This window comes from Cibotium barometz, chromosome 29 (assembly GCF_041138505.1).
Source record: "Cibotium barometz isolate CiBa-2024 chromosome 29, ASM4113850v1, whole genome shotgun sequence".
Taxonomy (NCBI): domain Eukaryota; kingdom Viridiplantae; phylum Streptophyta; class Polypodiopsida; order Cyatheales; family Cibotiaceae; genus Cibotium; species Cibotium barometz.
In genome coordinates, this window is record NC_141074.1 from 5365151 (window position 1) to 5505484 (window position 140334).

Sequence of the window (140334 nt, forward strand, 5' to 3'; positions counted from 1 at the left end):
CGTCCCCACAAGATCCTAAGACTTAAGAGGTTAGGAAAATAAATTCTTAAATAAGACAAATGATCTTATAGGAGATCTATGACATATGTCCGATAACAAATTTTTCTTTATCAGTTCGTCAAACAATCACTTATACAGCAGGGAATTTTTCTCTAGAAAACATTTCTTTATTTATATAAAAGTTTCAATATGTACATAGAGCAGCTCGGCTCCAGAAATCAAAATCTCCTCGTCGAGAGAGACGCATAAGACGGAGATACTGGGGCCATAGCCATGCCCTGATACAAACGTTCACTTATTGCCAAGGGAGCTATTATCTTCTCCTTAGGAATAAAGCGACTAAGGAGTCTATAGATTTGGCATGAGAGTTTGAAATTCCGAGGCCTTGAATGATATAGAATGACACCATGTACCACTTTCAACTTTATCAAAATCATGGCTAATGAGAGGTTTTGCCTCAGCGTTGCACGCCGGTCACAAGAGGCATGGACATACTGCCCTGCAAACCACTTATGCTGCCGTCGTCTCTCTACTGGGTCAGGAAAATATAAATTCTTGAAATGGCGTGCGAGTCTGACTCGGCTTGTTCGAGTTGCAATGGAAGAGATGAGATGCTCAAAGGTGAACACAGTCATGTCTTGTGACTGGGTGAGGTCAGGAATACCAGATAAGTATGGAACTTCCATCTAAAAAAATAATTTCTTTGATTAAAAATTATTTATTAATGAGACTTACGGAATGAAAATATATTATGAAAAATGCTTTTTCTGAGTTTTTGTTATCAATTTCTGATAAGAATTCGTTTATCCTTATTAGCTTTCAACAAAGATCTAATACCAGCTGCTGTGAGGTCCCCCACCCGCTCCAGGGCTCCTGTCGATGGGGGCAGAAGCGGCATCGGCCTCCCGCGCGCGGGGGGCGGGGTCCACACACTCAGGGCCCTCGCCCACGGATGTCCGGGAGGACGAGAGGCTAGCCCGGGCAGCCCCTCCGAGACTGGCAGGACCGGAAGACTCCCCTCACCCGAAAGGCATGGGCGATTGCGCCAATTGGGAAAAATCTTCTAACGGGGAAATTACTCTAACGAGTCAAGTCTTAACTAGATAAACTGATCTGACCAAACCTGAAGTCACATGGTCAGCAGATCAAGAAGAGACTTGCACTTGGTCCATGGAATCATCGTTTTTTTCCTCATTTACGAGGCACAGCCAATGATCCCCTCCCATAGAACAAGGTCTTCTCAGGATTTAAAACTACATAACGTAACTAATCGCATCTAGTTGTTTCTTAGGAATCCTCCGATCCAGCCTAATGGGTTAGCCGACCACTGAATTGGTGGGATTCCTTTATAAAGATTTGGTTGGGTTTTTGCCCGGGTACCGAGGAAAAGAGTTCCCAGGCACCGTAGGCTGGCGATTCATGCAAAAATCAAGGTAGGTATACCACGTACACACCCAATATGAACTTGCCATTTATAACAGATTCGACTGGCTTTAAAAACAATCCTTCAATAGAAATCATAATATTTCTGATCATCATTTTTTAAAATTTCGAGTCCATTGTATTACAAAAATGTATCCTCTGAACTCTCCGTTTTGAAGACCAGCTGGCCAACCAATGAGATCCAGTATCAAAATTCGTTTTCCAAAAATCTTTTCTTTTTGTCCATCTGAAATCTTCCTCGATGTACGCATGGGTGTTCTAGCAACCGCGAGCCCGTGCATCGCCTTGTCAGAACTCTCTAGGATCCTCCTTAGGTGTCCTAGCACTTCACTCAGGGACCACTTCGTCGGTCCTCGTCGTCCATCGTCCTGGAAGCGCATCTATGTAGGCTAATAAGGGGCACACAAGTCCATAAACAATAGCTAGTAAACCCATCAAAAAAGATAATAGCGCCAATCATTCATCTCTTGAATTTTGTGCATTTGCAATCATGAAACTAAGCATATGTTGTTGACTTCTATCTTCAACCTACTTGGCAATGCATAGTTCTCTTGCTATAGCTTTACACTTTTTATGTCATTTTCCTTTTTATACCAGTCATTTGCTATATGTAATCTTGGTTTTCTACAATAATGGCACTTTATACTATTTTCACATTGCCATCCTCCTCAGGCTCTCAGGCTCCCCCTACCTCTAGAGTGGCCTCTTCCACCTATGTGCAAATTGGAATCCCTAAAGACAATGAGAACTTTGTACAAAGGTCTAGCTATCTCAGCATAAAAAATGGTGAAGCGTCTATAATACCCCACATGGGAGGACAATTAGGTTTACTATCCGTCCCTCACGTAGTCTAACCAAATTCATTCGGTTTAGCTCTACAAGGATTCCCTTCAGATAAACATCTAGTTTTAGGTAAATATCAATTTAGTGATTTTACCAATTAAAATATCTAAAGATATTCCTTCTATCACATAATTTCTCAACCTTAATTCATTAGGTAGTATTATGGTGGAAATTCATCTTTTGACACTAAAATTTAATTCAATTCCATCTTTTCTTAAATATCATAAAAATTCTTCTTTTAACTAAAGTATCAATACCTATTTTTTTGAATAAACTTGAAATCCTTCTTTTTCTCATTTCAATGAGTGCAATCCAATTATCATGGGAATTTCTCTTTTACCATAAATCAAATCTATCTAAAATTCTTCTTTAAAATTACATAAAAATATCCATTAATTCCATTAAGCTAAAAATTCTACTTTTCTCATTTAAATATTTGAATTCCAATATGGTGGGAATTCCTCTTTCATCATTTAAACTTATCTATGCAAAAAGATAAATTTAACTAAATTTTCTCTTAAAATTTAAATAAAAATCTCCATTAATTCCTTTACACTAGGAATTACACTTTCCTCATTTAAATATTTGAATTCCAATATGGTGGGAATTTCTCTTTCATCATTTAAATTTATCTATACAAAAAGATAAATTTAACTAAAATCCTTCTTTGATTTTTAAATAAAATATACATTATTTTAGCATCACAATTTTTCTCTTACTTCATTGGAATACATGGATTTCCATTGTCATGGTGGGGATTACTCTTTTAACATAAAAATGGATTACTAGAAATTTCTTTTTTTCCTAATTACTCTTTTAACATAAAAATGGATAACTAGAAATTTCTTTTTTTTCTAATTAACTATTTATGCATAAACATAAAAATTAATTTTTCCATGATTATAATGAGAATCATTCAATTAATCTAGGATGATTAATCCTAGAATATGGTAGGAAGTCCTCTTTTCATAATATAAATGAAAATGATTTATGTGTTTATTTTTTAGAAATTTTACCATAGCTCCGTTTTGCTATTGCTGATAATTCTCAATAAATTTGAAAGAATAAAGTTTAGTATTATTCATGTGATTAGAATAACCACTAATTGGATCATTATCCAATTATGGATTGATTCTTAATTTTACCACCATAAATTAAATAGCATAAAAGTATTAAAAAGCTATTATTTTGGCCTCCAATTAGACAAGCATAGAAAGTACTTTTAGATTAGAGAAATGCTTCATGAGAAGCTTCATTCGAATTGTAAATAGGTCATAGGAATGACCATTCTTTGGGGGAGAGAGAGAAATGCTTAAAAACCATTATAAATTAAGCATAAATGGAAATTTATGTGTTTCTTCATTACAATACATTAAAGAACTTCAATAGTATTCAAAAGCCATTCAAGTTAATGCTTCTCAAGCTTGAGAGGGGTTGAGAAGAGAAACATTTGGAGATTTAAGAAAAAGAAGATAATAATTCACACTTTACCTCCTAAATTACTTGATTCTTTGATCACAGTAGAGGCCCCCAACCAATCAATTGGTTTGGTATGTTGTTGGAGTCTCTAAGGAAGATTGAAGAGAGAGAGAGAGAGAAGCTCCAATCTCTTCAATTTGTAGAGGGTTTTTAGAGGATAATAGAAAATAAGCTTAACTTAGAGTAATACCGGCATAGTTTAGTTCACAGATGAGAATACAAAGGAATGAGGGTCTATTTATAGGTGAGGGAGGCCACTAATTGAGTCCAACTAAGTTCTAGAATTTTCCAGCTTCAGTTTGGCTGAATTTGGACAAGTTTTGGACTAGTTTGGCTCCCTTTTTGATTTGGTTTGATCTAGGAGAGAGGAGAGATAAAAATATCCTATTATTTTTTAGTTTAAAACTCATCCACACATGTGAAATAGGCACCTCCTTGAAGGGCCCCCTTTTCCTTACCCATGTGTCGAAAATGAATGATTACTCCAAAATATCTCATTTTTTTTAATACTTCATAGTCAACTCTTCATCTTATGTGGGCATTTACTCATTTTTGGGTATTTTCTTTTATTCTTTGGATTTATCTTGTCCCAACACTTGGATTAATCTTATTGGTCCATAGGAACCTTAATTGGACCATAATCAAAAACATTTTGAAAATCTTGACCCTTAGGCTAAGGTCTTCTAAATCAATTTTTATTAATTTCAATTGCACTTTGGAAAATCTATTTTGATTTTCTATTTCAGGGAATCATTTTTTTTATATTTGTAGAATTTATTTATCAAAAAATATCCTAAAATTGATTTACCACTCTCTTGAAATTTTTATCTCGCTAGGCCAAACAAGGAAAAATAATATTTTCTTGTATTCAGAAACATAGAATGATTACAAGGGATTGAAGTAGAGGCTTAATCAATATTCAGCCCCTGAGGAGGAATCTTACAAAAACAAGGTAAAATAGGATCTTTCTTTTATTTCAGAGAGGGAAATAATTATAAGATTAGAAGGGGGGGTTCTTACACCTGCACACCTCAAAAGTCGGAGGGAGGAATCTTACAGTTAAGGAGTGATTAACATTGAGATTAAGAAGATTAATCATTGGTAAGTTAGAGTGCCTCTAAATTAGTCAAAATCTAGTAATTTAGAGACAATCCCTAACTTTAGCTCTTTCCCACCTACTTAGCATTAATGAGGGGATCTTAGTTGTCTCCCACTCACTTCCCTCCACCAATTTGAAATTCAAATTTCAAACTCAAATGTCAAATTCAAATTCTAACTTGCCCAACCACGCCTGTTCCACACTTGCCACAGTCGTTCCAGACTTGTCACCACAATCGTTTCAAACTTGCCACAGCCGTACCAACCTAAAGCCAAAGGCATACGCTTGTAAGCGTACGGCCGTACCAAAAAACTTTTTTTAAAAAATAAAAAAATTTCCACGATCATTCCACATTTGCCCACGACCGCACCAACCTAAAGCCATGGGTTTATGCCAAAAGAAACTTTTTTTTTTCAAAAATAAAAATAAAAAAAATTAGCCCACGACTGTTTCACATTTGCCACGGGGCCATACCAACCTAAAGCCACGGGCATATGCTTTGTAAGCATACAATCGTACCAAAAAAATCATTTTTTTTGGCTACCGTACCAATTTAAAGATGCGGGCATACGCTTGTAAGTGTACGGTCATACCTTTTAAAAAAAATTTACCCCACGGCTGTTCCACATTTGCGATGGCCGTACCAACCTAAAGCCACGAGCGTACGCTTGTAAGCATATGGCCGTACCACAAAAAACTTAAAAAAGAAAAGAAAAAGAAAAACTTGCCAGAAAAACTTGCCACAACCATTCCAAATTTGCCCACGACTGTACCAACCTAAAGCCACGGGCATACGCTTGTAAGCATACGGCTGTACAATTTTTTTTTAAAAAAAATTTAAAATATAAAAATTACCATGGTCGTTCCACATTTTCCACGCCTGTACCAACCTAAAGCCACGAGCGTACACTTGCAAGCTTACGACTGTAGCAAACCAAAAGAAAGGAATTTTTTTTAAAATTTCCAAATCCTTAAAGGTGCTTTTGGTCTACCTCCCCGACTCTCTAGGGTCATTTTTACACACATAAAATGCCTCAAAAGACCATTTTAAACCTTAAGGGTGCGTTCATGTGCAAGGCAAAGGTGAGCTAAAACTCCTATTTCGAGCCGGCGCGTGCACTGTTGAAGCTTTTCTAAGCTTCCTTGCACACCATGGACACCTTTTGGTCATGGTTGCATGCTCCCAATGCCTCCATTCCTTTCGGTGGCCTGGACCCCAATTGCACATTCACATGTGGTCTCCATGCCACACATGTTTGGCCGGTAGGGCAAAACGATCTTTAAAGAGCCCTCATCTAGTAGGGCCCCTCCATACATGCACCTCGGTGTGGACAGACACCCCGAGCACACTCATGTACCCTCCTCTCTATCCACCACGGATCTATTCCCACCCTCCACCCTTGCATCACCTCCCCTTGCGCCACAACTTGACTTTCCAAGCTTAGCACAAGCACTAGGAAGGGGAGTGTCACAACACTTGCACCGACAAATAACACATACAAAACCTATGTGGGGAAAAATTTTCAAACTTCTGTTGAAATTCCACGGAGTTGGAGACCCCATATACCACATCAAGGTCTTTAAGCAGGCATTTGAAATTTTTGATGATGCAACCAAAGTCCATCTCCTTGGACTTAGCCTTGAAAGCAAGGCCGTGCAATGTTTCCAATCGTTGGACCCTCGCACAAAGGCGCTTTCAAAGCTATGCGAGAGGCCTTCATACTTGGCTCTACACCCTACGCGCCCCATCATCCAACTGTTCCAATTGGAACAAAAACTTGAGGAAACATTACACGACTACATCGCACACATCAAGTACCTTGATTCACGTTGCGAAGAGAGGGAAAAGTTGAGTGACAAGGACTTAATGGACTGTTTCCTCTTGGGGTTGCACAATCCAAGACTACATGCCCACATGTTGGTCAAGGACCCCTCCACCTTTGATCAGGCCTACAAATGGGCGATCTTCCTCGATGACAACATGTGAGAAAACTATTCCATGCAATTGGCCACCATGCTAATAACCCAAAGCTCATTTGTAACATTACCTTCCTCTCCTCCCTGGCCCCAAGCCTTACTGGTGTGGCACCACCCCAAACTAACCACTCACACACAGTGCCACCACGACCTTCACCGATACCAATCTTTCCATTCCAATCGTTGCCTCTTTAGGAAAACCCTATTACTCACACGTAAAGATCCCAACCAGGTCCACTGCCAGACCTGTGGATTCCACGTGCTCTCCCATCCCCGAGGCACCCCTAACACCTCATCTCCCTTTGCCAGTGCCTCACATGGACCCTAAACCACTTGTGCACACTATAGGTGCACCCACAGTGAAACCACCTCTTCTGTGTTTCCTTTGCCACATGGACACCATAGAGTGGTTGAATGCCCTCAAAGAAACGTTTGCCACCAATGCAACCACAATGTCATGGCTGTGGAATTGACCATTACTACAAGGATTTCCCTTTGCATCAGTTTCTCAATCCACAGCCGAAGGCATGCCATCCCTCAATGTCTTGAGCGTTCAACATGGAAAGATTTCGATTGTCCCATTGAATGTCGTCACACGGTTGCAGGCCAAGCTAAAGAAGGCCACATTCAAAAGAAATAATTCTCTAAGCATGTTGGCCACGGAGAAGATCAGGTTAGAATCTACACTGGCTTAACAAAGACCACATCATCCTCTTCTGGGAGTGAAGATCGTGCCGAACTGCCACTCCCCCATTGAGCTCAACAAAAACTCACCAAATGGAAAAAATAGCTGGCCACATATCCCAATGCCATCCTTAAGAAGCAATGTCTTCAGGAGGTGTACGTACTGGTGGTGGTAGAGAAATACCTGGCTCAACCTGCCACCCATTTTTGTCACCTTTGACCTAGTGCTGCCTGAGTGTGCACCATCCCCCCATGAACCTAAACTTTTGCAACAACTGTTAAGGCAGGAGCCCCCACAACTACTCTAGGCTGAGGAAGATCCGTTCGTCAACATGATGTTGACAAACGCCAATTTTTTCCCTCATGTGCCTCCTCATCCATTCTCATTGGGCTCTATGCGCACATACCACACAAAGCTTCATCATCGACAGAGCCATCTAGGTATATCTTTGGATGGGGGGACCATGGTGGGCACAAGCCTAGTCAATGGTAGGACCCATCGCCTTTTCTTCTTAATCACCCATGCTTCACTCGAATAACTATGCTTCATGTCTAAGCAATCCTACCCTTAACTTCTTCTTCGGCTCAACATGTCTGGATCCTCGCTAATTGACTACCACTCCTATCACCACAAGATCCTAGAGCTCCAATGATAGAAGAAGACAACCCACAAAAAGAAAGAGAGAACACCACAAACCGATACCTCCACGGGAGCCAAGATACCCATTATGGTGTCTTGACAAAGATGCTAGAGCTTCATGTACATCGCCATCGACATCTAGCATCCCGGAGCGCAAGAATTCTCCATGCATGTTGCCTCCTTGTTCCTCCATAATTCCCCCCTCGCCACTTGCTTACTAACACCATTGTTTTACTAACCCCTTAATAATACCACCTCCCACTTGGATACTGGTCATTAAGTATTCCATGCTAGTCTAATCATTCAAGTACTCTGACTCCTCCAATGAGGATGTCCCGCCCCCGCCAAGGCAACCCAAAAAAAAACATCAAAAACAAAATAAAGAGTACTACTACGCACATACAAAAAAGCAAACTCATAAGAGTCCATCAGACTAGCTTATCTTACTAACTCCCCTGCCTCTTTAATCATCCCACCTACTACTGGGATACCGGTCATTAAGTATTACTACTAGTCTACTCAATCAAGTACTCTGACTGCTCTAATGAGGATGTCTTGCAAAGGCGACAAAACAGAAAAACACAAAAATAAAATAGAGTACTACTGGGCACATCCAAAAAAGCAAACTTATAAGAGCCCATCAGACTAGCTGGATCCTTAATCGCCAGTACTCCACTAGCTTCTTTCCCTCTTACTAAGTCCCCCACCCCCTCTTGTTTCCGGAGAGACAAGAGAACTAACCAAGTGCGACACTTCCCCGTGTGCCTCGACAACCCCTCAACTGATCACGAGGATGCAATCGACTTTAGGAAGGGGAGTATGTTAACCACATATTGGTTAACACATTCCTACGAAAACTATGTCCACACACTTATGTAATGGGTGCCCGTGCTATATTGTAAATCTTGTCATTTGATGAGGGAAACGCCCTAAATACGTTCCCAAGTATTGAGCTTCGATGGAAAAACAAGAGGATCTTGGTCAGTTGGCCAATCCATAAAGAAAATCCTTGGAACTATAAAAGCCAATTTCTCTTGTTTGTAAGAGAGTCCCATTTGTGGAATAGATGTGGAGTGTTCTCTCTCTTCCTCTCTCTTGCAACTCTAGTCTAGCATATGTAGTGTGCTTAGGGTTAGGATTTGGGAGTGCTAATCACATGTTTCCTCTTACTTAGGGTTAGGATTTGGGAGTGATTAGTGCTAATCACATGTTCCCTCTTGATTCCTCTCTCTCTCTTTCTTGATGATTAGGCTAACCAACGATGCGATCCTCTTCTGCAGAGATCCCACACGATCTTCACGAGAGAGCTTGCATCACCCATAGGATTAGAGCAACCACCTCGGTGTGACGACGAGTGCGGGAAGATGGCGGTGACGAGTGGCTAGTGGAGCTTTGAGCCATGCTCGAGCTCGGCATTAGGGTAGGGTTTCCTTAACATATTTAATTAATCTCTAAATTTAAACTAATTTACACATTAGTTGATGCCGTGGAGAAAAAACAAGAGAGTATAAAAAGTAGCCCTGTTTGGAGACCTGTATTCAAAACATGGATTTGAGCTTTTTTTAACCTCACTTAGCATAAACGAAAATTCATAATTAGAAGATTAATTAATCTCAAATTATTTATTAATTTTCACATTAGACCACCATACACATTGACAATTCGGTGAATTAGTCGATTGTTGAAAAAAAAAATACAAATTAATAACTAAGTAGAGCCTCCTTAACAAGAAAAATGGGAGAAAATAGCATGGGTCTCATTTTTACACGGCTCATTAAGGAGTTAAGTGCACTGAACGTATAGATGCTTTGTTGGCTTGGAACTTTCCACTTTTAATTGATTTCTTATGGCATGCGTAAGAGGGGAGTGGAGAAAAGTGAAGAAAGGGAAAGGGGTGTCATAAGCATGTAGGGAGATGCTGACTTTTTTCTCCTTACATTTTGTGGCAAGATTATCACCCTTAACTATTGACAATTCAAAATATACTCACCCACAACCGCATGAGAATTTGGGCATTTAAAAAAAAACTTTTTTTCATGTTATACTTTAAAAAAAAAGGTTTCACGAACTTTAAAACGTCACATGTAGAATTCCAAGAACATGCAAAGTACAAAATAGAGTTCAAATCCTTACATAGTGCATTTGAAAATCACAACTCTGGTTTGACGAACAATCATAATGGTCTGATGAATAATTCATAATGGTACACATATAATTCTACCTCTGTGGATGAAAGAGAAACTATTGCTGGATGCTTCTCTATGATGGTGTAATTACATTCAATATCATTGAGCTAGCAAAGGTTTCACAAAGAAGTCCATATTGTGCTCCCCTATCAATTGGGCGGCTAGCACACATCTAATACCAATTTATGACACATCGATATGCACATAGAAAACCACATCCTAGTTGGGGATATTTCTTTGGCTTTTTATATACCCATTGGCATTTTTTTGTCCATTTGAAGAGTAGCATGTGTGCAAAGGCTTGTCATATATGGCATAAAAGATCTTCTGTTATGCCCCATGCATCTCTGTGGTTTTACACCTTCAGTGAGAGGGATGGTGTGTTTCACCACTTCCAGAGAAATTCCCTTCATATCTTTGTACTTCTAGGCAAAATAATATTGAAATTCTTCATGTCTATGTACTTTCCTTCATGTATGTGTTCTTCTAGATGAAAAGGTATTGTAATTCTTTGAGCAAGGCTATCAACTATCCTTCTTGCTTAGGGGTGAGGTCCTTTGCAGCAATGAATACTTGCTTAGGTTCTTCGAGAGGTTTATTTCCTTGACCTTGTCGACAGGGCTGTTTTAAGAGCTATGAGACTATCATCTAATTGGTTGAGAAACAAAAAGGAAGGAAATTAGAAAGAAGTAGAAAGCCCGACAACAAGACAAGCCCAGTAGGAAAAATCTAAACAGCGGAGAGGCATCTTACCTGTCCACATGGCTATAATAGACAATGATGACGAAGAAGAAGAAGTAAAGCCTACAAAGCTTTGGTTGGACTTCAAAACAAATGTAAAAAGTATAGCCAAGATTTCTCTATTAGATATAGAAGTAGGTAGGAACTTAATGTCTTCTTATAAGACTTGGACTTCATTAGGAAACCAATCCTTGAGTCTAGAAAGGCATTATAGCAAATTGTTTCAAGACTGTACAATGAACGTGAAGGTGTTGTAAAGCTAGATTGCCACATAGACACTTATCTTGTGGAAGGTAGCTTCTTTGTTATGACTACAGGAACTATGCTAAAAGAAATCATCCTTGGGGAAGAGGATGGATTGCCAACCATAACGGCAACATTGACTAGAGGGTAAGGACTGTGACCATCAAATTTGAGCAACGAACCATGAATGCTCTTCTCATAGAAGAAGAATTATGATAAATCTCCTCAAAGATCCAAAAATTTCTTTTCTTATTTTATAAATAGGTCCAATCAAGCCAATAAGTTTAATCATCTGCAACCTCCAAGCTCATCAAAACAACCACAACCCTTCCCAACCTTACCTAAAGCTTTATGATAAAATAGGTCCAATCAAACCAATAAGTTTAATCATCCGCAAGCTCCAAGCCTCATCAAAACAACCACAATCCTTCCTAACCTTACCTAAAGTAGAGACCCATAAGCCAAAAGCTAAACCTAAGGAGGTGAAAGCTAAGCCAAAACCAAGGAGGAACGAAAACTAAAAATAGTTAATAATACTCCAATCCTTGTTGTCTCCACTTTACAACCAATCCCCAAGGGTACCAAAAGCCTCACTCATTCTAGCTACTACACCTTATACTTCTCCTAAAACTAAGGTCAAAAGACCTTATCCCAATTCTGGAGTGGAAATGAAGGTAGCAACACATAGAGATGCAGCAAGTAAGTAGAGATGGAGATAAGCACAACACTCAAAGTAGATTGACAAGGAGTGAAATATAAATGAAGTGACATGATATGGTCACTTACACACACGCAAGAAAAAACACCTCCTAAAGAGGGAAAAAGTGTCCCAACCCATTAGCCTATGTCCACACATCACTACCATATAAATGGCAACCTCGGCAGGTGTTGGATAAGCTCTGTTGTCTAGAGCAGAAGATTTCATCAGTAGAAGATTATGCACCTAAGTTTTGCACTCTCCGGAGTACGGTAGATAATGCGTATCAGGCCAACTGAAGCCTTGATGGGGGAGTGGTTTGTACACGGATTGCGTAAAAAGTTTTGCACTCTCTAGAGTACGGGGTAGATAATGCGTATCAGGCCAACTGAAGCCTTGATGGGGGAGTGGTTTGTACACGGATTGCGTAAAAAGTTAAAACCAATATATTTCCTCGGTGGATCTCACAATCGGTGGCTTTGGAGGCCACCGAGGCCGCTAGGCATTTTGAACGTAGTTTGACAAAAAAAGACTCCTACGAAGAGAAAGTACAAGTATGATACGTATTCCTTTGATTTGGACCAGGAAGTAGAGGACACTTTGAACGAGGACTTGGATGTGGATGTGAATGCGAATTCAGATTCAAAGCACCAGAATCTGAAAAAGAAAAGCCAGAAGCTAGACAAGAAAATCGAAGTTCATCGAAGAAACTGCAGGAGGAACTAGATCTAGATGGTTGGTGTACCAAGTGCTCCAATCAAGATTATACCAAGGAAGACTGTAAGTTAACCCCATACTGTGCAATATGCCAGACCACTACTCATGTTATTGCATCTTGTTAATACAATAGCCATGTGCATCATCCACAATGAGCTGTGGAGCTGACACAACCAACAATTCTAGTGCAACAAGTGACTCATGTTAATCTAGTAAGCACCAGCCCACCATTGTATCATTCGTACGAGAGAGGTAGACTAGGGGGAATACCCGAAGGCACTTTTCAATGTTATTACTATAAGCCTTTGGGGCACCGAAAGTCTGAATGTCCAGGTTGACAGCACCAACTAGAGTTACAACATATGAAATCCTTTTTTTTTTAAACTTTTACAAAAAGGATTGACAAGTAGGTCTTGAAGGCTTTTGCTTCCATGAGTCCTCAAGTTAAAATTTGAAGGTTTTTTGCTTCCTCGATCCCTTTTAAGTTAATATTTGAAGGTTTTTTGCTTCCTCGATCCCTTTTAAGTTAATATTTGAAGGTTTTTGTGTTGTTAATCTAACAGTTGAATTCCTTGAAAAGCTTTTACACAAACTTCATATGATGCAAAATTCATGTCTCTAATATTTGAGAATTTGTATTGTCAATATAACAATTGAATTCCTTGACAAGTAAGCTTTCTCTTTTACACAAAATTCATATGATGCAAAATGCAAGTCCATAATATTGTTAATTTTAAATGCTTATGTAGATTAGTAAAATGCATGTAATGCATGTCCATAATATTGTTAATTGTAAATGCTTGTGTGGATTAGAAAATGCATGTCCATAATATTTCTAATTGTAAATGTTGTGTAGATTAGTAAAATGCATGTATGCTGGGTAGCTAGGAGATGCTGAATTTCTTAAACGCTCATGGAGGATTTTAAAAATTGCTAAAAATCCCATCACAAGGGTTTGCTTAAATTTGTAGTCTAAATGGATCTATTCGAAATCTTTTTGTTGGTCCCTTTTCATGTCTTGTTTCATGATATTGAGTCATTTGCTAAAAGCTAATTCTCAATAACCATGATTTTTAGGGTTTATATAGTTTCTTTAAATTGACTGTTAGAAAAAGCACAAGCATAAGAAACTTTCATGGTTTTGTAGGTGCTGGCATAAATTGGGATATGAAATAGTGTTCTTCTCCTTCTCTTTTTTTCTTCTCCTTCTCCTATCTTTTCTTCTTCTTCTTCTCCCTCTTCTTTCTCTTCTTCTTCTTCTTCTTCTCTTTCTTGTCTCTCCTCTTATTCTTCTCCTCCTTCTCTAGCTATTCTTCTTCTTCTCCTCCTCCTCCTTCTCTCTCTTCTTCTTCTTCTCTTTCTTCTGTGTTTTCTTCTTCTTCTCCTCCTTCTCTCTTCTCCTTCTTGTACCTCACACACGTAACACTACCACACCACCTAATGTATATCCCACATGCTTGTTTGCATAGCGAAGAAGGTATAACATGCACAACGGGTGAGACTTATCTTCAAAGTGTGGAAGAGGGAGAGAGGCTTCTCCTTGTAGATGTGGCCGATGCGTTTGTCTTGTGTTGAGGAGTTCACAGGTGGTTGGATGGCCAGTGTCAAATTACGTGGTTGGTGTCAGTGTTGGCCATTTCTTGATCATTGCCCTACTCTAAACCGGTGTCCCTTATCAGGTCTTGTGCCCGTCACTTTTGTTACATCTGTTAGACATGGCCGGGGCATTTAATACTACAATAATCAAAGTTTTTTGTCAGAGCATCGCTAGGGCTTTGATACCACTGAAACAAGAATATGCAGACCTCGAGAAGCGCGTGCAACCAAAAGTACAGAAAACTGAAGAGAACACCATATTGGGTCCCAGCTGCCAAGTGTGTGCCCAAAAGCATCCCCGCTTGAGTATTTTACAATATTTTATTCAGTCAAAAATAGATTACATGGCTATTTTAAGCCCAAGCTTGCTCTACAAGCTTTCCTTTTACAAAAAAATGATAGTAAAATCTTACTCGCATGACATGTTTAGCTCATTGGTGGTACCTGTGTTCGAGAATTTTGGGAGGTAAAATTAGAAGGCGAAGGGCCACAAGCAGGTGGGGATCCTCTAGCCACCCACGATGTAACTTTTTCTTTTTTCTATATTGCGAGGGATATTTTTTAAACTTGTAGATTCCTTCTTCTCTACACTTGGTGTAGATGCATCAACCACAACCATGCCTGATTCTTTCTTTTTCTCCTTCTCTAGCTTCTTTTTGCACTCGTTTATGTAGTGCCCTGGTTTCTTGCAATAGTGACACTTGCCCTTCTTTTTAGGCTTATCACCTTCTTTCTTTGCATCCTTACATAGGGATTCTAATTTTAGCTTATAGCCACCATGCGAAGAAGCTTTACCTTTGCCTTTCTCATTGGCAACAAAAGCTTGGTCACCAACTCGCATAACAGATCTGCTTTGCCTAGATTGCTCTTCTTGCAAGAGTACTGTGGCAAAGCATGTAGAAATTCACAAATGGAAAGCCAGCAACCTATGGGAACCCATAGGAAAAAACACACAATTCAAGAACCCTCATCTGGCGGATCTTCTTGATGTACAAGTGGTTGCTTTCTTAATAGAATATTCTTTTGAAAGATGGAAGCAAGAACATCCAGTGGAGGAAAGAGGTGGCTATACACTACCTCTAAGGTACAGTGAAAGGCCAACAGGATGAGAGGGTACACAATCAGAATGGAGACAGAGCTACCTATAGGTGGATTACCATGCCTATGCCTATGCTTATGGCTATTATTATTCACCAAGGAACCTTCGTGTGAATCCATGCTTCATGCCCTACCCTAGAAGGTGGACCAGGGGAGTCTTCAAAGCTAAACAAGGCAAGGAATCCCCATTGTATCTTTAACTATCCTAAGTTCCACCCATCAACCTTCACAGATATGCAAGCAATGAGGAGCCACCTTAAGAAAGTATACTATGCATGGAAGCAGATACCTGATCCTACTTTTATGGCAATTGTTAGATTTATACAGCTTATTATAACACTTTTAGATGTTCCACAAACATGCATAAAGATGGAGCAAAGAGTAGTTGCTATATGATCTCAAGGAAGGACCAAATGAGGATGTGGTGGCTTTTTATTTCCATCGACTCAGATTTCTACTTGGGTACATGCTCTATGACTTTGAGACTATGGTACATACAGAATTTTGGCCTCCCTACAAAGCTTTCATGATAACTTAGTACTCCTTGGAATTGAGGCATTTACATTGGCAGCATGCTGCCAATAAGTTCTTATAAATCAAAGTCGCCTAGCCTAAAAGTGGTAGGCATAAGAGTTCAAGTTTAGTCGCCATTTGGTTTTCCGACCATTGGCATAGTCCTGCAAGTTGAGTCAAGTTACTAGTTAGTTTTCCAATCACTAGCATAGTCTTGCAAGTTGTGTCAAGTTGCTAATTGGTTTTCCAATCACTAGCATAGTCCTGCCATAATGCATTTGCTTCCAAAATCCTCTCACATGCTAGAGGCATTGCCAGTCTAGGCGTTAGCATGAGTCTAATGTCGCCTAAAATTTTCTAGTCAAGGGCATAGTCTTGCAACACGGAGTAATGCATAAGCATTTCTTTGTACATATCTGCATATTATATACCCAAATATAATAAAATAACATAAAAATTATAAAAAAACTCAAAATCTTGAAACTCCCTACATTCACGCATTGTGCACTTTTACCTTAAGACTAGAAGCTTCAACATTAGAAGCCATCCAAGTACATTTTGGATAGGGGGATCTTGGTGGGATATTCTTGGCCCAAGATACAACCCATCGCCTGGATTACCCCTCAATTTCTCTTCTTGCTGCACAACATGCTATTCATTTTACTATGGAGCATATAGGTTCTAGCATTTTTCAAGTGCATGCATTAGGCATTCTTATTTGTTTATACCTATGCACATGCATATGCACTTAATCTTTGCTTCACCGATTTCAACATCAACAACCAATTTGTATTACAACATCATGAAGTTGTCTTAGTATCACTCACAAGGTTATTCCACTTCAAAAGGCTCTATTCATCAACACAATTAAGAGAGGTTTTTAACTTAATCTCAATAAATAGACAACAGTGATGATTCTACAACGACAATCCAATGATGTCTTTAGTGTAGCTAATCTTCAACATCCCCTGGATTTTGTTTTTCTTTGCATAGGCCAGAGGACGGACCTACTTGAGGCAGGGGGGGAGATGTTAACCGTCTCTCTGATGGTGGGATTAACTGGGTAGTTGGCTTAGGCAGGCCCACCAATAAATTTTTTGACGGCCATCTAAGCGTAACAAGTGATTGGCATCATCAGATTACTCTAATTGGGTCACTTGTAATGTTTTGTCCACATGAGTGGGTTTTTTAGCATTTCATGTATTATCTTACGAATTTTTCCTGCTCAAATGAGCACATCACGATGTCCGAGCTAAGTGTAATGCTGGCATCGCATACACATGTATACTAGTGTAGATACACATAGTTCTCATTTTTACACAATGGTTTTCATCTATAGGGGGATGATTGTTGATTGGCCTAAGGACATCCAAGTTTCCTAATCCATGCTATTGTGACTAAAGTTAGGGCTAACTAACACTCTTTTCCCATTCAACATTCTCACCCACTAGAAAATCTAGCCATACCTTCTGAGGTGTCTTAAGAGAAAACATTGTATATCCTATACATTTTTAGAGAAAAATGTATATTCTATACATTTAGGGAATTTATCCGGTGTGTAAAGTTTATTATCATGACTCTCAACATTGTCAAGAGTGCCCACATTGTGTATAATGGCAATGTAGGCCCCTTACTGAGAATTTTTTAGAATCTTTGAGGAGTTTAGAGTACGCATGTGAATGTCCTTAATCTTCTAGACTTTTGTATAGGTCATGGTTAGAATGTAGGACTATACTAATGGAAACACTATTATCAACCTCATAGGACACGAATGCATCTCCCAATGTGGATATGTAATAAGGTGTAGGAACAACTTTAGTCATAGATTTTCTAGGTCCTATAATGGTATAAGGCTAAGACATCATTGAGGCTCCATAGAAATCCTCAGTAGACATCATTTAGGCTCCATAGAAATCCTCAATTTCACTCTTAGTAGTTGATGATGTCTAGCTTGTTACATCTTCTGTGGATCATTCCTCTAGCTCCTTCTCATGGACCAAAGGGATGTGTTCTAGTAGGTAGTTACTATTCCCCCCTAAAAAAATAAAGTGGTATTCCTCCTCTTTTATGTGTTTAATTAGTTACTCATGTCATGGCTTAATGTCATTTAGTGATTCGATCAACAACTCGACAATCCTAATAGTTCTCTCTTGAGATTACTTATCAGGGTCCTTAAGGGGTCTGAACAAGAATCCTCAGGTGGTGCCTTGGTTTTTGTGCCTACGATTAATTTTTAACTTCAATAGGGAGGTCCTTAGACATAGTTTCATCATCCGATCTCTCTTCTTGGATCACTAGGTTCCCCTTGTTCTTGCCCATGTAGTGAGAATAGACTTTCTTTTGGTCACTTGTAACAAGTGTCTCCCATGTGGGTACTTTGATTTTGAAGACAAACTTAGAGGTTTTATGTGTAGCCTTTACCTTCTATAAGAAAGGGATCTAAGAAAACTTAGAGGTTTTATGTGTAGCCTTTACCTTCTACTATAAGAAAGGGATCTAAGAAAACTCTCAGACCAATGCAAGAGAGAGCTTGAGTAAGGGAATAGAACTCATTGGTTGGAGTCCCCACAGCTAGACTCAATGGCTAGAGTCGCGATAGGTTCATGAAGAAAGCCATGAAAGCTTGTGTAAGAAGCTGATATAGGTGGCATTGAAAATGTGAAGTAGGTAGGCATATGATATTAAATTGTATAAGCTGGTTGCCGTTCGGATGGTATTCTATTCTTCCACGTCGCGACCGATCATGGCAACCAGGCCACACACTCCGCAGGTGAAGCATCCATCGCAATGTCTTCACTGTGTGTCTGTCAACAGCTTTTGGCGCCATGTACATGTACAGCTCCCATCTAAGGAGAGGAGAACGCTCACTCGAGATGAAGCACGTGCGGTGGTGTTGAAACCCTCAACGCTTCATTATCCTAAACCAATCGATTTCGCGATCCGCCGTAAAATGCCGTACATACGTCGTACTCTGCACGGCCGCCGTACACATCCGTGCATCTCGGCGCCAAAAAGGATGCATGGTTGGGAACTTTGTGCAATCAGGGAGGAGAGCTCAGACATCAACGAGAATCTTCTAGAAGAAGAAGAGCTGCAGGAAAAAGAGTCAGCAGATGACGATGGCGGTGGTGGACCGACACTTGGTATTGGAGTCTATGCTAGCAGAGCTCTTGCCGTGGGGGAGTTGTTGCCACCAGAATGGTTGATTTTGATCATGTCGTGTGCAGTTGGCCTCATGACAGGGGTCGGAGTTGTTTTCTTCAATCTTGGGGTAACCTGAGTTCACCACCCATATCTTTTTTTCTGTACTGTATTCGCCCTACTTTAGATAGTTGCAGTGAGCTGAACATTGTAACGGATAACCTTAGTTTAATCAATGCCTGGGATGTGCCATTGAACATTCCGCTTCATTAGGCCATCTTTGATTTGCCATTAAGCAATTACTTGGCATAGCTGCGTTTATTATGGTTACATCTGATCTATAAGCCTGCAAATTTAATGTCCAACAAATGCTTCATTTATGTATAAGGCAAGGCAAGGCATATTCCTTTGAAAGGAGTGCATCGGTCAGCCTGTTATTTGTTGGACTTCCTTCTTGCCACCCCCTGGGCCAGCCCACCCACCTGCCCTGGGAGCCTGGTTTGTTTTATCCTATCTCCTCAAGGATTTCTTTCTAGGTACTTGAACACGCGCAAACCTGTCTCCCCTTGGCCTTCTGTCTTTGTCTAAGCAGAGTGCTCCTCCTCAATGAGGAGATCAGAACATTGAATATATGCATGCTGGTTCATATAGTCCGACCGGTGTCTGCTTTGGCCACGCACTGATATCTGTGCTGACAGATACGTGATGGTTGGCCCTTGGCTGTGGTGAAATGGACCTTGGGGAGTGGGAGTGGGAGTGGAAGGACCTAGGGACCAAGCACATTCACCCCCTTCTTGGATTACAACTCGGCCCTTCTAAGGCTACTTGGTATGGAACATTCCCAATTCTTTAGGGTTGTTTTGCCAAACGAATTGTGCATGAACCAACATGAGCAAGGATGGCTTCAAGCCATCCATGAACCTAATCCTTTGACCTGACGGTCTTACCATGCATAAGCAAGAACTTTTTGAAGGGAGCGAGGTAGTTGGTTACCTGCTTGCCTTGTCTCTTTGAGAGAAGTTCTCCCACTGTTTTGTCAAACTACGCCGGTAGTCCAACAGTGTGAGCTCCTTAAAGGCTGCTCAATGACAGGCCTCCCAATTGTCGATGGGATGGATCTAAGTGGAAAGTGATCGACAGATTCTGACAAAAAGAGGAAAGTGATTGATGGAGTTGGACCAAGAATGACAGATGGAACTGGGCGAAGTATTCGTCAGAGCGAGACAAAATTAGCCAAAATCGGATGGAACTAGACAGAAGTCTTGAAAGGGTTCTTGGTTTGGTGAAGCACTGAATGCATATTGAGGTCAAGAGTGAACATTTAGCCATTATGCTTTCATTTTTATATTAGTAAAGCAAATACTTGGCAAGGAGGGGATCCATCTTGTTCATTTGGGACAACAGCAGTATTCATGGGGATGATTGTTCAGTTTCCATTCTTTATGCGATCCCAAATTGCTTCAGCAAGGCTTACCTGTCATTGGTATAGAGCAGATTTCTCCAGAAATCTTGACATTGGAATCTGGGCTTGTTACCTGACATCAGTATCTGAGCACGGTTTCTCTACCATGTGACAGAGGTGTTAAAGGTGGTATCGTGTTTTGGGGATTATTCAGTCAGCTAATCGATTTGAAATGTAAAAGTTGAAGACGTAGATTTTCTAGGACAGTAGATATCCTCTCATGCATCTTTAAAGCTCATGGTTCAAAATATAAAGCCACACAAAGATCCTTTTGGAAGTTGAGTACACAAGTGGACGTGCGAGAAGATATAGTTTCAGATCACAAAGTATAATATCAGATTGTAACTGTTTCGTCGGCTCAGGTGTGCGGTGGTGATGCTTTGTTTGATAATTTGCAGTGACGAAAGGAGGACCAATTTGTGAGATTTTCTCCAACCATACCATCTGAGGTCTGTCTAGTTGAACATCGTTTTCACATAGTTGGTTTTGATGGTTTGCTTTGGGAGCTCCCACAAAAAAATTTCTCTAGATATGTTGAAGACTTGCCTCAGTTTTCAAAGGAGAAAGCCCAAGTAGTTGTCATTGCCAATGCCCAAAGCTTCTTAGAGGAGCAAGACCAGACAATTTAGGAGCTGATTTGGCTTCTTGTATCCTTGTACTTGCCTATTTAAGAAGCTCTCTAAAGAAGAACAATTCATGGGATTATGCATCATTTTGAGCTCTCCATCTAAGACTCATTAATCTTGTTTTACATCTTGGTTATGCTTTGAATTATCATCATGATGATTATGAGTTGGGATCCACCTTAATGCTTTGATTCTCATCATCTTGTCAATACTCATCATTGAACATTTGGTATTAGAGCTGGCAATCTGATTAATCACCACTAAACCTATCATTAAGCCAATAAAATATGCTTAATCTCTTCTTCCCTTCTCTTCCTACTTTTAAGGAAAGTTCTCTGCTGTAGTGGAGGAACCCGTTCACTGCACATAGTGCACCATTGCCCAAAAAATCTTGTAGGCATCTTCATCAACAGAAGGCGCAACAACAACTCCACGCTCAGCCACGAATTCGTGCAGGTTTTCAGTGCATTATCAGAAAACTGCCAAAAGAGGAGAAATCGACCATTTGCCGGCTACGCAACATTCTAATTCCTCCTAGCGGTGAGAGGATCTCTAGACAAGCAAGGTACATATGAAATTTCATGCCTAATAATGAAGAATCGGAGCAGTACCAATCAAATTCCTGGTCGCCTCTGTTTTCTGAGCTAACTCTGATTAATAGAGCAATTAAGGATGATAATGATGTTGTTATGGGTCATTGGTGGTTCTAGCAATCAATTAAGGTGTGGCTAAACACCTTTTCATCATCATTTGAAGAAAGCCCCGTGATTTGAAGGCCAAAATCAACCCTCCAAAGCTGGTCATTCTCTGCACACAAAACATAGAGTTAATTTTGATAAATCGACTCTTATAAGCACTAATCTCTGAGCTTATGATTGATTCTTGAACTACAAATCTCAGCCAAAGGAGTTGCTAATCACTCCCTCAATTGCTCATTACATCATTTTGGTTGATACTTTGCTCATCTGATGCTTTCAATTTACACAACCTTTTTGGTATCACCATATGTATTTAAGTAGGGAGCTCATAATGCCTAGTGATGGGGAATCATCAAATGCAAAAATATGTCAAATATGGGAACACCATCCATAGGTTGAAAAGAAAAAAACTCAAGAAGAAGGTCAAGAAAACCCAAACCGCATTACTACTAATATGCAAAAATATTAGGGTTTTCAGAGTTCTTGTGCAACCTATGTAAAACGGTAGACACTGCCTTAGTTATAAGAGGTAAGATCCCCTTCTTTATCATTTGGTTCATCATGGAGTTCACTAAAATTGAGAAATTTTGATGTCAAGAGTTTTCACACCTGGCAAACAAGGGTGAAATTTGTTTTAATGAAAAAGGGATTGTGGAACATAACCAATGGGAGAGAAAGAAAGATAAATACAAGAGAGGGAGAAGCCATTTGGATAGCAAAAGGGGAAAAAGTTCTCTCTATTATAGCATTGGGATTGACGAATGAGTGTATTCACCACATTGATGGAAAGGAAACCTCTTTTGAAGCTTGGGAAGAGCTTGAAAAACTATTTGGAAATCAAGCCAAGAGCTCTAAAATCATTGTGGTTATTCAATTGTTCGAGCTCAACCTAAAAGTGGGTGAATCTTTACTAGCACATTTGGATCACATGAAAAGTCTAATCACTCGATTAACTAATATTAAAATGAACACTGAGGAAGATGTAAGTGATGCTCTTTTGCTCAAAAGCATGCCTCAGGAAGACTATGCCAACATAGTAACTACTCTCAGCAATCTCCCATCTCCTAAATTGGTTGATATCATTGCCTCCTTATTGGAAGAAGAAAAGAAAATCAAACAGAAACAAGGGATCTTCAAGCATGATGAGGCCTACTTCACCAAGAAGACTTTCAAAGAGTCTACATCAAAAGCTACCTTCAAGGCCAACGTGAATTGTCACTTTTGTGGCAAACCTTGCAATTTAAAATCAAACAGAAACAAGGGATCTTCAAGTATGACGAGGCCAACTTCACCAAGAAGACGTTCAAAGGGTCTACATCAAAAGCTACCTTCAAGGCCAACGTGAATTGTCGCTGTTGTGGCAAACCTTGCAATTTTGAAAAAGACTGCTACCCGTTGATTGGGCTTTCTAAGTTTTTTGCTCATGTGAATCATAATCCATAGTAAGTCATAAAGTTCAACTTAGTTCTCACTACTTTATAAACCAGATAGTCCAAATTGAAGTAGGTACAAGGATGGGGACATAGGTGTTGACACTAGGAGGTGGTCAAGCTATGTAGCTTCCCTTTGACTACTGTCATGGATGAGGGTCATCAATTTGAGGGAGGGATTGTTGGACAAATTGATGTATTTGGGAATGAGAGATATTGAGCAAATAACCTTTTAGTCATTTGTCAAAGGTTGAACACCTATGTGAAGTCTAAAACTAGAGAGTTAACTAGGGAATCTCTACAAATGGCACATGCAAGTTGATGGTAGATGCCTTGAATCTAGCTGGGCTACAATCAAGGAGAGAGAATAGTGGAGGAATCTAAGGAGATAATTTAGGAGCTTATTTGGCTTTTTGTATCCTTGTACTTGCCTATTTAAGAAGCTCTCTTATGAACAACTTGTGGGACTATGCATCATTTTGAGCTCTCCATCTAAGACTCATTAATCTTGTTTTACATCTTGGTTATGCTTTGAATCATCATCATGATGATTATGAGTTTTGATCCACCTTAATGCTTTGATTCTCATCATCTTGTCAATACTCATCATTCAAAAGAAATTAGTAGCAAATCAGCATGGAACAGAAATGGACAGGTTTGGGAGAGTTTTAGACCAGTTTTGGGTTGCCTAATCCAAACCAAAAGGGCCTAGGGTCCAGTTACATTTTCAGCTTAGTATGGACACGTTTACTGACTTTTTCACACTTTTTTTTAGGGATTTGAAAGGTCTTATACTTTGTGTTAGTTGTAGGGTATTTTTCCTTTAAAGTCCCTCAATTCTCATGATCACCTTGAGCCCTCTCTTAAGCAAAACACAGCCATAGGTGAATTGTAAGTAGCGGAGACGGACTGATCAAGATGGAAAGGCATTGAGGTCGAGTATCACTTTGTGCATGAGCGCATCATCCCCAATGGAGAGATGGACATGGTCTACAAAGGCACATAGGGCTTTAACATAACCTACTAATTAGACAAAACCTTGGATGATTATTTTGTGTGAGTTTGGGCGAGAGAATCATACTCCAAGGGCTCAATGATAGGGTATTTCTTCACTCTTGGTTTAGGGTACGTTTCTTGGATTAGCAAGGAGCAACTAAATGCGGCGTCCTCTTTGAGAAAGATTACAAAGTCACATGTTTTGCATGATGCAAGGCTGTGGCACACCTACAAGATACGGGGTGGGCTCATCCATCGTGAGGGTGGTGGACAGCCATGTGGGTAGTTAGGCGGTGTTAGGTATTTTTTTGGTAATATTTTCTTGGCATATGTACACACTCATGCATGGCATTTACAAATAAAGGGTGTCCATCTCCAAGGGCTAAAGGGGGTATAAGGCCACATGTGAACGGATCTAACAAAAATATGCAATGTGTACAGTTAGTTATTGGTTTACCTTGATAAATGGGAAAATGGAAGGGGTGTGAGATGAGAATCAGTTTCACAAGGCAGGTTTTAGCACTATCACATGTGGACAAGGTTGTTGACAAATAATGTGAGCATGCAGAGTACTATTTTTTTTTAAAAAGCTGGACAGGGACCCGTTAGAGGAGGTCAGCTACATTACCGGTCCTTGGCATTTCATGGGAAACAAAGGTATTTGTGGTCCACAAGATGTTATTAAAATGGTGCAAAGTCTTCCTTGAGAGAAAGAGTCACCTTGGGATTTAATACAAGGCTTGCTAAAAATAGAAGGTGGCCTTGGATTGCTTCAAAAGGTTCTTCAACTTGCCTCAATTTTCAAAGGAACGCCGCGTGGAGGTGGGGGTGAGCTCTTTGGCGACCTGACAACCTTGGAAGTATCATAAATATTATAATGTTTCTTTTTTTGGGTTTGAACAGGCAGCGCAGCTATACGAGTATAAGAGGAGGAGGGGAGCGAAGGCAGAGGGGGAGAGAGAGAGAACTCGCAGCTCTAATGCTCCCAGCGTGCCCCATGTGATAGGGAGAGCTGCGTGGTTCTGTAGCTTTCAGAGAGCTTGAGTTCTAATGCTCTTAACGTGGACTGCGCAGCCAGGTGTATTAAAGTGTGTGGGAGAGCTTGAGTTCTAATGCTCTTAGCGTAGTCCAGGTGTGTAGAGAGGAGGAAGAGCAGCGTAGTTCTAGTGGGGGAGAGTGAAAGCTCGTTTCTCTAATGCTCAGAGAGCCTGCGCAGCTATGTGTGTATAAGAGGAGCTGTAGTTATATGTATGATAGGAAGAGCTTGCCATTCTAATGCTCAAAGAGCTGCGCAGTCCACGTTTTCAGAATGTGTGACAGAGAGAGCTGCGTAGTTCCAGTGTGTAATAGTGAGAGCTCGAGTCTCTGATGCTCTCAGATAGCTGCGTCGCTGTAGTTTTAGTTGTGTAGAGAGCTCGTTGCTCAAATGCTCTCGTAGAGCTGCGCAGCCATGTGTGTATAAGAGAGGTTGGGGAAGCTGTAGTTTAGAGTGTGAGTAGGGAGGGCTCATTGCTCTAATACTCTAAGAGAAGGTGCGCAGCACGTATGTATGAGTGTGATGGGGGAAAGCTCGCAGCTCTAATGCTTTCAGAGAGCCTGCGTAGCCAGCGTGAGTAAGAGGAGAAGCGCGGACATGTGTACAAGGAAAGCTGCATGTACTTTGTATGGTTGTGTATAGGAGGGGAGGAGAAGCTGCAACGCCACTTGTATGAATGAAGAGAAGGTGCCACGCATAAAGAATACGGCTCTCTGTCATGATGACAGCCCATGCAATGTAAGTGACGGCTGGCCAGTTTTTTTTGTTCTCTTTTTTGTGAAATAACTCATATATATATGAGGAATCACCAATTTGTGGCATTGGAAAACCCATGTATATGATAACCAACTCTCTGATTTTGTGGAAAGCTCATGTGTATGAGAAAGACAGCCCTCTGGTTTTGCTTGAGAGAATATGTATGTATGGTGGTATGCTTCTTCAACAGACAGACTGAAGACCATAAAGTGATTGTGCCTCCTAGTCACACACTGCTTGCCAGGTTGGGAGAATTGAAGTTCCTTACTGATGTTGTCTTTTCTTGGGAAACTGAAGTTTTGCAGAAAGCTCATACTTGATGGAATGTAACCTTGTTATGTCAAGTGGTTCTCTCACCATTTCTCTGTGGTGATCATTTGCTTATGGCTGTGAGCCTATTTCATAATAAGGGTGCACCCCTATATGCATATGTATCAATTGAGTAAAGGGTGGCAGATGTTGATGTGCCCATCTCCCCTTGCATATCTTGATCAAATGTATGTAGGCTCCCTCCAGTTACTTAGAAAATTGAATGAGGGTAGAGACAAGGTTTCATGCTTAAGATGTTAAATGTTGTGTCAGCTCACTGAGTAGCTGACTGGTGCCCTTTTTTCTTGATGTTGGTGTGTACTCCGAACTGTGGAAAGGCATTGCTATAGAGGTGTTCCGTGTTTCTCCGCCTCCCTTCACAGTTTTTGGTGCCCCCACTGAGGAGCATTCCAAGAACCTTCAGTTTACAAGACTGAAAACATGTGCATGTGATTAATCTCAGTGAATGACTGCTATGCCAGGACAGTTGTGTGACAGATGCCTTCTAAAATTGTGCTATATTAGCTTGATTTGACAGCCAGCTGAAGTATGGTTTGCATGCTGAAATTCTTGGGATTGGTGCCGTTTCAGAGTTGATGTGTTGCCTAAAAATTCTGGTAGAATTGGGAAATTAGCCAGTCGTGCCAATTGGGAGTTGGATGGCCACTCTCAATGGATAATCACAATGGACCTCAATCCGCTCAAATGTTACGCCTTTTGCAAATCTGTTTGAAGGGTGATGCACGGAGCTGGTGTAAGGGTTATGAGGAGGAATTGCAGAGGGCTGATCCACCTATGCCATTGACATGGGATAATGTCCGACAAGCTTTAACAGCACAGTTTGTGAAGGTGAAAGATCCAGACAAAGTTTGGCATGAAAAACAGAAATTGAGACAAAGAAAAGCGGAGCCCATTGATGATTACATCAAGAAGTTTTCCATATTATGGGAGAGCTTGTGTCAAGCCTTGCAGCCACAAGTGCCCCCACCAGATATGATGAAGAAGGATCGGTTCTTGGTTGGCCTCAAGGAAAACCTGCGTTGGAGGGTAGAATTGAAGAAGCCAAGAACATACGAGGATGCATTGGAGGTGGCAAGGAACAAAGAGTGGAAGTTGAATAGACTAACTCAATTGGGAGTGAGCTCACTACCTATGGTGTCAGAGATGAAGCAAATGGATTCCATGCAAAGTCGGGTTCCAGAGGAGGTTCATCCGGCAGATGCGGTCTCAGTAGCTACTCAAGTTGTGCCAGCAATGGTCACTACTGCAGCACAAGATGATGAACTGAGGCAGGACTTGAGGCAAGTGGTTGATTTGATGAAGAATCTTAGCCTAAATATGTTAAGCAATGTGGGAAATAATCGAGGTCGTGTGAGACTTGCAAATCAGCCAGGAGGTGAAGGACAACCAAAGAATGGTTTTGGTGGAGAGAATAACGGCAGGGGTTGGAGGCAGTTGCCCACATGCTATAACTGTGGAGAGCTTGGCCACATCAGCCCACAATGTGATAAACCACCAAGAATGGGTGGAGATATGTATCCATTGCCTGCACAGTTGCCGAACCGGTCAAATGATTATGGCATAGAGATTAAGGGTGAGGTAGGACCTAGTGGATTGACCAAGGAGGACAAGGGAAAGACAAAAGTGTTAAGTGTAGTCACCTTGGAGAAGGCAGCAATGTTGGAAGATACATTAGTAATGCCTATTGGGAAGAGAACTACAGAGGATAAAGAAGGAAGAAATGAAGCGGGTCCCAGAAGGAAGAAAGGGAAGAGTCATGAGGGTGAAGATGTGAAAGCTAAAAGGAAAAGGAGAGCTCGCCGAAAATTTCACGTCTCAGATTTTTCACTAAGGGAAGGGCAGGATAGCTATGACTTGAAACAGGACCTGAGCAGTAGGAAGGCAGACGTGACCTTTGGACAACTAGTGGAAATGATACCGAAGCTGAAGCGCCAATGGAAGAAACTAGTCAGCCCGCTGGGGAAGGAACCCAACAGAGGGTCAGTGAGAGTGTTGGCCATTGATGAGTCATCAGACATCTGTCCCATAGTAGATGTTTGGCACAAGAGGAAGAATCTTGGGCAGGGATACGTGGATGGTGGTGCACAAATTTGTGTAATCACTCAAACATGTGTAGAAAAGATGGGCCTGACAGTAGAAGGAGTCTCAGGATTCCGCATACGACTGGCAAACCATCAAAAGATAAAGTGTCTAGGGGTAGTGAAGAGCTTGGAAATCGAAGCTTATGCAGTCAAAACGGTAGTAGATTTTCATGTAATGCCAGCAGGATTAGGGGCTTATCCTATCATCCTTGGAAGACCATGGCTACGCGCAGTGCGGGCCGTTCAAGATTGGAGACACGGTACAATCAGCTTATACGGGGAGACAGGGGGCAAAAGATTATTTGACATGAGTAGCAGGAAGCCACTAGATGAAGATTTTGAAGAAGGGGAGAATTCAAGTAGTGAAGAGTCTTCCACTGTGTCAGATGGGGACAGTGGCACCACCACTAGTAGTGAGGGAGAGGTAAATGTGGCATTTTTGATGGTGGACAGGGTCTTTGAACAGACCAGCATAGTCGCATCCATGAAAGGGATTGAAGATGAGTCCAAGGGCCCATATGAGGTGATTGAAGAGCTAATGCAACTCCAGGTGAAGCCGCACGAGAAACACGAATTGATGGCCAGGATGATTAGCACAGATCTCTCAGTCGTGGAGAAGGAGAAGTATTTAAAGATGTTGTCAACATATCCAGATTTATTCATCACATCTTATGAAGAAGTTCGGGGCTTCAAAGGGGAAGATTTGGACATAGAGCTAAAGGAAGGAGCCAAGCCAGTATGTCAAAGATTAAGGAGAATGGGTCCAGAACAGATGAAGGCTTTGCGAGAAGAGGTGGACAAACTACTAAAGGCTGGTTTTATATGCCCTGTGGAGACAACAGAGTGGGTGAGCCCAGTCGTGGTCACTCCAAAAAAGGACGGAAAATGGAGGGTTTGTGTGGATTTCAAACCTTTGAATGCAGCCACAAAGAAGGATCCATACCCACTACCTTTCATTGATCAAATCCTGGATTCAGTGGCGGGTCATGAAAGATACAGTGTGTGTGATGGGTTTTCAGGCTATTTCCAGTTGAAGATTGCTCCAGAGGATCAGAAGAAAACTACTTTCATTACGCCATGGGGCTGCTTTTGCTATACAGTACTACCATTTGGGCTAACAAATGGTCCAGCTCACTATCAAAAGAGAGCAAATTGGGCGCTTCTGCCATTCATTGGAAAATGTGTACAGGATTTCATTGATGATTTTTGTGTCTATAGCACATGAATGGATCACTGTGAAAAGCTGGAAATGGTGCTAGAACGATATAATGATTGTGGTGGCCAACTCAATCCCAAGAAGTGTTTCTTTGCAAAACCAAGGGTAAAATTGTTGGGTCATATGGTGTCTGAAAATGGCATTGAGGCTGATCCAGACAAGGTCAAGGCAATCATGCTTCTTCCTTCTCCAGAGTCTACAAAACAGTTGGCAACATTCATTCAGAAGGTAAAATACATGGCAAGATTCATTTCATTGTCCTCACAGCTTTTATATCCATTACAACAGGTGGCAAAGCACGATCCTTTGCAATGGGATGACAAGTGTGAAGAGGAGTTTCGGAGAGTCAAAGAAGTCTTAGGGGAGATGACAGCGGTGCAGGCTCCAAATTGGGAACAGGTTTTTTATGTGAATCCTTCAGTAGGAGAGGATGCTATTGGTGCTATGTTGCTGCAAAAAGGGAAGGTGAGCCAATATATGCACCCTGTCTATTGTGCTAGTAGGGTAAAGTCAGTAGCAGAGAGAGGACTGTCAGAAATAGAGTTGGTGATGGTAAGTGTGGTGTTTGCTTGCCGACGGTTTCGCCAATATCTTTTGACAAAGCCATTTGTATTCCTAACTAGCTACACATTCTTGCCTCAGCTCATCAATGGTGTAAACATGTCTAAGGCAGTGAAAAAGTGGGTGATTGAATTGCAGGAGTTTGAGTTCTCTTTCTTGGTGGAAGAAAGCAACAGAGCTACTTTGGCAGACTTGTTAACTTATAAGGAAAACCCTCTGCTTGTCAAAGAGGAAAGTGTTAGAAAGGTAGAAAATGTGGCAGAAGTAAGCAATGCTCATGTTTTGTTCTTTGATGGTTCATACAGGAAGAGCCATGATGCAGCTTCTGGTGGTATAGCTCTTTATGACCAGCAAGGTAAGCTGATTTGTAAAAAGGGATTCAAAGTTGATGCTCATACTAACAATGAAGCAGAGTATTCTACATTGGAAGCAGGGCTAAACATTTGCATTAAGCATGGTGTAAAGAGACTATGCATAAGAGGTGATTCTCTACTGGTGGTAAAACAAATACTAGGAGTATGGAAGAGCAAGAACCCTGCATTGAGGAACAAGTGTTTCAAGATCAAGAGCTTGTTGAAGGAGTTTGAAGCATGGGGCATTCGGCATGTGGAGCGTTCTCTTAATACAGAAGCACATGAAGCAGCACAGGGAATGATTGGCGAGCTATATGTGTTAAAAGCAGATCTGCCACTTTATCGGGGTTGTGAAAGTCTGACACTGGAAGAAGAGTTTTTGTTGACAGGAGTCATTCCCAAGGACATTGAGAAGGCAAAGAAATATGGGTTTGTACGCAGAGCTTGCAAATACAAGCTCATTGGTGACACCTTATACATGCAAGGGGCTGACTTGGTGTTAAGGCGTGTACCATGGAAGGAAGAGCTGTACAGAGTGCTTGAGGAGAATCACGAAGGAGCATGCGGTGGCCACTTTGCATTTAAAATTACATTGCACAAAATCTTACAGGAGGGTTACATATGGCCAAGTATACAAAAAGATGTGCATCACTGGTGTAGCTCATGCAAAAGGTGCCAGGCATTTGGGAAACGAATTTTAAAACCAGAGTTGCGCAAGACAATCTTGGTCTTTGACATTTTTGAGAAGTGGGGAATTGATGCAGTAGGACCCTTACCCATTACCAGCAGGGGGAAGAGTTATATTTTGACAGCTGTGGATTATCTTTCCAGGTGGGTAGAAGCTAGAGCAGTGAAGCAAATTACTGCAAGAGATGTTGCAAAGTTTGTTTATGAAGACATCTGCTGTAAATTTGGGGTGCCCTTGGAGCTTCTTTCTGATCAAGGGCCTGGTTTTAGAGCTGACTTACTAGAATACTTGTGTGCCAAAATGCGGATTAAGCATAATTTTACTACTCATTATCCGCATTGAATGAAAGATTCAATGGTGAACTTGTACACATTCTTGCAAAGGTGACAGAACATCAGGGCAAGAATTGGGATCTGGAGCTGTTCAGTGCTTTATGGGCTTATCGTACATCGGTGAAGACAAGCACAGGTTTTACACCTTTTCACTTAGTGTATGGCAAAGAAGCTTTGTTACCTGTGGAAGTTGAATTGCCTGCAGTTAAAATGTTAGAAAAGCTGCTAGGGCCATCTAGCAACACATTTAAAAAGAGACTCTTACAGTTACAAGAGGTTCAGCTGGACAGAATGAGTGCCTTGGAACATTATGAGAAGATGCAAAATAGGGCATTGACAAAGATAAATGAGAAGATTAAGAAGAAGGGTATTGAGGAAGGTGATTTGGTGCTACGCTATAATAGTAAGCTGGATAAAACCTTTCAAAAGAAGTTCCAAGTGAAATGGGAGGGGCCCTTCAGAGTGATGAATTGCTTTGCTAATGGCACATATCAATTGGCTGACCTTGATGGGACCCCACATGTATCAAGGGTGAATGGTTTGCGTCTCAAGCTATATCATGCACGACTGATGATGGTAGACAAGGATGAAAGAATTGAAGAAGTGAAAAACAGTGTCTTTGAGAACATGGCAATATCAGATGCATTGAGCCTCATGACACTGTTTTCTGCTGACCATGAATGATCTAGCAGGCTAGGGGATGGGTAAACTATGTTAGGTATTTTTTGGTAATATTTTCTTGGCATATGTACACACTCATGCATGGCATTTACAAATAAAGGGTGTCCATCTCCAAGGGCTAAAGGGGGTATAAGGCCACATGTGAACGGATCTAACAAAAATATGCAATGTGTACAGTTAGTTATTGGTTTACCTTGATAAATGGGAAAATGGAAGGGGTGTGAGATGAGAATCAGTTTCACAAGGCAGGTTTTAGCACTATCACATGTGGACAAGGTTGTTGACAAATAATGTGAGCATGCAGAGTACTATTTTTTTTTAAAAAGCTGGACAGGGACCCGTTAGAGGAGGTCAGCTACATTACCGGTCCTTGGCATTTCATGGGAAACAAAGGTATTTGTGGTCCACAAGATGTTATTAAAATGGTGCAAAGTCTTCCTTGAGAGAAAGAGTCACCTTGGGATTTAATACAAGGCTTGCTAAAAATAGAAGGTGGCCTTGGATTGCTTCAAAAGGTTCTTCAACTTGCCTCAATTTTCAAAGGAACGCCGCGTGGAGGTGGGGGTGAGCTCTCTGGCGACCTGACAACCTTGGAAGTATTATAAATATTATAATGTTTCTTTTTTTGGGTTTGAACAGGCAGCGCAGCTATACGAGTATAAGAGGAGGAGGGGAGCGAAGGCAGAGGGGGAGAGAGAGAGAACTCGCAGCTCTAATGCTCCCAGCGTGCCCCATGTGATAGGGAGAGCTGCGTGGTTCTGTAGCTTTCAGAGAGCCTGCGCAGCCAGGTGTATTAAAGTGTGTGGGAGAGCTTGAGTTCTAATGCTCTTAGCGTAGTCCAGGTGTGTAGAGAGGAGGAAGAGCAGCGTAGTTCTAGTGGGGGACAGTGAAAGCTCGTTTCTCTAATGCTCAGAGAGCCTGCGCAGCTATGTGTGTATAAGAGGAGCTGTAGTTATATGTATGATAGGAAGAGCTTGCCATTCTAATGCTCAAAGAGCTGCGCAGTCCACGTTTTCAGAATGTGTGACAGAGAGAGCTGCGTAGTTCCAGTGTGTAATAGTGAGAGCTCGAGTCTCTGATGCTCTCAGATAGCTGCGTCGCTGTAGTTTTAGTTGTGTAGAGAGCTCGTTGCTCAAATGCTCTCGTAGAGCTGCGCAGCCATGTGTGTATAAGAGAGGTTGGGGAAGCTGTAGTTTAGAGTGTGAGTAGGGAGGGCTCATTGCTCTAATACTCTAAGAGAAGGTGCGCAGCACGTATGTATGAGTGTGATGGGGGAAAGCTCGCAGCTCTAATGCTTTTAGAGAGCCTGCGTAGCCAGCGTGAGTAAGAGGAGAAGTGCGGACATGTGTACAAGGAAAGCTGCATGTACTTTGTATGGTTGTGTATAGGAGGGGAGGAGAAGCTGCAACGCCACTTGTATGAATGAAGAGAAGGTGCCACGCATAAAGAATGCGGCTCTCTGTCATGATGACAGCCCATGCAATGTAAGTGACGGCTGGCCAGTTTTTTTTGTTCTCTTTTTTGTGAAATAACTCATATATATATGAGGAGTCACCAATTTGTGGCATTGGAAAACCCATGTATATGATAACCAACTCTCTGATTTTGTGGAAAGCTCATGTGTATGAGAAAGACAGCCCTCTGGTTTTGCTTGAGAGAATATGTATGTATGGTGGTATGCTTCTTCAACAGACAGACTGAAGACCATAAAGTGATTGTGCCTCCTAGTCACACACTGCTTGCCAGGTTGGGAGAATTGAAGTTCCTTACTGATGTCTTTTCTTGGGAAACTGAAGTTTTGCAGAAAGCTCATACTTGATGGAATGTAACCTTGTTATGTCAAGTGGTTCTCTCACCATTTCTCTGTGGTGATCATTTGCTTATGGCTGTGAGCCTATTTCATAATAAGGGTGCACCCCTATATGCATATGTATCAATTGAGTAAAGGGTGGCAGATGTTGATGTGCCCATCTCCCCTTGCATGTCTTGATCAAATGTATGTAGGCTCCCTACAGTTACTTAGAAAATTGAATGAGGGTAGAGACAAGGTTTCATGCTTAAGATGTTAAATGTTGTGTCAGCTCACTGAGTAGCTGACTGGTGCCCTTTTTTCTTGATGTTGGTGTGTACTCCGAACTGTGGAAAGGCATTGCTATAGAGGTGTTCCGTGTTTCTCCGCCTCCCTTCACAGCGGGATAGAAGAAGGTGGACAAGATAGCTAGGTTTGGGTTACCAAGGCGGGCAAGTCAGCCATAGGTTGGGCAGAAGAATCATTTAAACTGGCCTTAACCGAAGGGATATAAGTTCCTACTTACCTTACTGGTCGTTACTGCATCAGCCCATTGAAGGTCAACTGATTGTAGATTTCCATTTGGCCATTTGTCTGAGAGTAAAAAGCACTTCTTATGATCCCCCGGTCTAGAGGGCTGGAGGCAAGGGAGGAGGTGGTTGTGAAGGAATGGCTCTTGAAATCTGTTGAACAGAGCCTTGTATAGTGTACCTATCAGAGGTATTGGCTGGTAGGTTAGCTGTTTGGACATGTATTACAGCACACCGAGCACCTTTTTGTATTTTTGCGTGAAGGTGAGAAACCACTAGAAAGTTGGGAATTCTTGGATCACCTTTAATTGTGAATTTTGGGGTATGTGACATTTCTCGTAACGACAAACATATACATCTGATAGGTCGGAACTTGTGATACTGCTTGTTCCCAAAAATCTATGTTTGCTCCAACTAAAAGATTGACCATAAAATTGCATCCAAACTTTTCAGTGTTGGATGATCAAATTGGCTTCACACTAGTCACATGCGGAAGCTTATGATTATCATTAAGCACATAAGAGATTAATGCTAATTATACTCATCATGCAAACACGCAAAAGACAAGATAAAGACCTTATCTATTGTATCCAAACTTTTCAGTGTTGGATGATCAAATTGGCTTCACACTAGTCACATGCGGAAGCTTATACATGTGATTATCATTAAGCACATAAGAGATTAATGCTAATTATACTCATCATGCAAACACGCAAAAGACAAGATAAAGACCTTATCTATTGTATATTGCAAAACATGAGTATTATACAATGAATATCGTGGATCTTAAAATTTTGATCATGCATGTCATTATATGATGCATACTAAAGATCCACGCAGTCCTCTACTTGCTAAGGCACAAGAGAAGCTTCTGTTGATCCACCAGCGTTGCCCTTGCTGCCTTGCGGTCTCTAGCATATGGACCCCCCTTGATCTTTGCTTGATGATAATTATTGAAGCCAAATGCCTCCTTTAACAGGCCTGAAGTGGGAAAGTGGTATGCAGGTCAGTTTCCTCTTTTCAGCCCACAAAACAATGTCCAAATAAGTCATATTTTGTGTCCAAACCTGTCAAATCTCCATCGGATCTCCTCGTGATCGTTCCTTGTATGAGACTCGAAACCTGCAAATAAACAAACAAACAACAAGGGGGTGTAGGCCTGACTCACCTCCCAACCATGAAAGCCGTGGGCAAGCCCATAGTCTTGGCTGTCCCCACCGAGCCACGAGCTGAGCTAACTAGGTTGACGTACCGACCATTCTTCTCCTCGTGATGTCCCATACCGCCATGAAGCTGCCCTCACGGGCCTCGAGATTGCTGTCGGCCTCGGCTGATTAAAGCAGGTGCATGTCTGCACTAGATCTAGGCTCCAAGACCATAGAGCTCTCACAAACTCGCGAGACTCTCTATATCACTAATGACTAACCTTGGCCACCCTTTTATAGGCTCTTGGCTGGTCATCGGGCGTCCACACTTGGCCGCCCACCTGTCCATACTTGGGGGCCCGCCCGTTAGTCTATCCCTAACTCAGCTCGCCAATTAACTCAGCTCGCCAATCAGCCTGCCTAGCTCCAAGCTTCCCCAAACCTCGAAGCTAGTCTTGTGTGCGTGTAGCACACGGTAGATACACACTGTGCACATGACATACTCCCCTTCCTCTAAGAGCTCACTAAAAAGCCAGGGTAATCTCTCTGAAGAGTAGTCAATGTCTCCCATGTAGCATCCTCCTCAACACGATCCTTCCACTTGATCTTGTATTCCGTGATAAGTGTATTACGCAATCTTCTTTTACGAAATCCAAGAATCTTTTTAGGTTCGTGCGGAACAAATGTCATGTCCTCGACATCTATAATTTCTTGAGGAGTAACTAACTGGTCTGTTCCACCCAGTACTTCCTTAAGTCTACTGACATGAAATACAGGATGAACTTTCACATGAGAAGGCAAATCCAATTCATATGCAACTGAACCAATCCGTCGTGTAATACGAAATGGTCCACAGTATCTAGGGGATAATTTCGGAGATCGACCTGTTCGTAAAGTCTCGGAATCTTTCGGAACTCGCAAATATACCATCGTTCCTTCAGAGAACTCTCTGGGTGAACGATGTCTATTAGAATAAAATCTATCTCGGTCTTGAGCACTTCTAATAGATTCCTTCGCAACTTGTAACATTTTCTGCATATCTTGCAAAAAATTACGTGCTGCATCATGCTGAAGTCCTGAGAATCCTGCTGTAACAGGTGATCTTGGTTGAAAACCATACATAAGCATGAAAGAACTAAAACTTGTACTTTTTTGCTTAGTACTGTTATATGCAAATTCTAACATAGGAAGATAATCCTCCCATGAACTCGGATACATATGCTCGAAGCATATCCTCCAAAATCTGATTCACTCTTTCAGTCTGGCCATCAGATTGAGGATGATCAGAAGAACTCAAATTCAAAGTTGTTTCCAACTTCTCAAAAACAAGTTTTCAAAAATCACTCGTAAACTTAGAGTCCTTATCACTGACTATGTCCTGCGGTAACCCGTACAGTCTAAACAATTGCTTGATAAACTGCCGTGCTAATTGCGTAGCTATAATAGTCTTCCAGGTTGGTAAAAATCTTGCCATTTTTGTCAAGCGATCTACCACAACCCAAATAGAATCGTGGCCTTGATGTGTTCTTGGCAATCCGGTAATAAAATCCATGGAAATACTTTCCCATTTATTACCTGGGATTTGCAAAGGATGCAACAACCCAGCTTGTCTAAAACGTTCAGCTTTATTTGCCTGACAAATTTGACACTTGTCATTTACATGCATGGAAGGGATGAGAAAGGAAGAAAGTGGAATCAATACACAATGGAAAGCGGTATACAAAGAAGAATCCATTATATTTCCAAAATCAATTGTATTTACAAGAGGTCCCTGAGAGGGATGTATACAATCACCTAAAATACTATAGTGGGTGTCCATATGCTGAAAAGAAAAAATATGACTAGATCAATCTATCTGGACTTGAAGAGTCTTAAACCACTCAATCCCTAATAACAAGTCTACATTTTCTAGGTGCATAACATAGCATTCTAGAGTATCTTTGTAGTCCTGAATCTGGATTGGAAGCATCTCCATCTTTCGATCCCATACTTTCCGACCTGCAGGTAGGCGTACCTCATAGGTATGATCGCTGGGTGTCGTATCAAGACTCAATTTCTGCACAAGTTTGTAGTTAACAAAGTTGTGTGAGCTGCCAGGGTCTAGAAGAATGTGAATCTTATGGCCATTCACTTCTCCATAAACGCGGAGAAGATCATGCACGCCAAATACTTTAGAGTTGAACAAACAATCAGAACATGTACTTGGGCAAGAAAGTACAGTAATTGACGTACCTGTCAAAGACAACTGATTAGTTGCCTTTGGCTTGGGTCCTGCGTTTGTCTTGGCACTCTTTTGCTTTGGGCACTCGTTACGCATGTGTCCTTTTTCTTCGCAGATAAAACAACGTCCTTCCTTCTTGAGTTTTAAAGCCCTAAGGAGTCGTTTCTTCTTCGCTAGTGTCGAACTGGAATTCTTCGAAGGTTGGTCCGAAGACTTTCCTTCAGTCGGGTTAGCCATAGGTGCAGAGAACTTTCGTTTATGCTTGTTCCCCTGCTCGGTAACGGGTTTAGACTTGGAAGAAACCATTGTATCATCATAGATTCGAGCTGAATGAATGGCTTCGTCCAATGTTTTGCATTTGTTATTTTTAACCTGTAAACGGTATGAGTCTGGTATACCTGTCAGAATACGCAGCGGAGATGATGACCAAATCTGGGAACACGAGCAAAACGCAGTGCAGAAAATCATAGCACAAGAGAGAGAGAGATAGAGGCGTGTAACTCTGCTCTATATACACAAGAAGATCCCGGAGTTGATACAAAAAATGACAAGGGACTGGGGGCCTATTTATATGCCCCCCCATCAGCAGTCGGCCTGCTATAGGGCAGCCGGCTGGACACAAGAAACCTCCACGACTGAAAAATCAGAGTCGGCTAGCAGCAGAGTGGGTCGGCCTGCATCAGAGAAGTCCCACGACTCATGCAGTGCAGTCGGCCACTTCCAGAATCTCCACAGATGCAGTCGGCCAAGTTCAAGGTCCTCCTGCCACTAATAGACTGCCGCCCATGCCACAGAAAAATAGGAAAAAATGGGGGAAAAATACGGAGAGTGGGGAAAAATGAGAAAACACATCATAAGGATGTTGGTAGAGAACCTCACGAATGTGTCTCTGTGTGGTGGAGGGTCCTGATGCTCTGGGTCGGGGACGTCTGGCTCGCAAAATGGATCAAGCTCTCTCGCTAAGAACTTCTCTGGGGCATGGAGCTGGAGCGTGGGTACGGGTGGTGGGCTCTGATGTTGATGGGAGAATTAGGGTTAGGTCATGTGGGAGACATACACAGAGAAGCACAAGGAAGAGAGAGAGAGAGAGTTGTGGGGATAAGTCAACTCATGAGGCATGAGTGTGTGACTCCCCTGTCACACATGTATATTGCACTAGTACACATAGTGCACTTAGTACATTAAAAGTACTAAGTGTACTATGTACTATAACTTATGGGCTTGTACACACTATAAGGGTGGGCATAACGCCTTTACCCCAACAACAGAAGAGGGAGGGACCAAAGCTCTGATACCAAAAAGGATTTGGAATGCCATTATTGTGGCAAGAAGGGACACATCAAAAAGCAATGCTACAAATGGAAAAATGATCAAAAGGAAAAGGGAAAAGGCAAAGACAAAAGAGAAAGATGAAGCCAAAGATGTAAAGCCAAAGGGCAAAAGTGGAGTCAAGATCGAAGAAATCAATGTGTCACATGCAGGTGGCAGTGAGGATGAGGTCCTCTTTACGTCTTCACTTGATGCCCATTCACTTCTTATAGGTGGTCATGGTATGCACTCATGGATCATTGATTCAGGTGCCTCCTTTCATGTCACAGGTTGCAGAGACTTGTTTGTCAGGTATACTGCTGGCAATGAAGGAGTGGTTTATTTGGGTGATAACCATGCATGCAAGATTCTTGGCAGAGGTGATGTGAAGCTTGTGTTTTCAGATGGCTCACAGCTTATGCTCCATGATGTCAGGCATGTGCCTGAGATCAAGAAAAATCTGCTTTCTACTGGACAGCTTGATGATGCTGATTATGTTACCACATTTGGTAGTGGAAAGTGGAAAATTAGTAAGGGCTCACTGGTTGTTGCCAGAGGCTCTAAGGTGGACACTCTTTATTTCATGCATGCAGGTGTTTGTCACCATGCTAATGTAAATGCAACCGAGCTGCCGGAAATTTCTATGTGGCATAGCCGGTTGGGACACATGAGTGTCAAGGGAATGGAGCAATTGTCTCGTTTGGGTTACTTGCCTTCTCTAAAGTTTTCAAGTTTTCAGTTTTGTGAGCATTGTATATATGGTAGGCAACTACAGTGCCTCCACAAGAAAGCTCTTGGACAGAAAGATGCTCAGTTAGAGCTTGTGCATACAGATGTATGTGAGATGCCTCAGCTTTCTTTGGGAGGGGCAAAATACTTTGTGTCTTTTATTGATGATGCCACACGCAAGGTGTGGGTTTATCCTCTTCGTTTGAAGAGTGATACATTCTCAGTGTTTCAGAAGTTTGTTGCTCTTGTTGAGAATCAAACTGGCAAAACACTGAAGGCTTTGCGTTCCGACAATGGGGGAGAGTATATGTCCAAACAGTTTCAGGACTTTTGTGATGCTAAAGGCATCAAGAGGGAGCTCTCTACTCCTTATGATCCTCCACAAAACGGGACAGCAGAGAGGATGAACAGGACCATACAGGAGAAGGTCCATTCTATGTTGTCACATGCTGCATTACCTCATGGTTTTTGGGCTGAAGCTGTTATGACAGCCGTTCACCTTATAAATAGGTCACCTAACACGAGGCTTGGTGGGAAAGTGCCAGAGGAAGTATGGACTGGGAAGCCTCCGTCATACAAGCACTTGAGAGTGTTTGGTTGCGTTGCGTACGTGCACATACGCACGGAAATGCGCACCAAACTTGATCCTAAGTCTCACAAATGCATATTCCTAGGATATGGTGACAGAGGTGAAATGGGGTATAGACTTTGGGATCCCATGAATAGAAAGATCATACGCAGCAATGATGTCATTTTTGATGAAACATGCATGTATAAAGAGCCTGCACGGCAAAAGGAGCTTGGCAGAGTCATCTTTGATGATGATGGACATCATGGACAACAACAAAGGGCTGTAAATCAGCCATTACAGCAGGAAAACCAGCCCTTAAATGGTGCTGAAAATGGTCCAAATGGACAGCCAGATATGGCAGAAGATATCCCTATGGATATACCACAGTTAGAGGAGATACCGGGCATGATTTTTCAGCCTTATGGCATGGAGCAGGAGCCACCAATGGGTGATATGCAGGCTGGACAGCAACCTGCAAATGATGGTCATTGGGTACGGAGGTCCACAAGACCCTCCAGAGCCCCTGACAGGTTTGTTCCAGGGGTTGACTACTTGATGCTTACTGAGTGTGGGGAGCCCTCATGTTATAAGGAGGCTTTACAGAGGGTAGACAAAGCTCTATGGGAGCGTGCCATGAAGTCAGAGATGGATTCTCTGCACAAAAATGGAACATGGAAATTGGTGCATTTGCCTGCAGGCAAGAAGGTTTTGCCATGCAAGTGGGTATACAGGCTCAAAGTTGCACCAGATGCAAAGCCAAGATACAAAGCCAGGTTAGTGGCTAAGGGCTTTAAGCAGGAATATGGTGTGGACTTTGAGGAGATCTTCTCTCCAGTGGTCAAAATGACCACACTTAGAGCTGTGTTAGCTTTGGTTGCGCATGATGATCTGGACTTGATTCAGATGGATGTGAAGACTGCTTTTCTTCACGGTGATCTCCATGAGGAGATATATATGCAGCAGCCAGAGGGTTATGCAGTGAGTGGAAAGGAGAAGCTTGTATGCAAGCTGAAAAAGAGTCTTTATGGACTCAAACAGGCACCAAGAGAATGGTATCATAAATTTGATACATTCATGAAATCTCAGAAATTCAGGAGAAGTGACATAGATCACTGCTTGTACACCAAGAAAGCTTTGGATGGCAGTCTATTGATTCTCATTTTGTATGTTGATGATATGTTGATTGCCGGGAAATCTCGTAAAGAGATGGATGCTTTGAAGAAGAGGCTGCATGAAACCTTTGATATGAAGGATTTGGGTGATGCAAATCACATTTTGGGTATGACTTCGGGACAGAAATCAGCATGTGTTGTATTTGTCTCAGAAGGAATACATTGGCAAAGTCTTGCAGAGGTTTAATATGGATGGGGGGAAGAAGACTAGTACTCCTTTGCCTCCATATGTGAAACTCAGTGCTATGGACAGCCCACAGTCAGATAGAGACAGGGCTGATATGGCCAAGATTCCGTATGCTTCAGCTTGTGGCAGTCTCATGTATGCCATGGTTGCTACTAGGCCGGACATTGCATTTGCAGTGGGAGTGGTTTCTAGATACATGGCCAACCCTGGCAAGAAGCATTGGGAAGCAGTGAAAGGTGTCATGAGATACCTGAAGGGCACACAGGATATGTGCATTTGCTTTGGCAAACAGGATGCATTAGTGCATGGTTACACGGATTCGGATTATGCCGGTCATCCAGATAACCGGAAGTCTACTACCGGTTATGTGTTTACATTCACAGGAGGTGCTGTGTCATGGATATCCAGGATGCAGAAGTGCACAGCCTTATCTACTACAGAGGCCGAGTATATTGCAGCCACAGAGGCTTGCAAGGAGGCATTATGGCTATCTCGGTTAGTGGTTGATTTGGGCTATACAGGGGATATACCATTGTCGCATTGTGACAGTCAGAGTGCCATCCAGTTGGCAAAGAACCCTGTCTTTCATGCAAAGATGAAGCATGTGGATGTGAAGTATCACTTCATCAGAGAGGTGATAGAGAACAAGCAAATTCAGCTTGTTAAGATTCACACGGATGACAACCCGGCTGATCTGTTGACAAAGAGTTTGCCTCCGGAGCGGTTTGCTCATTGCAGACACTTGATGGGCATTGGATGAGGCCAGTTTCAGCCTTGATATGGCCTTGTATATTATCATGTACATGCTGATTTTTCTTTTCCTTCATTTAAGGGCACTTTGCCTTTAAGTGGGAGGTTGTTGGGGTAAAGGCGTTATGCCCACCCTTATAGTGTGTACAAGCCCATAAGTTATAGTACATAGTACACTTAGTACTTTTAATGTACTAAGTGCACTATGTGTAATATACATGTGTGATAGGGGAGTCACACACTCATGCCTCATGAGTTGACTTATCCCCACAACTCTCTCTCTCTCTCTTCCTTGTGCTTCTCTTCCTTGTGCTTCTCTGTGTATGTCTCCCACATGACCTAACCCTAATTCTCCCATTTCCCCCTTTGCTGGGATCTCCCACGTGCATTCATTGCATTGGACTTTCCAACAGAGTTGTTTTTCCTGTTCATCTCTTCTTGAAGAAGAGCACCCTCAACATCTGCATATGACAGCATAGCATGCGAATTGCTAGTGGCTGTCCTAAATGTGTCCCAACGCTCTGGCAAAGTGCATAACAGAAAAGTGGCTTTGAACTCATCGTCCATTGCCAACTTTTGATTAATGACCTGGCTGACAATACCATTAAACTCATTTAAATGGGCTGTCATAGACGCCCCTTCCTTCATCTGAAGACCTATGAGTTTCTTCAACCAATACACTTTGCTTGAGGCACTTTGTTGGGCATACAAGTCCTGCAATCTCTGCCACATTCCCCAAGCTGTCTTCTCTTCACGAATGCTGAAAAGTAAAGAGTCTGACACAGACAACATGATAGTAGATCTTGCCAGCTCATCCATATCTTCCCACTCTTCAGCAGTAAGAGAAGCGGGCATCACACCCCTTTCTTTGATAGGCTTGTGCTGCTTTTTCTGGAGCAACACATTGTAGCACTGGGTTTGCCAAATATCATAATTATGCGAGCCTTCAAGCTTCTTGATGTGAAGCAATGAAGAGCTCTCACCTGTGGTTGCCATAGCAAAATGCAACCTGTCAATGCCTGACTCCTTGCAAAGTGTGCAAACACTGCACCAAAAGCACACAAAGTGCTCACAGTTTTTCTCCCAAGCTTTATCTCCCACTGCGGAAGCACAAATGCAACTTTTCTCCCACTGTATGTGATGAAAACACCAAAATCTGGTTGCTGCAGATTTTGGACAGCACCTTAAATGTGCTCTTTTGCCCTTCCAAAGTACTGTACAGCAGTACCAAGTGCTTACAAATGATGTACCAAACCTGTACCGGCAAGTACAGCAGCTGAAATTGAACCTTTTGGTCACTCAAAACAGTGTACAGCCATGCCAAAACTTGCACAAAGCTGTGCCAAATCTGTACCAGCAGGTACAATAGCAATAAATGCTCTCCTGGCTGTCCAAATGAGTAAAAATCAGACTTTTACAGTCCCGAACACCGCATAAAACAGTCCCGAACAGAAATTGGGCAAAAGCCCCTTGACTGCAAGCTGATTTTTGAGGATTCAAGGCATAAATGTCTTGCCTGCTGCTTTGCCAAGCTCAACAAGCATACGAACTTGAAAAGCCCCTTGATTTAAGATCAATTTCTGATCATACATGGTACATTGACGCACATGAAGGCATCTAGAGTGTTCACGATGCTTCCCCCTGGCCACATATACATCAAATACATGAAAGCCCCTTGATTTACAGGCACATTGAGTGCTTGTAAGGCATCAACACATTATCCACAGCATCAAACGCGATTGCCTGCATGCAAATCAACCAAATCGGCACAAAAGCCCCTTGATTTGCACTGCAATTTGCTGCAATTTTGCCCAAATGTGCGTTTTTTCATATCATACAGCATGTATGAGTGCTTAATTGCACAATTACATCAAAAGCCCCAAATTTCAACATTCAATTTCCTGCAAATTGATCCTGATTTGACCAATTTCTTGCAAATTGATCCCGATTGTGACCAATGTCACCCAATTTTGCTAATTTTGCTCAAAATTTGAGCAATTTGGCACCTGTACTTGCTCAATTGCAAATAATGGACATAAAAATTCCCGAAATTGAAGCAAAATACCTCTAATTTGGGCTGAATTTGAGGGGCAATTCTGATTTGAGTGCTGATTCGTGTGGATAATTAGCTGCTGCTGCTGCTGTAGAGATGATGCTGCTTCACGGCCAGGGCAAGTGTATCGACGAACATGACCTTCTTGCTGGGAAAGTCGACTCGTGGGTGAAGGTGAAAGGAAAGTCGTGGAGGACAGCTCCCATCCTCATCTGCTCTTCATAGCGCTGGCAATCAAAATCAGCAGGAGCCATCAAGGAGAAGAGGGAGGGACCAAAGCTCTGATACCAGTTGATGGGAGAATTAGGGTTAGGTCATGTGGGAGACATACACAGAGAAGCACAAGGAAGAGAGAGAGAGAGAGTTGTGGGGATAAGTCAACTCATGAGGCATGAGTGTGTGACTCCCCTATCACACATGTATATTGCACTAGTACACATAGTGCACTTAGTACATTAAAAGTACTAAGTGTACTATGTACTATAACTTATGGGCTTGTACACACTATAAGGGTGGGCATAACGCCTTTACCCCAACAGATGTCGTAGTAGAGGAATTGTTGTGGGTAGTGGATTCCGATGTGGATGTGTGTACCACAAAGAAATGTGTGATGGCTCTTTGTAAGGTGTCCTGTCGGAGCTGGGGCTCTCTCTCAACATGCTGCCTCAAAACTACATCCCTGTGTCGTCTGAGCTCCATCAAGTACATGCCCAAGCACCTCTGATCCTCAAATTGCATCACCCGTGTGAGTGGTCTGAATCCCTCTCGGAAGAGGTAGTGGAATCTCCCCCGTATCTCATAGTAAGCCGGGCAACTGAACATATAATGGGCCTCATCCTCTATTGCTCTTGTGATGCATATTGTGCATGTCCTCTCCTCATGTGGGATATCCTCAGCTTTGCTAGTCTCTACTCTGAGGCGGTGGGAGGATACCCTAAGCTGGCCGATCGTGATACGCATAGCATGTGACATGTGTATCTGTATGTATCTCTGGATCTCAAAGAATCCATCCTCAGAGAGTCTCAAGAAGAGATCTCTGTAGATCTCACACTTCTTACCAATCTGTTGACGGAGACACCCATGTTTGGTGTATGTGTAGCCTGAGTAGATCTAACCGGATGATCCGTTTGATCTCGTGACGTGAGAGATCAAGGTATGAGGAATCCAAGCTATACTGAAATGGGGGGAGACAGTCCACCTATATGCCATGTGCATGAAACCACTTAACTACCTCATAGTACCATGCATGTGTCGGTAATGGTGGTGGCCGTGTCGCTGAGGAGGAGGGCAGTCCATCTCGTCTCAATCGCTTCCTCTCCTTTTTGCGCATAGAGGACTCTAGTGCTAGTCGTGGGAGGTGATCTTTGTCAAGCGTGTATACATGCTGAATATAAGTGAGTTTGAAAAAGGGCTTCTGTAACCAGTGGACCCACCCCAAACTCTGCTTGTAGAATGTCATGTGGTATAGATGGCTTACTCCTGATCATGTGTGACAACATCATCACCTGTAGCTTCTCTATGTTCCTCCAGTGATCCTTCCCTAGGCCTGGCTCCCGAAAGGCTGCACCATACATAGCCACTGGTCGTACTAGAGTATCAAAGAGCCAGCACTTAGTGCGAGGTTCTTGGAAATGTGCTTGGAAACACTGTCTCTCCATACAGGCTAGGGAGGCGTGCCCCCTCGCAAGTCGGTTAGTAGCAACTGTGGTCATGCAAAACAAAGGGCCTGTAAAAGTGACTCCTAGATACACATACTTCCGTTGGGGCATCTGTGTATATGAAAGGAAATCGTGAGGCGACTAGGCCTAGGGATGTGTGACATTTGTGGTATAGGCTGGTTTGGCACATTATACAATTGTCGTGCATAGGCTTCCCAAAGGCTAGGATCTGTGATAGGTGTAGGTGCTTTTTTTTCTTCTAGAATGCGCCAAGCGTTTGAGTTGTCCTCGCTCAAAAAGAGCTGGTATAACTCTTGTTCTTGTGTGGCAAGAAATGCCCGTTTCTTTCAGCGAGTGAATGTACGGAAGATGCGTTGCATCTTATGTGCTGTAATCAGTCCATGTTCCCTCTCACGTAAGAGGCAAAAGCCTGGTGGTTTTGCACTCTTCATCATACCATCCATTCTGGGGTTGGGATCCCACTGGCAAACTTGTTGTGGAGCATTGGTGTAGGGGAAGCTGGCGTGGGCGGAGTCATGGATGATGGAGGAAAGTTGGGATGTGATGATGGAGATAGGGAGGGATAAGTCGAGAGCTGAAATGTAGCGGGAGAGGTGGTCAAGAATGGGGCATGAGATCGTGAAAGAGAGTAATGCATGGTCAGCTAGTATGGGGGAGGAGGGATGGTGAAGTTTGGGATGTGGTATAAGAGCGGGAGATCCCATGAGGTAATCCACCATACTAGTGCCTCCCATGAGGTAATCCACCATACTAGTGCCTCCCCCATGCGGAAAAGATGTAAGGCTGTCCAACAACGGCCATCTGGACAACCCATTAGGCTCGTGATGGAGTTTCCTGCAGTTTTAGGGTTTCGATTTAACGTTTTGTTATTGTTTTAGGGTTTCCTGTACATGTTTTAGGGTTTCGTCTGCAATAGAGCTGCTGTTTTAGGGTTTCAATCAGAAATTTTGCTGCTGTTTTAGGTTCTGCCTGCAGCCAAATTGCTTTTTTAGGGTTTTGAACAGAGGTTTTGTTGCTATTTTGGGGTTTACAGCTACTGTTTTAGGGTTTTGCCTATAGCAAAGCTACAGTTTTAGGGTTTTGCGTGTAGCACAGAGAGAGAGAGAGAGAGAGAGAGAGAGAGAGATATTAAGCGTCTACTAAAGATCCAATGGGCCTATGAGACTAAAGTGATACAATAATGTCCATGGCATATCTCATCATGGAATGGAAAATAAAACAAAAAGAAAACATAAACATAGCTATCTCACTGGGGTGATACAAAACTGTCCATGGAATACTAAGAACATAGAAACATGAGAGCAACATCAGCTCTGAGCAGATGGTATACCACTCTCCAAAATATCAAGCATGGGGCTAATAAGTATGGCCGAGAGGTTTCCCTCAGCTATGTCACGTGGAAAGGTAGCTCGATGGCGGTGGAGCATGTCCTGGATCTGGAGCTGATGAGGTGATCGTTGGCCGGCGGGGGGGCGAGGGTGTCGGGCGCGTTGGAGTGCAGAGGCTCGGTCCGAGGTAACTCCTCTCGGGCAAGGTAGGTCCAGAGTAGCTCGTGGAGGCTCCACAAGATCCACTATGTCGATGTCCTCCACCTCCTGGGTCCGGAAGAAACTGGAGAGAGAGAGAGAGAGAGACTATGGACAACGGTCTGGATATGGAGTTCATTCATCGAATAGTATAAGCAATAGGCCCGGACACTGATGATGTAGACCGTGGTTCCAACCTTGATGCTGATTATGTTATTAAGAGGGCTAAATGCCAAGAGCTTGAAGACACAGATGCAGTTATGAGCGTGGATAATACGTCGGAATCTCAAATGCCTCTTGTGTCGCATAAGTCTCTGAATGATGAATTAGTCAAAAACGAGTAGGATGTTTGTGAGGAGTGGGATCATTTGTTGGAGTTTGTGAACTCCCTGTTACTTGATTATGCACGTCACAATGAGACGGAAGCCAACGATGTTGATGAATCTGAGGTTTTCGAGGTACAATTGGAAAACTCTCAGGTTGTAGAGGTTGTCTCAGGCTTGCATGAAAAGGAAGTCATTCTGTTCTTTACAGGAAGGATCCCCTTGATGTAACGTGCATCCCGCACTTGGATGCCACGTAGACATATTTGTACAGAAGGTGCAGGACCTGGGATGGTAAACTGGTCCCATGTGAGCCCAGTCCGGGACGAGTCAGCCAAGGTTCCATCCCAGACGTCCGAGGTCAGGTGTGCATTGTCCTGCACATGAAACAGTGCCAGTCCGTGTTGTGAGTCTCCCTCTGGAATGATGTCAGTGACTCTGTGTATCTGGTAGGATACTGGATGCCAGAACATTGTGTAGACAGTTAGGGTTTGCATTTAGGAAAAGGGGCCAGCCTATAGGGCTACCCCAAGAACTCATGTGGGCATGGGGAAAGTACAAGACAATCCCCGTAAGGGCCAGGAAGGCCCTGGCTGCTGTACCCACCAGCCATGGGAGGGCTGTAGGACAGCCCTAGGGGCATACTAAGGGTAGCCGATTGGTTATCCAGCCCTAGGAGGGTTGTAGGGCAAGTATGGGGCAGCCCAGTCTCCATATGAGGCAGGCGCACAGTGCGCAGCCCCTTTTTCCATGCGCCTAGGTGCCTAGCCCAAGTGTGTAGTCATGCGCAGCATTTAATGGATTTTATGCTGTATTTATTCAGTCGTGGAGCAAAACTAGGACAGCCGACTGCATCTAACCAGCCGACTGGTCTTCCTATAGGGTAAAAATACCCAGCCCACAAGTCAGTCTTTTCATCTCATCTTTTGCCAAGTGCTGAAGCTAAAGCAAGGGCCAGGACAGCCTAGATCAAGCCAACGCAGAAGGGGTGAAGGATTGCAGGTCAAGGGCAGAGATTCCTCTCAGCCAAGAAAGGTTCAGTCAGTCTTTTATTTCAGTATTTTACATCATTCTAATAAAAGAAAATACACCATTCATGGTGGGGGCCCTACAGAGGGTATTCGGGACCCAATACTTAGTCCTCTTCTCCCTCTCTCTCTCTCTCTATTTTTCTGCACATCTATATTCAGTTTTGTGCATTATTTTCGTTGCGACAAGCGTGCTGATTTCTGAGCATTGAAGTTACCGATCTCCCCCGAAGCTTCCGCATGTTACACTTGAAATGGATGATTTGTCAATGGATTCATGCATTGTTGTAAGTTGATGCTGTGGCGGACATCTTTGATGGCCCGAGGGGATTTTTTGAAGTTGTGCTTTCCACAGCTGATTTTTGCACTCAGTTGTTGCAAAAGGTGCCTTTGTTCTATGATGGACAATGCTTTGGGATACATCCAGACCAATGCCAGCATGGTTGAGGATGTTGTTGCCTCATATGCTTAAAGTGCAGTTTAGACTCAAATGGGGAGCCTTTGCTGGGCATTGCTTTAAATGTGGGCAGCTTGAACACTTTATGGCGTAAGTAGAAGAGGTGGCAACAGCCAAAGTTGATAATGATTTGGTAATGCATCAAGTTGGTACAATGGCTCAAGTGTCTTCTGAAGTGCCCACAATTGCACAGGATCAAATGCCTGCTTCTAGTAATACATTGCCTCTGGATAAAGGCAAGCAAGTTTTGGTCAAAGAGCTTGCCTGGCAAGAAGTGCAGCATAGAAAAGGGAAAAAACCTGAATCTCAAGTGCATGCAGGGAGCCAGGCTCTCCTGTTAGATCCCCCGATCACATATGCACATCGGGTTATGACACGCTGTCGTGACGTGGGCGGTATCGTTGGGCAAGTGCGAGACTTCTGGCTGTGAGAGTAGCTTCCAATCCCAGCAAGGAAACAAAACATGTAACTCTTCAAGGGGTATAAAACATCTCCATTTTTGTTGACATGTACATGTGCCAATTCACTTCAAAAAAAAAAACATTCCCAAATTTAACTCGATGATTGTACATAAGTTATGTGTCAAGAGCACGACCAGTTCCAAGCATAGATCTCCTGACCCTTTATCCAAGTGTCTCATACATAACACACGTAAGCACAACACAACCTTCAGAAGATTTCCACATACATTTTTCATCACCCGTACAGAACCGTGCTGGTGTCACCATCCACTAATACATTCTAATCCAGTCTTTTAACAATACCGGGCTAGAAGCCCGTCAGACCTGGCTGATTACAAAAGCATCTCTATAAAATTTATTCAAAGCATGGCACAATAGCAGTCCCCACAAAACCTTGTCATATACAGGGTAGAACTTACATTTAAAAAAAACTCCTAACCTTGTACAATTAATAGAGACCCAAGACCATACGAAAGCACCACCACCAACACATGTAGCGCGGCCAGCTTTTGATCTATCCGCCGACAAACTCATGACGAGAGTATCAAGGTCTTCATGGCGATAACGACCAACATGTTACAGCATCAGTTTCTCCTCCCTTCAGACCCCGTGCTACAATTCCCTTCGTCAGACCACAGCACCATTCAGCTCTCACTGCTCTTTGACGTGCCCAAACTCAGTAGGTACTAGCGGCCTTCTACGCTACTGTTCCAAGTTTTTCTTGCTCCATGGCTTCAGATTTTTCCTTCCTTGCATGAAATTAGGCAGCAGTTCGCTTCATTTTTCGAAATTTTTAGAAAGCGCATCACTAAATAGAGCTTCAATTACTCTCTAATTCAAACCCCTACAAGGCTTGAACAGAAACTATATTCCCAAAAACAAGATATTCTGCAATATCGAGCTCTGGTTTTTCCCCCTCCCTTTCCTGCATACTTCTCCTCTCATATTTGCATTTTCCTGGTTCTTTCTGATTTTTCCCGCAAGGGATTCGGGCCGAATTCCCTTTTGCAGCCAAAAACTCGCGTTTCCCCATTTGAAAATACGTTGCGCCTCCTTTTTTTTTTTGGCTTAAAATTCGGATATTCCCTTTTTAAAAAAAATGCCTTCGTATTTTTGCCACGCAAGCTACCACCTTCTCTTGTCTTGCGGGTTGTGCGCTTAAGCGTCAAAACCTGCAGTGCCCAACCTCTGCTGTGCACCGGCCACCATGCCTTGCCTGGCTTGGGCTGACTACCCGCTTGGCTATGCTTGTGCCTTGCTGTGCGCATCTTTGTAGGCTTCGTTCACCAACAACGAAACCCTCTCAACTCCAAGTTCCATGGCCACCTCCGTGATATCCACACTAACAGGCTCTTGGTTTCCTGACAATGTCACCTTGATGAGCTCGCCCTCGCAGTATCCATCAAATTCTGCAGCAACAAGCTCCTTCTGCACACGAATAGCTTCAACTTGAACTACTTGTTGAGCTTTACTTACAGTATCATACAGACCTTGCATGTTGCCGAATAGCCCTTCTTGGAGGCTTCATCTGGGCTGTCTGTGTTCTTGTCTGAGAGTAGGAATCATTACGCCGATCAGGGTATGGCAGGGTTTCATCTCCATTCATGATGCCATGCACACCATCAAAAACAGTACTAGGTGAGCTAGTATAAATGAGCTTGTGCACGTTGTTATGAAGGCAAGCATTTATTATATTGCACGTTCCTTCAACAGTGACATTGTAGTGTAGACTGAAATTGTTGATTGATGAATCTGAAGCTGCCATGTGGAAAACTGCTACTGTTCCCTTGCATGCTTGTGCATGCATGTCGTTAAAACATTGCATAGCCAAGGAACCCTCATGGTTAATGCCGTATCCTTTTACCATTGAGCTCCATGCTACAACATCTCGAACTGGTAGCTTATCAAAGACTTCCCTTGCCTCTGAAACAGAGCCACCCTTTGCACACATGCTGATCAAACTGTTGCCAATTGAAGCATCTCTCATGAAAGCCTCTTGTGCCAGGTCCTTCAGTCTTTCTTATGCCTCCATCAAGATCAAAAACTGCAACTAATCCCTCTTTCTTGTTAGCCCCTTAAGAAAGTGATGCTGCTTTTGGTTCATTGATAATTCGTGCTACCTCAAGGTTCACCATAAGCATAAAAACTCCATGATTCACACCACACTTATGTACAGAGGCTTCGAGACCTGGCTCAGCCTCAGCTCGTCTTATTGAACCTCATTTACAATATGAACATATGTACATAGGCATCATAAAATGACTCAAGTCGTGGCACTTAATCCCATTCATCTAGATTTATATTTAATGGCCTCACATGCATGGTTTCACACCATAGACGTGCCATGGCACGACAACGCTCAAACCCGCCATTTGGTTCAGGATCATCAACAATTGGGACAATCTCGGAGCTATCAACCATCGAATTACAATTCGAGGCCTCGAAATGCAAAATCTAGAGATCCACATCCGAGGCTATCTTTTGATCGCAGGGGGCGGGTGATTACTCTGTGGGACCAGAGGTCTACTGCTAATGTAACCAAGTCTTGGGCCAAGCCATTCACTTCAGGATCTATCCTTGCTTGGCAAAATCATTATGCTGTCTTAGCTGAGTACATGCTGGATGTTTTGGCTGTGTTGGATGCAAAGGATCGAAAAGGGAAGTAGATATCTTCCTCACAATGGTTTTTTGATTCTATCTAATGAAGATAGCTACATGGAATGTGCGTGGAGTGTGCTCCCACAACAAGCAATACATTATGTGGCAGACTCTGTTGGGGAATCGTTGGGATGCCTTGTGTGCTGTGGAACATAAAGATCATGCGCAAGCTGGCTCCTCTTTTATGCTCAAAGGTTATCGTGCGTTTTATGCCAGAGTTTCAACCAACCGGAGTTCTGGGGTGTTGATGCGTGTGCATGATAAGTTGCAGCCTTCTGTTGTTAAGAGAGATGCCAATGGAAGGTTCATTATTGTGGAAATTACCTTTGAGGGGGATATTTTATGGCTGGTTGGTTTGTATGCCCCGAATGTGTTTAGAGAATGTAGTGTCCTTTGGATGCATTTGAAAGAATGTTTAGCCCTTGGTAGACTAGGCATTCTTATGGGAGATTTTAATATGTATTGTGAATTGCAGCAAACAACATCTCCTCACACAGTGATGGATGAGCCCAAAAAAAGAGCGTGGATGTCACTTGAGGCTGATGTTCTTAAGCAAGATCTTTGGAAATGGCTTAATTCTAATGAGCGGGGATACACATTTCATTCCCCTCAACATACAAACACTTGGAGCAGGCTAGATAGACTTACATTATGCATGATGATGACTTCCTGCCAGAAGTTTTACATATGGCGGTTCAACCGCATCATGTTCTCTCGGATCACTTCCTAGTGGTTTTAGAGATGTCTCATCAGCCAGTGCATGTATATAAGCAACTGCTAACTAAGATCCCTTTGAGGTTCAACAACTCCTTGGATCATTCGTTATTTGATGGTTATGTACAGCAGCTTATCGATCATTTTATGGGCGAGTTGAACCAATCTGGCTTGTTGGCTTGGGATGGCTTTCTTAACAACATACAAAGGGTTGCTCGCCAATATGGTATTCATCATGCATTTAAACAGCGGGAGGAGTTGTTTCGGATGCAAGAGTTGCTTGCTCTTTGCCACTCTTTGTTGACAGATAACCCGAGCAATGATCGTATACTCTCTTTGGCAACATTTCAGGCTCAGAAAGTGGCTGATTTGCAGCTAACATTCTATCAGAAGGTGAAATTGAGAGCTATAAATGAGAGTTTGCATGACCACAATTGCTAGACATATAAATTTTTTCATTGCTTACATGCTTCGTATGCTCGGGAAAATGTGGTGAGACTTCAAACTTCAGAAGGTAACATTATAATTGAACCTCAGAGCATCGTTGATATGTGCTGGCAATACTATGCTGAACCTCAGAGCATCGTTGATATGTGCTGGCAATACTATGCTGAACTTTTGGGTCCACATAAGTTGCTTGACGATCATGTCAAAGGCGCTCGTGCCACTTTCTTTGGGCTGGTTAGGCAGCAAGTTCCAGATGCACTGGCTTCTGAGCTGGAAGGAGATATATCAGAAGAAGAGGTGGGTGTTGTCTTGACGCATTTGCCAAAGGATAAAAGCCCCGGTTGGGATGGTCTTACTAATGAGTTCTTTATTAAATATGTTGACCAATTGAAGGGTCCTTTGGCGGCTGTATGTTAGCAAGTATGGCACTCAGGATGCATGCTAGACTCTTGGAAACCTGGGCTGATTAAATTGCTGCCTAAAATACCCTCGCCATTCACCTTCAAACATTTGAGGCCTACTTCGTTGATGGGGGGCATGTATAAAATATTTGCAAAGGTCTTGGCAAACCGTCTTTACAAGTGTCTGCCAACATTAATACATCCGGCACAATATGGATTTATCAAGGGACGAAACATTTTGCATAACATACTTAATGTTCAGCTGGGTATCGACTATGCAAAATATGCACGTCAAGAGATTGTCATGGTTTAGTTGGATCTCGAGAAGGCTTTTGATCATCTTAGTTGGTCCTTCCTTGGAGAGCTGATGAGCATTATGGGCTTTGGTTCATGCATGTCCAGATTGATTTTCACGATTGGACTTGGGTCTCAATCCCGAGTTATGATCAATGGCGGGGCCACGAATCCGATAGCTCTCACCCGAGTAGTCAGACAAGGATGTCCATTGAGCCCTCTGTTGTTTGCTCTTGCTACACATCCAATGTTAACTATGCTCTCGCATTTGGCCACTAATGGAGAGCTCTTTGGGCTTTCGTTGCCTTCTGGACAACAATTTGTTGGGCAGGAACTTGCTGATGATTCCTTTATGTTTCTCAAGGTTGATAAGCATAACCTGCATAAGGCAATGGATGCTTGGTCTTTGTTTGCTACAGCCTCGGGTTTGCACGCAAATCAGCCCTCATTTCGTGCACAGAGAGGGATATCTATGATCTTGGTTGGTAGGGAGGTATTGTGTCATGTGGGACCGTCACCCGACATTTGGGGTATCCAATTGGGGTTGATGTCACTCGAAAGCAACTCATTCACTAGATTTCAGGCAAAATTGCAAATAAGTTTGTCTATTGGAAATCCCAAGCTTGGCTTTTCCATGTTAGACTTAAGGCAATAATACTTCCAATACTTCCTGCCTTTGTTGCCATGGACCAACAAAGCATTGACTGCACTTGTGCAGCCTATTCGTTTCATGCTTTTGAAAAAGAATATTTCCCAAGATGGCTTGCATTGGGTTTCTTGGGAACACATTTGTACGCCGAAAAGAATGGGAGGTGCAGCTATATTGGATGTGCGAATGCATATGGTAGCAAGAAGATGGTCTCTTCTCCAGGATATATGCACTTGTTCTGGGCAGCAGTCATGGATTGATATTGTAACATTCCTTATAGAGGATATGGCCATACATCATGGTAATACCCATATTCGAGCTTCATGGTGGCATGTGGTTAATGCGGATCAGCATATTAAAATTAGGTCTTCGCCCACACTTCACCACCTTGTAGCTTCGTGGCAGGAGGTATTGCAGATGGCAACTTGGAGACATCCGGACTCCTGCCGCCAAGCTAATTCCTTTCAGACAGAGATTCTGGCTACATCTCGTGTGATCACATGGTCTGACAAGCAGGAAATCTGCCCCAAATTCAACCGCATGGCTAGATTGGGTGTGGTGTGTTTGGCTGACATTATGTTTGCCTCACAAAACAGGCTGATTTCCTTCGATCAGCGAGGCGCCTCTTTCATGTCCCACGTGGTTATAGGGAGATTTGGGATCAGTTGCAGAGTTGCATGGCTGCTTTTGGGCCCATCCGAGATCTACATTAGTCAAATCCATGGGAGGATTGGGCATTATTGGGACGTGAGACTCTTTTGCATGCTTGCGCAAATGATGTTTATCACATGTAGAGCAAAAAGAAATTGTGGATGCATCAGCATGCAAATAAAACATGGCATTTACGAAAAACAGCTTTTTGGTGGCAAATGACAGTGTTTCGGGGATGGCACTCAGCCCTTCCCTTCAAAGCCAAGGTCTTCATCTGGCGGGTGATGATTGGTGGGTTGCCATTAGCGGATGCTCTTCGTAAAAGACACATCTCTGAAGTTACATGATCACACATCTCACCCCAAAGGATAGGTGTATGTCCATGTAGCATGGACGGATGATGAACCCATCCTCTGTCAGGCATAGGAGGTGATCTCTGTAGAAGGCCATCTTCATCCCCAGTGGACAACTAGGTGAACTCCATGTCCTCTGAGTATCTCTGACAATGTCCTTCTTGATAACCCTATTGCGCTCTGTGCGGTTGAGAGCAAATGACGGGGCTTCTATGCTGTACTGGAAGGGGGGGAGTGCCTCCATATGCATATCGTGCATGCCAAACCAAGTGCCCACCTGTGCATACCAGCCCTCTATATCTCCCTCAAGTGTCAACTGTCTCGAGGACTCCAGGGCTAGCCGGGGGTATCTATCAAGTGGAAGCTCCCATAGCCTATGCCAGTATGTCAGAGAGAGAGAGAGAGAGAGAGAGAGAGAGAGAGAGAGAGAGAATGAAATGATATATTAACGTCTTCAGAAGGCCAAAATGACCTATGAGACCAAAAAGGTTACAACAATTGGTGGATCTGATACAATGTCTGTGTAAGAAAAGCTAAAAACAACTAAACAACTAACTGAAACTGAAACAACTATGAGGAAAAGAACGGTACTAGGAGCTCCTAATGGATAACATCTGGGAGGAAAACTCCAGCAACAAAGGTAAGCATCATACACATCACTATCCAAAGATGTCTCTCATCGGTCGATGGCGGATATCCTCAATGTCCTCCATGGTGAGTACTCTGACTGGACGTCTCCCATGCCGTGCTAGTATGGTCCTGATCCTCTGTTGTAGTATCCGCCGGTGTCGAGATGGGCCTCTCATCTTGGGGCGCCTGGACCGCCCCAGCTCTATAGCCCGATCAGTCAGTGTACCTCTAGTGCGGCTATACTCTGGGGCTAGCTGCAATGCCTGCTGGCCTGACTGCTCAATCTCTGGTCGAAAGAAGTCTGTAATCTGCCTCTGTAGGTGTCTCTCCCTCTCTGATCCCCTCCCTCTCAAGAGACCCTCTCTATGTCTACGAAGCTCCAGCAAGTATAATCCGAGGCATCTCTGATCCTGGTATCTCATGACTCTAGAAAGTGGTCCGAAACCCTCTCTAAACAGGCAGTGAAAACGGCCTCGTATCTCATAATATACTGGACAGTGACATATGTAATGTAACTCTGTCTCTGGCTCCATCTGGCACAGCTGACAAATCCTGGCCTGAGCTGGTACTCCTCTGAATCTGCCAGTCTCAATCTCTAGCTGGAGTGAGGATGTGCGCATCTGACCAATAGCACCGTACCCCATGAGAAAGATGAGTATCCATGTAGCTGGGTCTAATCACAAACCCATCCTGCGTGAGCTGGAGAAGATGATCTCTATAGAAAGCCATCTTCGTACCAAGCTCCTGTGTCGGCTGTATCCATGTCCTTCTAGTGTCCAGCTGAATCAAGTCCTGCCTGATAAGTCTGGTAATCTCTGCCCGTGTGAGAGAGAGGGAGGGTGCATCCAGGGAGTACTGAAATGGAGGTAGCCTGTCCATACTAAAGCCATGCAATTGGAACCAAGCTGTCATCTGTGCATACCAACATGATCCGTCTCCCTGTGATGCCAACTGTCGTGAAGACTCCAGGGCTAAGGGAGCATATCTGTCTCTAGGGAGAGCCCAAGTGCTATGTATAAAGGAGACTGATCGAGTGAGTGCCTCTACTACCAATGGGGGGGTAGCCATCTCTGCACGGATAATATCATGTGGTACGGAGGCCTTGGCCCTAATCATCCGGGAAATCATAGAAACCAAGGGCCTCTCCATATGTCTCCATCCATCAGTGCTACCAGCTCGGCTGTGGTGATCCACTGAAGGTCCCCATATCTCCACTCCATACAGCATGGCTGAAGTGACCAAAGTGTCAAAGAGCCAGAGCTTTGTTCGAGGTTCCTAAAACTGAACCTGCGAACACATCCTCTCTAGTCTCCCCAATGCTGCATAAGCTCTGGTCAATCTGGTCTCTGCTACTCTCCTCAAGGAAAATAGTGGGCCACTGAAAACCACACCAAGGTAAGTATATGCATCTGTATACTCCACTGTCTCCTAACCATATGTAAAGGTGGGTACTGACCTCCTAACCCACTGTGCTGTGGTGTTAAACACCATCACCTTGGTTTTACCAAGGTTAACAGACAATCCACTGTCCTGTGCAAACGTGTGCAATGCATCCAAATGATGCTGCATCCCCTCTGGAGAATCTGAGATCAGCACAATATCATCAGCATACAATAACAGCGGAATCCATGTCCCTGCTAGCTGTGCTCCTCTGTCACCCTCCCGCTCTACATAGTCTGAAACTTATCCACGTACATCCCAAATAAGGTGGGAGAAAGGGGAATCCATGTCCCTGCTAGCTGTGCCCCTCTGTCAGCTGTACGGACCTGCGTGTGGTGTCGCCTGGGTGTGCTGCGTGTCTGTTAACCTTCACCAAGTACAATGCTTTTATAGGCATGTAGCCTTTATCTTTTGACCCAAAGAAATCGCGCACACACATCGGACGAGTGACACATGGCACACTTATCCTAACCACACCTAAGGGTGGGTTCACACACATACTATTACATGCACTCTCTCTAGTGTGATGTGGACGTGCTTCTATCCATTGGCCAGCGCAAAGGTTGAGTATGTGGCGAGATTCATGTGTTTGTAAGGGCTATTGTGCCAGGTCTTTGTAATATTGTCCAGGCGCCCGATGAGGAGCCAAGTGTGGACATAGTTATTGAGTTATTGTGTGAATACCTAGTTGGACATTATTATTAGGGTTGGTAGAGTTGGTAGTCAATTCACCAACATTAGACTACTATAAATAGGAGTCTAGGCCATAGTCATATTCATTCATTGATCACTTAGTCATCATTGAGTCCTTGAGAGCTCAAGAGCAATGCTACCATTGAGTATCTCTATTCAGCATTGTATGTACTTCATGTTAGGAATACATGGTAGATTAGGTCGTCTCTTTTAATGATTTATTTGAAGGCATTCTCTCAAATTCTTAGTTTAATTATGGAGGTTTGTGGCTCAGGTTCATGAACTGCATGACATAGTTTGGCAAGGTATTCCAAGCAGTGGCGCATCGTGGCTACGGACCCAGCCACTAGAGAAGCATTGGATGCAAGTGCTGTCTGTGCCAGCTGGTGGAGGCATGATTGTTGGCATCTTGAACTTCTTACGCAGCAGCTTGGGTGAGGTGGATGCATATGCATCTCAAAAGTCATTAACAATTGATAAGGCAAAGATAAAACTAGCCACTGATGTCAAAACCTTTCTACAGCCAGTAACAAAGACAGTGGCAGCTTTAGTCACACTTGCCACAGGCAATTCTCTTGGACCTGAAGGGCCCAGCGTTGAGGTAGGGGCATCTATTGCGAATGGTTTGGGAACTGTATTGAAGAACAGTAGAGAAAGAAAGCTGTCCTTAATTGCAGCTGGATCAGCTGCTGGGATATCATCAGGTGAATCAATCTATGCTTTACTTACCTTAGTTTTTGGTGCCTGCCTCTTGCATATAAATTGTAGGAAGATTGTGCAGAGTTCCTATGTCTGCATTTTCAATGTCTTAAGCTTGAATCGATGTACAAATGCAGGGTTCAATGCTGCAATATCTGGATGTTTCTTTGCTGTTGAATCGGTGTTGCGGCCATTGTCAGCAGATTCTGCACCGTCACTCACTACAGCCATGGTGCTACTAAGCTCCGTTCTTGCTTCTGTCGTTTCACGGGCAGGCCTGGGTTCTGATCCTGCTTTCAAGATACCTGCATATGATTTCCGCTCTCCAGCTGGTAAAAGTGCATGTTTCCTCTCTTCAGTACCTCAATAATTCTTCCCACCCACATAAGCTTGCAAAAATGATGCTTTTGGTTTCAATGAAGCTTCAGCACACTGCTTAATGCAGTCACTAAGGATAAATAGATTGACTATAGTAATGTTTTCTGAGGCCAAATTTGGTCTAGGAGACCCAATCAAGAAGGACAAGTCTGTATATGAATAATAAATGAAAGAAAATGGTTGTGTCTAGCTAGCTGTTAAAAAGGCTGCTCCTGCAGGTGCTTCCAAATGAAGGAGCAGTGAGGACCTTCTTGAGATGGCAATAGTCATTTCTTTGATGAAAAGGTGTTTGGATGTAGTCACCTTCTGAGGGATGCTGCATGTAGGTAGAATAATGTGCAGCTCAGTCTCCCCGGTCCAAGGGAGCAGTTCTTAAGGTCCTTTCACTGCACATTGAGGAAGGCAGAAGAAACACAACACATGGGAGGGGGTTCTAATGGCTTGTTGATCTTAAATGTTTTTTTTTTCCGAGAAAAGATCCTTTCATTAGTTATATAAAAACGCCCGAAGGGCTACAAAAGGCTCTCTCCTGCTCATAAGAAAATAGAGCAGAGATCAAAGCAAGGCAGCCAGGGAGACTCTCCCTAGGTGCTAAAAAGTACAAGTATCAGTATAAAGAACTGAGGGGCTATATCATACAATAGGAGGGGGGAAAAGCCAAACAGGTGGCCTGTAGTGCCAGCGGGGGGACCCCGCGTGAAGGGTATAGAAGGGGCCGCTGCGCCAAGTGGTGTGAAAGGCCTGGCGCCGCAAGATCGCCTCATCCGAGTCGCCCCGGCGGATGCGGTCATACTGTCCTCGCAGGGTGTGGATCAACTCCTGCCAAATCCCCTGAACAGCTGGTGGCTCCAGTCTCCCCTCAAAGGCCCTGAAACACCTGGCCCTCCAGGTGAACCAGACGGTGAGGCTGCTGAGGAGCTCCCATCGTAGATCCCTCTCCTATGTCCAGCTGGCGGACGAGAAATCCGGTGAAGGAACCAAGCGAGGCTGGCCCCTAATGAATCTGATGGCCTGGCTGTCCTGCTCCGTCTCATAGCCCATAGTAGGCCCTGACGAAGTCGACCAAGTAGTGGCACCCCATGTATACATACCCTCTGGAGAGAGGGGGGCTAGAATGCGCAGCATCCGCAGCCAAATCTGTTGCACCTGAGGGTAGTCCCATAGGCAATGTCTCTGAGTCTCCATAGGGTGGCCACATCGGACGCAGGCCGCCGGAAGACCGCTGTAGACAAGCCAGGTGCCAACTGCAGAGCCCCTGTGGGCGACCAACCGTTGATCTTAAATGTTATGTCCAATGTCCAGATATAACGAGGCTAGAACGAGGCCAGGACAATTTACTTAGTGTGAACTAGATTATGAGGTATGGTTCATTATGTGAGTTTATGGCCCAGCTACTGGTTAGCTCATTGGCTAGTCATAACAATGACAATCATGAGGATTGGGGGTGCATGGTATGGAATGTGCAAGCTTTGAGGGTGCTGATTGGACCAGGGTTGCAATGGTGTCTAGCTCAGGGTGTCTTACTGTTTTATCTGGTTTGGAGCCTACAATGGGTATGGCGAGTGCTAATGGAACCCACCTATGTCCTCATGATAATATGTATCGTTCATGTGACAAAGACCATAGATTGTAGCTTGGATATGCTTATTTGTGTATGGATGTTGGGCGCACACACAAGTAAGTGGACTTCTTACTTGGGGTGTTTCATTTGGTAGAAGAGCTTTACTTACTTGTGTAGTTTGTGAAGCCTAAACTAATAATACTGATTTAGTAGTTTGTGAACCTGCGGTTTGGTGGTGAGTCGCTAGCCACAATCTATCGCGGTCATGCGATGCATACAATGTTGGGTCTATAAACCTCATTAGGTTTTGGTTCTAGGTTAGATAATCCTTGGGCGTGGTTTGTGTAGATCTTCAATTGGTATCAGAGTCTTGATGTGACAAGTGCTAGAACCCGAGGCATGGAGGATTTACAAGATAGTACCCTCATGCGGGCTGAATTCGGCAAGAAAACCATGGAACCTTGCATGGATGTGCAAAGGTCGCAAAAAGGGAGAAAAAGCACCCTTGGTGCGTTCTGGACAGCAGCTCCCAAGCGCACAAAAGCTATGCTTTTATCCTTGTGATGTTCCCGTGGGTGTGCAAGATAAGCGGGCAGTGGTTTGTAGTCTTGGAATTCACCATGAGCAACATATCTATGGCTGGGAACCTCTCTGCAGAGGACCAACAAAGCGTAGACGGGCTCAGGTGAGATGGGAGCAGCCACAAAGGGTGGAAGAAGCGGGGTTGGTATGCACACAAGAAGGCGCCTAGTGGGGCAGCGCTGAGGATGCTAGGTTAGTGCTAGGGTTAGGGTGGCCTCGGGCTTTCCCACAGCCAACCCTAGGACCAGCCAAGGTGTCTAAGCCAGCCACAGCCAGCCCTTGTGGCTAGGCCCATAGAGCGGCCAAAGAGCTACTGCTGCTGCAGTGTGCACAGGCGCATGCCCATGATGGGCTGTAACACGTGGAAGCTCTGGAAGTCTTCTTTCAGCCCTAAACACTCTTGGAAAACCATCTGACGCAAAACACAGATATAGAGAGAGAGTAGAGAGAGAGAGATGTGCTGGAAAATTCAGTATATAGATATAGGACAAAAAGGGTACTCTAGTTCTACAGCCAAAGACTGCCTTGTAAAAGGTTAACATCACCAAAATCTAGCCTAGTACTTGATCCACTCCATAGGGAACACACTTTTCCTTTTATAGTAGTCTTGGACACTTTGGTGTACTGGCCGACTGCTGGTCGGCCAGTCTTGTATACTTTAAATGCTTTAAATGTCCCTTTTTTGCGCTGCCCGACTGGTGGACTTATCTTTGCTCATCATGCGTCAACCGCCGCCTTGTCCTCTGGAGCGCTTGCAGTCGCCTAGTCTCCTGAAGTGCAGCCGCCGACTCTGATCAGGTTCAGCTGACAAGCACTTGCAGCCGACTGCCTCTTCCATGCCATGCTCCAAATCCAATACCACCAAACAGCACTCCTTGCTCCACTTCTGGTTCTTCAAAGTCTTTATCTGGCTGCCTCTTCTGGATCAACGTCTGAAGATTGTCCATGGCATTGATCATGCACATGACATCCCCCTCTGCTAAACTTGATGACGGGATTCCAACCTGTTCTTGGATGACTGTCATCATCCCATTCTTTTTCCTGAAGTCCGTCTGTCATCCATCCATCCCTGGCAACCCTTTTCTCTGAAATCTCGGCCTATTCTCCAAACCATTGTGTCAGACGAAGATCTATGCATCGGTTCCATCTAGTCCACAATCCATTCCTGCCCTGACTCTGAACACTGTCTTGGTCTTCATTCCTGAGAAATGAGTGGCACTCTCACATCACCCTTGGAGGATAAACCTCCCTTGGGACCGTTGCCTGAGAACCTATCTGGCTCACAAGACTGCCATCCCCTTTGGCTTTGTGGAACACCACCAACAAACCTCCTGGGAGCTCTTCTCGATCTGTGTTCCTTGCCTTGGGCTTTGTATCCGTGTACTTTCCTGTACCTTGGACCTGTACACCATCATATGGGACTGATTCAGTGTCTAGCTTTGCTGAGCCTGATGCTCTGATACCAATGTAACGTGCGGAAGCTCTGGGAGTCTTCCTTCAGTCCTAAACACTCCTGAAAACCATCTGATGCAAAACGCAAATATAGAGAGAGAGTAGAGAGAGAGAGATGTGCTGGAAAATTCAGTATATTTCATATAGTACAAAAAGGGTACTTTGCTACAGCCCTAGGCTGCCTTCATAAAAAGGTGGTAAACACTCTAGATCTGGTCCCTACTTCTGGATCAGCTTCTGAAGATTGTCCATGGCATTGATCATGCACATGACATGGGCTGGGAGGTGGCCAGAGAAGGAGTACTCGAGCTTGGGCAGCATGTGCAGGCCAGGCAGCAAGCGCACAGTAGGCTCAGAGCTCAGGCAGCGCTGCAGAAGTCTGGGCAGCACTGTGGGCAGTGGGCAGAAATCTGGGCAGCATGGGCAGGGTTTCGGGCAGGTCGCACAGGTCAGGCAGATAGCCTGGGCAGTCAATTTGACGCACAAGGATGGGCTGGATGAGCACAGAGGAATGTAGGGGCTGTGTTGAGAAGGAAAACTAAAAGAGGCGTGAGTATTAAAATAGGGAAAAACTTGAGTTAAAAAAAGCATAAGTGAGCTTTTTTTTTTTGGGGTGCTAAAGCGGGAGGGGGCTTAATTTTAAGCTTCATCGTTTAAAAAGCACAAAACTAGCCAATGAGGTGATAGCTCAAGTGGTGAAGGTGTTTGCCTAGGACCAAGAGGTCCTGGGTTCAAAACCCCCCTTGGTGCTTCCTCGGCGGCATTGCCTACGGGTGGATAAATAAGCGCCTACGGGCTGCCGCTGCATATTCTGACATGGTATCAGAGCTCTTAGGCTCTTGATGAATCTTGGGAACTGTGTGAGCAAGAGGGGGGCTGTTTTGTTGCTGTGATTGGTGGACTGTTTTGGACCGTTCGGGAAGAGGAGAAGCAAGAGGAAGGTGGGCTGATTTGCTAGACAGCCACTTGCAGGTTTAAGTTCTTCTTTTTTCCCACCCACCCACCCTTTTCAGTTACACCCCCGCAATGGCAGATTTACTTGAGATGGCTGAGAGGCATGTGAAGATCCCGACACTCCCCACGTTCCCAGTGGACCGTCAGTTGGACGGGAATAACTACAGCATATGGAAGGTAATGATGGAATCTGTTTTGGAGTCTTATGACCTTGTTGATTTCATTGTTGTTGGGGTTCCACGGCCGGAGTTAGAGGAAGGCGAGTTACCCTCGATTCGGAAGGAACGCGAGGCACAAGCACAGTTTTGGGATCGTGTCAAGCAAGGGTCCGTTCTTTCATTTTTCTCAACTGCACACCGCAGGTAATCAATCATATCAAGCATATGATGCTGGCCAGAGGTATATGGCAGCATTTGGCTTCTCTCTATAATAACAGGGTATCGCCCATGAAGAGGATTTCCTTGGAAGTACAGATGCAGGTGATGAATCTTGCAAAGTCATCGACGATGTGGGAGCACATTAACAAGCTGCAGGCTCTTCAGTAGGAAGTTCTTCAAGCTGGGAAAGAGATATCATCAAAGGATATAGCCATCATGTTGCTTTCGCATTTGCCCTCTCAGTGGTGCACAAACGAGAACTCTAGGCGTCGCAGCAACATTCTACTCTTCTTTGATTACGAGTGGCAGGCTCAGCACCATCACATGGGAGGAGCTTGTGCCCATGGTCTTGGACTAGGAGGAAAGATTTACGAACCCTCCACAGGGCGGAGGTTCGGAGGCCTTAACTGGCCAACTGTCGAAAGGCCGTAACAACAAGGGCAAAGGGAAGGTTTCATCAGAGAAGTCTTCTGAGAAGATGTCCGCCGACTCAGACCGCGAGAAACTAAAGGCAGAGAGGACCTGTAATGATTGTGGCGAGAAAGGCCACTATTGGCAGCAGTGTCCCAAGCAGAGCACCGAGAAGGGTGCAGAAGCCTCAACAACAACCGTGAAGACTCCAGCTTTTGTGCACCTGGAGGTGATGGACACCGATGTTTCATTTTCTTCGGGCAAGGAGGAGGTTGGAGGACTCTCCGTTACGGATACTCGGGAGTGGATTCTAGATAGTGGTGCTTCCAGGCACATGACTCCTTCCCTTTCGGCTTTACAAGATTTTTGCAGGTATTCTGGTCACATCCTTACTGGGGATACATCTGTCAGAATATGCAGCAGAAATGATAACCAAACTTGGGTAGACAAGAGTAAGTAGACTGCAGAAAATAAACAGCACAAGAAACACAGAGAGATAGGTGTGTAAACTCTTCTCTATACACAAGATCCCGAGAAAATTGAATGAATAAGTGGTGGGGGCAAGGGGCCTATATATATGCCCCTGGGAGAGCAGTCGGCCAGCATAAAAGATGCCCACGACTGCACAAATGCAGTCGGCCAGCAAAAGAAGTGTCCACGACTGAGTGAAAGCAGTCGGCCAGCAGTCCAGTAGCCCACGCATCTCCTGTGTGCAGTCGGCCAGTCTCACAGGACTGCTGTTGGGACAGTTGGCCAGCCCTGGAGTGCTCCTGCCACCCTCTGGCAACCCTCCCCACCACTAGAAAAATGGGAAAAAATAGGAAAAAATTCAGGGAGTGAGGAAAAATGATAAAACACCTTATACAGGGCGGGCACACCCACAACAAAGGCCCTGGTGTATAAAACTAGATAGGAGATGACTTCTAACACCCCCTCTTAGCTCCTGGCTGTGTAACCAACCACAGGGAGTTGGGGTGCCGCTTGAGCAAATCCTGAGAGAGCGACTTCGTGAAGAGGTCCACCGTACTGTCCTCTGTCAAACAGAACTCTAGCAAGATGTCATCAGCAACGATCTGTTCACGAACAAAGTGCCTTTGAATGACCATGGGTTCCTCCAGTGGAAGCCCAAACCTGCAATGTAACCTCTGCATCCTCACCACCTCACAAGCAACATCACAAGCAGCCCGGTACTCTGCCTCTGTGCTCGACAAGGCAAAAGATGACTGCTTCTTTCTGCTCCATAAAACTGCTCCTAGGCCTGAAGTAGATCTCCTCGTGTCCGGATCTCCTCCCCAAACTGAGTCACTCCAACCGTGGAGTCGGACTCCATCCAACAATCCCCCTCCTGTGTACAAGAGTCCTTGATCCTTCGCATGCCGCAGAAACCACAGGAAACGCAATCCTGCCTCCCAAAGAGTCATCTGCAACCATGAGCTCAACCGCCTCATCAGGAAGCTCCTGTCCAATCTGGTGTCCATCAACCAGATCCATGAACCATACTGCTTCTGAGTCAAAAAGGCATCACACTGCTCACAAGGATCAACACCTGTTACGGTGCAAAAACAAGTCCTGGAAACCTCTTGAAGACCACGCAAGGCCTTCTGAAACCTGTCAACCACCCCCTCTGAGTCCGGAACCACAAAGCCGGGAGAAACCACCTCCTTCTGCAAGTAAGCACCTGCCACCTGCCTAGCTTTCCGAGAGGTCCCCGTGGAAAGAACATCCTCAACTACTGGAGGTTCTTTGTCCCGAATACTACGAGACATCAGAGCATAAGTGACCTGCTCAGCTTCCATTGACTGACGAGAACACAAGAACTACCAACATCAGTACTGGAAAGTTCCTGCCAACTGCTGCCATCTACTGGTAAGCTATCCACCATCTGGTCTCGGAAAGCCTGTACCTGCAGCGTATCCACACTTGACTTGCAAATACCAGACTGCCACTCATCACAACCCTGAGGACCTAGGAGAGAGAGTGCTGAAAGCTTGTAAACTCCATTCTCCACTCCACCTTCCCAAACCACTTGGCTTGTTGCTTTGTCTCGACGAAGAGCAACAAAATGCTCATCAAACTCCACCCGTACGCCAGTCTTGCAAACTTGATGCACTGACAACAAATGAAAACCAAGTGCCGGAACATACAACACCTGGGAGGAATGCTTCTCCCCTCTGCCATCGGGAACTATCTCCATCCTGCCCTCACTGTGAACTGGGATAGTGGACGTATCCCCAGTAAGAATATGACCAGAAAGCCTGCAGAGATCCTGAAAACCGGAACGGGAAGGAGTCATGTGCCTGGAAGCACCACTATCGAGAATCCACTCTCGAGTATCCGTTGCGGAGAGTCCTCCAATCTCCTCCCTACGTGAAGAAAATGAAGCATCGGTGTCTATCACCTCGAGGTGCACAAAAGCCGGAGTCTTCATGATTGCTGCTGAGGAGTCTTCACCCTTCTCGGTCTTCCGCTTGGGACACTGCCTCCAATAGTGGCCTTTCTCACCACAATCATTACAGGTCCTCTCTGCCTTCAGTTTCTCGCGGTCAGCGTCGGACTTCTTCTCAGAAGACTTCTCCGATGAAGCCTTCCCTTTGCCCGAGTTACGGCCTTTCAACCGTTGGCCAGTTAAGGCCTCCGAACCTCCACCCTGAGGAGGGTTCGTGAATCGTTCCTCCTGGTCCAGGACCATGGGCACAAGCTTCTCCCACGTGATGGTGCTGAGCCTGCCACCCACTGGTAATCAAAGAGGAGTAAAATGCTGAGTACGAAGAGGGCAAATGTGACAGCAACGTGATGGCCATGTCCTCTGACAATATCTCCTTCCCAGCCTGAAGAACTTCCTGCTGAAGAGCCTGCAGCTTGTTAATATGCTCCCGCATCGTCGACGACTTTGCAGGGTTCATAACCCGCATGTGTACTTCCAAGGAAATCCTCTTCATGGGCGATACCCTGTTGTAAAGAGAGGCCAAATGCTGCCATATACCTCTGGCCAGCGTCATATGCTTTACATGATTGATTACCTGCGGTGTGCAGTTGAGAAAGATAAACGAACGGACCCTGGCGTTGACACGACCCCACATCTATGTCTGTGCCCCCCGGTCCTTTCGGATCGACAGTAACTCCCCTTCCTCTATTTCCGGCCGTGGAACACATACAACGACGAAATCAGCGAGGTCGTAAGACTCCAGAACAGATTCCATCATCACCTTCCATATGCCGTAGTTGCTCCCGTCCAACTGACGGTCCACCGGGAACGTGGGGAGTGTCGGGATCTTCACGTGCTTCTCAGCCATCTCTAGTAAATCTGCCATTGCGGAGAGTAACCTGAAAGGGTGGGTGGGTGGGAAAAAAAATCTGTAAACCTGCAAGTGGCTGTCCAGCACCTTAGCCCGCCTTCCTCTTGCACCTTCTCTTCCCGTACAGCCCAAAACAGTCCACCAATCAGGAGCCTAACGCTCCCCCTCTTGCTCAGAAAAACTCCCAAGATCTATCTCGAGCCTAGGGCTCTGATACCATGTCAGAATATGCAGCGGAAATGATAACCAAACTTGGGTAGACAAGAGCAAGTAGACTGCAAAAAATAAACAGCACAAGAAACACAGAGAGATAGGTGTGTAAACTCTTCTCTATACACAAGATCCCGAGAAAACTGAATGAATAAGTGGTGGGGGCAAGGGGCCTATATATATGCCCCTGGGAGAGCAGTCGGCCAGCATAAAAGATGCCCACGACTATAAATGCAGTCGGCTAGCAAAAGAAGTGTCCACGACTGAGTGAAAGCAGTCGGCTAGCAGTCCAATAGCCCACGCATCTCCTGTGTGCAGTCGGCCAGCCACAGGACTGCTGTTGGGATAGTTGGCCAGCCCTGGAGTGCTCGTGCCACCCTCTGGCAACCCTCCCCACCACTAGAAAAATGGGAAAAAATAGGGAAAAATACGGGGAGTGAGGAAAAATGATAAAACACCTTATACAGGGCGGGCACACCCACAACAAAGGCCCTGGTGTATAAAACTAGACAGGAGATGACTTCTAACAACATCCACTATTCCACCATCAACTGGTAAGCTATCCACCATCTGGTCTCGGAAAGCCCGTACCTGCAATGTATCCATGCTTAAGTGGCCATTACTAGACTGCCACTCATCACAAAACTGAGGACCTGGGAGAGAGAGTGCTGAAAGTTTAAACTCCATTCTCCACTCCGCCTTCCCAAACTACTTGGCCTGTTGCCTTATCCCGCAGAGCAACAAAATGCTTATCAAACTCCACCCGTACGCCAGTCTTGCAAACCTGATGATGCACTGACAACAGATGAAAACCAAGTGATGGAACATACAACACCTGGGAGGAATGCTTCCCCCCTCTGCCATCGGGAACTATCTCCAACCTGCCTTCACTCTGAACTAGTAGTTGGCAGGAACTTTCCAGTACAGGTGTTGGTAGTTCTTGTGTTCGTCAGTCAGAGGAAACTTTACAGGTAACTTATGCTCTGCTATCTCGTAGTATTCGGGACAAAGAAACTCCTGTAGATGAAGAAGTTCTTTCCACGGGGACCTATTGGAAGGCCAGGCTGGTGGCAATTGATTACTTGCAGGTGGAGGTGGATGTTGCACATTCTCCAGGCTTTGTGGTTCCGGATTCAGAGGGGGTTGGTTATAGGTTTTTGAAGGCCTTGAGTGGTCTTCAGCAGGTTTCCAGGACTTGGCATCCCACCGTAATAGGTGTTGATCCTTGTGAGCTGTATGATGCCTCCTTGATTCGGAAGTAGAATGGTTCATTGATTTGGTTGATGCATACCAAATTGGACGGGAGCTTCTTGTTGAGGCTGTTGAGTTCATGCTTGCAGAGGACTCTTTGGGAGGTAGGATTGCGTATCTTGTGGTTTCTGCAGCATGCGAAGGATCTTGGACTCTTTTACACAGGAGGGGGATTGATGCATGGAGGCAGACTCCACGGATGGAGTGACTCAGATTGGGGAGGAGAGCCAGACATGAGGACCTTAACATCAGGCTACAATTTTTCCCTTGGCTCAAGAGCAGTAAGAGGTAGCCATCTATTGCCTTGTCGTCGACAGAGGCAGAGTATCGGGCTGCTTGTGGTGCTGCTTGTGAGGTGGTGAGATTGCAAAGGTTACTTGGCAGGATTGGGTTTCCACTGGTGAAACCCACGGTCATCCAGAGGCATTTTGTTCGTGAAAAGATCGTTGCTGATGATATCTTGCTAGAGTTTTGTTCGACAGAGGACAGTGCGGTGGACCTCTTCACGAAGTCTCTATCTGAGTCTTTTCTCCTGCGGCACTCCAACTCACTGGGGTTGGTTCCACATCCAGGAGTTGAGAGGGGGTGTTAGCAGTCATCTCCTGTCTGTATATTTACACCAGGGCCTTTGTTGTGGGTGTGCCCGCCCGATTAAGGTGTTTTCTCATTTTTCTCCACTCTCTATATTTTTTCCCATTTTTTCCCTATTTTTACCAGGTGTGGGAGGATGTCCTGTGCATGTCAGCTACCTCTGTGTGCTGGCCGACTGCTGGACTGTTTTCTCTGACATGGCCGACTGGTTCTATTGCTCCCCGACCTTCTCTGTAATTTGGCCGATTGATAGGTGCTGGCCGACTGATGGTGGAGCAGGTCGTGAGCTTTATGGCTGCTGTCGACTGCTTTTTGAGCAGGCCAACTGACTGATGGGGCCATATAAAATGGCCCCATGGCTCCCCACACTTTGTATTCAGTCTTCGGGATTTTCTTGTGTATATATAGCAGAGTTACACGCCTCTCTCTCTCCTTCTCTATTGCTGTATTTTTCTGCAGTGCACTTGCTCTTGTGTTCTCAAATTTTGTCTTCATCTCCGCTGCATACTCTGACAGTTTCGTGTGTACCGGGGATATATGGAGTCAGTGGGTGGTAATTATGTGAAGTCATCCGACAATAACAACGTGGAGTCGGTCGGTGATGATGACTTTGAGCAAGTGAAGTTGAGTTAGGGTGCTAGAGTGAAGGCAATGAAGTGTTAGGGTTAGGGTTTACAGAAGCTTCAAGTAGGCATGGAAACCAAGAGAGAGAGAGAACACGACTTCAGTCTATTGCTTGATGAAAAGTGAAGTACAATAGCCACCCTAAAGATAAGTGTTCACATGTCCGGCCAGAAAATGTCCCGGGTGGACCAAAACACTTATAAACTGCATATAAGTGAAACTGAGCTAAACTGGGGGAAAAAACCTCCACTAACTGAAGTAAAAAGTGCCCCAGTAATCTACTGATGATCACTAGCACTCCTCTGGGTGCATACACAGCATAAAACCCAACATACACAGCATAAAACCCAACAAACCCCCCTGGAGTGATATGTGATCACTGTACATCATCCACCAAAAGGAAACAAATTCAAAGCATTGCGGAATGCTTCAAATTTCGGACGTGGTAACGCCTTGGTGAAGATGTCTGCCACATTCTGATCTGTAGGACAGTAGATCAGACTGATATCTCCTGCCTGGAGTCTCTCCCGAACAAAATGATAGTGAATCTCAATGTGTTTCGTGCGAGCATGAAACACAGGATTCCTTGCCACAGCAATGGCACTCTGACTATCAGTATAGATAGGTGTAGGCTCCTCCACTGAAATATCCATATCAGTCATGAGATGACGCAGCCAAACACACTCAACAGTAGTAGTGTAGGCTGCTCTGTACTCTGCCTCACAAGACGAAGTGGCCACTGTGGTCTGTTTCTTGCTTAGCCAAGAAATGCATGAAGAGCCAAGAAAGAAACAATTTCCACTAGTGGAATGTTTGGTATCAAAATCACCAGCCCAATCTGAATCACTGTAAGCGTATAACTGCATGTCACCCCCCTCAGGATAAAGCAATCCAAGAGACAAGGTACCCTGCAAATAACGGAATACACGCTTCACAGCTTGCCAATGTGACAACCGCGGGCTGTGCATAAATCTGCTCAACTGAGAGACTGCATACTGAATATCTGGCCTTGTATTACACAAGTAAATGAGGCACCCAACAGCCTGAGCATATGTAGTGACATCAAAGGAAACACTGTCATCTTGTAGAGACAGTTTCATCCCAGGCTCCATAGGAGTACTAATAGGCTTGCAATCCTGAAATTTAAACTTCTCCATAAGTTTAGCAACATAACGTGATTGCAACAACCCAATGCCTCTGTTATCCTGCACAAACTGTATGCCCAAATAGTAATGTACAAGCCCCAAGTCAGACATGTCAAATGTCTGTTGCAGTATCTCCTTAAAAGCTGCAATTTTGTCATCATTTGATCCCATGAGCAAGAGATCATCCACATAAAGATTGATGACCAGCAGATCTGCTTCTTCTTTCTTTACATACAGAGTGGCTTCTGATGGACTGTTCACAAATCCCTGAGTGAGTAGAAAAGCATCTATTTTTGCATACCAAGCTCGTGGAGCTTGTTTCAAACCATACAAGGCCTTTTTCAGCCTGCAAACTTTCCCCTCATGACCATGTTCATCAAATCCCATGGGCTGAAATACATAAACTTCCTCCTCGAGGTCCCCATGTAGGAATGCAGTCTTTATGTCCAACTGGTGAACAACCCAACCACGATGTGCAGCCAATGCAATGACACACCTAAGTGTCGACATACGGGATGTAGGAGCAAATGTCTCCTCATAATCAATGCCCTTCTTCTGTGCATAGCCCTTTGCAACTAGACGGGCTTTGTACCTGTCAATGGATCCATCTGCATGTCTTTTCAACTTATAGACCCATTTAGTACCAATTGCTTTCTTGCCTTTGGGCAGATCAACCAAATCCCATGTTTGATTCCTTTTAATAGAATCAAGCTCATCCTGCATGGCTTTGTTCCAATGCACATTATCTCGTGCATCCACAAATGAATCAGGCTCATCATCATCCTGTAAACTGGCTGCCATAACCAGATTCAAATCCATGATGTGTGCATGCTCATTGGTCCTTGTTTCCCTACGAGTACGACCAGCAAGAGGACCCTCTAAATGGCTGTCCTGTAATGTCCTCAAATACCATCTAGGTATATGTCTGACCTGTGGTGCTTGCTGCCCCATATTTGGTTCAGCTTCTGGCTCATTTGGCTGCTGAATTTCTGCACTACCTACATCATTTGCTGGCTGTCCTGTACCCTCATGAGTTGGATCACCAACTATGGAATGAAACTCCATGGGTAGTAGACCTTCAAACACATCATTTTCAGCCTGATTTGCCTCATAACCAGCCATGGATATTTCTGATTTTTCATCAAAAATCACATCCCGACTAGTGAATATCTTCCTGGATAGTGGGTCATATAACCTGTAGCCCTTGCTCTCACGGCTATACCCAACAAAAATGCATTTTGTGGCTTTATCATCCAGCTTCCTCCTCAACTCTTTGGGTATGTGTGCATATGCAAGACACCCAAAGATACAAAAATGCGATACAGAAGGCTTGCGGCCATGCCAAGCCTCAAAAGGAGTAATAGAAACCAATGCCTTTGTGGGACATCGATTCAAAATATGACAAGCACACATGACTGCTTCTACCCAAAAGATATGTGGTAGCCTTTTTGCCTTTAGCATACATCTGGCCATCTCCATGAGTGACCGATTCTTCCTTTCTGCAACCCCATTCTGCTGTGGAGTGTAAGGAGTAGTATACTGATGTTTTATACCTCTACTCCCAAGAAAGGAATTCAGCATATGTGACATATATTCCCCCCCTCGGTCAGAACGGAGAGTCTTCACCTTGCATCCTGACTCTGTCTCAGCAAGTGCTACAAAGGCCAAAAATGCATCATATACCTGTGATTTCTGTGTCAAAGGATAGACCCAGCATATACGAGAGAAGTCATCAATAAATGTTGCAAAATAGAAGCAACCACCTAATGACTTCGTCTGCATGGGACCACAAAGATCACTGTGTATAAGTTGCAACTTTGCAGTTGTTCTTAGAGCCTGATCACGTGGGAAGGAAAACCTGTGCATTTTTCCCAAAATACATCCTTCACAAATGTGATCTAGAGGCTTCTCCATGAGAGGTAGATCTGTAAACATGTTATGTCACTACATAAGCATAAGACTACCAAAATTTACATGCCCCATGCGAGCATGCCATAACTCCGCATCAACCATAGCTGGAGTAAGAGTGAATGCATTATAAGCAGACTGATCCACTGGCTGAAATGCATCCAACTGATAAAGTCCATGACATAATGTACCAGTAAGCATCAAGGTCAAGGCATTAGCTTTGTCTCTGACCATGCATTTATCATCATCAAAGTGGACTTGCATTCCACAATGTGCTAAAGAAGAAATGGACAACAAATTCTTCTTTATCCCTGGTACATATAAGGCATCTGTAAGGCGGAGAATGGAGCCATCAATGGCTGTGAGCTGAATCTCCCCAATGCCACGAACTGGATATGAAGCATTGTTGGCACACTGAACAGTTTTGCCAACAGGGGCAGGGCCAACATGACTAAACAAATCCCTGCGAGATGTGATATGCTTTGAGGCACCACTATCAAAATACCAAGTACATGCATGCTCTGTCAAACTGAGTGCCTATGAAGACCAAGAGGCATCATAGCTGCATGTATAAAAACAGTAATCCCTGTCCTCAACAAAAGAAGCAGTCTCTGGAGGAGCTTTAGAAGCATCATTAACAGACATCCCAGCTTCCTTTGCCTTCTCTTTGGCAATCCTCTTCCTACATTCCGTGATGTCGTGACCTGGCTTCTTACAGTAATGACATTTGCCCTTCTTCTTGGGCTGTCCAGACTCCACCACCTTTCTTGGTATCCTGTGAAGAACCACCATCACCTGAATTTTGATTTGAACTCTTTGGCTGAGTTTTTCCTTTCCCCTTTTGACCTGTAGTAAATGCTTGTTCAGCATTTGTGTTCATATTCATATTCTTCCTCATTCGCTCCTCTTGTAGTAAGAGAGCAACAAGTTCCTGATACTTGAGGGGTTCAACAGCATTCCTCATGCTGAGGTTCAAAGAGGTATGAAAAGCCAAGTAAGATCTTGGCAAAGAGTGCAAGATGGTGGACACAAGCTGTGTCTCAGGAATAATCGCATCCACATTGATGAGTTGCTCTCTCAAATCCTGCAGCTTGTTTAAGTGGCTAGACATATCATCTCCTTCATTCATTTTCTGATTTTCCAGCTCTCTTTTCAAAAATGAGATCCTAGCCTCATTACGAGCAGCATACATCTGCTCCAAAGTCACCCATGCATTCTGTGAAGAGCCAGCTGAACGAATATGAGGTATAATGGACCTCTGTACTGACAATGCAATGAGTGACAAAGCTTGTGCATCCCTGGCATCCCATGTCTTTTGAGCATTTGTTCTTTGAACAGGCAATGGCTGTCCTGGAGCCTGTACCTGTTGTCCTCGTCCACGAGCACCCCCTTGGGGAGGAGTCTCTGGAGCCAATGGACCTGGACGTGGTTCATCACCACTAACAAAATCCCAAAGACCTTTTGCCACAAGCATATTTTTCAGCATAAAACTCCACAAGGAGTAGTTCGTGCCATCCAATTTGTCTTCCTTAGACAAATATGTGAATACATCACTTTGCTGTTGATTTGCCATTATGCTTACGCACAATGTTGTACCTGTTTATCAAAAAACCCAATAGCAAAAAACCCTGAAAATAACTGTACTCCACTGAATACAGTTCACCCAAATATGCCTGCACGCTCAATCCTTTGAATGTGCAGCTCAAAGCACCAATGATGACTGAGTAGAGCAGCAAATGGCGTACACAATGCCAAAATGCCCCAAAAATGCCCAAATTTGCTGCACCCAAACTGTGCAAAAAAACCTGTATAGTTCTTTGCTAGAAAATCTGCCTGTTGTGCCTGTATATTTTCAGAAGCACTGTATTGAACAATGCGAACAGGTACTTTGCAAGTCTGGAAGTCGTATTGGGCACTGCAGGTACAATCGAAACAGGTACAATACTGAAAACTGGTACTGAACAGGTACAGAACACCAAATACTGCAAGTCGCCTATACTGACAGCTGTACGGCTTGTCTACGCAGGTGTGAACAGAGGCGCTGTCTGTGTACGGAGCAGGCAGTGCTGTACGGTGCTGGGCGAGCAGGTACACGTCAGCTGCTGACGACTATATGCAGGTACAGTACGGGGTACTGAAGGCGGCGCTTACTGTACAGGCAGGTACAGTACTTGAAGGCTGCACTTACTGTATGGAAGCAGTAGTACGGCACACAGATGTACGGGCTGCAACAGTAGTGTACGGCGCACAGGTGTACGGGCAGCAGCAGCGATGATGTACTGGCAGTGTACGGGCTGGGCAGGGCAAGGCTTCAATGCTCTGATACCAAATGAAGGCAATGAAGTGTTAGGGTTAGGGTTTACAGAAGCTTCAAGTAGGCGTGGAAACCAACAGAGAGAGAGAACATGACTTCAGTCTATTGCTTGATGAAAAGTGAAGTACAATAGCCACATAATAGTGACCCTAAAGATAAGTGTTCACATGTCCGGCCATAAAATGTGCCGGGTGGACCAAAACACTTATAAACTGCATATAAGTGAAACTGAGCTAAACTGGGGAAAAAACCTCCACCAACTGAAGTAAAAAGTGTCCCAGTAATCTACTGATGATCACTAGCACTCCTCTGGGTGCATACACAGCATAAAACCCAACATACATAGCATAAAACCCAACATAGAGGGTAGCCCGACCGGACCGAGCGAGAGGGGAAATCTTTCACCAGAGCAAAGAGAAGGTTTATCCTAAGTTGTCCAACATGTACTATAGACCTTTCTAGAAAAGATCAATGATGTGGCTTGCAGACTAACATTACCCGATCATTGGAGGATTCACAATGCTTTTCATGTGAGTCTCCTAAGAGCTTATAAGGAGCCCAAACCTTTGGAACCACTGAACGAGGATCCACTGGAAGTTGAAGAACTAGAGGAAGTTGTTCAACCAGAGCAGATTGTCTTTCATAAGGAAAGAAGGAGATCGCATGGCAAGGTTACTAGAAAGTATCTTGTCAAGTTCAAGAATTATTCGGCTATGGATGCCAAGCAGGTGGATGAGAACTTTGCGGAGTATCCACATGTTTTATAGGCATATCAAGAAGCTTTTCATTTAAGGATAACTTATTAGAAGCCGAGGGGGATGTCATCGGACTTCGTATTTTGACATCCAAGGAACCATGAACAAAGGAGAATGCTCAAGGTTTATATTCCACTCTGCAGGGAATTGAGTAGTCTAGAACTCGAGGGTTGTTGTCCAAGTTGTATCCAAAAGGAGCAACTTTGAGATTGACCAACCCAAAATCTTTTGTACAAGAGTCACGGGACCAGCCATCTCATGGAGGCATTGTTTATCAGTGAAGGAAATTAGAAGTGAGTACATGGATATGAATACTATTAGTCTACCATAGTCAGACACTGACATGGGTAGTTGGACTATAGTAGGAATTGGTGTAAAAACCAAGAAATTGGTGTCAAAACCAAGGAACTGTTTGTGCATTCATTTGTTCATTTGATTTATGCTTGTGAGCATATCTGTGTGTTGGGGTAAAGGCGTTATGCCCACCCTTATAGTGTGTACAAGCCCATAAGTTATAGTACATAGTACACTTAGTACTTTTAATGTACTAAGTGCACTATGTGTACTAGTGCAATATACATGTGTGATAGGGGAGTCACACACTCACTTGATGAGTTGACTTCTCCCCACAACTCTCTCTCTCTCTCTCTTGCTTCTCTGTGTATGTCTCCCATGAATGAACTCTAACCCTAATTCTCATTCTCCCACACAACTGGTATCAGAGCTTTGGTCACCAGGTTCTCCTCCCTCTTCTGCTCTGTTGGCCGCCCCTCCTTTGTCCTGGTCGCCGTGCTGATTCCTGGTCGCCCTGCTCCTTGCAGCACAAAAGGGGCTGGCCCAACCAGTTGCCCCAGCCAGCAGCGTGGACTACCCCAGCTGCCCAGCAACCAAGCGAGGGCTGCCCAGCAGCCAGGCGGGCTGCCCACTAGCGCTAAGCGGGTAGCTCTACACGGCGAAGGCAACGCTGGCCCTTCAGCTTGGAGCGAAGTGAGCGTTGAACCACCAAGCGATGGCGTAGAAGGCGAACCCAGGCGGGCAACCATTTTCTGCGCTTTTTCATACGCAGGCGTGTCAGGCGCCACCCGAGTCGTCGACTGCAAGTGTGGCGCTATGCTTGAGCGAGCGTGTTAGTCACCGGCGCCACACAACTGGAGCTGAAACGAAGGCAGCGTAGCATACACAACTGGTACCTTCGTCGAAGTTCATGGCGTAGCTCAGCGCATCGTAGGCGGAGCAAGCTTCCTCACGAATAGCTTCCAGCGTAAAGGCTTGCAGTAGACTTCGACGCATCGCACGGCCTCCTCCGCACAGGCTCATGTGCCGTTGCTTAGACTGGCACCAATACAATCTCAGAAGAAAGCACCAGCATTAGAAGTGCCCCCCCACCTGCACAGAAGCCTGACGAGCAGCAGCATCAACAGCAAAATCGACGCCCTCCTTCCCTGCAACAAAAAATCAAAAATTACAAGGTATTTGCCTCAATTTTTTTTTGGGATTTGCAATTGAGCAAGTACAATCAACAATTGAGCAGGTACAGGTGCCCAATTGCTCAATTTTTGAGCAAAATTGGCAAAATTGGGTGACATTGGTCACAATCAGGATAAATTTGCAGGAAATTGGTCGAATCAGGATCAATTTGCAGGAAATTGGATGTCGAAATTTGGGGCTTTTGATGTAATTGTGCAATTAAGCACTCATACATGCTGTATGATGTGAAAAATCGCACATTTGGGCGAAATTGCAGCAAATTGCAGTGCAAATCAAGGGGCTTTTGTGCCGATTTGGTTGATTTGCATGCAAGCGATCGCATTTGATGCCGTGGATAAAGTGTTGATGCCTTACAAGCACTCAATGTGCCTGTAAATCAAGGGGCTTTCATGTATTTGATGTATATGTGGCCAGGGGGAAGCATCGTGAACACTCTGGATGCCTTCATGTGCGTCAATGTACCATGTATGATCAGAAATTGATCTCAAATCAAGGGGCTTTTCAAGTTTATATGCTTGTTGAGCTTGGCAAAGCAGCAGGCAAGACATTTATGCCTTGAATCCTCAAAAATCAGCTTGCAGTCAAGGGGCTTTTGCCCAATTTCTGTTCGGGACTGTTGTATGCAGTGTACAGGACTGTAAAAGTCTGATTTTCACTCATTTGGACAGCCAAGAGAGCATTTATTGCTATTGTACCTGCTGGTACAGATTTGGCACAGCTTTGTGCATGTTTTGGCATGGCTGTACACTGTTTTGAGTGATCAAAAGGTTCAAATTCAGCTGCTGAACTTGCCGGTACAGGTTTGGTACATCATTGGTGAGCACTTAGTACTGCTGTACAGTACTTTGGAAGGGCAAAAGAGCACATTTAAGGTGCTGTCCAAAATCTGCAGCAACCAGATTTTGGTGTTTTCATCACATAAAGTGGGAGAAAAGTTGCATTCTTGCTTCCGCAGTGGGAGATAAAGCTTGGGAGAACATTTGTGAGCACTTTGTGTGTTTTGGGTGCAGTGTTTGCACATTTGCAGGGAGTCAAGCATTGACAGGTTGCATTTTGCTATGGCAACCACAGGTGAGAGCTCTTCATTGCTTCATATCAAGAAGCTTGAAGGCTCGCATAATTATGATATTTGGCAAACCCAGTGCTACAATGTGTTGCTCCAGAAAAAGCAGCACAAGCCTATCAAAGAAAGGGGTGTAATGCCCGCTTCTCTTACTGCTGAAGAGTGGGAAGATATGGATGAGCTAGCAAGATCTACTATCATGTTGTCTGTGTCAGACTCATTACTTTTCAGCATTCGTGAAGAGAAGACAGCTTGGGGAATGTGGCAGAGATTGCAGGACTTGTATGCCCAACAAAGTGCCTCAAGCAAAGTGTATTGGTTGAAGAAACTCATAGGTCTTCAGATGAAGGAAGGGGCGTCTATGACAGCCCATCTAAATGAGTTTAATGGTATTGTCAGCCAGGTCATTAATCAAAAGTTGGCAATGGACGATGAGTTCAAAGCCACTTTTTTGTTATGCACTTTGCCAGAGAGTTGGGACACATTCAGGACAGCCACTAGCAATTCGCATGCTATGCTGTCATATGCAGATGTTGAGGGTGCTCTTCTTCAAGAAGAGATGAACAGGAAAAACAACTCTGTTGGAAAGTCCAATGCAATGAATGCACGTGGGAGATCCCAGCAAAGGGGGAAAAGCCAAGAAAGGGGAAGGAGCAAGTCTCGCTCCAAAAAGGATTTGGAATGCCATTATTGTGGCAAGAAGGGACACATCAAAAAAGCAATGCTACAAATGGAAAAATGATCAAAAAGAAAAGGGAAAAGGCAAAGACAAAGACAAGGATGAAGCCAAAGATGTAAAGCCAAAGGGCAAAAGTGGAGTCAAGATCGAAGAAATCAATGTGTCACATGCAAGTGGCAGTGAGGATGAGGTCCTATTTACTTCTTCACTTGATGCCCATTCACTTCTTACAGGTGGTCATGGTATGCACTCATGGATCATTGATTCAGGTGCCTCCTTTCATGTCACAGGTTGCAGAGACTTGTTTGTCAGGTATACTGCTGGCAATGAAGGAGTGGTTTATTTGGGTGATAACCATGCATGCAAGATTCTTGGCAGAGGTGATGTGAGGCTTGTATTTTCAGATGGCTCACAGCTTATGCTCCATGATGTCAGGCATGTGCCTGAGATCAAGAAGAATCTGCTTTCTACTGGACAGCTTGATGATGCTGATTATGTTACCACATTTGGTAGTGGAAAGTGGAAGATTAGTAAGGGCTCACTGGTTGTTGCCAAAGGCTCTAAGGTGGACACTCTTTACTTTATGCATGCAGGTGTTTGTCACCATGCTAATGTAAATGCAACCGAGCTGCCGGAAATTTCTATGTGGCATAGCCGGTTGGGACACATGAGTGTCAAGGGAATGGAGCAATTGTCTCGTTTGGGTTACTTGCCTTCTCTAAAGTTTTCAAGTTTTCAATTTTGTGAACATTGTATATATGGTAGGCAACTACAGTGCCCCCACAAGAAAGCTCTTGGACAGACAGATGCTCAGTTAGAGCTTGTGCATACAGATGTATGTGAGATGCCTCAGCTTTCTTTGGAAGGGGCAAAATATTGTGTGTCTTTTATAGATGATGCCACACGCAAGGTGTGGGTTTATCCTCTTCGTTTGAAGAGTGATACATTCTCAGTGTTTCAGAAGTTTGTTGCTCATGTTGAGAATCAAACTGGCAAAACACTGAAGGCTTTGCGTTCCGACAATGGTGGAGAGTACATGTCCAAACAGTTTCAGGACTTTTGTGATGCTAAAGGCATCAAGAGGGAGCTCTCTACTCCTTATGATCCTCCACAAAACGGGACAGCAGAGAGGATGAACAGGACCATACAGGAGAAGGTCCGTTCTATGTTGTCACATGCTGCATTACCTCATGGTTTTTGGGCTGAAGCTGTTATGACAGCCGTTCACCTTATAAACAGGTCACCTAACACGAGGCTTGGTGGGAAAGTGCCAGAGGAAGTATGGACAAGGAAGCCTCCGTCATACAAGCACTTGAGAGTGTTTGGTTGCGTTGCGTACGTGCACATACGCAGGGAAATGCGCGCCAAACTTGATCCTAAGTCTCACAAATGCATATTCCTAGGATATGGTGACAGAGGTGAAATGGGGTATAGACTTTGGGATCCCATAAATAGAAAGATCATACGCAGCAATGATGTCATTTTTTATGAAACATGCATGTATAAGGAGCCTGCAAGGCAACAGGAGCCTGGCAGAGTCATCTTTGATGATGATGGACATCATGGACAACAACAAAGGGCTGTAAATCAGCCATTACAGCAGGAAAACCAGCCCTTAAATGGTGCTGAAAATGGTCCAAATGGACAGCCAGAGATGGCAGAAGATATCCCTATGGATATACCACAGTTAGAGGATATACCGGGCATGATTTTTCAGCCTTATGGCATGGAACAGGAGCCACCAATGGGTGATATGCAGGCTGGACAGCAACCTGCAAATGATGGTCATTGGGTACGGAGGTCCACAAGACCCTCCAGAGCCCCTGACAGGTTTGTTCCAGGGGTTGACTATTTGATGCTTACTGACTGTGGGGAGCCCTCATGTTATAAGGAGGCTTTATAGAGGGCAGACAAGGCTCTTTGGGAGCGTGCCATGAAGTCAGAGATGGATTCTCTGCATAAAAATGGAACATGGAAGTTGGTGCATTTGCCTGCAGGCAAGAAAGTTTTGCCATGCAAGTGGGTATACAGGCTCAAAGTTGCACCAGATGCAAAGCCAAGATACAAAGCCAGGTTAGTGGCTAAGGGCTTCAAGCAGGAATATGGTGTGGACTTTGAGGAGATCTTCTCTCCAGTGGTCAAAATGACCACACTTAGAGCTGTGTTGGCTTTGGTTGCGCATGATGATCTGGACTTGATTCAGATGGATGTGAAGACTGCTTTTCTTCACGGTGATCTCCATGAGGAGATATATATGCAGCAGCCAGAGGGTTATGCAGTAAGTGGAAAGGAGAAGCTTGTATGCAAGCTGAAAAAGAGTCTTTATGGGCTCAAACAGGCACCAAGAGAATGGTATCATAAATTTGATACATTCATGAAATCTCAAAAATTCAGGAGAAGTGACATAGATCACTGCTTGTACACCAAGAAAGCTTTGGATGGCAGTCTATTGATTCTCATTTTGTATGTTGATGATATGTTGATTGCCGGGAAATCTCGTAAAGAGATGGATGCTTTGAAGAAGAGGCTGCATGAAACCTTTGATATGAAGGATTTGGGTGATGCAAATCACATTTTGGGTATGCGGATACTTCGGGACAGAAATCAGCATGTGTTGTATTTGTCTCAGAAGGAATACATTGGCAAAGTCTTTCAGAGGTTCAATATGGATGGGGGGAAGAAGACTAGTACTCCTTTGCCTCCATATGTGAAACTCAGTGCTATGGACAGCCCACAGTCAGATAGAGACAGGGCTGATATGGCCAAGATTCCGTATGCTTCAGCTTGTGGCAGTCTCATGTATGCCATGGTTGCTACTAGGCCGGACATTGCATTTGCAGTGGGAGTGGTTTCTAGATACATGGCCAACCCTGGCAAGAAGCATTGGGAAGCAGTGAAAGGTGTCATGAGATACCTGAAGGGCACACAAGGATATGTGCATTTGCTTTGGCAAACAGGATGCATTAGTGCATGGTTACACGGATTCGGATTATGCCGGTCATCGAGATAACCGGAAGTCTACTACCGGTTATGTGTTTACATTCACAGGAGGTGCTGTGTCATGGATATCCAAGATGCAGAAGTGCACAGCCTTATCTACTACAGAGGCCGAGTATATTGCAGCCACAGAGGCTTGCAAGGAGGCATTATGGCTATCTCGGTTAGTGGTTGATTTGGGCTATACAGGGGATATTCCATTGTTGCATTGTGACAGTCAGAGTGCCATCCAGTTGGCAAAGAACCCTGTCTTTCATGCAAAGACGAAGCATGTGGATGTGAAGTATCACTTCATCAGAGAGGTGATAGAGAACAAGCAAATTCAGCTTATTAAGATTCACACGGATGACAACCCGGCTGATCTGTTGACAAAGAGTTTGCCTCCGGAGCGGTTTGCTCATTGCAGACACTTGATGGGCATTGGATGAGGCCAGTTTCAGCCTTGATATGGCCTTGTATATTATCATGTACATGCTGATTTTTTCTTTTCCTTCATTTAAGGGCACTTTGCCTTTAAGTGGGAGGTTGTTGGGGTAAAGGCGTTATGCCCACCCTTATAGTGTGTACAAGCCCATAAGTTATAGTACATAGTACACTTAGTACTTTTAATGTACTAAGTGCACTATGTGTACTAGTGCAATATACATGTGTGATAGGGGAGTCACACACTCACTTGATGAGTTGACTTATCCCCACAACTCTCTCTCTCTCTCTCTCTTGCTTCTCTGTGTATGTCTCCCATGAATGAACTCTAACCCTAATTCTCATTCTCCCACACACTGTGTATATGTGCCAAGGATCGGGGACGCTTGGTTAAACCCAAGGACGAGCATGTGTGCATGTGTTTGTCTTCTGACATATAACAAGTGCGTGTTGATCTTGATAGGACGAGAATCATGCTGGGAAACTCTTGCCTAAGAGCGACTCTAGAGGTGCAAGGGGTGGGAGTATCTGTTGGAGAGATCAAATCCAAGGTCACTTTATGTTAAGGGTGAAAATCGTGAGGGCAAGATGCTCCCCAAAGCCAAGCACAAGAGAAGGTATGAAGAACCATGTCTCAAGAGCCAGAGAGAGAAGAGCTAAGCTCACAACAAGAAAACATCAGAGAAGAGCAAGATCGAACAGTTGAGGACAATTGTTTAACGGGATGTCACTGAAGCATCAAAATACAAGTCGCTGATATGCAAAAATACAATGTGCAAACAAGAAAAAGAGAGTTATGGAAAAAAGGATTTTGAAAAAAAAAAGAGTGCCGTGGTGCTGTTGATGTGGTGATTGGCACTGACACGTGGCAAGATAGCTAAAAAGAGGAGAGAAGAGCTTTCATTATTAAAAATATGCTTTTTGGATTATAAGTGAGTTTTAAAGTGCTTTTGGACAAGAATTATAAATTCAGCTATTCTCTCATTGTTGAGACATGGAAAAAGATGAGAGCTCTAGCTCTAAGAACTTGTACTCAAGACTCCTCCAAGGGGTTTTCTCTAATGTAACTCGGAGGGGGGGGGGGGGTCGGCCCAAGGTTGTTCCGACCCCTAGTGTGGTGTCTTCTCTCTTTTGTTTATTTTCAGGTTTTCTCAAGGTTTTGTTGTTTTCTTGAAGATAAGCTAAGTACCCATGCCACAGCCCTTACGAATGCCTATTACACAATAGTCATCAATGAAAGTAACAATGTAAAGGTTACCACCAATAGATGGTGCCCTCATTGGACCGCATACATCACTATGCATAAGGTGTAATTTTTGGACAGCTCTTACACATCCGTCTTTGAGAAATGATGCCCCCTTGCCTCGTTGATTCGTGATATAAGCTTGATTCCCGATGCGCATAACATTCCTATTATGCCTTGATAGCTCTTCTTGCAAAAGCACAGAGACCAACTCATCAAAAGTGAGGGCGTTTGGGTTACCCTTCATCAAGAGCCTTATGGTCGAGGCACAACTTTGATAGGAATCAGGCAATGCATTTTGAAGCTTGTAGGGAAAAGGTTATGGTGGGCAGTAGACCACCATGGTGGAGATGACGGGCAGAGAGAAAGTGAGATGTGACAAGCCCAAGACGATTGCATGACTCAATGGTGGATTTGATTAATGATCTAAAATGAAGTACAAGTCCTTGTTATACAGGCCTTTCCCACACCAAACCATTTGACCCTTATTTAATGCATGCTTATCCACCCTCCTAAGAGGTGGTTCACACATAGACACTCACATACACACTACTAGCCTTTTAAGGGGCTGTTCACACACTGTTACACACATTGTTACACACATATAAGCTCCGACTTATCCCAACAATCCCCCCCCCCCCCCTAACGCAAAGAAGATGCTACCACCCACGCCATCCACCTTGCCTTAGAGCTATTCACCACCTGCAGCTCCCGTGCCATGGTAGTCTCTCCTATCAGGGTAAGGCCGAGGCAGCGAGGCCAGCACTTAGTCACCCCCTGGCTCCTAATTGGGATAAGGGAAACATGAAGCTTTCAACTCTTCATTAACAAGCATTTTCTAATCATAAAACTTCAGCTTTAAGAACACTTTAGAATTAGTGATTTTGTTACTAAAGAGAGTCTCCAATTTGTCCCAAATTTACTTGGCAGTTTGCTTGAAGTCTATGTGATGAATGAGAGCGTCTGCGAGGCTGAGGTCAATCAATGCAATAGCTCTTTCATTTCAATGCCCCCACTATATTTGTTTGTCAGGCTCATCTTGGTCTGCCAGGTAGGGAACCCACTTCGAGAGAACCTGTCTATTGCTGGTATTGATAGGGCCATGATATTGAGTAGATTTTTCATAAGAACCCCAAATTTATGTTGTTGCAAGAGTTGCAATTTGAGCAAAGTTCTCTGATTTTTAGAAAGGCCCTAAATTTTTTGTTTTGCTGCTACCATCATTTTTGACACATACAAAGATTTCGAAAAGCCCCAAAATTTACCAATGAGTTGTTATGGCATGGCAACAGGTACAGTGGCCGCTCGTCCAATGATGATGAAGTCGCTTATGGGGTTATGCGCCTTAGAGGCCAACAGAGTCGGCAATAAGTGGGCTGTACGGCGATGCAGCGGGGAAGGCATGTCAGCCGACCAGAGGCAGGGCAGCTAGGAGGACACCGTCTACTAGCACCGTCGAAGTAACAGCGCCGGGCAGTAGAGCTGTTGATGGTGCACGGGCTGGGACTGGCCCAGAGACGAAGAAGGAAAAAAGGAAGGAGCGAAGTGGCGAAGGAAAAAAAGAAGCGGCAAAGTAGCGAAAAAGGGCAATGCCAAGGTAAGGGACCCCTGCGGCTAGCGCCACTAGGAGGCATGTTATCATGAAGTCTGCTAGGTGGGCGGCAGAAAGCGGCAGCGGGGGAGGAGGGCGGTGCAGAGAGAGCTGACGGTGGTGCCGGGGCAAACTGGTCAAAGTAGCAACTTTGATGGCGGAAAGGTGCGGCAAAGAATTGGTCAAAGTAGCGGCTTTGATACCAATTGAAGCTTGCAGGGAAAAGGTTATGGTAGGCAGTAGATCACCATGGTGGAGATGATGGGCAGAGAGAAAGTGAGAGATGTGACAAGCTCAAAGCAATTGCACTACTCAATGATGGATTTGATTGATGATCGAAAATGAAGTACAAGCCCTTGTTATATATGCCTTTCTCACACCAAACCATTTGACCATTATTTCATGCATGCTTATCCACCCTCCTACGATGTGGTTCACACGCAAACACACACATACACACTACCAGCCTTTTAAGAGGCTGTTCACACACTGTTACACACATATAAGCTCCGACTTATCCCAACACATTCAGGACTACGGGAACAAGTGAACCGTGTGGGTAAGCCTCATCAAGGTTGGCCAATTGCTCTCTTAAATCCTTGATCTTTGTCAAGTAAGCATTCAGTGAATCTCCCTCATTCATATGCTTTGACACTAGTTGCCTTCTCAAATAGGCTACCTCAGCCTCATTGCGTACATGGTACAAAGATCCAAGTGCATGCCATGCCTGCTTGGCAGTGTCACAAGAGTGAATATGTGGGAATCAGAGGGATAATGGACTTCTTCACAGAAAGAGTAATCATTGCATGTGCTTGTGCATCTCTTCCATCCCATCTAGCTTGGTCCGGAGTAGAAGCTAGACCAACATCACACCACCAGACTCTAGTACGTGTTGTACTCCTTGAACCACCTGGACGTGACAAGCCATGTGTAGGAGTAGAACGAGTTGTTCCACATGGACCTTGGTTTTCATCACCTGTAATCTCATCTGGGTCAGTTGCTTCACTAGTAGGAGTCGGTTGCTCCTCTGGTCAAGCTTCACGGCCACTGACTGCATCCCATAAGGCTTTGGCAACCAAAACATGACGCATCATGTATGACCAAAGAGGGTAGTTGGAGCCATCCAACTTATCCTCTGCTCCCAACCAATTGAATACATCACTGCTAGCCATTACTCAAAACAAATGCACTATCTGAGCCAAACAAATGTCAATGCACAATGCACTGTAAACACCCAATGTCCAATGTCCAGTGAATGGCAATTTTGAGAGATGCCAAGTGATCCACCGATGGCAAAGACCTGCAAATGTACTGAAATGACAAAGTGTAGGGATAGAAAAGTTATCTGAATAGAGGCTTGCTGACAAAAAAGTCAGGTTTGAGAGTTGTCCAGATGCCGAAAATCGATGCCGATACCACCAAACGAGAGCTCGAACAATGCTAGATGCGCCTCTATGCTTGCTTCAGCTCTGTTTTTGTGAAAGCAGAAAATTTGTAGAGGTTTCAGAGGCCTAAATGAGCTCTGATTTTGATGATCTTCGGCTTGGAGACTCAAGCGATGATGAGGAATGCAACAGTGTAGTTTCAAGTTGAAAATTTGGCTCTGCTATGGTGGCGCCATCGGCTGAGCTGGGCAGCGACAGGCGGAAGTGGGCTGAGCTGCCAACTTTTGGGCGTTGCTGTGGGGGGGAGATGGCGAAATCAAAAAATTGTTTTGGGGGTTCTCTAATTGGATGCTGGGTGAGTTGTTTTGTGCAGGCATCTTTATGGAGCAAGAGATAGAGAGGGTGCTGCTGCCCTTCTTGATGGCGGTGCTGCTATGTGGCAGCCCTTGGCTCCCAAAGGAGCTAAGGCTCCTTGCCAAGATGGCCTAGAGGGCCTCAGAGCACCAAAGGGGGTTCTCCAAAGAAGCCCAACTCTCTCGATATGCAAGAGAGAAAAGCCACAAATCAGCTCCCTGCAGCCTTAATCGCAGCCCTTAAGCAACCTGTAGGAACCTTAATGAAAATGCATGAGAGAAGAGAGATGGAGAGAGAGAGAGAGAGACTGGTTTTTCAGTAAATGAATTATGTACATGAAAAGGCTACATGTATGCTGGCCTTTGGCCTTCCAAAATATGACTTCTACTTCTAGCTATGACCAATGAGGAAGGGAACAGATGCACAATTCTCTAACCAAACTTGGGAGTGGAATTGAAGGAATGACAGGGTTTGTAGTCCAGGCTCAGCTCTTTCTTTTCTCTGTATATTCTCAGCTTGTGCTTCAAAGTAGATGAGACAATTATGATCCTATTAGTGGGCCTTGACACCATTGCAACCGGACTGTCTACTGCTTTCGACAGTATCTTGTGCTCATTTCTGGCCATGCTTTTGGTGTTTTCTTGGCTTTCATTTACCTGTTAATTAAAACTTGTCAGCTGAGAGTGTCCCGGTTCTCTATGATGGAATCCACTGCAGCTTGTGGCAAATCCATTCGTGTCCTTGCTGTAGCCTGTCCATATCCTGTGTTTCTCTAGGTTGTGGTTCATGCCTGTGCTTTGTACATGAAAACCCATTGCATTTTCCAAAAACTAGCTTTTGGCCATCTTTTGTGTGTTTCAGGGTTCATTGAGCCTATCATCCCACTCTCATTGTAACATGCATACTAACAGCAGAAGACTTAAAGGATGATTAAAGCTAAGTTAAAACATGGATTAAGGTTAATCAAGATGGCAAACACATAGTAGAGAAGAACATAGACCTAAACTGCTGAATATTGCTATGAATATATACAATGATGCTCACCTATTTCAACTAAGATCTGCCTGTGCATAATCATGCATGACTACTGATGCATATGCAAAAGGTTACCGGTTGCTCTTCATGTGAAATTGCACATGAGAATTGATCTACTCTGATTCAGATGTTGAGTTCTGCATGAAGGATGTGCTTCAAGAACAGTTCCTATGAATCAGGGTTGAATGCCTATGAGAGATGCCCTACAATGACCTTTGACCTCCTTCATATAGTGATCTAATGGCAAGTCGTTTTCAGGTCGGCCATCCATTTTCAGGTCATAAAACATCATCAAAATTACGGTGAAACATGTCCATATTGTGCCCAACTTATGTCCCAACCATTGGGCCATGTCCTTGGCACCTTTGGGTGCCTAATGGGCTATCAAACTGCCCAAATCGGACCATATTTTGCCCCTCATCTTGCTTAAGAGGCGGTTGCAAGTAAGATCCATGTCCATGTGGCACTCACAGATGTGATACACTTGACACTCATTATTTTAGCAGCTGCTTGTCAAAGCTCTAAGTTGGAAAATTTTGCATGCACCAAATCGCTTAGTATTTACCAAGTAAAATTTCTGGAGGTTTGTCTACCGGCGTCCGTAGTGCTAATGTCTGCTTGAATGACTGCTGAAGATATACTGAATGTATCATGAATGCATTTGATATTCTTCAATGCTTATATGCGTTGAATTGTTTTTGCTGATAAAAAATTATCTGCCTTTATATAAAGCACATTATTACATACATTACCATTTTCTCCTCTCAAATTGTATTGTCTGGACTCTGAGATTGCAGAACAGTAAAACATACCATGCTAAGGTGGATTGATGTATCACTGCAGAGCTTCCTTTATATCTGGTCTTGGGAATCATGTGCGGGCTGGTTTCAGTTGGTCTCACAAAGTGTTCCAGTTTTTCAACGTCGATGTTCCAAAATCTGAAGGCAGTTACAAGAATCCCTGATGCTTTCTTGCCTCCTCTTGGAGGTCTGTGTGTGGGGTTCATTGCATTGGCATATCCAGAGGTCCTTTATTGGGGATTCGAAAATGTCGACATTTTGTTAGAGTCACGTCCACTACAACGGGGGCCTCCTGCCATACTTCTACTTCAGTTGGTTGGTGCAAAAATAGTTGCCACTTCTATTTGTCGAGGATCAGGTCTTGTAGGAGGAGTCTACGCTCCCTCTCTTTTTATCGGAGCAGCATTAGGATCGGCATATGGCAAGCTGGCAGGGTATGTGGTGACTCATGCAGACCCTATGTATCATCTTGATGCCTTAAAAGTTGCTGTACCTCAGGCGTATGCTTTGGTAAGGTCTTTTTATTTCACTTCATAAGCTATGTGTCTGTCAAGAGTGGCTCATTTTAAGTTATAGCATACTCTTTCCATTCAATGGAAGGATGTGCAAGTTGTCTATAGTTGGTATTAGTGAAGCGTGGAGTATTCAAAGGGATCAAAATATCAAGCAATTAATCCATCTCCACTGGGTAATCAAAGCTCTACTTGAGTTCAACCTCAAGCAGGTTGTTAGGGAAAGGTCTTCAACTGGATGCTGATTGTTTAGAAATATTTGTCTGTTATCCAGGTTGGCATGGCTGCAACGCTTGCTGGTGTTTGCCAGGTTCCGTTGACATCAGTTCTTCTTCTTTTTGAGCTGACTAGAGATTATCGTATCATTATTCCTTTGATGGCAGCAGTGGGGGTGTCATCCTGGGTTGCATCTGTTTCAGCCAAAAAGAAGCAGCAACCAAAGCTAATTTACATGAAAAAGGAGCCCACCATGTTTGAAATTCCATCTGAATCAGCAAGAACAATTGAAAGAAAATCTCACACACTTGTCAGGGTGAATTCTTTACTTTCTGACACTGATGAGTCGCCTGAAGTGGCACAAGGCATGCGTCTGTTGGAAAGTAGTAGTCGTATAGATGATGACTTATGTGCTGTTGACAACTCACTATGCATGGCAAATAAAGACTTGGATGAGGAGAAATTAGTCACAGAAATTACAGTTGCAGCTGCCATGAAGACCTGCTTTGCAGCTGTAGCTCCAAACATGACTGTGCAGGAAGCAATAGAAATGATGCTGGAGAGAAAAGAATGGTGTGCTTTACTTGTCCGGGATGGTAACATACTAGAAGGAATAGTGACGTTCTCCGATATCCAACAGCATGCTGAAAGGATGAGTCAAGATGGGCAATTTAAGGTTGGTTCCGTTTTATCTGCTATTTTGAAGTGTTCTTTTTTGTTTGTTTTGCAAGTCAGTGTGCAAGCTTCAACCACAGAAAAGTGGTTAGAATCCAAGATTCTCTTAGGAGGTTATATTTGCATCCAAGTTTAGGTGAAGCATGTCATTTGTGGACCCTCATGGCATTGGCCAGCCTAGCTTAGACTTATGAACCTTGCAAACAATAATAGAGCATATCTTAAGGATTCAAAGAACCTTTGGGTTATCAAGACATGCACTGCCTTTGCTACCATCTGTAAAGGTCCAAGTCACGTCTCTACATCCTTGAATTAGTCTAACAGAGGTCACCATCGGTCAAGAATACTGTGTCTGCTATAGGATCATGAGATGCTGATCTGTTTGGCTGCCGCTGCTTGTGGGCTATTCTGGGCTGGATCTGATGCTGCAGGGCTGCCAAGGATGAATGACTGAGCATTCAAGCCCTGTCCGTACTGCCCCTAGAGCAGTAATCAACAGGAGCGGATGCCCTTGTACACTCTGATGTTAGCTCTTAGCCACCGCACTGCTGTATGGCTTGTCTTTCCCTCCAAACAGCCTGTTTGTGCAGCTGGGTTGGGGATCTGCAGCTTAGATGCTTGCTGCTTGTCTCCTTCTTTCTGTGATTGGCATTGAAAAGTTGGAGCCAAAAGCAAAGGTGCTATGCACCAGCTTGAATAATGCAGATCACTCCAGGGCTTCCTATTGCAGCATATTTCAGCACTTGGGAGAGGACTATAGGAGGGTTTCTTGCTCTGCTGACAGTGAGTTTAGTAAGTAGTTTATTTTCTAGCAGGTTCAGCAAATTTTGTACACAACTTTGCAATCTTTATTCAATTCATCCATGAACAGTAAATTAAGTTGAGAGAATCAAGTCTTGCATTGTCAAACTACTCTCATCTGTATAGGCGAGAATGGGGTTGGTGCCTTGCCGATGCTAAGTTTTGATGACTATGCTGTATACTCTGAGTTTCTTTCAAAGTACTTGAAAGAACCAAGGTTCCCTTGGTGCAACCCTGACACCAAGTTCACTATAAGGTTGGTCTCTAGACTCCAGATCTTTTCATGGATTATCCCCTTTGTTCATGAGCCCCTCCGTGTAAGTCTCAAGTTTTGTCAAAGCAAATGAGAAGTTTTGCAACTTTGCAAACCTCTCACCGTGACCTGAGTTTTCCATTCCCGAGTTCAAGAGTCAGATCGTGGTTATGCATCTACAAAAAAGAGATTCTGTTTACAGCATTTTTTAAATATGGCTACTCAACATCAGCTTAGAGATGTGCAGAAGTTTCATTAGGCTGACTGCAATCTTCAAATGAATGTTTGGACAACAGGCAGGTGCATTAACTGTCTCTGCAATTTGTAACTCTTGGGTGAATGAGGATTCTGGTTTTCCAGTCATTACTGCATATCCAGACATGAGCTTGAGGGCTGCTCGAAGATTAATGACTGGTCGAGGGTTGCGGCAACTTCCAGTTGTTTCACGTGAGCTATACTTAAGAGACAAGGTTAAAATTGTACAAGGGATTCTGGATAGGGAATGTATTCAGCTAGCTTGCAGGTATGATATACTCATTTGATATGGAATCAGCATACACCAACTCGTTAAATTGACTTAATGCAAGGTTAATCATATGCAACTAGACTAAAAGTGCGACGTTTGATACTGTTCTAATTTCCAGGGCAGAGGCTACAAGGAGATTGTTGGGGATGTCTTCATTATCAGATATATTCAAGGGCAGTGGAAAGCATGAACACTAAAGTAAAGAGGATGCTCAATGGGTCCCCAAAGAAAAGGTGGCAAAGATTATGAAACTTGCCCTTCATTTAAGTTTTGCCAGTAAGCAGTGAAGAGGCATCTACATCCATAGGGCTTGCTTGAGTTCATGAAAGCCCTCAAACCCCAGCTTGCACAAACATGTACATAAAGACCCATTGAATGCTGGCAAGCTCATCACTCAACCATAGCTTCGTCCCGAGCCTAAGGCTAGACCAACACCAACCGTGCAGATAGCACAAACCCCGGTGTCCCATATTACGAGAGAGCCCACTATCCAAGTGTCTGGCTAGAGCTTCTGGCTAGAGCTTGGTCATATTCTGATCTTTTGGGAATCTTCCGAACAAGAGAGATCCATATATGAGACAATCCACTCACTTATAAAGGCTTGGATTCAGTAATATAAGCAACCGCTAATAAAAACAGTCTTAAGTCACTTCACATAGAGCCCAATAATTATAAACCTAACCTCTAGTTATGCTCTTTATTAGGCACATAACAAACACAACAGTTCGAGAAACTCAGGCAATTATCTTTATGACAGAGGAGCAGCTACTAACCCAAGATTTATACGGAACATCAGCATACTTTTAATGAGTTGATGTTGCATTGAGGGCTACAGCCGTAATCTTCCCTTTCTATATTGTAAGTTCGTCATTTAAGTCTTTTTTTTTTAAGAGAGATTAAGTAGTATTTAGGTATAGCAACCAATTGGTGCAGCAAGAATGGGTAGAGCCCAGGTTCCTACTGGCAGAATTGAGCACCCTAACCACTCCACTGCAACGCCCGTGGATTAAACTTTATCTTGTCTAACCAGTTGCTTGTGCAAATCATCAACTTCATGCAGCAACATAAAGTCTTATCTTTTATTATCAATAGGGACTAATTTTTCTATTTTGACGAAGGGCCAAGGCAGATAATTATGTACATTTGCACTCTGTATGGTCCAGGAAAGGAGAAAAGGCTGGCATTCTAAATTGGTGCTTGGTTGATGTACCATGTCATGCTCATCAAGATGATGAGCTCATAGAGAGTTGGCATAATTACCATTCAGTTCTTATGAGGGTAATGCTTTTTTGATCCATAAGGTCCATTCTTTTGATTTTGATGATGAATAATAGAAGGCCTAACATCACCAATTGCCCTGATCCAGGTAAACATTGTCTTAAAACAAGCTTGAGTTGCAGCCTATGGACAAACCAATTTAATTATGAGGGTATTTTCAAAGAAAAGATAAATGTCCTTGTGGCGGGTCTAGAAATGGGAACAGTCACTTGGAAGGCAACAGAAACAGTGGCCATTTATGACTCGGATTCTTTGACTCGTGTTGACTGGAGGGGCAAATGGCAACGAGTGGTACGGCCAACGATGCCACCCTTGCCACTGGACGGGGCCAGGGCTCCATTTTCTCACATTTCATGTACATTGTGGGTGTGAGGGTGTTTCATCTGTACAATCAGCATTGTTGCACAATTGTATGGGCAATATGTCATATCTTTAGATATTGCCCATACAATTGTTGCACAATTGTATGGGCAATATGTCATATCTTTAGATATTGTCCAGCAAAATAAAAACTGTGTATGATTTTGGAGCCAGTTCGTGAGGAAAGAGCCCCCAGTGTGGTTCTTTCCTCCTCATTTGCCTAATGCTCTTCTGCTACTGACTGGAATATCCAATGTTGTCTTTGGTTGATTGTAGGATGCAAAGGACATTCCTTTGTCACTTAATCCCCCTTCATAAGACAGAATTTGTGACAAGGGGCCTTGCAAATGTGTAAATGCATAGAGTACTTACAAAGCAACTCACTGTGACCTGGTGTTTGGGTGTGCATCAGACTTGCTGCTTTGAGCATACATGACCAAGAGCAAGCACAGAGAGGTAGGATAGGCAAGTAAAATGCAAATTGCATCCAAGTACTATCGATTAAGAAAAGATGCAAAATAAAAACCTAATATTAGGAAATAGAGTAATGAAGTACAACTTGTAGATTGGTTCTAGCTAGGCAGTGGACACGTCAAAGATATATAAATAAAGTTGACAAGGCTTTTGATGTCATGGAAATTCACAAGGATGGTAAAGAATTTTGGCAGCGTTTGTGACATCTCCCCTGTACAAGTGGTGAAGAATTTAATCATGGTGGCTTTTTACAAGAGGAGGCCACCATGATCCAAAATGAAGAGTCTAAAAGGATTAGATGGACATGGTCAAAATCAAACAAGTGACTCTTGATTATCAAACGATTAAGGAAAGTGTGGATTAAAAGTATAATATTGATAGTGATGATTACCATACCGACAATGGCTCTTGATTAATCGGTGGCAAGGTACAAAACTCTTTTTAAAATACCAAAAACAAAATGAACAACACTTGGACGACATGTGACAATTATTCAATGACTATTGTATTCATTAGGATAACACCTATGTAGGAAAAAGTGAGCTATGACTCACAGTGACCTATGTATGCATATTCCTTTGCAAACCAAAGAGGATATATGAGAGCCCTTGGCAAGGTAGGGTTGATATCATAGGCGAGAGAGGACATCTTTGTAGCTATTCTTGATTCTTGTATCGTTTGCAAGTGGCATTAATTGGAAAAGTTTTGGCAATGAAGTTAGAGCATCACAAGAACGACCCTCTTATGGATGACTATGAGCTTCTTAGCTACCCTCTTAGTCGTGATTGTTTTACACCTTTGGCAAGTTCATGATATGTAACTATGCTCTTCTTCACTACCCTCTTAGACAGGACTATTTTACATCTTTGGCAAGCTAATCATATGTAACTAGTGTGCTTGGGTAGCAAATTTGAGAAACACACAGAGATGGAGGGGAGAGAGACAGGAAGGGAGGATGATTAGGGGGGTGGCGGGGGTGTAATTGGGGGAGTAAAGTCCTTATTACAAGAGAAATATATATAGAGCCATGGGGCCACCCATAAGAGAAGCATCTGTTTGATGGAAACACAAAAAGAAACCTGTTAGAATAGTCTAAAGACTAATTTTAATGCTTGACTTTTAAACGTGCCAAAATGCCAAGTATAGAGTGTTTGTTTTCTTTCATTTTCATTGATGTTGTAAGATGAATGCTCTCTCCTCTTATAGCATATAGCTTTCATTGATAGTATACAACTTCACACTCCTTGTGTCACAAAATCCAAATAGATATAAATCTTCAAGCAGCCACATTAAAAAGGATCAACGTTCAAACTTCGATGACATCATCCATTTGTACAATTGACTAGAAAAATTCTCTAGGATAATGATGTGTCAACATGCAAGTACATGCATGGTACATATAGAGATTGTACCAAATCTAAACAATACAAGGAAACATACATACTATACATATAGACGATAGTATATGTATATAGTATGTAAACCTTGTATACATATAGACGACAATACATATAAATAATATGTATGTAAACCATGTGCAGCCAATCCCAATTATACTAGCTCTACTATACATATAGACGATAGTATATATATATAGTATGTAAACCTTGTATACATATAGACGACAATACATATAAATAGTATGTATGTAAACCATGTGCAGCCAATCCCAATTATACTTCATAATTTTGGAAAGTGAATGCCTTTTGGTTAATTCGTGAGTCTTTCCTAGAATTTTGAGCACGTAAGGTAGCTTCAACAGTGCATCTAATATGATCACTTTCCTCCTCATCTGAGTCGGAAAAGAATTAGAAGAATCACATTTGTGTTTGGCACACTTGACTTGACACTCTAATTTGCGTCAGAGTTCTCATTCACTAGCAATTTGTTCTTGAAGTGCTAAGATTTGTTCTTGTACCGTGGGCGAAATGGGTAAAGTAGCCATTGCAACTAAATTAAGACGGAGAATTTTAACTTATAAAACAGTCTGATGGGTTTAATTCCGTCCTCTGAAAGATTTGAGATTTTTGAATTTCTTTCTAAATTGTTACCTTTTGTGTGGGGAGTGATGAGTTCTCTCAAAAAGTTTTCTTTTGAAGTGATAAGGATTCTACCCTCTATAGGGGGAGCGCCCTATCCACTCCGCATGGGGCCAAAACGAGTAGTAAAATAAAGGTTAAAAGAACTTTACCTCACTTAATAGTTTATTAATGCCAATGGGGTTGACGGACCACGTGCTAGTTATGTCAGAGAGTGGATGGTTTGGGAATCATGGTAAGAAGATTTTCGTGTTGGGTCAGAGGGGATTGATGGGAAAACTTTCTGCTTCTGCTTCATTGTGTTCTCTTTTTCGAGCTTCTTCTCGGACTATTTGATTCTTGTGCTTTTACAGGCTTTGTTTGCTTTGCCAATTCTTTCTTCCCGATCTTCTTAGTTGCATGTGGTGCCTTGCCACTAGTTCTTTCCTTTTTTTGCTTTATTACTCAGAGAAAAGTTTGTCCATGCTCAAAAAGGCCTTGCCCATGCATGAAAAGGCCTCTCCATGTGCAAAAAGTCATGTACATGCTTGCATAGGGATTATTTATGATATTCTTATATTTGGAAAAATCCACACCTTGCTAAGAGAGGCTTGGCCATGCTTTAAACATATTGATATAGGGCTCTCCATTCTCCAATTGGGTAGAAGGCCTAATTATGCATAGAAAGGCCTATGCATGTGTGGAAAGGCCTATCCATGCTTAGAACTTCCTATTGAGACAAGGCTTCACAATTCCAGGAAACGGCTACGCAAGTTCTTCACATGCTTGCGTAGGGGTTGCTTTTGATATTTATATGTTGAGAAAGTTCACACCTTGCTAAGAGAGGCTTGGCCATGCTTATAAACGTTATGGTATATGTATTTTACATGTTGGGAATGTGTTAGTGATTCTAAGGAAGGGTTCCAATGTTGATTACATGTTTAGAAAGGGCATCCATTATCCTAGGTGCACTTGTTCTTCACTTGCTTACAAAAAGGCATACACTTGTTCTTCACTTGCTTACAAAAAGGCATACACTTGTCCTTAAGATGCTCATTAAGGGAGAGTTTAGGGTTGCATAGGGAGAGTATATGGTGGTGTTAAGAATTTCTATCCACCCTTTATACCCTCTTCACCATCTTTTGAATCTTTCCATTGACTCTTTTGTGTGCCTAGTTGGACCTCATGATCATGGTGTCCAAGGTGAAGCATTAAATGTATTGTCATGTGGCATAACATAAAAAATAATCTCTCTCTCTCTCTCTCTCTCTCTCTCTCTCTCTCTCTCTCGTCCTCATAATCATGGTGTCCAAGATGTGTGGCATAACATAATAAACCTCTCTCTCTCTCTCTCTCTCTCTCTCTCTCTCTCTCTCTCTCTCTCTCTCTCTCTCTCGTAAACAGAAAAAAACATAGCTACCAATGTGTATAAAAAAGGTAAGATCTCTTTCGTCAGATATTTATTAAAAAACATAAATAAATTTGATATAGAGTGAAAATATATAAACTACATCTCTATGTCTAACTTCCACTCTCCCTTGTAAATCTATGTATTCAAGCATGTAATCAAGCTTAAGTCTCCTACTACACGACCATGTGGGTACACTGCATGAACCACCTTGAAATACAAAACACATATGCTTTTTATATATTAATGAGCATGCAAAGATACCATTGACCTTCTCCTATGTACCGAGAAGCACCTTAAGAAAGAGACATCAAGTAAGAGAAAAGTAAGGCCATTTCTCCCCATCACAAAAGAGATAGTTTTTGGTAATAAATGTATACCGAGATTGTCAGAGAGGGGCTACTCGAAGAAGATATTAGTTGACACAAATGGATGAAAAGATTGGGGGAGGAGAGAGAGATTGAGCTCTTGTAAGCACACACACACACACACACACACACACACAACAATAGATAACACACACACACAAAGATGGAAGGCTGAAATCTTCTTCTTATTCTTACTCTCAAAAGAAGGCTACAAAAGATAAGTGAAAACCTAACATAAGTTCTAGAGTACTACATACAAGCGGTCCATAATGTGAGCACACTAAATAGATGAGCTAGCAAGATAAGTATGACATAACTCAACGGGTAGACTATGTAAGTATACTTAAGTTGTAGAATCATTGGCGAAGATCTGTTGTGTCAGCTACTAAATGCACTAGTGGTATAAATGTGGAATGGTCACATAGGCAGGTCGTGAGTGTTAGCTCTAGTTGAGCTTGACATCTCAACACTCCCTCTCAAGCTTAACTCCATCTCCAAGACTCCAAACATGCTACAGAATCTGCAAAGCTTCTCAACTCCCAAGGCCTTGGTGAAAATGTCAGCAACCTGCTCCTCTAAATTATTTGATATTCCGTTTTTGTTTGAACATTTATAAGTAATGATACACTTGTTGCTGTTCTCTCATAACTATCTCCTTCTCCAGTTAACAAGTTTAGAACAAACTAACTAGCTCCTTCTCCCCAAAAAACATAAATCCGCTCTAGTAGATATTTTGTCCAAGATGCTACCATCCCAATCTACATCACTGTATCCATACACCTACAACCCTATACCAGTCTCATAGAAGAGACCATAAACCACTGTCGACCATAATCCACTGTGGACCTCACGTAGCGTAGTTTGCACCTCACATCATCCAAATGTAGTTTCCAAGGAACTTGCATAAATTGGCTCTCTAACCCAACTGTGTAGACTAAGTCTGGCCTAGTGATCATCATGTAGATCAAGCTACCCACTATCTTCCTATACATAGTGGGATTCTTCAACATCTCACTTGTATTCGCACTCAGCTTGTCATTCTAATCAAGTGGTACAAAAATGGGCTTACACCAGCCATACCATTGTGATAGCTAAATGCCCTCAGGCATCTTGATAACCTCAATGCCAAGAAAATATCTCAACTCACCTGAATCCTTCATGTCAAACTTCTTCTTGATGAGGAGACCCTTCACATGATCAACTTCCTGCTCATTGTCACTCCCAGCAAATCAAGTCATCCAAATAAATGGTAATGACTACGATCCCCTTATCACTCTTTTGCATATAGAGTTAATAATCTACATCTACCTTATAAAAACCAACGTGGTGATAAGATTCTCTATAATTTTGCCATGCCATGCTCTCGACATTTCATACCATACAAGGCTTTACGTAGGCTGCACACATAATCTGGGTGATTCAAGTCCTCATATCCAAGTGGTCGGTCCAAATACACTTTTTCTTTTTGCAACACACCATGCAAGAATGCATTCTTTACATCCATGATGTAAGACCAACCTTTTGACGTAGCCATTGCAATTACAGCTCTCACATTTGGCATCTTGGCAATGAGGTTGAATGTCTCCTCATAATCAATGCCGTAAGTCTGACCATAATTGTTAGCAAGCAATCTAGCTTTGTACCTACTACTAATGCTTCCATCTGAATTGTGCTTCACTTTGTATACCCACTTACATCCAATGGCCTTTTTACCCTCAAGCAAAGGCACCATCTCGTATGTCTTATTTGTATCCAATGCAGCTATTTCTTCATCCATGGATTTCTCCCAATGTACATGCCTAACAGCATCCTCAAAACATGGATTTCTCCCAATGTACATGCCTAACAGCATCCTCAAAACATGTGGGTTCAACCTCCTACACAAGCTTTTCCATGTAAGCATAATGGTGAGCTACATAACCATCATACATCAATCTCTAAATAAGGTTTTCATCCTATTTGACCTATGTGCTCTTGGATCTATCCTTGGTGTCCTTGTAGCTACCGTAGCCTTCCTTACTCTAGGTAAATCCTCGTTAAGCCTTCCAAATAGTTGGAATCCCAAAATCCTCGTTAAGGCTCTACTCTGAGCCACTAGACTCTCCATCAACAAATGAATACCCTGCTGAAATGTTAGGCATACCAAGTGTTAATCCAATTCTAGGATTACAAGAGCTACCGCCATTATCTTACATCAAGGAGCCACGATAGATACACCAAAGGAACCTACATTCAAGATATGAAGCAATAGTGTCCAAAGCTAGCGGCGATCCCTACTTCAAGAGAGCGAGTGGTAGCAAGATAGGATGAAGTCCTAAGTGATGTACTTCATGGATATATTATAAGAGTAGTTATTGTAATAGCATTAGGCCTCTTATGAGCCTAAAGTGCCTAGCCGGCCACAGTTTAAGTGAGTGTAAACACTTATGGCCATGTGTATAAGTGAATTTCTCTCATAATACAACATACTCTCCCATTGTGCAATTGAGTCTTACTCTTTCGAATCCTCTTGCTAATCTCTCTCCCTAATGCATGCTAGTGAGTGTGTGTGAGTAAAGTGAGGTGAGAGGAGGGACGAGTACCCGTGGTGCAACGTGACGGTGTGATAACACTCGTGGGAGATGCAGTGGAATTTCTTCTCAAGGAGTTGTAGAGCCTAGAGACCTCAAGGGTTACGAGCTCAGCCATTGGAAAGATCCTCACGACGACAGTTGTGGTTCATCAGGTAATCTTTTTTTGGATGTGTTTCAAAGAGGGTTAGGATGAGACATTACTTTTTTGGCGCCGCTGTCGGGAAACCATCTCTTAGCTTTTTCCATTGTTTTGCCTCTAATATATGCATAACCTATTGCCCATTATCTTGATTAATGGTTTTCCATGAAAAAGATGTGGATTTAATGGTGGTTTGTGTGAGATTTGGTGTAGAATAGTTCTCTTTTTTATTTTTAAAAAGAATACTTTTTGCTTATTTTTAGATTAATTTGTTATTTTTATTGTTGTTTTGGTGGTTTTTCATGTTCTTAGGGCTTGCACATAGTTTGTATCAGGCTTAGTTTGCATCCATTGCATCAAACAATGCAATAGAATGTAACTTTTAGTGAATGTTAGCTCTTTTTAGTTTAAACATAGAACTAAGATCATTAATTTTAGTTTAATTGTGTTTTTTGTTGAAATTATTTGGATTAGAGTGTTAGCAAGCATTAGAAGTAGCTTAATCTCTTTCAAAAAATTTCTTAAAACCATCAAAAAACCCTTGAATTTGACTAATTTCTCTTAATGGATTGGTTTTTGTCATTAAGGGTGATTAATCTTGTTCAAGAGGGTAAAAATTTAGAAAAAGTATTAATTGGGATCTAAATTGATCATATAAGTAGTTGAAATTAGGATTTTTGAGTGTTTTGAGAGTATCTAGATGCATCAAAACACCTAATCACATCAATTTCTTTGACTCTCTTTGCTTAAATTTGCCTTAAAAGAGAAGACTATAATTAAGAGTCTAATTAATCTCGTAATTTAGATTAATTCACACAATTGTTGATGCACAAAGATTAGCATTCCCTTGCTCTATCCAATGATGTGCTCAATTGTGTGAATTAATTAGGGATTAATGGTTAATTAAAGTCCTTGATTAGTATAAAAGAGGAAAAGATTAGTGAAAGAATTAATCTTAGATTAATCCTTAATTACTTTTTTTACGTAACTCATTAAGGCTAATGATCATTCAATGAGTAGATGCTCATGAGTTGTCAAAATTATCCATTTTGGGGGTCATTTATGAAGGGTGTAAGGGGTGTCATTAAAAGGTTGACTTTTTTCTATTTCCACTTACTTTTTTGAGAAAATGCCCATACACCTTTCATTTAAATTCAAAAATATTCCCCTCCAAAAAGGGAAATTTGTATTTCCCACTAGACTCCCAAAAAAAAATCCGACCATGAACGGAAATCCAGTTGTGAAAGTTCAGACGTTAAAAAATAAAATAAAATTTAATATTCCGTGGGGTAACGTGAACCATTTTCTGCACTTTCACGGAACTAGAGTTCACACAAAAAAAAACCCCGTGGAGTCCGGTTCACGGCGTGAACCATTTTCTGCACTTTCACGGAACTAGGTTTCACGTGGAAAAAAAAATCAAATTTAATATTCCACGGAGTTCGGTTCACGACGTGAACCATTTTGTGCACTTTCACGGAATTAGGTTTCACGCGCCCAAAAAAAAAAACCAAAGTTTATAAAACTCATGAAGTCCATCGACATGAAAAGGGGTTCGTCTCGGGGCCAGAAAAAAAAAGGACTCTGGAAAACAACCTTGTTTGGAGGCCTCTACCTCCTAAACCGTATATCCGATGAAGGCGCTCTAGGGCTCATCGGAAAGCTGACATTGAGCTCTTCGAATTTGATTGTCTAAAGTCAAATTCGATCATTTTGGCCTTCGACCAGTAGCCTTAAAATTTGACCCAAAAATCAAGGCAAAAAACAGTCCAAAAACTATGAAAAATCGTAAAAATTAGCGTAAAAATGACGACAAGCCATATTCAGGCTACTTTTTGAGGGTCTAAATGATAAAATCATGGACGACTCAGGGAAACAAAGTTGTAGTGACCCTTGAAAACGTGCTATAAAACAAGGAAAAAAATTTTTGTCTTAAGACAGTGCTGGAAAATAGGTTTTAGGACCTCCTCTTCCATCTGGGAAGTTCCTAGCATACGCTTTTTTCGAAAAAAACATCTCTAAAGAGGTCATTCACGTGCATATACCACCTAAGCTAATTAGGGCGAACGGACACCCGTTTGATCCAACGAAGAGTACGCCAAGCCTCTTGACGATGTAACGGATTGTGGGAAAGTATAAAAAGCCAAACAAAAATTGTGATTGCTCATTAAGGAGCAATTAGGCACTTTGACATGGCCACGATAGAGGGATTGCTCTAGGGATCACACAAAGACTGAACCCAATGGCTGACATCTTCGAGCCATTAAGATATATGCTGCAAAATCACCTCCCCATACAATTGGCCATGCCTATAGCGTGTCATCGGGTTTTACACCCCCTATGACTTCAATCCCACCGGGCTTTGGTCCCTTGCCTAATATCCCATAAATCCTATAAGTATACCAACCCTTTCCTGGATGCCCACACCTTGGATATATTGACTACTCTAGGAAGGGGGGTGGCCCAGGGACTCATTGAGTCTCTTTCAACAAGAGCACTCACATATGGCCTCAATGATTCATATAGAAATATGGCCATACAAATTTCTAAAATTATGGACAAATACGATGGAACAACAGACCTTGTTCAATTCATTCAAATGTTTGAACAGAGATGTGAAGCCTTTGGAAATCCCAACTGCCCAACTAAGGTACATGCCTTGAACTTTTGCTTAGAGGAAAAAGCTAGTCGATGGTTCATCGCATTGATTCCGGTGATTAAGACCAACTTCAAAACCTTGAAATCAGCCTTTATACATGGCTTTTCCAGACAAGGTGATCGATGGAGTGCAATAACAAAACTCTATTCAATTGAGCGTCAACTAAACGAATCCATTAGAGATTTTATCCTTCGAATAAAACTCTTAGACTCACATTGTGAGTCATGGAAAAAACTAAACGATGTTCAATTGAGGAGATGTTTCATAATGGACTTAAAGAATAACATCTTACACAACTTGATCATTGTATCCAATCCGAAAACATTAGATCAATGTTGCAAAGAAGCAATACGTTTAGATGACAACATGCTAGAAGATGAGCATGCTACAAGGTGTTTCTCATCTAAACCAAGTGAAGCAATGCCAAAAGAAAGATCGATCTCGGAATTAACATTCATCGAATTTTATGCAACCTTGCTTAAAACCTTACAACCGACATCTATAAGAGAGGATGAAAACCTTCAAACCTAGACATCTTTAATGCCTCTAAAAGTGAGGAACGAAATGCCTTGTGTTGAGTGCAATCACTACGATCATCCCAATCCTCATTGTGTAAACAAGAAGGGACCTGTTCTTCTGTAGTGCATATATTGTAAAACCTTTAACCATGATACTAAAAAGTGTCTCGCTTCATCCACAATGGACTCAAAACCTCCATCACCCGTGCAGCACCAAACAGAATCAGTCCAAAGGGTAGAAACTACTCAAGAAGCAGTTAATCAGACACTTTAGTGTTTCTATTGTCGTGGACCTCACAAGGTGGCAAACTCTGCACATTTTGGAATACTTCCATGCCCATAGTCACTGACACCTTGCGACCAATGTGTGAACGATGTGGCATTAATCACATGTTCCAAGATTTTCCAAGATGAGTTGCATCAATGCAACTTGTCTCACAAAATACAACTCTTAACATCTTAAGTGTACAAAACGGGCAATTGTCCACAATGTCGTTGAACGTGCTTACACGTTTACAAGCCAAGGCATGACAAATAGTCAAAAATAATGTAAAAGACAATACCTCAACATGGGTAGAAGAACATGCCTTAAAACAGAACCCAAAAGAGAAAACAAAACCTTCTAAACCCAAGAAAAACAAAGGACAACAAACTGTTGAAACCAAGGTCGAATTAATAGACAGGGAAAAGGAGTCTGTGTAGTAGAGGACACAAACCCAAAAGGGGTCATAAACACAAAAGAGCCAAAAGCTATACATGATGCAGAAGCATCCACCTCAAAGACCACCACACAAACCTCAACACCCATATGTACAACACAAGATACAAAAAAGCAAAAGAAAATTTGATCTCGTCACATGGGTAAATATAATGAAAAGCTGACAAACCAAAGAAAATTTGATCTCGTCACATGGGTAAATATAATGAAAAGCTGACAAACCAAAGAAAGTCAGAGAATGAAACAAGTTCTAGTACATCACTAAGTGACGATGAAACAAGTTCTTACTCTTCGTTCAGTGCACCACAGAGACCAATCAAGAAACTAGAACCCACCCAACCGCCCCAAATGGATAAAAATAATCACAACATATGCGGAATGCAAAAAGCAAGCTCAGGAGAGCATCCTTAGCTTGATTGAATGTCTTACAGGGTCACCGGTTATGATTAAACCTCATAATGCCAAACCTAAAACAGTAACCAAGATACAAAGCCTAGAGGAGTACCGCTTTCCCTTTCAAGAGAAAGACATACTCTCTATAGAAGAGTCATTTAAAACAGACTGTACGAACTATAGGCTTGAGAAAGCACATGAGGAATTCGATAATTCCCTTACAAGATTAAAACAGTCTCTCAAAACCTCTTTCGGAGGAATGCTCTTCTCTCATGTGATAAAGCCAGCATCACATCAGCACTTACACCTTGAATGGCTCAACCTGAGTTATACAAGCACATAACGAGCTCCATAAAATAGGACTGTGAAGATTTTCAAGTTTCCAAACAGCCCTCATTAAGAATTATCATAGGGCCAAGTGTGTGCCAGTGTACGCATTGGGTACTCTTGAAAACGCTGGGACCCAAAACAGAGGGTAAAAGTGAATGGGAATATGAAACAAACACAAGATCTGAAGCTAAAACATTAACCGAAACACCCATGGTTCCTTTGGAAGATTCTATCATGGTATGGTTGGATTTTCCTACATGCAATGATTTTCAGCGCAAACGCGTATTGATTAGCCCTCAAGCAAGTCATAACATCATGACAATAGACACTTGGGTGTCATTGGGACAACCTAAACTCATCCCTACAAGCAATAGTCTTGCAAGAGGAGCCAATGGACAAAACATCAAAGTTCCAGGTTACTTTAGATACACTACTCAAACAATCAATGGCGACATGGAATTTACATTCCATGGTACCCTAGATTCCCTTGAGTATGTCATCCTTAGAGCGGAACTTGGATAAGTGAATCGTTGTATTCACTAGAAAAACAGTCACCTTGAACACTCTTACAGGCAATGTACAATTGCTTACGGGAGGAAGAAACCTTGTACGAGCCGGAACTTCCAACATATCTTACTGAAAAGATCCCTAGGATTTTGGTGGGATTGGAAATTTCAAATGAAATCACCACAGCTCAGGCACAACTTTATCCCCAACACGAGAACACAATCTCATGACCCTCGAGCTATGGGATTTGTTAGGTCAACCAACACTCACGACACATTCTGAAAGGATTACCTTTACACAAGACTTGAACATGCCATGTTTGGGGTACTTTGAACATACAATGTATATTGAAACTAACCCCCTCACTTGAAAGTTTTTTGTGGTTGAGTGTGTGTTGGAAGCACATTTAATCTTGGGGCATAAATGAACTGTTGGCTGCCCAAGCACCACTGTGCTTTGCTAGCGAGCGATAGACTCATCATGATGGTCAACGATAAAAAGTTGACAATACCATACTGCCAGGAAGAGGATCCAACTTTAATGGATATCTATGATGCTGAACACAAAAGGATACAAGCCTCTTCCACAAAAGCCCCTCTACACAATGACCTACCATATGCGTCAACAACCAACTCCGATAAAGCCTCTACTCCTTCAACCCCATCCTTACCTACGAAGTTCAATGCCAAAACCTCGCAATCAGCAAAGCTATTCCTAAAGAAGTTCCCAGAGCCCAACCATCTATCTTTAACAAGGAACTCAAAGGAAAGGCCCTGGATCCTATGCATCTTCATCGACAAATCTCATCAAAGGAGACAACCACATGCTCATAGGCCTCGTCATCGACTGCCACTCCACAAAAGACTCTAACCTCATCATCATCAACAATGCCCATGAGTCTCAAACCTGCAGCCTCACCACCAGCCAAAGTCAAGGAGGGCCCTAAACCTTCCACATCAACCCTAAAGAAAACTCCACCAAGACTTCCACAATCACGATATCTTAATAATAGTATAAAAATATGGGTGGAGAAGCAGCTACTTATAGCTCAAGGCTACTATGAAGGTGCCAATCAAATTTGGGTGCCTCAACAGTCAAAACCTCTTCCTCAACGTAGCACTCGAAAGCCAAGGAAGAAGAAGAGTACTCCACAACATTGTCCACAAGAGCCTATGCGAGTTCCTCAAAGAACTCCAATGCAACAAGTGTGGGTACCAAAAACATTGCTGCAAGCACAAGGATACTACCAAAGAAATACCAAAGCTTGGGTCCCCAAGTGCATAACAAAGTCCCCTAAGCTTGCATAAAGAAAAAAGCCTCAACACCAAGCACATCGGCCACCAAATTAAAGTGTTTGTCAAAGATGAGTGCCTACGCATGTACTTCAACAACAAGGATACTATGATGGTAATTCTATCATATGGTTGCCAAAGATGAACAATGTGAAGAAAACCTCACCAACAACTTCAACCCTAACAACTTCACCTAAAGTTCGACAAGAATGGAGGCCCAAGTAGCAACAGCAAAGCAAATCACTCAACCACTCGTGCAATCCGCACCAACACAAGAGCTTATCTGTTCAAGCAAACAATCAACTGTCTTCCCTACTGCCTCGACATCATTTCAGCAACAACTTCAAGAAAACAAATACGGAGACTTAGGAGCACATCAAGAACAGAATAACAATGCTCTTGTCACCCCTCTAGAAGCGAGAAATGAGTGCACAAGAAGCTGTTGCTTCCAAATCTCATGACCTAGATGATCCATATAATTTATTTTTAAAAAAAACCTCAAGGTCAAAACCTGTAAATTCACGAAATTCCATCTCACAGAATTACAATTCACGGAGTTCCATCTCACGGCTTAAGAACCTGCACTTTCACAATTTAAGCCCCATCATGGATTAAGCCATATCACATAATAGCCACTATATATTTGTTAAGCTTATTGCTTACTATTCTTTTGGCTAAATTAATGTAGCAGCTATTCCATAAGTACATATCCATACTCATGCACTAGAGAACATTTGCACCAAAGCCTCACAATCGATAACTTCCAAGTACATCTCTGGATGGGGGGGCCATGGTGGGCGAAAGCCTGGTCAATGATGGTATAACCCATCGCCTGGAATTTTCCTTCAAATTACAGACCTCTCCAAACGATGCCATAATCTTCACAACTCAATGATTTTCAATCCCTAGTGAAGATCTCTATATTAGCCTCGCAAGTCGACGTAATTCTTTCAATCCTCACCATTCAATCCTCACCAACAAGTGGCTACTTCAACACAAAGTAGTTCAATAAGAGTCTATATGACTCAATTCTTGTACTTCATGAAAATCTACTTCTAAGAGCACTTAAATATACATAAAAACATAAAAAGAACATGGGTAGAAGAAGACGGGATCAGGTCCTACTCAACAACATTTGACAAGAATCGTGCCACACAAAGGGACATCATCACACAAGCCAATTACTTCAAAGGATGAATGTCGCTTTCAATGAATCAAATGAGAAACTGAGAATCACCATCTCATTTTGAGGATTAAGTCTACGTTCCTCCGGATCCTTCTCTCTTCTCTCCCATTATTAACATCTCTTAGTGTCCCCACTAACAAAAATCACATGTAACCGTGCCAATGATTGCCAAAAACAAATTGAGCCCTAAAAAAAAGGGGAGGGGGACTCACACAAATGTAAAAATGTAATCAGTTGCAAAAAACCCCACCTTCATCCCGTTAAAAATTCCCAATAAACCACTAACCTCTTCATTCATTAACTAGCTTTTCTTTTTTCCTCCGGAGAACAAAGACCATTGAATGTCATTCAACATCAAAGCCATCGACAAAGCTTGTTCATTCTCCCCACACAAAGGTCTTCAACGCGATCACGCAGATGCGATCGTCATCAAGAAGGAGGGGATGTTAATCCAATTCTAGGATTAACAAGAGCTACCGCCATTATCTTACATCAAGGAGCCACGGTAGATACACCAAAGGAACATACATTCAAGATATGAAGCAATAGTGTCCAAAGCCATAGCTTGGACGGGCGCCCGTAATGGTGTGACAGAGTATTTATGGTGATCCCTTCTTCAAGAGCGAGTGGTAGCAAGATAGGATGAAGTTCTAAGCAATGTACTTCATGGATATATTATGAGAGTAGTTATTATAATAGCATTAGGCCTCTTATGAGCCTAAAGTGCCCAGTTGGCTACAGTTTAAGTGTGAACACTTATGGCCATGTATATAAGTTAATTTCTCTCATAATACAACATACTCTTCCATTGTGCAACTGAGTCTTGCTCTTGCTAATCCTCTTGCTAATCTCTCTCCCTAATGCATGCTAGTGAGTGTGTGTGAGTAAAGTGAGGTGAGAGGAGGAGGGACGAGTACCCGTAGTGCAACGCGACGGTGTGACAACGCTCGCGGGAGATGCGGTGGAATTGCTTCTCAAGGAGTTGTAGAGCCTGGAGACCTCAAAGGTTATGAGCTCAGCCATTGGAAAGATCCTCACGACAGTTGGCACTTCACTAGGTAATCTCTTTTTGGATGAGTTTCAAGGAGGGTTAGGGTGAGCCATAACATCAAGGGGCTCATTGACCTTCTCTTTGCCTTGCCTTTATGTGATGCACCTACAGAATTTGCAAGATTGACATTCTAATGCAGCCAGCCACTCCATGGTTTATCAATAGACACACTACTGGAAGCCTCTCTCAGTCCACTCAACGATCGTGGTGGTGGTTGCTGACTTGCATTTTGTGCAACCACATATTCTTACGCATCAACCCTAATCGAGCCTTTTACATCAGCATACCAGCTGCTCATCTCATCAAATAAACATCCGTGCTCACCCTCATCTCATATGTGACGACAGGGTTGTAACATTTGTACTCCTTTTGCTCAAGGAAATAACCACTGAAAATACATTTTTCATCCTTCGGATCCAACTTACTGCATAGCTCATCAAGAATATGTATATATGCAATGCATCCAAAAATTGTCAGGTGTCACTATACTTCTCCTCTAGAGTCATACCATGCACTGCTTGTTGTGGGAGTCCTATTCATAATGTAAACTACAATAGCAACTGGTTAATCCCAATAATGATGAGGCATACTCTTCTTAGTTATTAATGCACAAGAAAATTCTACAATATAAATGTTCTTTCTCTTGGCAACACCATTTTGATGCAGAGTGTATCTGCTTGTAAATTGCCTCTAAATTCCATGCTTTTTCAGATACGCATTGAACTCATTCAAGAAATTTTCTCCCCCTCCATTTGACCTCAGGTTTTGTATCTACAAACCTGTTTGTCTTTCAACCAACATTCTGAAATTCTAAATGTGAGTAAACACTTCACTTTTCTCTTTCTCATGAAGTGCACCCACACCTTCTTTCTATGGTCATCAATGAAAGATACATAATAGTGGCATCCTCCATTGATGCCATTTGTTGACCCCCATACATCTGAGTGCACCACATCAAGTGCCCTCTTGCTTACATTTCTATCATGTGTGGAAATACACTTTATTTGCTTCCCAAATTGACATACTTCATAAACCTTATACATTCCATCTTAAACTTTGGCAAACTTATAACAATGTTAGAATTCTAAATGTTTTGGCAAGGCAAGGAGAGAAAGCAAGAAAAAATAAAAAGAAAAAGGTCAAGACAAAAGGGAAGGGAAAAAGGCTATAAGTAAGGGAAAGCTTGCAAAAGTAAGTGCTAAGCAAAGGGCAAGGTTCAAACAAGGGAGGTTCAAACAAGGGAGGTTCTAAGAAGGGAAAGGAGGATAATGTTGACTATGATCTCTCGAGTGAAGCAAGCCAAGAAAGAGTCCCTATAGGTAAGGAGGGAAGGGGGGAGAAGAATACAAGAGGGAAGTAGCTGGCAGTGTCTACACATGAGTCAAATCTTCCTCCATAAAATGAAACTAACAGCCATTACTTGTTGTTAACCCATTCCTAGGGTTAACAAGAGCTATTACCATTATCTTATATCAAGGAGTCAAGGTAGATACACCAAAAGGTCATACATTCAAGATATGAAGCAATGGTGTCCAAATCTACAACTTGGATGGGCGCCCGTAACGGTTCTATGTAATACTTATGGCGATTTCCGCTTAAAGAGCATCTAGTAGCAAGTTAGAATGAAGTCCCAAGTGATGTACTTCATGGATATATTATGAGAGTAGTCATTGTAATAGCATTAGGCCTCTTATGAGCCTAAAGTGCCCGGTCGACCACAATTTAAGTGAGTGTAAACACTTATGGCCATGTATATAAGTGAATATCTCTCATAATAAAAGGATACTCTCCCATTATGCAATAGAGTCTTGCTCTCTAATATCTCTCTCTAATGCATGCTAGTGAGTGTGTATGAGTGATGTGAGGTTATAGGAGAGGGATGAGTACATGTAGTGCAATGCGGCGGTGTGACAACGCTCGCGATAGATGCGGTGGAATTGCTTCTCAAGGAGTTGTAGATCTTGGAGTCCTCGAGGGTTACAAGCTCGGCCATTGGAAAGATCCTCACGACCGACAGTTTGTAATTCACCATGTAATCTCTTATTGCATGTGTTTCAAAGTGGGTTAGGGTGAGCCATTAATATTTCTGGCACTGCTGAGGAGCCATCCCTTGGCTTTTTTCATCATTTTTCTCTAATCTACACATTACCCATTGTCCATTGTCTTGATTAATGGTTTTCCATGAAAAAGATGTGGATTTGATGGAGATTTGTGTGTGATTTTGTAAGAAATAGCTCTCTTTTTTGTTTTGTAAAGAATGCTTTTTAGCTTAATTTATTATTGTTAATGTGGTTTTTAATGGTCCTAGGACTTACACATAGAGTGTATTAGGCTTAGTTTGCAACCATTGCATCAAATAATGCAATTTTTAGTAAATTTTAGCTCTCTTTAGAGTTAAACATAGAGTTAGAATCATAAATTTTTGCTTGATTTGTATGCTTTTTGTTTGATTTGTATGCATTAGAGTGTTAGAAAGTATTAGGAGTAGCTTAATCCTTCAAAAAAATTTCTCAAAACCATCAAAAAACCCTTGAAATCAACTAATCTTTCTTAAATGACTGGTTTTTATCATTAAGGGTGATTAATCCAATTCAAGAGGTAAAAAACTCAAAAAAATGTGTTTTTTGAGAGTCCAAATTGATCATGTAAAAAGTCAAAATTAGTGTTTTTGAGTGTTTTAAAAGCATCTAAATGCATCAAAACACCTAATTGCATCAATTTCTTCCTCAATTGAATGAATTTTCCTCTCTTTTGCTTAATTTTGCATAAAGAGAAGAGACGAGAATTAAGAGTGTAATTAATCTCTAATTGTATATTAATTTACACATTAGTTGATGCACATAGCTTAGCAATTCCATGCTCTATCAAATAATGTGCTCAATGGTGTGACTTAAATAATGATTAGTGGTTAATTAGAGCCCTTGATTAGTCTAAAAGGGAGAAAGATTAGTGAAAGAATTAATCTTTGATTAATTTTTAATCACTTTTTACATAGCTCATTAAGGCTAATGTGCATTGAATGCCAATGAGTTGTCAAATTGTCCATAAAGAGAAGAGACTAGAATTAAGAGTGTAATTAATCTCTAATTGTATATTAATTTACACATTAGTTGATGCACATGCACATAGCTTAGCAATTCTATGCTCTATCCAATGATGTGCTCATCAATGGTATGAATTAATTAGTGATTAGTGGTTAATTAGAGTTCTTGATTAGTCTAAAAGAGGAAAGATTAGTAAAAGGATTAATCTTTGATTAATTTCTAATCACTTTTTTACATAACTCATTAAGGCTAATGTGCATTGAATGAGAAGATGCCAATGAGTTGTCAAATTGTCCATTTTGGAGGTCATTTATGAAGGGTGTAAGGGGGTGTTATAAAAGGGTTGACTTTTTTTATTCCCACTTGGCTTTTTGGGAAAATGCCAATATCTCCCTAATTTAAAATTCAAAAAATATCCCCCCAAAGAAAGAAATTTGAATTTCCCTTGTAAGATTCCTCCCCAGCCTCTCAAAATGTCCAGCATCTTCCCCTGTATTAATCAATCCCTCTTCAGAAATATAAAAGACTTGTTTCTAACTGTTTTAACCTAGAGAGAGAAAATATTCTAGAGAGAGAATATTCAGATTTTTAATATTTTTGGATAGAAAATTATCTCATCTTATTAAAATAAGTTCCCCTGAAACAGAAATTCAAAAAGAACTTTCCAATGTGCAATTGGAATTAATTGGAAATGGGTATGAAGGACCTTAGCCTAAGGGTCTAGATTTTCAGAAATTTTTGGATTATGGTCCAATTAAGGTTCCTATGGGCCAATAGCATCAATCCATGTGTAGGGAGGAGATAAATCTAATTTGTAAAAGAAGATACCCAAAAATGAGTAAATGCTCACATAAGATGAAGAGTTGAAAATGTACAAGGTTTATTAGTAAAAAACTATGAGCAATATAAAAAATATGAGATATTTTGGGTATCCAAAAATGAGTAAATGCTCACATAAGATGAAGAGTTGAAAATGTACAAGGTTTATTAGTAAAAAACTATGAGCAATATTAAAAATATGAGATATTTTGGATATAATGATTCCATTTTGACACATATGTAAGGAAGGGGAGTTCTTTAAAGGAGGTGCATATTTCACATAAGATGAAGAGTTGAAAATGTACAAGGTTTATTAGTAAAAAACTATGAGCAATATTAAAAATATGAGATATTTTGGGTATAATGATTCCATTTTGACACATATGTAAGGAAGGGGAGTTCTTTAAAGGAGGTGCATATTTCACATGCTTTAATGAGTTTTAAACTCATAAAAATTGAGATATTTCATCTCTCCTCTCTCCTCATTCAAGTCTAGTTCCAAAAAGTTAGCTTAACTGACCTAAAAATGGTCAAATATTGACCAAACTGATTTAGAAAATTCTAGAATCAGTTTGTTTGGTTAGGAGCTCAATTTTTCCTATAAATAGAAGCCTCCCCCTTGTTGAAAAATACATAGTGTTTATGCATCGTTACTCTACTCCACCTAAGCCAAGAACTGTGAATTCATTAATAATTCACTAGTTTTTGGAGCTTCCCTCTTTCTTCAATCCCCATTGGTGGCTCCATCAACATACTTAACCAATTGATTGGTTGGGAGCCTCTACCGTGAACAAAGAATCAAGCAATTTGTAAGGTAATTAGTGAATTTTGATCATTTTCTATAATTTCTCAATGTTTCTCTCTTCTCAACCCCTCTCAAGCTTGAGAAGCTTAATTGGAATGGTTTTTGAATGCTATTGAAGTTAATTGATAAATGGTAGTGAAGAGTTACATAATTTGATGAATGCTATTGAAGTTAATTGATTAATGATAGTTAAGAATTACATAAATTTTCATTTATGCTTAATTCTAATGGTTTTTATGTAATTTCTCTCTCTCACTCAAGAAATGGTCATACTCATGACCCATTCTCAATCCAAATGAAGCTTTTCCTTAATCCAAGATTAATCTATGCTTGAGGTCAAATTAATGGCTTTTTTCTATGCTTTTAGTTTATGTATTTCATGAATATTGATGATTCAACCCATTATTGGGTTAATGATCCAATTAGGGATCATTCTAATCATTTCTTTAATGATAAGCTTTATCATTCAAAATAAATTGAGATTTATCAGTCATAGTAGTAGCGCAGCTATGGCAAAATTTTTATAAAAATTACACATAAAATAATTTTATTCAAAGCATGAAAAGAGAACTTCCTACCATATTCTAGGAATTATCATCCTAGATTAATTGAAAGAATTTTATTGTAATCATAGAGAAATTGATTTTTATGTTATGCAGAATTGATGATTATTTTATTGTAAAAGTGTTACTTTTATCATATTTGGATTTCATGCATAAAGGTATGCATAAAAGAATTATTATTTTAATATAAAAGTGTTTCTTTTATCATATTTGGATTTCATGCGTAGAGGTATGCAAAAAAAAGAATTATTATTTTAATATAAAAGTGTTTCTTTTATCATATTTGGATTTCATACATAGAGGTATGCATAAAAGAATTATTGTTTTAATATAAAAGTGTTTCTTTTATCATATTTGAATTTCATGCATAGAGGTATGCATAAAAGTTGATTATTTTATTATAAAAGTGTTACTTTTATCATATTTGGATTTCATGCATAGAGGTATGCATAAAAGTTGATTATTTTATTATAAAAGTGTGACTTTTATCATAATTAGATTTCATGCATAGAGGTATGCATAAAAGTTGATTATTTTATTGTAAAAGTGTGACTTTTATCATATTTGGATTTCATGCATAGAGGTATGCATAAAAGTTGATTATTTTATTATAAAAGTGTTACTTTTATCATATTTGGATTTCATGCATAGAGGTATGCATAAAAGTTGATTATTTTATTATAAAAGTGTGACTTTTATCATATTTGGATTTCATGCATAGAGGTATGCGCATAAAAGTTGATTATTTTATTATAAAAGTGTGACTTTTATCATAATTGGATTTCATGCATAGAGGTATGCATAAAAGTTGATTATTTTATTATAAAAGTGTGACTTTTATCATATTTGGATTTCATGCATAGAGGTATGCATAAAAGTTGATTATTTTATTATAAAAGTGTGACTTTTATCATAATTGAATTTCATGCATAGAGGTATGCATAAAAGTTGATTATTTTATTGTAAAAGTGTTACTTTTATCATATTAGATTTCATGTATAGAGGTATGCATAAAAGATATTCTTTTTATACTAAAAGTGTGATTTTCATCATAAATGGATTTTATGCATAACTTAGATGCATAAGAGAAATTCTTTTATTCTAAAAGTGTAATTCCTACCAAGTTGAATTTATGCATAAGAAGATGCATAAAAGATTGATTTTTAAATTGATTTTTAAATTCAAAGTGTCATTCTCATCTAAATTGAATTTATGCATAGGAAGATGCATAAAAGAATGGAATTTCAATTCACAAGTGTTATTCTCATCCAAATTGAATTTATGCATAGGAAGATGCATAAAAGATGGATTTTTAATTCAAAAGTGTCAATTCTCATCTAAATTGAGTTTATGCATAGGAAGATGCATAAGAGATGGAATTTTAATTCAAAAGTGTTATTTTCATTTAAAATGAATTTATGCATAAGAAGATGCATAAATGAGATGTGATAATATGTGAATTTATGCATAAAAGATTGATTTTTAAATGAGATGTGATAATATGTGATAAGATGCGTATGGGAAGTGATAGGATGTGAGAAGAGGTGTATGAGATGTGATAAGATGTGATAAGATGCGTATGGGAAGTGATAGGATGTGAGAAGAGGTGTATGAGATGTGATAAGATGTGATAAGATGCGTATGGGAAGTGATAGGATGTGATAAGATGCGTATGGGAAGTGATAGGATGTGATAAGATGTGATAAGATGTGTATGGGAAGTGATAGGATGTGAGAAGAGGTGTATGAGATGTGATAGGATGTGATAAGATGTGTATGGGAAGTGATAAGATGTGATAAGAGGTGTATGAGATGTGAAAAGATGTGATAAGATGTATATGGGATGTGTTAGGGCGAGAATGGATGTAGTATGGATGTATGGATGTAGATACAGATGTATGTATGTATGTGGATGTGGATGTATGAATGAGGATGTGAAAATGGATGTATGTATATAGATGTGGATGAATGGATGTGAATGTGAATGAAGATGTGGATGTGGATGTATGGATGTAGATATGGATGTATGTATGTGAATGTGGATGTGGATGTATGAATGAGGATGTAAAAATGGATGTATGTATGTAGATGTGGATGTATGGATGTGAATGTGAATGAAGATGTGGATGTGGAAGTATGGATGTAGATACGGATGTATGTATGTATGTGGATGTGGATGTATGAATGAGGATGTGAAAATGGATGTATATATGTAGATGTGGATGTATGGATGTGAATGTTAATGAAGATGTGGATGTGGATGTATGGATGTAGATACGGATGTATGTGTGGATGTGGATGTGGATGTATGAATGAGGATGTGAAAATGGATGTGTGTATGTGTGGATATGAATGAGGATGTGAAAATGGATGTGTGTATGTGTGGATATGAATGAGGATGTGAAAATGGATGTATGTATGTAGATGTGGATGTATGGATGTGAATGTGAATGAAGATGTGGATGTAGATGTATGGATGTAGATTCGGATGTAGATGTATGGATGTAGATTCGGATGTAGATGTTTGTATGTGAATATGGATGTAGATGTTTGTATGTGAATTCGGATGTAGATGTTTGTGAATATGGATGTATGAATGAGGATGTGAAAATAGATGTATGCATGTAGATGCGTATGTATGCATCTACATGCATACATACGTATGTGAATGTGGATGTATGAATGAGGATGTGAAAATAGATGTATGCATGTAGATGCGTATGTATGAATGTGAAATTGGATGTATGTATAATGTGGATGTATGAATGAGGATGTGAAAATAGATGTATGCATGTAGATGCGTATGTATGAATGTGAAATTGGATGTATGCATGTAGATGCGTATGTATGAATGAGGATGTGAAAATAGATGTATGCATGTAGATGCGTATGTATGAATGTGAAATTGGATGTATGATGTGGACGTACGAACATGGATATGTATGTAGAATAATGAATGTGAATGTGTATGTGAAATAATGTGTAGTCTATATGAGTGAATGGATGAGAATGAGTACACATTGAATGTAATAGGGAATAAGTAATGTGATCCGAGAGTGGATAATGTGGAAAGACGAGAGTTCGTTATAGAAACTATATTTTGTGACTGTTTGTAAATGACTGTTTTATGTCAAGAATGCTGGGGAAGCATTTTGACCGTCTTGAGGATTAAGGTCATAAAGACCGAACTGATAAAGTTGCAAAACTGCTGACGGAGAGTCAATGGAGGACGTCTCGCGTAGCAAGGTCGCCTCGGTTCGATTTAAATGGTGAGCTTCCGATACGGTGGATGAGGGACCAAGGAAGCGGCCTATGAGTGAAGCGCTAGGTCACCTGCGAAGGATCCTAGAGGGTGCTTACGGTGCTCGGGCTCTAGGTCACCGAAGATACCCACACGTGCATCGAGGAAGATATTGGAACAAGGAGTAAGAGTTGTTTTCTGAAACCGGGCATGGATCTGGTTGATTGACCTTGCTGGTCCTCAACGGATGAGTCCATGGCTCTTTTATATGGATCTGTGGGTTGATCTTAGTGATCTTCCACGAAGATTCCATTATGTTATATGAATATATTGCCGGTTACTATGAGCTAGGAACTATGGAAAAGGCCCCTGAGGTGGTGAGCGTTCTGGTTGCCAATGATGCCATAAGTACACCGATGAATGAATGATGGGAAATAAGGATTCAACCAGAGACTTTGAGGATTGTCATCAGTGACATAATGGTTTCATTAAAGGATTGTTTGAAAGTTAGTTGATGCTGAGAAAAAGGCAATTTCATATTGGGTGTGTAAGTGGTGTGACTAGTTTTATGTTTGCATGAACTTCTAGCTAGGGGGCCTAGGAACTCTTTTCCCTGGTACCCGGGATAAAACCTAACCGAATTCCTAATTGGATCCCATCACTATAGTGGTTGGGAGGTTGACTAACCCATGGGACTGGATGGGGTTAGGCTAGACTGATGGATCCATAAATTGAGATTTAATTTCTATTATTATGATAGATGAAGTAAATCTCGGATAGTAATTGTTCTATGGATAGGAATCAACGGCTGTGCCTCTTGATGGGGAAAAAAGCGTTGATCCCAATGATCCAAGTGCAAGTTTCTTCCTTGATCTGACCAAGTACCGTTAGAGGTGCAGTCGGATCAGTTTGATCAGTAATGATCTTGACTACGTTAGAGTAAAGAATTATCTTGGTGGAATCGCCCGTGCTTTCTGGGTAAAGGAAGTTTTTCCGGTTTCGGTTTTGGATAAACCGACGGATTAGTCTCTTGTCCGGATATCCGTTGGGCAAGGCCCCGAGTGTGGGACCCCTGCCCCGCGCACGATGTGCTACTTCCGCTCCTAGTACCCCGGAGACAGGGATCTCACAGTTGGTATCAGAGCGAATTGGCTAGTACCCCGAATCCGTTGCACGGTGGAGACAGGGATCTCACAGTTGGTATCAGAGCGAATTGGCTAATAAAGATCAACTGAAAAGCCAAATATGTCAAAAATTTAGCAAGTAGCACAAAAAGGTTATAATTGTGTGATATAATTCATACAAATTGATATTCAAACTAATTTCGTAAATTAGTAATTAGGTCTTCAAATGGAAGTACCGCAATCATATGGAACCCTGACTTGCTTGAGGCTTAGACATGATAGTATTTACCTTATAATTCCAAGTATCATGACTAACCGTATATACCGAGGGTATAACTGCAACTCTTTATCGGCAGTATATACGAGTAAATCTAAGACTTGAAATTATAATCATTAATGCTATCTAGTTGATGAATTCGAATGTGGTTGATATGATTTTTAATTCTGTTTGGGAACTGATGAATTGATTTGGATTCTGATTGAAAAATGATGATCCCTGAAAATGGGTTGAAATGTAATAAGCTGAGCGAAACCACAATGTGGATGATTGGGACGAGTTCCTGTGATGATATTCATAACTAGTATGATGATAATGATTTCAGCAAATCACTATGAGATTAGTGGATTGTGCTGTCAAATTGCTACTGTTAACACTTGACACGGTAGATCAAGTTAAGGGATGACAAATTGAGAACTTACTTGTCTGAAATTTCCGTGGAGGAATGTTCATAAAGAAATTTTTCGGTCTAATGGACCATTATCGTCTTAAAGAGATGAATGATATGATTTGAATGAATTGTTATTTAATGATGAGTTCTATTTAAGGGATAATTATCCCCGTATTCTGTTGGGTTGACCAGAATATAAGGAACCCTAGAATAAATTGGATCCTCTACTTTGCGAGATGAGGACATCTCACACTTTTTAAGTGGGGTAGAATGTAAGATTCCTCCCCCAGCCTTCGAGGTATGCAGGAGTAAGAATCTCCCTTCCCTCTCTAAAATAAAAGAAAGATTCTGTTTAAAAAGGGAAGACACTTTCCCCAGAATACTTCTCAGGAGCCCACCTGTTTTAAGGATTCAGAACGATGAGTTCAGAAGTGAGAACCGGTGTTTTGGATGCCAAGGTTTTGGTCATCAGTTAAAAGACTGCCCGACTCCTACCATGAAAAGGACACAGGGAAGTCTAGAAGCCAAATTCAAAGACCAATTCCTTCATACCAATCTAATGAGGGTCCGTCTCGGACAAGATTGCTTAACTCCATTAACTAGTTTCGACCCATTGATTAGGGTCGAGATGACCAGTCAAATGCTTAGCGACATAGAGCAACAGATGCAGGCAATTCATAAAGATATAAACGCTGCTAGCCTAGGATCGATAGAGACAATATACAGATACGAAGAGGACAATCAGAAAATTCAAAGAAGCAGTTATAGTCTTCATTTGAATACGGACCAAAAGAATTTCTTTATCTCTAGGGGAGTATAAGTAGTTATCCCCCAGATATTGCGGACCAAAGAAAGTAAGTGACTTAGCCTACGAACTTCTTTTATCTCCTCATCTCAAAGTTCTTAATGCCTTCTATAGAAATATGTGCCAAACCCAAATCATGGAAAGACGGTAAAACTTCAGTGGTGGCAAGATACCGTTGGCTTCTAAGTTACGCTAGCTCCTTCCTTTATATAAGTCGTAACTTTTACTTGTCGCTCACAGTAATCTTACTTCCATCGATCTCCTTTCTTTCTTAATCTCCTTCATAGCTTGGCAACAGGAATTAGTTTTATCCATGATGATTTCTCACCTTCAAGACGCAAGCGAGTCTGTGAAGAAGGATTTTATAGAACAGTATGAGCGCTCACTTTTTCCTCACTTAGGAACTTCTGTAGCTCAGACTAAATGGCGGACCTATAAAGATATAACTAGGGTAACACCCTAGGGTCAGCAGCACTTTCGTAACAATGTCCGCTTGGCCATGGTTATTGAAGCCTTAGGTTTGGGTCCCCGATACTACTGCGTCATGAGATCAAGACATCTTGGGTTTTCTGAGAGGGTCTTCTTACTGGCGTGTTTTCTTCCTCATTCAGAAGATATGCCTTTACCCCGTTTTTGGCTTGCCTCTCAGAGGTCCTTTTGTTAGATCACCTCATACCACTGAGATAGGTGCGGCAATAACCAATAGAATTATTCCCATAGATGAGTTACCTTATACGTGCGCAGCTTGTGAGTGCTGTTTTTGTGATCATATGATGGACGGGCTTATGGAAGTGTAAAGAGTTCTTCTATCTTTACTGTATATGTTCCAAGAATGAATAAAGTTTAAATCTTGTTCTGGTCTTGACCCTTACTCTCTTTGAGACTTTTTTAATTGGTGATTAATCTTAATTAAAAATTTTCTCTCAGTCTCATACTTGTGCATCTTGCGGAATTACCCCCAGTTTGCAAGATGAGGGCATCTCGCGTTTTTCAAGTAGGAGAGAATGTAAGATTCCTCCCCAGCCTCTCAAAATGTCCAGCATCTTCCCCTGTATTAATCAATCCCTCTTCAGAAATATAAAAGACTTGTTTCTAACTGTTTTAACCTAGAGAGAGAAAATATTCTAGAGAGAGAATATTCAGATTTTTAATATTTTTGGATAGAAAATTATCTCATCTTATTAAAATAAGTTCCCCTGAAACAGAAATTCAAAAAGAACTTTCCAATGTGCAATTGGAATTAATTGGAAATGGGTATGAAGGACCTTAGCCTAAGGGTCTAGATTTTCAGAAATTTTTGGATTATGGTCCAATTAAGGTTCCTATGGGCCAATAGCATCAATCCATGTGTAGGGAGGAGATAAATCTAATTTGTAAAAGAAGATACCCAAAAATGAGTAAATGCTCACATAAGATGAAGAGTTGAAAATGTACAAGGTTTATTAGTAAAAAACTATGAGCAATATAAAAAATATGAGATATTTTGGGTATCCAAAAATGAGTAAATGCTCACATAAGATGAAGAGTTGAAAATGTACAAGGTTTATTAGTAAAAAACTATGAGCAATATTAAAAATATGAGATATTTTGGATATAATGATTCCATTTTGACACATATGTAAGGAAGGGGAGTTCTTTAAAGGAGGTGCATATTTCACATAAGATGAAGAGTTGAAAATGTACAAGGTTTATTAGTAAAAAACTATGAGCAATATTAAAAATATGAGATATTTTGGGTATAATGATTCCATTTTGACACATATGTAAGGAAGGGGAGTTCTTTAAAGGAGGTGCATATTTCACATGCTTTAATGAGTTTTAAACTCATAAAAATTGAGATATTTCATCTCTCCTCTCTCCTCATTCAAGTCTAGTTCCAAAAAGTTAGCTTAACTGACCTAAAAATGGTCAAATATTGACCAAACTGATTTAGAAAATTCTAGAATCAGTTTGTTTGGTTAGGAGCTCAATTTTTCCTATAAATAGAAGCCTCCCCCTTGTTGAAAAATACATAGTGTTTATGCATCGTTACTCTACTCCACCTAAGCCAAGAACTGTGAATTCATTAATAATTCACTAGTTTTTGGAGCTTCCCTCTTTCTTCAATCCCCATTGGTGGCTCCATCAACATACTTAACCAATTGATTGGTTGGGGGCCTCTACCGTGAACAAAGAATCAAGCAATTTGTAAGGTAATTAGTGAATTTTGATCATTTTCTATAATTTCTCAATGTTTCTCTCTTCTCAACCCCTCTCAAGCTTGAGAAGCTTAATTGGAATGGTTTTTGAATGCTATTGAAGTTAATTGATAAATGGTAGTGAAGAGTTACATAATTTGATGAATGCTATTGAAGTTAATTGAATGCTATGATTTTTTAATGCTATTGAAGTTAATTGATTAATGATAGTTAATCAATTACATAAATTTTCATAATTTGAAGAGTTACATAATTTGATGAATGCTATTGAAGTTAATTGATTAATGATAGTTAAGAATTACATAAATTTTCATTTATGCTTAATTTTAATGGTTTTTATGTAATTTCTCTCTCTCACTCAAGAAATGGTCATACTCATGACCCATTCTCAATCCAAATGAAGCTTTTCCTTAATCCAAGATTAATCTATACTTGAGGTCAAATTAATGGCTTTTTTTATGCTTTTAGTTTATGTATTTCATGAATATTGATGATTCAACCCATTATTGGGTTAATGATCCAATTAGGGATCATTCTAATCATTTCTTTAATGATAAGCTTTATCCTTCAAAATAAATTGAGATTTATCAGTCATAGTAGTAGCGCAGCTATGGCAAAATTTTTATAAAAATTACACATAAAATAATTTTATTCAAAGCATGAAAAGAGAACTTCCTACCATATTCTAGGAATTATCATCCTAGATTAATTGAAAGAATTTTATTGTAATCATAGAGAAATTGATTTTTATGTTATGCATAATTGATGATTATTTTATTGTAAAAGTGTTACTTTTATCATATTTGGATTTCATGCATAGAGGTATGTATAAAAGAATTATTATTTTAATATAAAAGTGTTTCTTTTATCATATTTGGATTTCATGCATAGAGGTATGCAAAAAAAAAGAATTATTATTTTAATATAAAAGTGTTTCTTTTATCATATTTGGATTTCATACATAGAGGTATGCATAAAAGAATTATTATTTTAATATAAAAGTGTTTCTTTTATCATATTTGAATTTCATGCATAGAGGTATGCATAAAAGTTGATTATTTTATTATAAAAGTGTTACTTTTATCATATTTGGATTTCATGCAGAGGTATGCATAAAAGTTGATTATTTTATTATAAAAGTGTGACTTTTATCATATTTGGATTTCATGCATAGAGGTATGCATAAAAGTTGATTATTTTATTATAAAAGTGTGACTTTTATCATATTTGGATTTCATGCATAGAGGTATGCATAAAAGTTGATTATTTTATTATAAAAGTGTGACTTTTATCATATTTGGATTTCATGCATAGAGGTATGCATAAAAGTTGATTATTTTATTATAAAAGTGTGACTTTTATCATATTTGGATTTCATGCATAGAGGTATGCATAAAAGTTGATTATTTTATTATAAAAGTGTGACTTTTATCATATTTGGATTTCATGCATAGAGGTATGCATAAAAGTTGATTATTTTATTATAAAAGTGTGACTTTTATCATAATTGAATTTCATGCATAGAGGTATGCATAAAAGTTGATTATTTTATTGTAAAAGTGTTACTTTTATTATATTAGATTTCATGTATAGAGGTATGCATAAAAGATATTCTTTTTATACTAAAAGTGTGATTTTCATCATAAATGGATTTTATGCATAACTTAGATGCATAAGAGAAATTCTTTTATTCTAAAAGTGTAATTCCTACCAAGTTGAATTTATGCATAAGAAGATGCATAAAAGATTGTTTTTTAAATTCAAAGTGTCATTCTCATCTAAATTGAATTTATGCATAGGAAGATGCATAAAAGAATGGAATTTCAATTCACAAGTGTTATTCTCATCCAAATTGAATTTATGCATAGGAAGATGCATAAGAGATGGATTTTTAATTCAAAAGTGTCAATTCTCATCTAAATTGAGTTTATGCATAGGAAGATGCATAAGAGATGGAATTTTAATTCAAAAGTGTCAATTCTCATCTAAATTGAGTTTATGCATAGGAAGATGCATAAGAGATGGAATTTTAATTCAAAAGTGTCATTTTCATTTAAAATGAATTTATGCATAGAAAGATGCATAAAAGATTGATTTTTAAATGAGATGTAATAATATGTGATAAGATGTGTATGGGAAGTGATAGGATGTGAGAAGAGGTGTATGAGATGTGATAAGATGTGATAAGATGCGTATGGGAAGTGATAGGATGTGAGAAGAGGTGTATGAGATGTGATAAGATGTGATAAGATGCGTATGGAAAGTGATAAGATGTGAGAAGAGGTGTATGAGATGTGATAAGATGTGATAAGATGCGTATGGAAAATAATAGGATGTGATAAGAGGTGTATGGGAAGTGATAGGATGTGATAAGAGGTGTATGAGATGTGAAAAGATGTGATAAGATGTATATAAGATGTGTTAGGGCGAGAATGGATGTAGTATGGATGTATGGATGTAGATACGGATGTATGTATGTATGTGGATGTGGATGTATGAATGCGGATGTGAAAATGGATGTATGTATGTAGATGTGGATGCATGGATGTGAATGTGAATGAAGATGTGGATGTAGATGTATGGATGTAGAATCGAATGTAGATGTATGTATGTGAATGTGGATGTATGAATGAGGATGTGAAAATAGATGTATGCATGTAGATGCGTATGTATGAATGTGAAATTGGATGTATGTATAATGTGGATGTATGAATGAGGATGTGAAAATAGATGTATGCATGTAGATGCGTATGATTGAATGTAAAATTGGATATATGATGTGGACGTACGAACATGGATATGTATGTAGAATAATGAATGTGAATGTGTATGATTGAATGTAAAATTGGATATATGATGTGGACGTGCGAACATGGATATGTATGTAGAATAATGAATGTGAATGTGTATGTGAAATAATGTGTAGTCTATATGAGTGAATGGATGAGAATGAGTACACATTGAATGTAATAGGGAATAAGTAATGTGGTCCGAGAGTGGATAATGTGGAAAGATGAGAGTTCGTTATAGAAACTGTATTTTGTGACTGTTTGTAAATGACTGTTTTATGTCAAGAATGCTGGGGAAGCATTTTGACCGTCTTGAGGATTAAGGTCATAAAGACTGAACTAATAAAGTTGCAAATGCTGATGGAGAGTCAATGGAGGACGTCTCGCGTAGCAAGGTCGGCCGAGGTCTTGACCAGCCTCGGTTCGATTTAAATGGTGAGCTTCCGGTACGGTGGATGAGGGACCAAGGAAGTGGCCTATGAGTGAAGCGCTAGGTCACCTGCGAAGGATCCTAGAGGGTGCTGACCATACGGTGCTCGGGCTCTGGGTCACCGAAGATACCCACACGTGTGTCGAGGAAGATATTGGAACAAGAAGTAAGAGTTGTTTTCTGAAACCGGGCATGGATCTGGTTGATTGACCTTGCTGGTCCTCAAACGGATGAGTCCATGGCTCTTTTATATGGATCTGTGGGTTGATCTTGGTGATCTTCCACGGAGATTCCATTCTGTTATATGAATATATTGCCGGTTTACTATGAGCTAGGAACTATGGAAAAGGCCCCTGAGTGAACAGGTGGTGAGCGTTTTGGTTGCCAATGATGCCATAAGTACACCGATGAATGAATGATGGGAAATAAGGATTCAACCAGAGACTTTGAGGATTGTCATCAGTGACATAATGGTTTCATTAAAGGATTGTTTGAAAGTTAGTTGATGCTGAGAAAAAGGCAATTTCATATTGGGTGTGTAAGTGGTGTAACTAGTTTTATGTTTGCATGAACTTCCGGCTAGGGGACCTAGGAACTCTTTTCCCTGGTACCCGGGACAAAACCTAACCAAATTCCTAATTGGATCCCATCACTACAGTGGTTGGGAGGTTGGCTAACCCATGGGACTTGATGGGGTTAGGCTAGACTAATGGATCCGTAAATTGAGATTTAATTTCTATTATTACGATAGATGAAGTAAATCCCGGATAGTAATTGTTCTATGGATAGGAATCAACGGCTGTGCCTCTTGATGGGGAAAAAAGCGTTGATCCCAATGATCCAAGTGCAAGTTTCTTCCTTGACCTGACCAAGTACCGTTAGAGGTGCAGTCGGATCAGTTTGATCAGTAATGATCTTGACTACGTTAGAGTAAAGAATTATCCTGGTGGAATCGCCCGTGCTTTCCGGGTAAAGGAAGTTTTTCCGGTTTTGGTTTTGGATAAACCGACGGATTAGTCTCTTGTCCGGATATCCGCCGTTGGGCGAGGCCCCGAGTGTGAGACCCCACGCACGATGTGCTACTTCCGCTGCTAGTACCCCGAATCCGTTGCGCGGTGGAGACAGGGATCTCACATCCCTCTAGACTCCAAAAAAAAAAAGACTCGTGCCTTAAGGCCTCACGCGCGGAAAAAAAACAGCTCATGCCTTAAGGGTCTCACGCCTTAAGACGTCACCAAAAAAAGTAAAAAGCAATCAAATTTAATAAATTCCGTAAAGTCTGTTGCACACCTTAAAGATTCATGGCATGAAACCCTTAAGCGTCTCACGTGAAAGAGTCCCCATGCCTTTTTTTTAAATAAAATCTGTGGTCTATTTCACATCGTGAACTTCGCTCTGGCAAGCAGCCCTGTTTGGAGGCATGTATCTCCTAAACCGTGAATTCAATGAAGGTGTTCTAGTGCTCATCGAAAAGCTAACATCGAGCTCTTCGAAATTGGTCTTGACCGTCCGAGGTCAAAATCAATCGTTTCAGCCTTCGACTAGTAGCCTCAAAATTTAACTCAGAAATCAAGACAAAAAATAGTCTTTAAAGCACAAAATTGCCCAAAACAACGCGCAAAAACAATAAGAACTGTATTGGGGCTACTTTTTGAGAGTTTAAACGACAAAATCACGAAAGACTCAGAGAGACAAAGTTGTAGTACTCCAAAAATACAACTCTCGCATACAGAGTTTTTTTGAATTCCTTTTGGAACACCTTCAAAAACGCGCTAGGACACTAAAAGAAAATTCTTTAAAAAATGGTCTTGAGACAATGATGGAAAACAGGTTTTAGGACCTCCTCTTCGATTTGGGAAGCTACTAGCATGCACCCTTTTCGAAAAAATATCTCTAAGAGGTCGTTCACGAAAGACTCAGAGAGACAAAGTTGTAGTACTCCAAAAATACAACTCTCGCATACAGAGTTTTTTTGAATTCCTTTCGGAACACCTTCAAAAACGAGCTAGGACACAAAAAGAAAATTCTTAAAAAAATGGTCTTGAGACAATGATGGAAAACAGGTTTTAGGACCTCCTCTTCGATTTGGGAAGCTACTAGCATGCACCCTTTTCGAAAAAATATCTCTAAGAGGTCGTTCACGCGCATGTAGCGCCTAAGCTAATTAGGGCAAACAGACACTCGTTTTACCCATAGAAGGGTACGCCAGGCCTCCTAAAGTTGTAACGGGCTAAAACAGGTTGTCATAAATCCTAAAAAGCCCCCTAAAAAAAAAGTGTGCTTGCTCATTAAGGAGCAATTGACAGCGTATCTATGTCCCAGCTATACAAAAAAGTTCCAATACCATTTGCTATGCAAACAACAATCGTGTCATCGGGTTTTACACCCCTTGTCACTTCAATCCCACCAAGCTTTGGTCCTTTACCTCTAACATTTATACAAATCCTATACGTACCAACCTTTGCAACCCCTGGATGTCCACACCTTGGACATATTGACTAGTTTAGGAAGGAGGGTTGCCCAAGGACTAAGTGAGTTCCTACACACAAGAGCACTCACAAACGGCCTCAATGAGTCATACAAAAATACAACTGTACAGATTTCAAAAATCATGGGCAAATATGATAGGACAACTAATCTTGTTCAATTCATTCAAATGTTTGAACAGAGATGTGAAACCTTTGGAAATCCAAATTGCCCAACCAAGGTAAATGCGTTGAACCTATGTTTAATGGGGGAAACGATGGCCGATGGTTCATCACATTGATAAAATGGAGATCAAGACAAACTTTAGGACCTTGAAGTCAGCCTTATCCACGGCTTTTCAAGACAGGGTGATCGGTGAAGTGCAGCAAGAGAACTTTATTCAATTGATCAGAAACAAAACAAAACCATTCGGGATTTTATCCTTCGGATAAAACTCTTGGACTCACGATGTGAACCATGGGAGAAACCAAATGATGCTCAATTGAAGAGATGTTTCATGATGGGATTAAAGAATAACAGCTTACACAACTTGATCATTGTATCCAACCCGAAAACATTTGATCAATGTTGTAAAGAAGCAATACGACAGATGATAATGATACAAGATGTTCCTCATTTAAACCAAGTGAAGTAATGGCTAACAAAAAATTGATCTTGGAGTTATCATTTCCTGAATTCTATGTAGCTTTGCTTAAAAGCTTACAATCGACATCTCTAAAAGAGAATGAGATCCTTCAACACCAAACATCCTTAATGCCTCTTCAAGTGATGAGGGAATTGCCTTTTGTTCAGTGCAATCACTACAACCATCACAATCCCTATTGTGCATACAAGGCACCTATTTTTCTGTACTAAACCTTTTGGTCATGACACAACACTATGTCCCAATTCATCAACAATTAACTCAAAACCTCCATCTCCCATGCACCAAACAGAAATACCTTAGCACCAACAGCATCAACTACCAATTTATAATGTTCATCAAAGATGGGTGTCTGTGCACGTGCTTCAACAACAAGGATACTATAATGGTAATTCCATCATATGGTTACCAAAATCAAACAAAGTGAAGACAGCCACACTATCGACTTTAACTCCAACAGCTTCACCTAAGGTTTGACACAGGAATGGAGGCCTAAGCAACACCAAGCAAGTCACTCAACCCCTCTCGTGCATTCAGCACCTACATAAAAGCTTGTGTGTTCAATCAACCCCAATGGTAACCAACCAAAAGCTGTACTTACTACCTCGATAACACTTGCGCCAAAAATTCAAGATTCCATTTCCACGTTTGCAAACAACGGAGACTTATGAGCGCATCAAAGACAAACTCACAATGCTCTTTTCACCCCTCTGGATGTAAAGCATAAGTGCAAAAGCTACGCAATAGATATAAGAACCTATTCTCTCAAAAAGGAGAGAAACCATAAGAACCTGTTGCTCGCAAGGTGATAACCCAAAAAAAAACACACAAACACAAGGGAGTCACACATATGGCCTACCTAAAAGTGGTAGAATATCACAAACAACTCCTAAGTATCTTAAAGCAGATATACATGAAGTACAAGAATTGAGTCACATAGACTCTTATTGATCTGTTGCTTGTTGATGTCGCCACTTGTTGGTGAGGCATGAAAGAATTATGCTAACCGGCGAGGCTAAGATTTCTTCACTAAGGATTTGAGACCCATGCATTGTGAAGATCTTTATTTGGAGAGGTTTGCAATTTGAAATAAAGTTTCAAGCGATGGGTTATACCATTGACCAGGCTTTCGCCCACCATGGCCCCCTTATCCAGAGATGTACCTGAAAGGTTATCGATGATAAGGCCTTGTTGCAAATATCCTCAAGTGCATGAGTATGGATATGTACTCATGGAGTAGCTGCTATATTAACTTAGCCAAAAGAATAATAAGCTATAAGCTTAACAAAAATGAAATGGCTATTTAAGAACATTCGGAGTTTCTTGGGTCATTCTATGATTTTTAGGTAGGCTATATGTGTGACTCGCTGGTGTTTGTCTTTTTTTTCCTCTTTTTTTTGTTGTTGGTTACAACCTTGCAAGCAATAGGTTCCTGTGTCTACTCTCCTTTTTGAGATAATAGGTTCTTATGTTTGCCGTGTAGCTTCTACATTTATGCTTCACATCCAGAGGAGTGAAAAGAGCATAATGAGTTTGTCTTTGATACACTCATAAGTCTCCGTTGTTTGCAAACGTGGGAATTGAATCTTGAATTTTTAGCGCACGTGTTATCAAGAGGCAGAAGCTTCTCATTTGTTGCCATTGGGTTTTTATGAACACAGAAGCTCTTATGTAGGTGTTGAATGCGTGAGAGGGGTTGAGTGACTTGCTTGTTGCTTGGGCCTCCATTCTTGTCAAACTTTAGGTAAAGCTGTTGGGGTTAAAGTCAGTGGTGAGGCTATCTTCACTTGTTTCGATTTTGGCAACCATATGATAAGATTAACATCACAGTATTCTTATTATTAAAGCACGTGCACAGGCACCCATCTTTGATGAACATTATAATTTGTCAGCTGATGCTGTTTGTGCTAAGGTTTCTTTCTTTATGCAGGCTTAGGGGACTTTTTGATGCACTTGGGAATCCAAGCTTTGGTATTTCCTTGGTAGTACCCTTGTGCTTGCAGTAATCTTTTGGGTACCCACACTTGTTGAGATGGAGTTCGTTAAGAAACTCCATAGGCTTTTGTGGACGGTGTTGTGGAGTACTTTTATTTTTTCTTAGCCTCTGAGTGCTGTGTTGAGGAAGAGGCTTTAACTGTCAAGGCACCCAAATTTGATTAGCACCTTCATAGTAGCATTGAGCTACAAGTAGCTTCTTCTCCACCCATATTTTGATTGGCACCTTCATATAGTAGCATTGAGCTACAAGTAGCTTCTTCTCCACCCATATTTTGATACCATTAAGATACCTTGATTTTGGTTGTTTTGGTGGAGTTTTCTTTTTAGTGAAAGTAGAAGGTTTTGGGCCCTCCTTCACATTGGTTGGCATTGAGGCTGCAAGTTTGAAACTCATGGATATTGACGAGACGAGGTTCGAGTCTCTTGCAGAGTGGTGGTTACTGATGTGGAGGCTTTCGAGCATGTAGTCCCCTCTTTTGGGCGAGGTTGGTTGATGAAGAGGTGTTTGCTCTAGGGCTTTTTCCTGAGTTCCTTGTTAGATGGTTGTGCTTGGGAAACTTCTTTAGGAATAGAAGTGGATTACGAGGTTATGTCATTGGACTTTGTTGGTGAGGATGGAGTTGAAGGAGTAGATGCTTTATCGGAGTTGATCGTTAAGGAAGATGATAGGTCATTATGTAGAGGGGCTTCCGTGGAATAGGCTTGTAACTTTTTACGTTCAGCATCATAAAAATCCATTAGGGTTGGATCCTCTTCCTCGCAGTATGGTATTGTCAACTCTCTGTCGTTCTCACCGTCATCATGATGACTCTACCACTATTTAGTAAAACATAGTGGTGCTTGGGCAGTAATAGTCCATTTATGCCCCAAGATCAAATCTACTTCTCCAACACGTACTCAACCACAAAAAACTTACAAGTAAGAGGGTTAGTTTCAATATACATTGTATATTGAAAGTAAGAGGGTTAGTTTCAATATACATTGTATATTGAAAGTAAGAGGGTTAGTTTCAATATACATTGTATGTTTAAAGTACCCCAAACATGGCATGTTCAAGTCTTGTGTAAATGGAATCCCAAACATGGCATGTTCAAGTCTTGTGTAAATGGAATTCTTTTAGGATAAGCCGTGAGTGTTGGTTGACCTAACAAATCCCATAACTCAAGGGTCATGAGATTCTGCTCTCGTGTTGGATAAAGTTGTGCTTGAATTATGGTGATTTTATTGGAAAGTTCCAATCCAACCATAATTCTTGGGATATTCTATGTAAGATATGTTTGAAGTTCCAGCTCCTCCAAGGCACAATGCCTGCAAGAGTGTTCAAGGTGACTGTTTGCATGGATTCATCAAGTGAATACAATGAGTCACGTATCCAAGTTCCACCAAGGATGACATCACACTCAAGGGGATTTGGGGTAACATGGAATCTAAATTCCACATCTCCAATGATTGTTTGAGTAGCATAGCTAAAGTAAACTGGAACTTCAATGTTATGTCCATTGGCTCCTCTTGCAAGACCATTGTCTTTAGGGATGAGTTTAGGTTGCCCCAATGACACCCAAGTGTCTATTGTCAGGATGTTATGACTAGCTCGAGAGCTAATCAATGCACGTTTGCGGTAAAATCATTTCTTGTAGGGAAATCCAACCAGACCATGATAGAATCTTCAAGTGGAACCATGGATGTTTCAATTTTTGTTTCAGCTTTAGATCCCATTTTGGTTTCATATTCCCATTCACTCTCATCCTCTTTTTGGTGCTTAGTTTTTTCAACAGTACCCAATGTGTACAATGGTACACTCGATCCTCTGACAATTCTAACTAAGGTATGTTTGGAAATTCATTAATCCTCACAATCTTGTTCTATGGAGCTCTTTATGGCTTCATGTTTAGTCTTTAAAGGTGCAAGTGCTAATGCTATGCTGGCTTCACTATGAGAGAAGAAGAGTTCTCCAAATGAGGATTTGAGAGATTGCTTTAATTTCGTAAGGGAATTATCAAATTCCTCACGGGCTTTTTCAATCGCATAATTCATGCAATCTGTCTCTAATGACTCTTCTGTAGAGAGTATGTCTTCCTCTTGAAACAGGAAGCGGTACTCCTTCGGGTTTTTTTATTTTGGTTGCTTTTTAAAGATTGGCATTATGCGGTTCAATCACAACCGATGATCTTGTATGACACTCAACCATGCTAAGCATGCGCTCCTAAGCTTACTTTTACGTTCCGCATATGTCATGTGATCGTGATTTTCAATTTGGGGTGGTTGGGCGGGTTCTAGTTTCTTGATTGGTCTGTGAGGTGCACCTAGTGTCGAATCATAACTTGTTTCATCCTCACTTAACGACGTACTAGAACTTGTTTCATCTTATGACTTTCTTTGGATCATCAAGTTTTAATTATGTTTACGCATGTTACGAGAACGAATTTTCTCTAAGACTTTTGTATTCTGTGTTGCACATATTGGTATTGTGGTTTGTGTGGTAGGCTTTGAGGTGGATGCTTCTACATCATGTGTAGCTTTTGGCTCTTTTGGGGGTTATGTCCTCCATAGGATCTTTATCCGTGTTTTTTATTTTAGCTTTGGTTTTGATAGTTTGTTGCCCCTTGTTTTTCTTGGGTTTAGAAGGTTTTTCTTTCTCTTTTGGGTTCTGCTTTAAAGTATGTTCTTCTACCCATTTAGAAGTATTGTCTTTTGCATTCTTTTTTACTGTTTCTCGTGCCTTGGCTTGTAAGCGTGTAAGCACATTCAAAGATACCGTGGACAATTGCCTATTTTTCACACTTAAGATGTTAAGAGTTATATTTTGTGAGACAGGTTGCATTGAAGCAACTCGCCTTGGGCAATCTTGGAACATGTGATCAATGCCACATCGTTCACACCATGGGTTGCAAAGTGTCAATGACTATGGGCATGGAAGTATTCCAAACTGTGCAGTCTGCCACTTTGTGAGGTCCACGACAATAGAAACACTGAATGTTTACTTGACTGCTTCTTGAGCGATTTCTTCCTTTGGGACTGTTTCTGTTTTGGCGCACGGGAGATGGAGGTTTTGAGTTAATTGTTGATGAATTGGGACATAGGGTTGTGTCATGACCAAAGGTTTTGCAATATATGTAGTATAGAAAAACAAGTGCCTTGTATGCACAATGGGGATTGGGGTGGTCATAGTGATTGCATTGAACATAAGGCATTTCCCTCATCACTTGAAGAGGCATTAAGGATGTTTGGTTTTAAAGGATCTCATTCTCTCTTAGAGATGTCGATTGTAGTGCATGCTAGTAGCTTCCCAAATGGAAGAGGAGGTCCTAAAAACTATTTTCCATCATTGTCTCAAGACGAAAAAAACATTTCGAGAATTTCCCTCGTGTCGCAGCCCGTTTTTAAGGTGTTCCAAAAGGAATTTGAAAAAACTCTGAATGAGAGTGTCGTAGTATTTTTGGAGTACTACAACTTTGTCTCTCTGAGTCTTTCTGATTTTGTCGTTTAGACCCTCAAAAAGTAGCCCGAATAAGGTTCGCCATCGTTTTCATGCTGTTTTGGTCAATTTTTAGTGCTTTGATTGTTTTTTGCCTTGATTTTCGGATCGAATTTTGAGATTGCCGATCGGAGGCCAAAATGATCGATTTTGCCCTCGAACAGTTAAGACCAATTTCGATGAACTCGATGTCAGCTTTTCGATGAGCACTAAAGCGCCTTCTTTAGATTCACGGTTTAGGAGATACAGGCCTCTAATCAGGACTGTTTTTGAGAGTCGGAGCCTTTTCATGACGTGAACTAGCATGGTGCAGTTTATGGCATAAAACAGACTTCATAGATTTTATTTTAAAAAATTTAGCGTGGGACTATTTCACGCCGTGAGACACTTAAGGGTTTCATGCCGTGAACCCTTAAGGCATGAAACAGACTTCACAGATTTTATCAAATTTGATTTTGATTTTGATTTTATTTTATTTTATGCCGTGAAGCCTTAAGGCATGAGCCGTGAGACACGTGGTCACATGATTTTTATTTTTATTTTTTGCTCGTGAGGCCTTAAGGCGTGAGCTTTTTATTTTTATTTTTTGCTCGTGAGGCCTTAAGGCGTGAGCTTTTTTTTTAGTCTAGATGGAAATTTGAATTTCCTTGTTTGGGGGGATATTTTTTGAATTTAATTTAGGGAGATATTGGCATTTTTCCAAAAAGACAAGTGGGAATAAAAAAACTCAACCCTTTTATGATACCCCCTTACACCCTTCATAAATAACCTCCAAAATAGACAATTTGATAACTCATTGGCATCTTCTCATTCAATGCTCATTATCCTTAATGAGTTATGTAAAAAAAGTGATTAGAAATCAAAAACACTAATTTCAACCTCTTACATGATCAATTTGGACCCCAAAAAACACATTTTTTGATTTTTTAACCTCTTGAATTGGATTTTTAAACCTCTTGAATTGGATTAATCACCTTTAATGACAAAAATCAATCAATTAAGGACGATTAGTCGATTTCAAGGGTTTTTTGATGCTTTTGAGAAATTTTGTGAAGGATTTAACTACTCCTAATACTTGCTAACACTGTAATGCATATAAATCAAACAAAAAACATACAAATCAAGTAAAAATTAATGATTCTAGCTCTATGTTTAACTCTAAAGAAAGCTAAAATTCACTAAAAATTGCATTCTATTGCATTATTTGATGCAATGGTGGATGTAAACTAAGCCTAATACACTCTATGTGCAAACCCTAGGAACATAAACCACATTAACAGTAACAAAAATAACAAATTAAGCTAAAAATTAAGTAAAAAAAGCATTCTTTACAAAATAAAAAAAGAGAGCTAATTCTTACAAAATCGCACACAAATCTCAATCAAATCGACATCTTTTTCATGGAAATGGGTAATGCTCAGATTAAAGAAAAATGATGGCAAAAGCCAAGGGATGTCTTCCACAATACGGTGCCAAAAATGTTAATGGCTCACCCTAACCCTCCTTGAAACACATCCAACAAGAGATTACCTGGTGAACCGCAACTGTTGTGAGGATCTTTCCAATGGCCGAGCTCATAACCCTCAAGGTCTCCAAGCTCTATAACTTCTTGAGAAGCAATTCCATCACATCTCCTGGCGGTGTTGTCACACCACCGCGTTGTACTATGTATAGTCGTCCCTCCTCTCACCTCACATCACTCACACACACTCACTAGCATGCATTAGTTTAGAGATTAGTAAGATCAAGACTCTATTGCACAATAGGAGAGTATTTTTTTAATGAAAAATATTCACTTACATACATGGCCATAAGTGTTCACACTCACTTAAACTATGGCCGACCGGGCACTTTGGGCTCATAAGAGGCCTAATGCTATTACAATGACTACTCTCATAATATATCCATGAAGTACATCACTTAGGACTTCATCCTAACTTACTACCACACGCTCTTAAAGCAAAAATCGCCATAAGTATTACATAGGACCATTACGGGTGCCCATCCAAGTTGTAGATTTGGACACCATTGCTTCATATCTTGAATGTATGGTCTTTTGGTGTATCTACCTTGACTCCTTGATATAAGATAATGGTAGTAGCTCTTGTTAACCCTAGGAATGGGTTAACAAAGTAATTGTAGAGCTTGGAGACCTTGAGGGTTACGAGCTCGACCATTGGAAAGATCCTCTTGGGTGCGGTTCACCAGGTAATCTCTCGTTGGATATGTTTCAAGGAGGGTTAGGCTGAGCCATTAACATTAGTCCATTCATATCTTTTGGCATATCGCGTAGATAGTTTCCTTGTTCAATATCTATGATAGTCATGTGAAACATGTTCTATGCAATATGCTTATCATCGATTGTGTTTTATTTTATTTTCATGCCTGCATAATAGTAAGAATGATTCCAAGGCACTTGACTTTGTGTACCGATATTTATATGCTTGTGTCTTCTCTATTAGGAGGTACATTTGATCTTTCATAGCTAGATCCATGGGAATTCATCAAAAGAGTCCCACCTTTTAAGAGATCAAAAGATGAAGGAAATGACCAAGCAAGGTGCAAACTTGCCAAACTCCCTAATACCATTTAAGAATACCTGTGAAGTGCCTCCATGGAATGTATGGAATATCAACCATTTACGGCGGGTAGTCATTGTCATGGCACGTGTGTGCCTTGGAGAGGGAGGATTTTCCATCACAACATGTGCAGTGGAGCAAGTCCATCATGTCTTTAGCCATATAGAGGGTGAAAGTTACGCACACTCATGTCGTTCGTTTAAGGTAGGCAATTATCTCAACAAACATACATAGGATTCATTGAAAATGTAAGAACATTGATCCAACTAGAAATCCAACTAGCGAATCATGTTGTCTCGTGTTTCACAGAATCATGTTGTCTCATGTTTTGCAAAGGCCTTGAGAAGCATCAATAATCATATGTGTTTATAGGTCACACAACTTGTAGTATGCTTCTTTTCACGTAGTGGGCAAAGATCCCCTCCATTATAGCGCGAAATGGCATGGGGTTTGTGCAATGAGGGCACAATATTCCCTGTATACGACTTCATGCGAGAAACTCTTGCCCTGATATGCCGATGTCTTTTTTACAACGAACCACGATTATTCCACCACTTTGAGGTTTGAACTTTTTCTCGTAAGTCTACCAAAGTAAACTTGAGTGACCAATTTGTATGCAATGACCTTGTTGCCATGTGCACAAGGACAAATCACATTGTCTTCGACTGCATTGTGGGAGGAGTTGGGAACATGGCCACCCACAACACATCCTCTCTTTGCCATCTCGTCTCATTGCATTAGCATCGAGAGACCTTAAGTGTCATGAGCACTGCTTAGGATGGATTGCAACGTGGTTCCATCCACAGGTTACCTTTACCATCTTTTTGTAAGGCTAACAGCTTAGCACTCTTTTTTAGTCTAGGTAATTCAAGTTTCATTTTATATGAGAGCATAATTTTATATTCTTTAATAAGTTTTAATTTCATCTATGTACTTTTAATGTTTCAAGAGGAATGAGCATGCTTTAGAGTTTTCACCGACCAACAACAATTCTTAGCACTCTTTGCCTACTAATAATGCCCAGTGTGTCTTGCTGTCTTAGTAAGTAACACTTTCACCTCGGCCCAAATCTATTCTTGAACAGGGAAATAGTCGTGATCTAAGCACATACGAATGCAACCAAGGAAAATCTCATCCTCGATAGCATCATAGTCAAAGCCGCTATCTCACCTCAAGTGAAGATAGCCATGGCCATGGCCATAGGAAACATTACCTTGTGAGTAGTCTAAGCCAGTCTTATTGATGCCATGGCCAAAAGAGTCATCGATCTAGCAAGATCCACCCTCAAATGTTAATATATCCCACTATAGCAGAGATAGACATCATCAGAGTCATACGGATACTAAACAAAGCTATATATAACACAACCCTATAGCCATGGTTGTAATAATGCTTGAAGTAAAGGAAGGTTGTTAAATTTAAAGAAAAGGTAAAACATAGATATTATAACATTGATAAACAATTACTGCTCATAAACAACTATTGCCCATGAACAACAACACTATTCAAAAAATGGCAACTTTCGACATTTGACACTTCACAAAAAATATAATAGATCCTCTCATAAATAAATACAAATTAATCTCACGCATGAGAAGACAAAAGCCTGTGAACCTCCAAAAAACAATATTCTTATATGATTAC

The 140334-nt window shown here is 41.8% G+C and overlaps 2 protein-coding genes across 7 annotated transcripts; one reads left to right on the forward strand and one right to left on the reverse strand.

Annotated features, from left to right (window-relative positions):
- The first annotated feature begins 18503 nt into the window (after positions 1-18503).
- On the forward strand, positions 18504-95704 carry CLC-E (chloride channel E). Of its 6 annotated transcripts, none has more exons than XM_086822775.1 (10): positions 18504-19227; positions 59477-59906; positions 60039-60233; positions 90812-91278; positions 91555-92172; positions 93522-93748; positions 93870-93984; positions 94456-94609; positions 94915-95029; positions 95118-95704. In XM_086822775.1, exons 1-7 carry the CDS (start codon positions 18667-18669, stop codon positions 93946-93948), a joined length of 2577 nt encoding a protein of 858 aa, XP_086678901.1. In that variant the 5' UTR covers positions 18504-18666; the 3' UTR covers positions 93949-93984; positions 94456-94609; positions 94915-95029; positions 95118-95704. The 6 variants fall into 6 exon arrangements, with proteins under 6 accessions (XP_086678901.1, XP_086678902.1, XP_086678899.1 ...); XM_086822776.1 differs by having other exon boundaries at positions 94509-94609; XM_086822777.1 differs by having other exon boundaries at positions 18565-19227; positions 59477-59636; positions 59730-59906; positions 93870-94609.
- On the reverse strand, positions 51500-51802 carry LOC147621768 (nucleoid-associated protein At4g30620, chloroplastic-like). Its single transcript, XM_086823597.1, has one exon. It carries the CDS (start codon positions 51767-51769, stop codon positions 51515-51517), a length of 255 nt encoding a protein of 84 aa, XP_086679723.1. The 5' UTR covers positions 51770-51802; the 3' UTR covers positions 51500-51514.
- Positions 95705-140334: the final 44630 nt, after the last annotated feature.

What these genes read in the sequence shown, in the direction of transcription:
- CLC-E (XM_086822773.1), top strand. Translation starts at nt 18,667, where the DNA reads ATGGTATTCTATTCTTCCACGTCGCGACCGATCATGGCAACCAGGCCA. An exon ending in AGCTGCTGGGATATCATCAG is followed by an intron (nt 59,907 to 60,038) that starts GTGAATCAATCT and finishes GTACAAATGCAG; the next exon opens with GGTTCAATGCTGCAATATCT. An exon ending in TACCTCAGGCGTATGCTTTG is followed by an intron (nt 91,279 to 91,554) that starts GTAAGGTCTTTT and finishes TCTGTTATCCAG; the next exon opens with GTTGGCATGGCTGCAACGCT.
- LOC147621768 (XM_086823597.1), bottom strand. Translation starts at nt 51,769, where the DNA reads ATGCAAGGTCTGTATGATACTGTAAGTAAAGCTCAACAAGTAGTTCAA.